This window comes from Triturus cristatus, chromosome 10, assembly GCF_964204655.1.
Source record: "Triturus cristatus chromosome 10, aTriCri1.1, whole genome shotgun sequence".
NCBI lineage: Eukaryota > Metazoa > Chordata > Amphibia > Caudata > Salamandridae > Triturus > Triturus cristatus.
This window is the reverse complement of record NC_140593.1, coordinates 583,236,223-583,380,401: the sequence shown is the minus strand read 5'-3', so window position 1 is coordinate 583,380,401 and position 144,179 is coordinate 583,236,223.

Here is a 144,179-nt window from a genome sequence, read left to right as displayed (position 1 = left end):
GCGAGCGTGCGTAATGAGCAATGCAGAACCGGCTTATGTGTTGCACTGTACGTGGGCAAATGGTGCAGTTACATATCTATTGTAGAATGCAGGTAGGTAACTTTAGCATTTGTGACTGGGTGCTACCAAACACAGTGGGTGGGTATACTGGGTGTAAGGTTAGGTTTGTGCCTGCAGCAAAGATCTACTCGTGCACAGTTTGACACATGGCCCAGTGATTTCCAAACGAAATAGGGGTGTTTCACGCACTGCCAGTCCTTGTCAACATGCACACTGTGCACCTGCTGACGAGCAGGCATGCCCAAACCACCCAAGGGTTATTTAGTCTCCCTCTGTCTCTCTCTCTCCCTCCCTCTGTCACCCTCCTCCCTCTGTCTCCCTCCCTCTCTCTCCCTCTCCCTCTCCCTCTGTCTGTCTGTCACCTCAGCCCAGCTTCCTGGGCACACACACTTTGCAGGTCGTTCAAAGGCCATTGGCTTGTTCATGTGGCTTTGTTCTGGATCTCCCGGCCCCTATTGGGCAGGGTGTCTCTGAGTCTGCGCAGCTGCGGCGGTGTGTGCTGACACTCTTTCACAGTGATGCCTCTTCATTAGCTGCTGTTATGTGCAAATTGGCCCTTCATACCAATGTCCTCCTGCGACGCGGCCACCATTTGCAGGCGACACAGTACAGTGTTGGGACACACTGTTTGTATAGCTCTGCCCTAGGCCATATGGGCTGAGGGCATTGGTGTCTGCTTCTGAGTTGCACAATGTTTTTATGGAGGCCCCCCCTCCCGGCATCACGGACATCCTGTCTTGTGTTGGTGTTTTGTGTGGCCTGTGACTTGGCATGGCCTTGCTTGGTGCATGGGGCATGGAGCTGCTAGTGGCATGTGCATGTTTTTGGAGTGTGGTTGTGTCCGGTGATGGCTTTGGGGTAGTTGCGTTCATTATTGGGAGTTGGGTTGTTGATGCGGTTCCCCCCATGTGAGGTGAGTTGTTTGCGTACTCACCAGGCTCGGCGACTCCTTCTACTCCGTGTACTCCCACCGGCGGCAGCGTGTGCATCACCTTCTCCTCCCAGGGATGGTAGTGTACCGGACTGCGGGGCGGGCCACCTCCAGTGATGTTCCCCTGGTTGTATTTGTCCGACATTTTGCGGCGGACCGTCCTCCGCAGATCGTACCACCTGGCTTGGCATTCATGCCTGGTCCTTCTGATGGGCGCAACAGCATTGACCCTCTCGACGATCCTCTGCCACATGGCTGATTTTTCTGAGATGCTGGTCTGCCTGACCAATGTTCCAAAGAGCTGTGGCTCGACTCTGATGATTTCGTTGACAAGGATCTCCAGCTCGTTCCTTGTGAACTTTGGATTCTTGTCTGTGGGCATGGTGTGGGGTGTGGGTGTGGATGGTTGTGGGTGTGTGGGTGTGGTTGTGAAGGTGTGTGTGTGAATGTGATGGGGGTGTTTGTGAAGGTGGTTGTGTGAGGTGTGCAAGTGTAAGGTGTAGTAAAGGTTCAAGTATGGTGCTGTGGGTTGTCTGTGGTGTCTGGCAGCAGTGGGTCTGTTGCAAAGGCTCATGGTTTGTGTGTGTGGGCCCTTTTTATTGGTCCATTTGTGGGTGTGGCTGTGTTTTAAATTTGGGTGGGTGTGTTATAAGCAGTGGTGGTGATTTGGGCCTCTGTTTACCTGTTTGGCTGTTGCAGGTCAGTGTTTTGGATGTTTTTGGGCTTGTTGGACGTATTTAGTGCTGTTGTGCGATTCAAAATGACTCTCCTTGTGTTGTTTTGCAGTGTCCTGGTTCAGTACGTGTGTTTTTAGCGTCTGTAAGGTGCGTACGTCGGCCATGTTGTTGTACAGTGCTCACATTTGCTATGGCGTGGTACGACTTGTACATGCGCAATGCTGGGTGTGGGTGCTGGTGTGGGGGCCCGGGGTAGGGTGCGTACAGGCACGGGAAGGCTGTAGGGGCCTGGGGGTACGGCGCATACATACGGTAACCGAGGGTAAGGTGCATACATACGGGGTGCTGGGGGTACGGTGTGTACCCCCACCCCTGTATGGACGGTGCGTACCCCCAGCCCCCCGTCTGTACGTGCCGTGCTCCCACCCCCCGTATGGACGGTGCGTAACCCCACCCCCATATGGACGGTGCGTACCCCCACCTCCGTATGGACAGTGCGTACCCCCAGCCCCCCGTATGTACGCACCGTCCCCCAGCACATACCCCCAGCCCCCCGTATGTACGCGCCATAACCCCAGCCCCCCGTATGTACGCGTCGTACCCCCAGACCCCCCGTATGTACGCATCATACCCCCAGCCCCCCCCGTATGTATGCGTCGTTCCCCCAGCCCCCCGTTTGTACACGCCGTACCCCCAGCCCCCCGTATGGACGGTGCGTACCCCCACCCCCCCTATGGACGGTGTGTACCACCACCTCGTAGGTATGGGGCGTACCCCCACCCCCGTATGTACGGTGCGGACCCCCAGCGCGTTCACTGGATGATGTCATCAGTGATGTCATCAGTGATGTCATTTGAGATGTCATCAGTGATGTCACTGACCATGTCATGAATGATGTAATATGTGACATCATCAGCAGTGGATTGTGGGCGTGCGAGATGTAGTTAGTACAACTAACTATATCGGAGGAATTTCAATGGTTTTGGAGTGAAATGTCCAGCTAACTATAACACCCATAAAACCTTTTTTTTTCAGTGAATTTCTAAGGTTTTTTAAATGCTAATTCCTAACTATAGCAGGCCTGAAACCTATGGTTTTTTCAGTGAATATATATATATATATATATATATATATATATATATATATATATATATATATATATATACATATAACATTCTGGAAGGATCTCCCACTGACAATAATGGGCAGGTCAGCCCCAGTTAAAATTGAGATTCTACCTCGCTGTTTGTATGTCATTCAGAACTCGTTATATACGAAATCCCCAGATAGTATTTCCGCGAGTTGGATAAACTCATAGTCAATCTATTGTGGTCCACTAAGTGGAAATGAATCAGCCTAAGGATTTTACAACAAACATGGGATAGAGGAGGAGTGGACCTCCCCAATTTAGAATTCTGCTATCTGGTGACGAATCTACCACTTGCGGTCCACTGGTTCGACGATGAGAAAAATTGGGAAAAAAGGTTGCTGGGAACTCTGGATGGCCAAGTAGGCTTATCCGAACTCCTTATGCTGGGAGCATGCATTCCTGACAGGTACCCACACTTGGTTAGATTATTGGGTCAGACATGGGAGAGGGTGATCACGACAATCCTTTGCTAAGCCCCATACGCACGAGATATGCCTATATGGATACTTAAACCTTTCAAGGACATTGAAAACACTATGTCCATGACCAAATGAAAATCTGGAGGCGGCAAGGTCCTGGGAGACCTTTACCTGGGTGTTCAATATAGAGAAGATGCCATTGTCTTTTTTGCTTTAGGTACAGGACAATACTTGCAATATAACACTCGCACGCAACATTTGGCCAAATATATATATATACATACATATATATATATATATATTCACTTAAAAAACCATAGGTTTCACACATGTTATAGTTAGCTGGACATTTCACTCGTGAAAAACCATTGGAATTCCCCCGTTATAGTTAGTGCAGGCAACTATACCTCACGCGACCGCAATCCTCTGCTGATGATGTCAGATATTACATCACTGTATTTAGACACTTATTTACCCATGTCTTCTTCCATTAATTTTTAGCTATACATATATTACAAATATTTTTTTTTCAGAAAGACACATATGTCATCAGTGATGTAATATCTGACATCATCAGCAGAGGATTGCGGTCGCGTGAGTTATAGTTGCCTGCACTAACTACAATGGGGGAATTTCAATGGTTTTTCACGAGTGAAATGTCCAGCTAACTATAACATGTGTGAAACCTATGGTTTTTTAAGTGAATTTGCAAGGTTTTTTAAATGCTAATTCCTAACTATAACGTGTGTGAAACCTATGGTTTTTTCAGTGAATTTGTACGTTTTTTAAAATGCTAAGTTATGTATTTATTTATTTTTTTAAGGTTTTTCACCGTGTGCGTACCGTACGCGCACGGTGAGCTTGGCGCACCGCGCGCCCACGTTACGCAGTTCGCGGAATTTTTCCGTTTCTACCGTACGCGCACGCTACGCGTACGCCGCGATTTTTCGCAAATAAATAAAAGGAAATTTTGGCCCTTGAGGGTCCTTCTGGGACCCCCTGACTAAGGCTAGGGGGTCAGGAACTGTCCACCCTGCCCCCTTTTCACATTCTCCACCTTTGTTTTTCACCCCCTCAGACTGCGAGAGACAAAATGGCGGCCGACACTTCCTGGTTTCGACCGATTCGAATGTTTACTAAGATCTAACAACCAATCAGAATCGCGCTCGCGCACGGCAGCGTGCGCATACGGTAAGTTTTACCGTACGCGCACGGAGCGCGCTTATAGATATATATATGCTTTTAAATGCTATTTTCTCAGGAAATACTGAACAGATTTACACCAGACCTGCAAAAGGCACATCCCTGACCTGAGGACTACCTCTGCCAAATTTCAAGTAATTCTGTTCAGCCGTTCGGGCTGTAGCTTGGACTAAAGGTCCTATGGAAAAATGCATGGGGAAAACGCGTTTTGGGACCCCCCCCTTTTTCTCAGCCCCCGCTTGACGAATCCCCCCGAGACTTTCAGGGAAGGAGCGGAGCAGAGCGCCACACCTATTTTGAAAATTTCGCGAGGATTCGTCAATCGGCGCCAAAGTTATTCCAAATAGAATGTTGCGGATTTCCTATGGAAACACGGTCCTAACTATAACTATCTACTGGCGACCGCCAGTAGATAATATAGATATATATATATCCAAACCAAAACACAGTGCTGAGCACCAACCATGATCGCCGTTCCCCTGCCTCTTACGATGGTGATCCGTGGTGAGGAGGCGAGCCCCTAAACACGATACACGCTTCTATTCCCTTGTCATAATAACAGCCGCCGCTGACACAAAGAAACTTTTTTAAAAGCAGTGATTTATTTAAGCAGACAAATCGACCAACTCGACGCGTTTCCGGACAAACTCCCTTGATCACGAGTACTGTGGCAAAGTCTCATTAACATTTAAATAAACATGTGACTGTGTTCTTAATGAAACGTGAAAATAGACTTCAGTGGCAAGAGTTAATTCACTCTTCTACAAACAAAATGTTTTGGCATGTTAATCAATTTTGATGGTAATTGATCTCATTTTTGAAAAAACTGGAAAACCATCAGACTGTTAATTCAAATCATACAATGGAACAATTTACAACTTGAAGCATGTTTCAGTGAAATGATATAGAAAACAGATTTCAGGAGTGAACTCATTTTGCATCATCGACTTAATGATATAGAGTAAATGTGTTTAGTCATCATCACCAATAATTTAAAATTCGCCCGTATCGTTATAACATAATACATAATAAATGCGTGCATTTTTTGATTTTGCGGCGCTAAATACCCGATAACTGTGGGCATTGAATCTATAATCTTGCTTCAATTATGCCCAAGTGGGCCATCAAAGTCTGCTCGTGGTGAGATGATAAGTCCACATCATTGTGTAATAAATCTTGTTGATGAATCAATAGCCCCAGTGGGAATACTAATTCATATTACATCAATACAGTTAAAACCTCAATGCTGTTCACAATACACTGGTTCCTTTTCTCCTACTTTCATTGCACTGATTTTTGATTTATACAAACTTGGAAAGTCAATGAAGGACCCGATCCCATACACCTATACAATCATGCCCAAGTGGGCTGACATATTCTTGATAGATACTTTCGCTCTTTGGCATTCTTCATTAAAACTAGGCCTGGGCGGTAAATTCCGTTCCGCTCGCGGAATTTGCGGAATTTGCGTAATTTCGCGTTCCGCGGAGACCGCGAAATTGCTCAAAAGTCTGCTTTCTGCGATTTCGCGAAATTTTTGCTTGTTCGCGTTCTCAAAATGCGTGTTCGCGATATATTTCTCCCCGAGCACGCAAACAGCAATTGTGAACAGGAAAAAAGCATCGCGAACAAGCAATTCCGCGTGTTCGCGGAATTTCTGCGTGTTCGCGGAGATTTTTTACCGTTTCGCGGAGATTTGCGTAACGCAATTACGCAAATTCCGCCCACCCCTAATTAAAACAGCCAGCACATCTTCTGAAACAAAACAAAATAACACAAAATTAATGTCACACATACATTACCCCCGCACCTAATTTCCACAGTGCAATTGGTTTAAAAATACAAACTGTTCTTCAACAGCCGCAGAATGCAATTCACGATTTTAAGATCTCCATCTTTCTACATAGTTTTACAATCAGAAGTGCTAAGTGAAAACAGTGGTCGAAAAATTTGCCCAATTGAGTGAAACCCTCATCCAGCCTAGATGTACGGCCAGTTCTTCATCGCAATTATGCCCTCTCGGTGCTGGAGTTTTGTACTGGATAATTAACTTAGACTCTAGGCATCGTAGATCCTGTGTTCTATTGCCTCCTCTCTCATTCATTTTCACTGTATCAAGTACGCAGATGCTCAAAAGGTTACCATTTTGGCCATTTTGACTTTGAAAGTGTCGTGCAACTGGATATTGCTTGTCTCCATTTTCTATTGCGTGCAGGTGTTCTTACACCCTTTTTTTGGCCTTGTGTATGGTACTGCCTATGTATGCTTTCTGGCATGGGCAAAACAGGGCATAAACTGCAAACTCGGTGTTACAAGATGTATGTTTCGAGATTTGGAATGCTTTACAATCAGGGGATGATTTGCATTCTTTTCTGTTTTTGTTGTTTTTGCAGGCCTTGCAGCTCCGACATGGATGAAATCCCTGTATTCCTAAATTCCTTGTTTCTACTGGCTCTACAGCTCTGCATAATGCATCCTTAAGGCATCTTGCCTTCCTGAAAGTAATTTGTGGAAAAGTTTCAACACTGTCAGCTAAATCTCTGTCAGTTTGTAAGACAGGCAAGAATTTATTAAGACCTTTACGTACATCTTGAGCCTGTCTACTGAAGGTTGTGATGAACCCGATTTTCGCATCTGACTCTCCCTCAGTGTTTACTTTTTCCACTAACAATAAGGCTCTAGTCCTCTTGTTGACTTCAGTTTTAGCTTTGTTTATGACTGATCATGAATATCGTCTCTAAAGGAATCTCAAGGAATCTCTCAGTCATAACCCTTTCTTCCGAGGCAAAACTCTCCAAAGTACTGCATTTGTGCTTGTCCCATAAGAGCTCTCCTAGAGGTAAGCTACTAATCAAGGAATTGGGATGACAGCTGCGTGCATGTAAAAGGCTATTGCCTGCGGTTGTTTTTCAGAAAAGTAAACTTTCTAAATGGTTTCCTTGAACTGTGAGTGTAAGATCTAGAAATTCTAGAGTTTCACTGGACCAACGACTGGTGAACTGCAGATTGAAACTGTTCTCATTGAGAATACTCACAAACTCGTTTGCCTCACTGTCAATACCTTTCCATACACAAAAAATGTAATCTATGTACCTCACCCACATAGCTACTTTGTCTTTGAAGATGTGTGATTCCCTTACTACCATCGCCTCCCAGTACCCTAGGTAGAGACCTGCAAAACAATTAGCAAAGCAGGTCCCCATAGATGTTCCGAGGGTCTGTTTAAAGATTTTATTGTCAAAGATGGAATAATTTTGAGACAGATGGACATCATTTCCATTAACATCTCTGTATGGAAAAGATACGAGATAGATCTTTCATTTAAGAAGTGTCGACATGCTTTCAAACCTAGATCGTGGGGAATGCAGGTGTACAGGCTCATGATATCAAGAGATAAGAGTGAATATTCGCATTTCCATTGCAGGCTCTCAAGGCACCTGAGAAAGTCTCCTGTGTCCTTCACATAGGACGGGAGTTTCTTTACAGAAGTCTGCAGAAAAAAATCCACATTCCTGGAGGTGTTTTCCAAACTGCTCCCCCTGGAAGAAACAATAGGTCTACCAGGGGGATTCTGTTGGTTTTTGTGGATTTTAGGGAATTTACACGTAAGAAAATTAAACTCTTCCTGTTCCAATAACCCCTTATCCCTCCATTCTGCCAATTGTATTTGAAACATTCTAATGGAATGTTTGTATTCCATTCGGTTGCTTCTGTTGTAATTGTCCTTCTCTGAAAGTTGTCTCATCCCTTCATCAATGGATTATTTTTTTCATAGTACCACTACATTGCCCCCTTGTCAGATATTTTAATGACTACTGTATTGTCCTTTCTTAAGTTTTCGATTGCCTCACTCTGCGCTCTCGTGACATTACTCCACCCATGCCATTTTTTGTTTGCAATTCTCAACAATTCCTGAGTAACACCTTTCTCAAAAACATCAATGGCTTCGTTCTTAATTTGGGGTCCCAATTGAGGCCTCAGGAGGGGGGCCACACATTTATGTGGCCATGCCCCGTGGGATGGGGTCCCCGGGGCTGGAATTGGCCACGGGAGGGGGGCCCACGCGGCCCTTTTCCCATTCAATTTTTGATATTTTATTTAAATGGGGGTAAGGGCCTGGGGGATGGGGTCCCCAGGGCCCCAAAAAAATAAAATGAAGGGGGGCCACGCAACCCCCCTTCTAAATAAAAAATAAATAAAAACAATGGGGAATTAATTCCCCTTCAATACTGGGGGTCCCTGGGGGCTAACTAGCCCACCAGGTACCTCCAGAAAGTGCCACAGGGCTGCGTTGCAGAGTGGTGGTCCAGGCCACGCCCCTTTTTACACCTCTCTGCAACGCAGCTCTGTGGTGCTTACTGGAAGTACCTGGTGGGCTAGTTGGACCCAAGGGACCCTCAGGATTCAGGGGGACTTAATCCCCCAGCTCAAAACGCACCATGGGGCGCGTTTGCACAATGGTGAAGGGAGGGGGCGGGGCCTGAGGCAACATGTGTTCAAACACGCCCAGTGGTGCGTTTTAAGTTGGGGAATTAATTCCTCTTCAATCCCGGGGGCCAAATATGCCCACCAGGTGCTTCCAGTAAGCGCACTGTGCTGCGTTGCAGAGAGGTGGTCCGGGTCATACCCCTTTTTACACCTCTCTGCAATGCAGATCTGTGGCGCTTACTGGAGGTACCTGGTGGGCTAGTTGGACCCCAGGGAGCCTCAGGATTCAAGGGAACTTAATCCGCCAACTTAAAATGCGCCACGGGGTCATTTTGTCATGAGTGATGTCATCAGTGATGTCACTGACCATGTCATGAGTGATGTAATATGTGACATCATCAGCAGTGCATTGCGGGGCCATGAGTTATAGTTAGCTGAACTAACTATAACAGTGGAATTTCTATGGTTTTGTACGAGTGAAATGTCCAACTAACTATAACTTTCGGTAAAACCTATGGTTTTTTCAGTGAATTTCTAAGGTTTTTTAATGCTAATTTCTAACTATAACGTGCCTGAAACCTATGGTTTTTTCAGTGAATATATATATATATATATATATATATAATACGAACTCCAAAGAAATGGAATGTCGACGCCGTGTCATTTGGAAAATACTTTTATGTCAGCTGAAAAGAGTCAGACGCGTTTCGCCTGCCCAGCAGGCTTGCTCACCAACAACTCCAATAAAGTTTTTCACCACCATTTAAACTCGTGAATAAGTTCCGTGTCACATGGTAAACTACAACCATAAACAGTGAAGACATACTCGTAGTTTTTGATTATCACATACGTTAAACTCATTTGCATCATTTTATAATATGTTTAAAATTCAACTTAATGGCTTATACACACCATGATAGCAAGTAGCATATTTCATTTTTACAACGCTGCTCAATTATTACAATAAATCATTTCTCCAGTGAGAATAATTATTAGCGTGCATGCTAGAATAAAAAATCTCGATCATACGCAGTGACAGAATATTAGATTTATCAGTGACACAAAATCTTCTCAATAATATTCAAATGGCTCATTTGATAGCCAAGCCAATAATTATTATTAGCAGTCGACATCTCTAGTGAGACTAATCACTGCGCGAGTGCCACAAAATTAAATTCGATCTTTCATAGATATTCAATGTGTCACAATTATTAAACATTTTTCACAACAGTGCTACCCCAGTGGGTTATCATGTTAATTATCCTATCTTTTCTTCGTATTAGGTTAATGTATTAACGCGCCAGTGCGCAAAAAGATCTATCATTACCCTATCGTTTTCTTGGATGTGTGCCATAATATATTGAATTGCCCCATACTAAATTGTCTCCACATTATTCAATATTCGTGAAAAGTGAAATCCAGAACCAATTAAAACATTTTTTACATTTTTACATAGCAAAAAAAGAGAATAGGATCATGAGGAAAATTCATAAATACGTATACAAATCTTCTTCCACATTTAGCCCCATAGGGGTTTTTGTGTTAAGCTTAATGATGTAACTAGATTCTAGTCTTCGTAGGGTTTTCTGCCGATCACCCCCTCTAATGTTGATAGGTACAGCATCTATGACAAAATATGTCAAACCACTCACATCTTTGTTATGTGTTTGATTGAAGTGACGGGCAACCGAATACGATTGGTCCGCATTCTTTATAGCCCGCAGGTGATGCAGCACCCGCTTGTGTACTTGTAGAATTGTGCTACCTACGTACCTCAGGCCACAAGGGCACTGAAGCACGTAGACCGCAAACTCCGTTTTACAAGAGAACTGTGCCTTGATTTTCTGCTCCCTCTCCGTGAAGCCAGAAACATAACTGGTGGTATTCTTCCCAAAAGTACAGGCCTTGCACTTCGTGCATTTAATGAACCCATCTTTTCTGGTTAACCATGTACTTTTGGTCTTAGATATTCTGTCAGGTGGTAGCATATTGCTTATCAATGCTTGCTTTAACGAACGTGCTCTCCTAAAAGTGATGAGAGGTTTCCTCTGAACACACTTTTTTAAAATTGGATCGTTCCAAATCATATGCCAATGTTTTTGTAAAATATGGCGCAGATCCTTATGTTGATTATTGAACGTGGTAATCATCCTACATTGGGAATACCCTGTCTTCTTACTCTCTTTTTTACTGGGTTTGAAGAGTAGTTCCTCTCTTGATTGTTTTGTGGCTCTATACACAGATGATGCAATGCATTCCTCTGAGTATCCTCTAGCAGAAAATCTGTTTTTAAGACATTCAATTTCCGCCTCCAGATCCTCTTTGATGCTGCAATTCCTCATGGCTCGAAGACATTCTCCATAGGGAATGCTTCTTATCAAATTCGCTGGGTGAAAACTTGTGGCATGCAACAACGTATTACCATCAGTGGGTTTACGAAATAATTTCGTGTGTAGTTTACCTTGGTGTATGTAGACAGTCAAATCTAAGTAGTTCACCTCTACACTGCTTATAACACTAGTGAATTTTAAATTGAATAGGTTAGATTGTAAACTCTTTACAAAATTTTGGGCACTGATGACATCCCCCTTCCATATGACAAATAAATTGTCGATGTAACGACTCCACTGAATAATGTTGTTCTGCCATTCTTGAGCAAACTGCGATTGGACCACCTGCTCCTCCCACCAGCCCATATGCAAATTAGCATAGCTGGGGGCGAAGCAGGTGCCCATCGCTGTACCGCACTTTTGATGATAAAGATCTTCACCAAAAAGAAAGAAATTATTTTGCAAACATGTGGTGGTCATGGATAGTAGCATTTCTGTGTGGTGCCAAAATTATGCAGATCTCTCTCCTAGGAAATATCTGACTGCATTCAACCCATCTTTGTGACGTATGCTAGTATATAGAGTCGTCACATCTATCGTCATTAGTAAAAAATCAGGTTCCCATGGTACATCATATATTTTACGCAAGAAATCTCCCGTATCTTGGATATAAGAAGGGAGCTTAGTGACTTAGTGACTCCCTTCTTATATCCAAGATACGGGAGATTTCTTGCGTAAAATATATGATGTACCATGGGAACCTGATTTTTTAGAGTTCGTATTATATTACTGGACCGGGCTTCGGAGGTCCATTTACGTCGACGCGCCTTGCGTTTAGGAGGTGGGGGGCTGCAGAAGCAAGTTTGAACCCATATATATATATATATATATATATATATATATATATTCACTGAAAAAACCATAGGTTTCACACACGTTATAGTTAGGAATTAGCATTTAAAAAACCTTGCAAATTCACTTAAAAAACCATAGGTTTCACACATGTTATAGTTAGCTGGACATTTCACTCGTGAAAAACCATTGAAATTCCCCTGTTATAGTTAGTGCAGGCAATTATAACTCACGCGACCGCAATCCTCTGCTAATGACGTCAGATATTACATCACTGTATTTAGACACTTATTTACCCATGTCTTCTTCCATTAATTTTTAGCTATACATATATTACAAATATTTTTTTTTCAGAAAGACACATATGTCATCAGTGATGTAATATCTGACGTCATCAGCAGAGGATTGCGGTCGCGTGAGTTATAGTTGCCTGCACTAACTATAAGGGGGTAATTTCAATGGTTTTTCACGAGTGAAATGTCCAGCTAACTATAACATGTGTGAAACCTATGGTTTTTTAAGTGAATTTGCAAGGTTTTTTAAATGCTAATTCCTAACTATAACGTGTGTGAAACCTATGGTTTTTTAAGTGAATTTGTACAGTTTTTTAAATGCTAAGTTATGTATTTATTTATTTATTTTTTTAAGGTTTTTCACCGTGCGCGTACCGTACACGTACGCTGCGCTTCGCGCACCGCGCGCCCACGTTACGCAGTTCGCGTTATTTTTCCGTTACTACCATACGCGCATGCTACGCGTACTCCGCGATTTTTCGCAAAAAAATTTAAGGAAATTTTGGCCCTTGGGGGTCCTTCTGGGACCCCCTGACTAAGGCTAGGGGGTCAGGAACTGTCCACCCTGCCCCCTTTTCACGTTCTCCACCTTTGTTTTTCACCCCCTCAGACTGCGAGAGACAAAATGGCGACCGACACTTCCTGGTTTTGACCGATTCGAATGTTTACTAAGATCTAACAACCAATCAGAATCGAGCTCGCGCACGGCGGCGTGCACGTACGGTAAGCTTTACCGTACGCGCACAGAGCGCGCTTACAGATATATATATTGATTTAAATGCTATTTTCTCAGGAAATACTGAACAGATTTACACCAGACCTGCAAAAGGCACATCCCTGACCTGAGGACTACCTCTCTGCCAAATTTCAAGTAATTCTGTTCAGCCGTTCGGGCTGTAGCTTGGACTAAAGGTCCTATGGAAAAATGCATGGGGAAAACGCGTTTTGGGACCCCCCCTTTTTCTCAGCCCCCGCTTGATGAATCCCCCAGAGACTTTCAGGGAAGGAGCGGAGCAGAGCGCCCCACCTATTTTGAAAATTTCGCGAGGATTTGTCAATCGGCACCAAAGTTATTCCAAATAGAATGTTGCGGATTTCCTATGGAAACACGGTCCTAACTATAACAATCTACTGGCGACCGCCAGTAGATAATATATATATATATATGCGATTATAATCCAAAGTCGAAAAGAAACACACCGCAGCTCTGATATTTCACAAACTTGTTTATTTGATTAGTGCAACAAGCTACCCAACGCGTTTCGATGCTCTCTGCTCCTTTATCATGGTTCAATTTACATTCAACCTCCTCCTTCTTTTAACACCACATATGAATCCTAGTGCTTAACAAATATAAAACACAAGCTATCAGAAATTCCACTACAGAATCATCTTTCTGTTTTACACTGCTGTTGTATTCAATTATCACCATTATGCAAGAGCAAGCAATAAATACTGCTTCCATAATTTCCAAAATATCAAACTGAAAAAATGGTTAACATTATTTGTGTATTACGCCTTTGTTTATCACTATTACACCTCCTTACATTTTAACTGGAAAACTGTAAAGTTTTAAAGTCCATTGATACATTTAGAGGTTTTAACATTTGTTCTTCCAATAAATCATGTACATTTATGAAAAACTTAAGAGACTTAAAAGAGTCCTTCACAAGGTCCAAAACCTCCAGTGGAAGCCTCCCAAATGAGTGTGCTTACAGAGTAACAATCTAAGTCATATGACAACTTTTATCTGCTTCAAGCTTGAAGCACACTATGCGTCACAACAATCAGAACAGAAATGCCTTCAAACTGAACCCTTAAGATATATTTATGATTTAATACATCCTCCTCACCCTCATCCACACTAAAGCAGAATTTATTTTGGCAAACAAATTGTTATTTTCCCACATCAAACTTCATGTTAACCCTAACACAGTCATCCATTTGGTTGATGGATCACACATTCAAAGTGCGTCCACCACCCTACAGCCAATTTAATTTTAATCAGGCAACCTGGCACCATGTCTAAACATCTACACTAAAGAATGAATATTTAACCGACAGAGATTTTCTATTTCAAATTAAAGAATTGCTTTGCCCTAGCCGTGTGCCCACTCCTGGTGGCATGAAGCACTAATACTATGATTTACATATTGGCTCATGCATAAATAGAGAAAATATGCTAGGCCTGAAATTAGAGTACACACCAATGTTCGTATATTCAAATGAAAGCAAAGAGTAGAAGAGAAAGACATACATTCTGAAGAAGATCCAGTCTGAACGTATGTACCGATTTCAAGAAAGGCAGGCACTATTTGGTTTACTGATAAATTCATACTATGCGTGTGAAAAATGCAGAGACAGCTCTCCTCTGGTATAAGACACCTGTTTCATCTTGTACTTTCTGCCACTAGTGTGTATATACATTGACAGTGCTCTAAATAACGAACTGTAAGTTTATGTATCCAGTGCAACCCCCCTTTTAGACATACCAACCTAGGAGCAAGAATAAAAGTTGTTTAGGCCCACTAGCAAGGTATTTTGCACCACACATAGTCTTCCACTAAAAGTGCTCCTACGTAATTCCGCAAGTCATAGCACGCCCCAGTTCGTAGAGAACTGGGATGGCCCCAATGATGAAGCATGTCACCGTGGGGAAACCCTGGTGAGTGAGGGGACTCAAGAAATAATTTTTTTTTAATCTCTTTCTTGGTTTTTCCTGATCACACTGGTTAGGAGCCACATTCTTGGACTAGGTCTCTAAACCTAATACCTTGGGTTTTCTTTGTTTGCATACATCATAACAACTGTGTTTTGTCAGCCAACATTGCACACCGCGTGGCTATGGATCAAGTGGCCTCAATGCAATTGCTTGTAATAAATGAGCCTTCTAACAAGTTCTGCTGTTTGGTGAAACACTTTGTAGGCAGGTCCTGTATTTTTTATGGCAATGCAACAGTTCTAATCGCCATTTCGTGAAATGGAGGGAGGCTGCCCTGCTTTGCTTTCACTCTGTCTGAGCTGATATCTGGTGAACAGTAAAGAGGCAGGTGTACCAGGTCTTACAGGAAAGGTATGGGACATTTAAATAATGCCTATTACAAAGGAGTCAGCCTATCCAGGTGACAGAGTAAAATACTCCATCACTCTGATGGATTACCCATGCTCCGAATTTAGCGAAGTCCTCTGTCCTAGTGGACTCCTCGTCACTGACAGGAACCGTCAGCATTGCAGTTCCTGTTAATGACTTAAAGTTTGACAACCCACACCGTCAAAATGCGGGTACCATCATAATAAAGGCACTGCACATCAAACGTTTAAATTGTTTTTCTTTTTTCAAAAATTAAATCCCAGAGCTGAATTTTATTTTTGATTAAACAAAAACTAATGGCTCTCATACCATGGGAGTTTCTCATTGTTACTGACCCTTACAACCATGTTTTTCACAGCATTAAGCAAGAGAAAAACTAGTCATTCAACTGCCCACGTTAAATTGACCAAACATTCAATGGCCCTCTTCAGAGGAGAATGCTAGCAACAGAGAAGAAGTAGTCTCAGTTGCTGATATACTTAATGTCCGCCCAACTGTAAATCAGGCGGGGAGACCGTCAGTTTGGCGGAGTGGGTACTCTGCAAAACTCTAGATCAACCCCTGTGTGTCTTTCTGTGTCTTGGGCATGCAAGATATGAATTGAGAATTTAAACATCGACCAGATACTGAGACTTAAACCAGTCCAGCTGTTTTAAGACTCCCACAAGTTATTTTGAAAGCAAGGGGACTCGGTGTAATCCCATGATTCAAAAGAGTGCATTGTTATTAATTCATTACCATCATTATTTATATTCATGCTGTTGATGTTATCATTAGGACTGTTGATTCTTTAGCCAGTAAAACTGTTTTTTAAATTAGTACTTACCGTTCGCCTATTGGTAATTGTTGAGTTAGTGAAAATATCTTCACTTGAAATATTATATTTGTATGATATTATCGCTACTATCTTCCAACTATCTATAATACATGGTTTACTCCATATGGTATACTATCTATATCATCTCCTCCCTAGTCCACCTTTCCTATTCCTTCCTTTCCAGGTTTCATGAGTACCTTATCTATTGTATCTTTTGATATCTGTATTATCTTTTTTATATTTAGAAGTTAACATTTCATAGTAATTTATTGTGTGGCCATAATTTGATTTGTTAAAAAAAAGAGTGCATTGTTTTTTTTAGTGTTTCTTTATTATGCTTTCTTTTTTCTTCCCACTTTGTGGCTCTAACTGGAGTCTAGACTCATACCTTGTGCACTGCTCTCATTAGTGGGTGAGTAGTTCTGAAGATAAAATAAACATTAGGCGTGTGCAAAATTCTTGTAATTTGCTTTCTCTAAGTCACACAAACTCCGGCAAAATTATACATACACTTGCACTAAATGAAAATCTGCCATTTAGCACTCTATTTTAGCTTGAAATGTGCTCTTGCAGCAATTTGTTTTTAAATAACTTTATTTATAATGTTGTAGCTTACACATTTACACACATGCACATTGATGGCCCACAAAGGGAGAGACTAGGCTATGGTAAACCCAATACCAGAAGAGAGCAGCAGTAAACATGCATCACAGAAAGGCACCCAGGGCAGAGATTCAAAATCTAAGGGGGGGGGGGGGCATTGCTATCTCATTATAAGGCATAACATAGGGGATGAATCGTACAGCTGGAGGCATCCCGTACATTGTAATGGGTGCTGCAGGCACATTCCCTCAGTTCAATCTGGTTTGAGAGTCTCTAAGGATAACAGATAGTCACTTAATGGTCACCAAATATCCTTTGGGCGTGCTGTAGGAGCTTGTGGCGTAGCATAAACTTCATTTGTAGTGTTACAATATGTGAGGCTTTTCAACCATGCATGAACACTTGGGCAACGTTTACTACCCCAGTTTAGAGCAATTTGATGTTTCGCCAACAGTAATGCTATAGCAGTGAATCTGCGGGCCCCTTTATAGACATTGTGCACATATCCCAACAGTGCCATGAGGGGTTCTAGGGTAAATTCAGTCTCTACCATTATTGACAACGTGGTAAAAACGTTCCACCAGTATTCGCCACTATGAATGCAGCTCAATGTTAAATATGCAAGTCTGCTGCATCACTCTGGCATTTGGGGCAGGCAGATGATCTGGCCAGGTTAATGTTAGCCAGCGCTACTGGTGTGGAATATGCCCTGTGTAGAAATTTGAGAGTTTGTGTCTGTGGTTGAAGGAGACCAGTTTTGTATGTTGGCAAAAGTAGTACCATAACTTGTTGGGTACTGAGCAGCCCAGGTCATGTTCCTATCTCTCTCTAACCTTCCCGTCTGTAGCTGGTAGCATGGGAGCATAGGCCTGATAAAGTCTAGAGACCAACCTCCCTCCCATCAACATCATTCATCACCAAGGTTAAGAAGGGGAACTCATTGGGGGCCAAGGGGCAGCAGGACACTGAGGCATGCAGACATTGCAGGACAATGGGGTCCATGAAGGGGGCATTTGTGAAACTGGCATTATCGGCATGGGAGAGTATGTGGCCATCAAAGAAAAGGTCGCCAAACATGTGTCAACTGTAGCGTAGAAGGGTGCGCTTAACCAGATTTTCCTGAGTTATAGGGATCCAGGGATTATTTGCGAGTGGTGGCATAGGGGAATATAATAAGCCACCATTGAGCACTCAGATGCATTTTCTCCATGCCCAGCTGGTGATAGACCTCGGCATCCAGTTTAATGCCTTTTGGGAGGATGAATTGCAATAGGAGTGGTGCTACCTGGTCTCTCTCAGGTCTGGTGTAGCGGAGATGTACTCCAGTATGGTACCAATGATGGGCAAATTGACACTGATCAGTGTGGAAACACAGCTGGAAATCAGGCCCCCCTCTGTCATAGGGAAGAACCAGCATACACCATTGTACTCAGGGCCTACAGTCGGGCCAAAGCAATCCCAATTTGAGGCTGTGCATGATGTTAAAAAAGCTATTGGTAAGGGGGATGGGTATGTTCAAGAAGTAGTACAGAAATTGAGAGAGTACTACCATTTTGATGATAGGGATACGGCCAGCCAGACTCGAAGCCAGTGGTCAATTTGTGCGGTGAACTCCTCTATACCTGGTCCATAGTTCAGCCGTATCATCTGTTCCTTATTGTGGTGCAAAATAATGCCCAAATACTTCCCTGGCCCATTGCACCAAGTGAGAGGATATTTCCAAACCACTGGAGTTGTGGTATCTGTGTGGGGGAACATCTCAGAGATAGACCAATTTATATGTAGGCCGGAGTGCGCATCAAAGCGGACAATCTCCGGTACAATAGGGGTTAAGTTGTCCGCCGGGTGTCATATGAACAACAAAATGCCATCTACATAGAAAGAGAGGAGCAAGGAGCCAGAAGCAAATTGCAGGCCGTGAAGCAGGTTTTTCTCTTGTAGATGACAGACCAGAGGCTCCATGGCTATGATGAATAGGAGGGGAGACAGGGGTCACCCGTGGGCTAGTACCCCTGGTTATTGCTATGGTGTCTCAAAGGGAGCAATTGACCTGTAGCCTGGCAACTGGGTTTGAGTATAAAAGCATAATGAGTGGGATGAATCCCTTTGGTAGCCCCAGTTTGTGCCAGATTGCATGTAGGAAGGGCCTCTCCAAAGAGTAAAATGCCTTCTCAGCGTCCAACAAGGCAATTGCCTCAGGGACACTCTGCAAAATTCTGTTCAATACCGAGAACACTGTGCGCATATTCAAGGATATGGAGCGATAGGGAACAAAGCCATATTTTGCTGGGTGAAAATCTGGTCCATCAGAAATGTCAACCGAGTTGCAAGAAGTTTAGCCAGGATTTTATTGTGAAGATTGAGTAATGACCAAGGGTGGTAAGATGTGCAGTGTTGTGGGTCTTTACAGGGCTTCAGTAGTAGGGCAATCACCACTTCCCTCAGTGAGGGTGGAAGGGTACTGGATTCCAAGTCTTCGGCGTTCATTTCTAAAAGGCATGGCGTCAGGACATGCTTATAGGCTTTGTGAAAGACCCCTGTGAATCCGTCCAGGCCAAGGGCGTTAGACCCATCGAGGGAGAATGATCCCTTCTCTAGTGATAGGTTCACTAAGGAACTGTCTCTGGGCATCAGTGATCCAGACCATTGCCACCTCTGATAGATATTCTGCTTTTTGAGTGGCATCTTATCCTACTCGCGAGGTGTACAGTTGTGAGTAACAATGGAGAAGCTCAGTCGTTACATCATGACTGTCCGTCACTCAGCCCCCATCTGGTAGTTGCAGTTCCGGTATGCAAGCATTGCCGTGGGGCGGACACAGTAGTTTTGCATGTGTCTGGCCCGGGTGCTCACCCTCCCCTACCGACGGGCCTGTACATAGTTCCCCATACTTTCCCTGATATGCTGTTTTACGTCCAGCAAGGTCTTAAAATTCATGGCATATTATTTGACTCAAAGCTAACATGGAAACCACAGACAAACCACTCAGCATTAGGTCTATAAATGCAAAGCGCAGGCAGCAGCTCTATACAGAGCAGAACTCTGGGGCACGGATGGCATCACCAAATACCAAATGGGGAAAATAAGTTTATGAGGAAACTAATAGGGTTTTCTTTGGCAACACCACTTATTCCAATGGTTCATGACTTAAACATAAAATGTATGGGGCAAACTGCAACACTGCTACCATTGTTTGTTTGATTCAGTTATGGATAAAGCTAGAATTAGCGGTGTATAGAGAAGGCGTTAAAGAACACCTAGACACTGATAGATTCCTAACTTTCCCTTGGCTTAGATTTGTCAAGAAATGGTTCATAGAACATGGCCTTAGTCATATTGGACTGAGCCACATAAGTACCACCAAGTTGTAAAAATATACTGAAACGAACATACTGGACACATATTATGAATATACTCCAACGCTACCTTAATCTGGGTAGATTAACAACACAATTTCTTAATGTTAAACCCAACCCATGCTTTGAAGAATTTCTTGACAATATACAGCCTCGTTTGGCGAGAATCCTGTACTTGAAACTAAGATACAACACTCTCCAGATAAAAAGCTACACTGCAAACTGGGGAACACAGGGAGAGCGAACCTGCACGCTATGCACTTTAGGATTTATTGAAAATACTGCGCACATCCTCTTCTTTTGCCCAACATATGCCAGGGAAAGGAGGAAATGGATCCGCCCATTATGCAATAAGATGGGATTCAGGAAGCATCAAGATGCCCTAAGGTTGCTGAAATATAACACAGTACCGCATGTAATATTTGTTACATCTAAATACCTGCTTGCAGCAGGGATAATACAAAACAAGATGGGCTTAAAGCTGTGATGTTGTAATGAATAATGCATTCCTCCATTTGAAAGTTGCACTTTGAAATATATTAATTCTATTTGTAGTCATTTTATATTGTATTATACAAAGTTTTAACTGATTTTATATATATACGTAAAAAGGGGTTATATTGAAAATTCAGTGAACAACATACACCATCCTTATCTTGAATTTTGCTTTGAGATTGATGGTAATTTTACTGAGAATACTGTATTTATTGCTCGATGAATTCCCAGGTCATAGCGATTGCTATGGCATCCACTCTACCTGGCTTGACTATCTAGGGCCGAAATTCAAATTGAAATGCCTATACTTGTTTACAGTACAGTTGAATACGTACAGTTAAATATCTTGTTTTAATTGTGAAACTTTTTATGGCCTTTGGCCGAAATAAAGTATTTATAAGTCTTAAAATCCACCCAGCATGGCGATGTAATTGAGGCCCGTGTAGGCGCTGTGTGTCAGGTCTATTTCATGCAGGTCAGACTCAATGTGGACTAGATAATTACAGATGTCAAGCAGCACCACAGAGTGTTTGGAGATGCAAACACCTCACATATACGCCTTGTAGGCAAACTATAGCGTAGCCTGGTGTGTCACTGTGCCAACATTTAACTCAAGTACTCCACTATACCTATCCGAAGCTCAGTACAGAACACCTCATTGTGCAAGCCAGTGTCTGGATCTCATCAGTGGTGTTCCAGACCCCCCCCCCCCCAATGATGCCTCTAGGACCAAGCACACTAGTGAGTGTGCAAGGAATATGTTTCACTTCCATCAGCCCCGTGCCCAAATAAACTAGTAATTGATGCATGTCCAGAAATCATGGGGTGCGGAATAAAACATGTATCGATGTGTGGTAGTGAGCTTCAAACGGCCAGCGCCTTTCTGGATATAGGTGTCAGTGAAATCCGTGAGGACCCACAGAGAGCGCAGCTTGCCACCAGCCACTGTGCCTGTGGAGTCCAGCTGGGGATCTAGTATCATGTTATGGTCCCCCCTAGGAGTATGACGTCTGTATCTGCATGGCCCAGTACGAACAATAGATCTTGAAAGAAGTCCGGGGTGTCTACGTTTGGGGCATACACGTTAATCAGAAGCACGCAACAGCCTATCAGGGCACCCACCACTATGATGTATCTCCCACCCTCGTCTATAATGCTAGCAGTGTGGTGGAAGGGGAGGCTTTTCTGTATGAGTGTGCAGACCCCACAAGAAAAAGTGCTGTAGCTGGAGAAGTATCTGTTAGGGCCAAAAGGATGCAAATGCGGGTGAGGTTCCTGGGATCAAGTGCGTCTCCTACAGGAATGCAATCTGTAGTATTCACATTGCTCACATTAATATGTCATTGCTGGAATGCTGCTGGTGTTCTTTTCCCTTCTGACATCCGACTGGAGTGGTTGTTGAAGCTGTCTTCTCTACACGAATAAATGTACCTACAAACCTACTTTTATCCTCGTGTGGTTACTTCAAGTTTTGGCGACGAGGATGGGATTAGTGGAGAAGACAACGCTCACTTTTATAAAGCAATTTCAAGGTACTGTTTGTGCGTGAATGCACCAGCGGGCGTATGAAACTAATGTGCGTATGGAACTAATGTGCTCATGATTGCACCTGCGGGAGTTTGAATTATCAAAAGTGCCAAAGGTATATAATTGTTAGCTTTAAAAGAAAAACGGGATTGAGGATCGCTTAACACAACGTAAATGCAGATTAAGTGCAACTGCGGCTGAGTAGAAGAGGCGGCGCTTTGATCGCGCCTGCGGCTGGTGTCCGGACAGCGTGGGATATTTTATACACTAGTTTTATACATATTTGGCATTACGACACGACGAAAATTAAAAAAACAATACCTCCATTCTATTCCACTCTTCAGGGTCTCAGTGTTCTGAACTTCATCTTTCGTTCTACGGAGGATGATGGGAATCGAAATGCTGCATTGCCTCCTGGGAGCGTGAAGATGTCATGCGCACCCGGCGGCCATCTTCGGAAGTTTCACCGGCTGTAATATTTTTTTCTTTTGTTTATTTTGATTCATTTCTCTTCAAAATACAACGCAAACGTGCAAACATAGCGGCAGTGATTCGCACACCTTTTCAAGTAAGATTAATTAAAAAAAAAAAACTTTTAAAGTTGGTTGTACAGAGAAATTTTTTTTTTGTGACAAGTGCAATTTACATTGGGAATTTATACACCTTGAGTTTTCGACAAACAGTACAGAGTTATCCAAGGAGTCTATGGTATATGTATTGATAATATAATATCTACATGTCGTGTCTGGCCAGGTAAGACAGTAATTGCATACCTGTGCAAGGGTTATTAAGGCCTCTTACATTGTAGGATAAGAATGTGAGTTTGTCAATGAGGTCTCTTCCCAATCGCGATGCTGTCATCTAACAGTGGGTGTGCATGGGTGTACATGCAAATCTGTGACACAAGCTCCCCTAAACATAACAAGATCAGTGGATATAAACAAACCTCACAACACTATCCAACCCCCTTCCTCCACCCACACCAGGTACTGTACTACCAAGTGAATTCCACAAGTAACGAACAAAGAAAAAAATACACAAGAGTTTGCAACTGGTATACACCTTGGAAGGTGGGCAACGCTTCAACTATCAGGCCCCAATGTGAAAGGAATGACAGGAGAGACAACATAGGAATCGGGCATGAAGTTGGTGCATGATGATTTAGTTCCTATGAATGAGGTTAGGTTAAGGTTGATTAGGAGTGGACAGGCTGGTGCTCAAAGCATGCTGTTTCCAGGGTGCACAGCATGGCATGTAAGTCAGTCATTTGGAAAGAGGTCTATGGTAGCTGATGCCTGGAGGTCCGGTGGTGTGCGCTCCGGAGTGTTGCGATGAGAGGACGAATGCTCCTTGCCAAATTGCATGCAGCAGGTGGTGGCATTGGCAGGGGTGTCAAAAAAACAGGCTTTCTCATTGATGTAGACTTGGAGGTGTGCCAGGTTTAGCATTCCATATTTCAAGCCATGTTTCTGTAGTTGGGCTTTGACATCAGCAGATTTGTGTCTCGTATTATGAACTGCCATAGTGTGATCAGGAGAAAATAATATGGCAGAACCCAGGTTTTGTATCAGGCCTTTTTCACGCACCAGGCAGAAGACTGTGTCCCGGTTAGGAAAGTTCAGTAGGGGAGCGATAATAAGTTGTGCTGTAATGTCAGGCTGCAGGCTGAAGGAGCTATAGGCCCTTTCTATGATGAACATAGTTGTGAAGCTTTGGCGATCAAAGAGTTCCATGAGGAGTCATTCCACAAACTGCTCTCATCTGTCCATATTCCGCAATACCAATTATTGTTGTGGGATCTTGCCGCTGTATCCTCATTCTTGACTACAACGGCTTTGATGGGGCATTCCAATTTTTCCAACCGGCTTGGCTGTGGTGATGGTGCCATCTTCTAGGCCTGATATACGCTCCTCTACATTGTCCAGTCATATGTTCTGCCGATCCAATTATTCCCCCATGTGAATGAACCTGCTGGTGAATGTGTCGAACCGGGCATCTATGTAGCGGAAACCCATGCAGTGTTCTTCCATGATGGCAGCCATCCAGGTCAGTTGTTCTGATTCTGTAGAACCAGTGGCTCTCCCCTCTATTTCAGATGGAGTGTCTAGCTGTCCCACCTGCTTGTGAAGTTCAAAAGGGAGTTTTCTCTGTTTGGGGTTTCCCTGAACCATGGTCAGTGAGACCTGCGTGGCACCTGTGGGTGAGCGATGTCCAGCGTGTGGAGCAGGCTAGCACCGGGCGGAGCGTTCAGAGCGCAGGGTGCCATTCTCAGTTCTGCTTCCTGTGAAGTGTGGCACAGTGCGCTGGGCATGCTCAGTTAGTTATGGTCCCACCACAGGACCAGAGGGGAGATGCAGCCCACGTGTAGCCAATCCAGCATATGTGGGAAAAAACAATAGAACCACAAACAACAGCCTTTCTCAATCAGTTGTTCCTGTGCATTTGCAGTAAATTCTTACAGTGGATGTCACATAATTATGCATAGAGGCATAATGGTATAATTTTAGGGATTTTGCATTACAGGCTTTATGCCAAATTAACAAAATTACTTTAAGTTTCACCAAAGCATAAACATTTCACACCTCGCAGCCTGCCAAGTGAGTTTTGTTGAACGAGCATGCAGTGTCAATTGAAAAATGAAATGAAGGGTGGAAGATCAAAAGCCATTCCCATGCCATTCAAAAGACCCCAGCTTATGTATATGCAATATGGTAAAAGCTCCTGTAAATGGATAAATGATATTATTTACCAAGGATTACCCTTGCAACCAGTTCCTTTTAAAAGAGATTATTTTCATGGAGGAAATAGTGCATTGAAGGGAATCTCTAAAAACTAAGAAAGTCAGAGCCCAAAGTGGTCAGTGAGCTGGTTTTCTTGGTCGGTCAAATGAAGCTTCTAAAATTCTCATGACTCTCAGATGAAGATTTTTAAAGACTTGTAGGAAGAGTAGACTACTAATTAAAAAGGCTGAAAGAAAAATGTTAAATGGACATAGAGATGCCATCAATCCAACTACCTTAAGACCCATCAAACCTCCCTGTCCCCTTGTAAACACATCTGAGTAATTTACCAAAATATGACCAGGAAAGACTGGAGGGCTTTTATATGTCCTCACCCAGACAATCACAGCATCTATCACCCCATGTGGTCACAAAATCTTATTGTCTACCTTCAATCACTAGATTCGCCATGGTGAGGTGTTTAGAAAGGGGCCAACAAAGATGCCTTTCAGTAAGTAACTTCCTAAATAAGGGGCCGATTACGATGTTGGTCGGAAAGGCTCCGAACAGCATTTGGTTCGTCAGAATCCGTGTCTGAAGCCTTGTTTACATCTGACTCGGACACATTTCCCACCGACCGATTACAATGGTTGGAAACCGTTCCGACTGTCCGACTCGGTTCCGACTCACGTCCGAACGACATTCTGAGATTCCGAGTAGGTCAGAGCCGACTTGTACGCCTCTACGGACCGCATTTTTGACCAAGTGATTATGATGTAGGACTCGAACAGCCTTTCCGAATCGGTCTGTCCGACACGGATCGGCTGTCAGAATCCAAATTTTGGAACCTGTTGCAGGCCCCCCTTCACACATAGGCCTCTGGTTGGGGGTTGTCGGGGTACCCAAGGGACCCCCTCTTTCCAATCATGCATAGTGTGGCAGGCACCATGGGTTGCCTGCCACAGGGTGCCAGGTTTTTGGCAACAACCCCTTTCTTCAATGGGAGCCTGTGCTGTTGATCGGAACACAGGCTCCCATTGAAGTCAATCGGAGTCCGACCGAACTGTGATCGGAATCATCTCTGTACCACTACGGTCATGGTTCCAAGTTTTTTGGAATAAAGGTGTTATTTATCACATTCATAAATAACGATACCACAGGGTTAATTATTTATCAGGTGTGATAAACAACACCAATCACAGGATTTTGGGGTATAACCTGAGCATTTTGGTGCTTACCCACCAAACTTCGCATGGGATGGTAAATACTGTGTTTCTTTGCCCTGTTAAATTCTTGCAGGCTTGACCTGCTGAAATGTAATGAAGGGTGAGATATTTAATTCACCTAGTGATTATTGAGTGCATTAAACAACACTTACTTGTAATTCCTACCCCTGAGCATAAAGGAGTTTGCGTGGGTGTCAGAAAACACTGGCCCACTCTTAATCAGGGTCTAAGAAAGTTTTACCTGTGGGGGTGATGGCGAGAAAGTCTTCATCCATGCCCCTTGAACCACTGAAGACCTCTGAAATGTATTCGTTTTCCTGATTTTCGGCTTGAGGTCCAAAGATTTCAACCATAGAGCTTACAATTGTGTTTAATTGCTAGAATACAAATTGGGTACACATAAACCTATTACAGCATATGATATTGCCCCAGAGGTTTCCAGAAGATGGGGCAGCAGTAATGACTAACAGAGGATCCACATTTCAAAGAAATACCAGTCCAAGGTGAAGATATCTGCTGACTTGGGGGCATATCAGCAAGGGCCGGCGATAATTATCGCTCAGCGCTCTTAGCGTGAGGATAATTATCGCCGGCCAACTCTGAATTTTATCGTGGAGATAGCGTGCTGTTAGCAACGCTTATCTCCAAAACGATAAAATTCAGAGCGCAAGCTGCCAATTGTGAGATTATCGCTAGAAATACAGTGATAATCCCACAAGGTATGCCGATAGCTTGCTGATAGGGATAGACATACTTAGCCATGATATCCACCTTGCATAGGATATCATGGCTAAATCAGAAAAATACCAGACGTAAAAAAGCAGCGTTAACCGCGGTTAGCGCTGCTTTTTTTTATCTCTAACAGGGTTAGCGATATCCTTGATAATAGGAGAAATGTCGCTTAGCGACATTTCTCCTATTATTTTACTCTGGAACGCGCCCTTTGCATCTCATTAGAGATGCAAGGGGAAGCGTAGAGTAAAAGGGTGCTAACATGCAAATTTGCGTGTTAGCACCCTGTTGCTGATAGGGCGCTAGTTTTATCTCTGCTTTTTTGGCTTTTAAAGCCAAAAAAGCAGAGATAAAGCCCTTGTTGATATGCCCCTAAGTCTTGTCAACTGCTGCGCAGACCCATCCCATTTCAGGAGGTTTTGGAAGTATGATTGACAACTGCAGCTCGTGCTCGTGGGCCTTCAGTAACACCCGGCTGTGGAGGGACTGAGGAAGAGTGAGCTGTGCTGCCTCAGCCTGTCACCCAGGGCTCTCGCTCTCTGATTGCCATGTAACGCTAAGCGGGCGCTGTGAGCTGTGGAAAACAGACTACAGGCAGTGCTGCGTCATCTTTCCCCTGTCTGTGTGTGATGGGCGGCCTGTAAGCATATTTGCTTCTGCAAGCCTCTGATAGCACCATTCACACATTCGCGGCCACAGTCCCAGAGTCAGTAATATCACTAGTCACCTGTTACAATTATCACAAGTCACTCGAGACACATTTTTCCTATTACAAACACAACCAAATGTCAGAATAAACGAATTAACAGGGTATGACGGGGGTTATATAACCCCTCAGACATTATACTCGTTTTTTGATTTTTAATGTGACTCCGACTTAGATGTACTTGACTTTACGTTTTGGTTGTTGAAATGAAAGTTTGCTTCAAATTCTTTGCATTCATTTAACACTTTGAGGCGAATTCATCTATAATGTGCTTAATTAAAATGACCTCATGTGAATTCAAGTTGGCCTACGCCAGATTTTTTTTGTTGAACTGGTGCATCAGATTCCAGGCTTTGTCTACTTCCATGCATAATGACAGCACACTGATACTTGGATCGAGCACGAGACAGCCCCTTTCTCAAACGCTGCTTCCCATGTAAATTGTACAGTTGCAAAAACCCAAACTCGCAATCCAGAAAGTTCATATTAGGGATATCTCCTTCAGTGGAAAACCGAGTAGCGAGGTTGTTTATGCCTTTTACAGAGTGAATGCACACATTCACAGTAGGAGCACACAAATTTGGGCAGCTCATCACAGCTCAAAACCAACACTTAACCGGACAAATTTCATTCTGACTAAATTAAAAGTGTGGGAAATGAATCCAATTGACTCCCTGGATTCGAGTGTCACTATATCACCAGATCTTGTCCAGTCAGTGCATAGAAACTCACTGGCAGTCACGGTGCTGCATAACACTGATTCGCAAAAGCTAATATTAATATTAGCTACACTGCATCTTGGTTCGGCTTCATAATGTGAGGATATTAATGAATCAATACTTTTTACTGTTTGAAAAATGTCTTAAACAGACTTTTTTGCATGAAAGAGGTATACATTTGAATCGATGCAGATTGAGAGATGCACATCTTTTTTATTCTTTCATCATGCTTAAAATGTTTCCCAACAACAAGCGCTGTGGATCTAGCAAGATATATAAGTAGACATTTTAATTTTCGAGGTTGCCTCGCTGAAATATTCCAGTAAGAGAAGATGTGGAAAAGACTTTCATAAAATCCACTAAATTAATACATTACTTTATTTATTTGGGCTGGCAGACGCCCATCTCAAGGAATAATAACACTGACTTGACAGGGAGAACCCTAAAGTCACTAAATGAACCTGACCTCAATAGCGCAATGTGGAAAGTATTAATGCAGTACCACCAGAGTGATAAGATCAAAACCCCAAACAATTAAAAAACCCACACAGAATTAGAAAAAAAAGTGTAGACTTTATTGAACAGATTGAAGAAATTCAATAAGAATAATCAGAAATAAGAATGTATTTTTTTCTGAGTGAAACTAGCACCAAAAAGTAATAAGCACCAATGATAGTCTATACATGTGGCAGACCGGAACCAAGGCACACTCTCAAGCCAATGGTGATGAGGCGCAGCTCTAATACACAAAGCACATTTGTTACAGTCAAAGATTTTATCTTCTGACTTTTTTATTGAGCTTAACCTCCTGCGGGCAAGCCTAAATCTGTATCCGAGAAACTTATATAGAAATCAGACATCTTTGCCCCATGGTCCCCTTGATGGCTCCAGACGTCTTGGGAGTCCAAAAAGTTCAGGTTTTCTAGAGCTACTCCTCTGGTATCACTTCTAAGGCTCCCATGACCTCAGGTACAGCACTTAAGTGTCAGGGCTCTCTCCACCAGAGGCCACCAGCAAGATTCAGACCAGGTCTAGTTGGTAATGGTCAACTGGTCACTTTAGGAAAAAGGCCTCTTCCAGCTTGTTGGTTCCCTGTAATCACACAGGAGGTCAGCCAACTGACCCTTGGACTCCACTTCTTTGTCCTTTGTGGTAGCAGATCCATTACTTCAGGGCTCCTCTTAAGTCACACGCAGCAGGTCCACTCCTCTTCTGATCTTACTAGGGAATTACAGGAAAGTTACATTTGTCAATCAGGGGTAAGACAATTCAACCATGTTTAAAGGGAGAGCACAGGCACTGTACTCCTGTTTAGCAAGAGTAAAGTGCACAGAGTTCTAAATCCTGCAAAAATAGGGCCCAGAGAAAGGTGAAAGGGCAGGTTTCCTACATGTACAATGCCATGATCAAATAAAATTCATATACGTTCGCCAAAAAATGTAAGATTATTTTTGTACAAATTAATGTCAAATGTTGCTCATTATCATAATTTATTATTTTATGAAATGCATGTTCAATGTAATTGGTAAATGAGAACCAATGCATTATGACTGAGTAGCAATTCAGAGTCCAATGGGAAATTAAGGATGTCTTGACATTTGTAAGGCACACAGGGTCTCGCTTAAAATCATGTACTAACTCTTGGGGTATTACCTTGGTGAGATAATGAAGTTACTGCCTGATATTACTCCTATATCTGGGATTTAAATTAACAGAAATGAAGAATAAGCTGCAGTATAAGCATTATTGCACTTTTAGCTGCATTTCTGCAGTATTACCACCAGCCGTTTGCGCCTGATCGAAAGACACAGACTTTGCCTGATCTGATGTGGAATTACCACATCTTTGAAAATTTGTTTGAATGGTAGAAATGAACCACCACCCTATAATTTACCATTAGTGAGATTATAGCATAACTTTAATGAACCTGCTGATATATTATGTGGTGTGCAAGTACATCTAGGTCAAGGCACACCCAAAGCTCCTCTTGTGAACATGAGCAAATAAAAAATGTGGATGCGCGAATATGGTGAACAAGAAAACACAGAGTAAATATGTTTTTCCAAGCAGTTAACAAGCTCAAAATGTCACAGTTTACAATCCATAATTGTTTAATTGATCATTTCCAATCAGTGCTGTGTTGCATGCAGCAGTAATCACCTCATTAGTTGAGTATGCGAAAATAAATGTAAATTGTACTAAGCTCAAATATTTTCCAGCAACAAAGATAAGAAAGAACAACATTTGTAATATAATGAAACCTGAACGAGGTAAAAAGAAAGGCAGTAATGTTGAACACTGGGGACATATGTAAACACAACTTAGGCCTGTAATACAAAGCATTTAGTATTTCTGGGTGCGGTAAAATCACACCCATCGTTTTACAGTGATTGGGTTTAGTTAATAGCAGGTCACGGTATTACTAGAACTGCATGTTAATCTCTTCTACGCACCCTTAGAAAAGGACATAACATGCTAACATCATTGACAACCCACTGGGTTACACATGTGAATCTGTAATTCCTGGCCATCTTTTGGGGTAAAATCCTCCAGGTCTGACCTGGAGAATTTGCTCTATGATACCAATATGGGATCAGGGCACGCAGCAATATTACAGATCTGGTAATACTGATTTGGAGAGAAACATGTGATTTGGGTCAAAGCGGTATTAAGACCACACTCCTACTGACGGCTACAGATGCAAAAGTCTCTCCAACATGTCTTTTTTTTAGGTGATCAACATATTCAAAATCAAAGGATAAACAGGATGAGGTACTAGGCAAAACTCAAAGTACGAATGTGCATTGGATTATTTTTAACATAGGACTGTCGCTAACTAGTATTGTTGGATTCTTGGAAAAGTACAACAAGGTATGAAACCAGTAACAGGTAGACTGAGTACACAGCATCTTCGATTTGGTATGTTAGGCATATGCAGTCAGTAGTAATAAAACGGGGGTGCTGTACACACAGATGGAACCCCTACACTGATAATGAAATATATGTGGGTTGGATTATTTTTAGAAGTCAGATAACATGTCTGTGTTTTTCAACATGCAAGCAAGAGTTCTGTGCCTGAGTATTTTTGAGCTAGTGAGTTACATTGGCAAATGGCAGCGAGTCTTAACAGGTGGGCACACAGCGTGGGTGGCTTTGGTGTAGTGGTTGCTTGGAGTAGCTTTGTGGGGCAGATCTTTTCTAAGATGATTCCCCATCTCAACCAGATCAGCAAATTTCACGTTTCTGTTAGATATTGAACAGAATCTGACTGAATAGATCATTTAATGTGAAACCCCTGAAGGCCATGCAATCTTGGGGAGATGTGATCTCAGTTTCTAGCTATGAGACTGAAGTTAAAAGAGGACCTTGGAAATTCCATGTGTCTTGAAATTTAGGGCCTGACTTAGAGTTTGGAGGAGAGGGTGTGCCATTGCAATGGCGGCACAGTACTTACTCTGCCAAACTGAAGGTACGCCTACCTCAATTAGAGGCAGGTGGACCTTCATTGTGTTGACGGCGTAGACTACTCCATTTCAGCCGCTGACATAAACCTCCAATGGCCTGATGGAGTTAGGGCTGTTGCAGGTTGGGCCATTCGTTCGCCCACCCGATTTAGAGTCGGTGAACACATGGCCAGTTTTTACTGAATGTCACCGCCAGGTAAATATTGCAAAATGCCCCTTTCACCATGGGAGAAAACGTCCGAGGTGAGGGGGATCATTTAGATTATTATTATCCAAAACAAAATCTCAATTTGGGTTATTGTTTTGGAAAATACATTAAAAGATTGTTGACAGAGCCCCCGTCAAACTTATATAACATTGACAGGAACCACAGTAACCTGCCAATGCTAGAGATGTCTGTTGCACCAGTGAACATCCTAAAATTTGACAAGCGGGGAGTGCGTCAGGGTGAAAGAATACTTTACTCCATAACCCTGCGCATGTGCATTCAGTTACTGTGGAGGACGGTACAGTACATGGGCTCAGAGAGCTATCACAAATATTGCAGGAGTGGACTTTTTGAGCGGTTTCTCTTGGCAATACCTCTGGCCGTCAATGTTCCTCAGAAGAAATGTGCAGTTAAGTTTGAGTGAAATGTGTACCCTTTGAGATCAAAGTTGGTAGGTTTCCTGGGATCCTCCCGTTTAATGTGATATTTCAATTTGATGTTTGTGGTTTTTACTGTTGGTCTTTTCCTCAGCCAGCATACATTTGTTCAAAATAATTCAAATAATCTTTATTTTCGATCATTTAGATCATCAAAGATATAAATACATAGCAGTTTTTAAAATTTTGAAGTTTTCGATATTTTAAACAGTTCCATGGAAACAATGACTTTCGAAAATTTCATAGTGCGAGCGTTAAAAAACATGAAAAAAGAGAATCCAATATCTTATAACATTATACAACCCCCCCCTCTTTTAAAAGACGAGATCGAACATACCACATGGCCTTTAAATACTTTGCCACAGCAAAAACAATCGGAGGTGACAAATCAGTTTTTAGGATTCTGAACGCAGGCAGATATTTCCTAAATCCCATATTTTTAAGAATGGGTAGAAGCCAGTACTTCCTCACTCTTTGGTAGGCTTTACAAAAAAGGACCACATGTAAGTCACTTTCCTGGGGATATGCACAGGCTGGGCACTGCTCTATTGTTGAAGGCTGAGACCAAGAGCTGGTAAAGGCCCTCAGGGGTAGAGAACCATATCTCCACTGTAGGTATAGCTTTCTTGCCATCACAGGAGCCATGCCATCTAATACACTTTCCATTAGGTAAGAGTCTTTCAATTGTATAAATGTATGAGTCAATGAGCCCACCCGTGTACTGTCTAAAGCGGTAGTCAGCTTTGACTGATAATAAAGTTGTGAGAGTGCCTTTCGAGAGGTCCTCCTGCTTGAGTTAACAGGGTCGGTCCATAATTCCGGTAGGCCTAAACTTTCACATAGTCTCTTTATGTATCTTAACCAGGGAATGTTACTGATGTTCGGTAAAGCCAGGAACTCCTGCAGCTCGCTTCTGTAATCACTAAGTTCCTGGCTGCTCCATAGTCGTTGCCAAAAGGTTAGGGGTTTTAAACCAAGTTCCTCAGCGATTGGCCTGAGACCTAGGTCCAATCTCAGGGGAAACAATGGGGTACTCGAGGGGAGGGCCACTAGCTGCCTGAGAAATTTGTTCTCTGTGATTGTTAGGTTTTTACCAGGAGCATGGCCCCAGAGTTCCGCCCCGTATATAACTGAGCCCCGAGCTTGGGATTTATAGATCTGTATCATTGAGCCCAGAGGGCGATATATAGATTTACCCGCCATTCTAGTAATACCCCCCACTTTCTGTGATAATTTCAAATTTGCCTTAATCGTATGTGTCCCCCATGTCATTTTCTCATTCAGGGTTACCCCCAAATATTCGAATGTGGAAACCCTCTCCAATCGCACTGTGCCTAGCAAAGGGTTAGGACGTGTTGAGGGGGTAGGGTTCAGAATCATACATTTTGTCTTGGAGGCGTTAATTTCGAGGCCCCTCTCAGTACAAAATTTCAGGAACCCGTCCACTATCCGTTGGATTCCCATGGGGGATTTAGACAGCAGCAGGGTGTCATCTGCAAACATTATGGCGGGCACCCTGCTGCCATTCAGTTTAGGAGCGTCGATGTCTTCTATCCTGGACAGGTGGGTGATTACCCCGTTGACAAAGAGGCAAAACAGGGTGGGTGCGAGCACACATCCCTGCCTCACCCCCCTGTCAAAGGGGAATCTTTCTGTTAAGCCCCCCATCCTGCCACACCTGACCCGCGCAAAGTTGTCCTGATGTAATTTAATCCAAATGGCCAGGATATCTGGCGGGACTCCTAGGTCATCCAGGACACTCCAGAGTTTGGATCTTGGCACCAAGTCGAAGGCGGCACGCAAGTCCACAAACACCGTGTACAAGCTGCCCCCCTCGACAAGTGCCGTCCTCCAGTAAATAAGATTAAGGCGAAAAATTTGGTCCATGGTGGATACCCCCTTTCTGAACCCGGCCTGGTAAGGGCTCATGGTGGCGGTCTCCTCTATCCAGTTCTGTAAACGATCTAAAATAAGCCTTCCGAAAAGTTATTGCGACACATCTATCAGGCTGATGGGCCTGTAGTTGGATGGGAGCAGGGGCGAGCCTTTCTTAAAAATCGGAACCACCTCTGCGCCCAGCCAGGTACAGGGCACCTCCATACCCTTCAGAATCGCATTGAATAGTACCAGGAAATAAGGGGCCCATATGTCTGGCTCCTGTTTAAAAAGGTCACCCGGGAGACCATCCAGGCCAGGTGCCTTGCCAGTTGACAAGCCTGATATTACAACCCGGACCTCTTTTTCGGGGAATGGGTCCCCTTCCAGACAATTATGTACAGATGGAATAATACAGCCTCCATGCCCTAGTTCCACTGTGTACAGAGACTGGTAATGCTCCTGCCAAATCTTGGAAGAAATATTTGTCTCTATTGCCGAAACAAGTTCCCCGGAGCCTGTGTTGACAATTCGCCAAAACTTCCGTGAGTTCATAGAGGCTAGAGAGCTGGCAAATTCTTCCCATTTATTCTGGTCCCACTCAATCTTAGCATTAGCAATCAGCTTCTTGTATTCGCGTCTCCTGGCTTGAATCTCAGGCCTACTTTTGCGATTCTTAATGCTCGACAAAAGGTCCCTCCTTGCTCTGCGGCACACCGCATTATACCATCTGCACTGGTTCCTTCCACCCCCCCCCCTTGGTCCATTATTGAATAGATCTACAGTCAGAGTCTTTACGACTTCTTCATGGTTCAGCCAGATTTGTTTGTTTTTTCCCCTGAACTAGGTTCATCACTTAAAGTGGCCATTTTTTCCAATATGGGAATGAGATTATTATAAAACCGGGGGAGCTTGACTGTGCTTGCTACTATTTTTTCCCACTTAATTCTCCTCCTATTACTTTCGAGGATACATTTGTTATTAGAGACTTTCAAGGAATGCTATTTCCCATTAGTTTACTTTTCATTGGTCAAGCTCAAACCATACCTTCATTACAAAACACATTGGCGCTATTAAGCGTTGTCTGGACTTTGCAGCGGAGAAACACCGAGGGGCCAGAATAAAACGTACAGGCTGATATCTCCGATGCAAAGTCCATCCATTGCAAGCTACATTTTCCTATAATTGCTAGCCCCCAGATTAATAAGGAGTTTTAACATGCAGTTTTTCTCCATTTTGGTGAAAAATTCGCACACATTTTCCACCTGTTTTCATCAGGTGCAGAGTCTATGTGGGGCTGCTGAGGTGGGGCGAAGTGGTCCAAGGAATGCTTATGCCCAGGCATGGGAACATTGTATGCTCCCTTGAACTATTGCCGTGGGCAGGTTGAAGGGCCATGCCCTGCAGCAATTCTCACAGCTATGGTGTCAACGGGAATGCAAGGATCGGGGACCGAGTTTTCATATCCGATAACTTTGGGCCTGATACGCTTTTATATTGACTTGCATAATTCTTCCTAGAGTTAGATCTCTAGCTGTCTTCATTCAGTGATGTTTTAATGCATGGGCAAAGTGGGCTCTGGCCCAGGGCCCCAGCCTTTCAGGGGCCCCCCCTGACAGAATCAGCTCCGTTCTCCAGAGTTTTTCCCCAATGACCTTGAATATTTCTTAAACAGATTGTTTTAAATACTGTTTTTCTTTAATTTATTTTTACAGTACCTGATGTGTGAGAGTCTAGTACAGCCGCTTTGCAGAGAAACGTTGTGTTTATGTTTCATGCAATATACATAAAAAAAGTTTCTTTTAGATCAAAACAAGGCCTAACATATAAGAAATGGGAGGGTGTCACAGAGATTATTTGCAGTAATATTGGTGAGCTGCTGCTGTGTTACAATATTGAAAACCCACATAACTATCCCTGAATATTAGATGTAAACACATTTAGGGCCTTATTTATGAGAAATGATGCATCGCTGTTTGAAAAATGGATGTGTCACTTCTTAGTGCGCCCTCCTTGCGACATGATGGATGTCTCATATTTACTGTATGACGCATCATGTCGCAAGCAGTTACAGATACGTCAGTATTTCTGACGTATCTGTAGGCGCAAAAGTGATGCATTGCTGGGGTGTGTCTGAAAATAGACGCAACTCCAGCAATGTGTCCTTTCACATGGGGCAAGCCCCATGTAAAAGGGCCTGCATCAGTCTTACACCTGCTGTGAGGCAGGTGTAAGATATTGACGCAACGGCGTCCTCGAAGTGGCACCATGAGTTCTCATAGATTTCAATACGCCACTTTTACGAGGCTTTTTGCAGGGGAACACCCAACCTCCATACATTATACCTGGCGCAAGTATAATGTTGTGCAGGGGTTTACAAATAGGGCGCAACATGGCACGTTTTTTAAGCAGCCGGTGCGTCACAAAAAGTGACGCTCTTGCGGTATAAAAGTGAAGCAAGGCCTCATAAATAAGGCCCTTAGAATTTGGATGAGTGTTCTTTTGCACTGTCAGGGACCTAATGAAATGAAATGAAATAGTGTATTTAATAAAGCACGCAGCTACTCAGACTAGAGTGTCCTGGCGCATGGCAGCGGGAGAAAAACATGAGTAAAAAACCCATCAGTTATTAAAAAGCCATTTTTTAAGTTCTTCTGAAAGAGTGTAGGTCTGTGGTTAGTCTCAGAGACTCAGGGAGTCTATTCCACAATTTTGCGCCTAGAAAGCTGAGGAATCTGCCTCCAGTGTGGGCACAGCATATTTTAGGCACGATGGCCAGGTTGGCATTGGAAGCTCTTAGGGGTCTAGTTGTTATGTAGTGATTAACGCACGTATTTAGGTAGCCGGCTCCTAAGCCGTGGAAAGCATTAAAGAAGATGGTCATCGCTTTGAAGTCGATCCGTTCTTTTATGCGGAGCCAGTGTAGAGACTTAAGAATAGGGGTCATACTAGATCTGGGTTTAGGTCTCAGGATGGCTCTGGCTCCCGCGTTTTGTATGACTTGTAGGCGCTGGATAAGAGATTTGGGAAGACCGAGGTACAAGCTTTTGACATAGTCCAGCTTTGATGTCACCAGAGCCTGGAGAAGTGTGGCTCAATGGTTAGAGCGGCAGACCCTGATGCAGAGTTCTGTCCTGGGACCAGAGTTCAATGCCCTTCCTCAGCGGGTCTTGGATTCAATTTCCTCGGACCTGATAATTCTCGCCTCGGTGCCTATTCTAATCATGGGTCCCACGCTGCAACTCTGGGCAATAGCTTGCTTAATCTCCACAACAGCCCCAGCAGTGCTGGGATGCCTGGCTTCACCATGGGGGTGCCCAGGAGTGGACATTTCACAGGGAAAGTCCAGGAATGGTTCCACAGTGGTATGAGTAAAAGCGCCAGGATACCCCCGTTGGGGGTGGCAGTGCGCTAAACAAGTACATACACATTTACATTTAAAGTCGATCCGTTCTTTTATGCGGAGCCAGTGTAGAGACTTAAGAATAGGGGTCATACTAGATCCGGGTTGAGGTCTCAGGATGGCTCTGGCTCCCGCGTTTTGTATGACTTGTAGGCGCTGGATAAGAGATTTGGGAAGACCGAGGTACAAGCTTTTGACATAGTCCAGCTTTGATGTCACCAGAGCCTGCACCACGATCTTTCTGCTCTCAAGCGGTAACAGTGGCAGGAATTTTCTTTTGCATTCAGAGTATGCCAAAGCAAGCACTAGTTAGATTTTGGATTTGAAAGCGCATGGAGAGTGTCTTGTCTATGACAATTCCTAAGTTTTTGACTTACTCCTTTTCCGCGGGCGGGGACGGCAGATCTTTTGGCCACCAAGAGCTCCAGTCAGGCGTTTCTGGATTACCAAAGAAAACAACTTCAGGTTTGTCAGGATTGAACTTCAGCTGATTGAGCTTAAGCCAGTTAAAAACCTTTGTGAGGCAAGACCTAATCATTGCCCCTTCAAAGTCGGTTCCTTTTTCACATGTAAAAATCAGCTGAGTGTCATCAGCATAGGAAACAATTTTGGCGCCCTCTTCCTCTACCAGAAATGCAATGGCGGATAGATATATATTAAAAAGGGTAGGACTGAGAATGGAGCCCTGAGGGACACCTACATTCATGGCTGGAACCTGGGATGAGAAAGGGGGGAGCCAGATCTCCTGAGAACTATTTGCCAAGAAGGATGACATCCATGTTAAGGCGGTCCCCCGCAGGCCGATGTTAGCAAGTCTCTCCAGGAGCCTCTCATGTGAGACCATATCGAAGGCCACCAACAGATCGAGCAGTATCAGAACAGCCTTGCCTCCCTGGTCCAGCTTACCTTTGAGAAATTCAGTCACTTCCAGCAGAGCGGACTCCATACTGTAGTTAGCCCTAAAACCGGATTGAAACTCATGAAGGAGCTTCCCATCTTTAATGTGTTTTTGGAGGGCCTTATTTACATGCTTCTCTAATACTTTGGAGAGGGCCGAATGAAGGCCTGTAGTTGGCAGGGTCCGTCGGTTTGGTGTTAGCCTTTTTTATCAGTGGAAGAATCTTAGCATTCTTCCATAATTTTGGCATGTTCCCTGAAGAGAGGGAAGCATTAAAGAGCTGGTTTACCGTGGGGTTTATGGTGGGAGCTAATAGCTGCAGGATATTCGCTGGACATGGGTTGGTAGGAGAGTCAGACTTAATGCTTTGGAGAAGGGTCAGTGACGCTTAAAGTTGAAACTCAGGGAAAGCAAGCAAAGATGGAGGATCCAAGAGGTGACATTTGCTATTAGAACTAAAGTAGAAGGTCAGTTCTTCCTCTGAGATGTTAGTGAAGGCTTTTTGGATCACGGAGATCTTTTGGTTGAAGAATTGAGCTATTTTCTTAGACCATTCTTCCGTGCATGGCCCTTCCTTTGTGCCGGCTTTCTGGGGGTAAAGGATTTAACTATGCTAAAGATTTCCTTACTCTTATTTTGGGCATTTTCTATCTTGGTTTGAAAGAGGTTTTTCTTGGCTGCCTTCACGAGAATGTAATGAGCTTTTAAGGTGTTTATATACACCTTCCTGTCCTCAGGTAGATAGGATTAACGCCATTTCCGTTCCATTTTTCTACAATTTCTTTTGCTTGATCTGAGGGAATCATTAAACCATGGGGATTGTGGGGCTGACTTCTTTGAGGAGCGGGAAACAACAAGTACCGCTGCACCAATGTTGATTCTGAGCCATGAATCTATTGAGAGGGTGTCCGAGTCAGGGAAGCCAGACAGCTCCGGTGAGGAACGACCAAGGGCGTCTGCTAACATCGGGATGGATATTTTATGGAACATTCTGTAATTAGGGACCCTCTGCCCTGCGTTAGACCATGGGGCTGCTGCAGAGTTGGGAATGACAAATTTTAACAGGAGGTGGTCAGACCAGGTAATGGGAGGAGGTAGGCTTATTGATATGTCAAAGTTGTGAAAGATTTGGTCTAGGGTATGGCCCTTCTCATGGGTGGCCGAAGAAATAGATGGAAACATGTTGCAGGCCTGCAGCGTCTCCAACAAGGAAATTGTTTGAGGGTCTTTTCCAATGTCCATATGTATATTGAAATCTCCCAGAATAAGGCAGTTGTTGTATTGTAAGGCCAGGGAGGTTGTGGCTGTATTAAGCGTAATAATAACATTTCCAATTACACCAGGAGGTCTGTAAATCAGAAAATCAGCTATGCTATGATGGAGGGATAAGGTACAGAGGAAGCCTAACGACTCTGCACCCTCGATGATTTCCGTCTGGACGGGAGAGCAGTCTAGTTTTTGATTGTTACTGATGGCGACACCGCCCCCCTTTCCACTGGGTCAGTCCCTCCTAAGGATTTTATAACCCATATGGATGGCCGAGGTGATAGTAGGGTTGGAGGCTTCAGACAGTCAGGTCTCAGTGAGAAATAAAAGATCAGGCTGTTCGTCTAAAAGTAGGTAATAAATGTGTGGTTCATGCTTTTGCATAGAGCGACAATTTAAAAGGGTGGGCTTTAAGTCCTCTGTTTTCTTATTGTTTTAACACTTATTGTTCAGTGGGAGGATCTTTGGGGCAAGTTTCCCGGGCTGAAGGAGAGACCAGTTGCACTTATTGCATCAAAAGTCTACCTCCAAGCTCGGAGCAGCCGCTGTACACTGACATAATGGTAGCCGCCTAAGGCTAAGCAGTTTTTCCCTTTTGTAATATAGTGTAATAAACTCACGGGAGGGGAACTGGGCAGCATGGCAGGTGCCGGATGCCTCCTGGACGCTGATGGGCGCAGATGGGCTTGCCTTTGGCACCCCTAGGGCACGCCAGCAGCACGTGTCCACTGCGCACGTCTGTTTGCATCAGAAATATATAGGCTAATGTCTATGATGCAAACTGGATCGCTAATGCAGCTGAGGAAGCGAAAAGTGCGTGGGCGAAAGTGAGGAGCCCGATAGTAGCTCCAGCCCTCCGCACAATCGGTGTATCAGCTGCGGCGGACCAGGACTGGAGGAAAAGCGAGATGCGAATCAGAGCAGCTAAGGAGGTGTAGGCAAGCAGAATCAAGTAAAGTGTAAGTGCGTGTAGGTAGGAGAAATTGTTAAAAAGGGCAGAGTAATTCAGCCACACATATACAATTTAAAAAGTATTAAAAAGCTAGTAGGAGGGCAGGAAACACTAAATTCTACCACTGTCAGCTGCGCGCACCCGTTTACATCAGGAATATATAGGCTAATACCTATGATTCAGACTGGATCGCTAACGCTGCTAGGAAGTGGAAACTGAGTGGGAAACAGGGGCTCAAATTGGATCATAAATTCAAATCTGTTCTGAACAGGGGCCCCCCAAATCCTTAAGATGTTCCTGTCTTCATTGTGTACCATCAACTTACCATATCTCTATGCTAGTTGTGTGTCATTGAAGCATTTCTGGAACAACTTAAATACCAAATTCCAGGGCAAAATGTATTTAGATGTGTCAATTTAAGAGTCTATTGCTGTTTTAGATTTCAATTTAAATTAGTTGTACGTTTCTATGCCACAACTTCATACCTGTTTTGGGTCTAAGGCACAACTTCATAAGGCTTTTTGTCGAAAGCACTGATTACAATAGTCATGTTAGGGAATGGATTATTTATCACACCCGATATAATCTGATACCCCAGAGTTCAGTATTTACTGGGTGACATAAATAGTAGATATTAAATGCTAAGCCATTCAAACACGGAGATACCATTCAGATTTTGGTGCTACACACACCAAAATCAGTACGTCCCAGTACTTTCAAGCCATTGCCTCCTAGTTTCACCTGCCGATGTGTATCTGGTGAAAATTGGGGGTGTGTGGCCTTTATTGTACACAGTAATTATTGGCCATAATAAACTCTGGACAATGCATCATTTCAAGCTCTATGCAGTCAAGGGTTTACTCAGGGTATGAATTTTCCAGCCGTCCATAATCAGGGCCTAAGCTACAACTTGATTGGACAATTGCATTAGTACTGCATAACTCAATTGGGAGTGGCAATTAAAGAGCAATAATCAACTTTTAGGCTGATACCAATAGTGTGACTTATTGACCTGCAAGAAGGGGCACTTTGACTTGTTCTAGACACAAAATTACAACACAACTATTATCTACACTATATCCCGGCTGCGACTACCGTGGAAATAGGATAACAATATTGGAACATACTCTGTTGTCGGAATTAAGTGGAGAGCAACATGACTTTGCTTAAATTGGCTTCCAAACTTAAAATTCAAGTTTTATATGCCTTCGGTATCCTGATCTGGGAAGCAGTGCCTAACATTATCCACGTAGAATAAATCTCTAAGGCGATCATTATGCGCTACCCACCCCGGGATGGTTGTATGACGTTACAACGCATTCCGTTGCAACGCATGCCTTTACCACGCATGCGTTACAATGCGAATGCCATTCCCACGCATAACATTTACCACGAATATTCCTATTCCACGCATACTTTTACAACGTTTTTCGTTGTAAATTAATGCAGGGTAAGGGCATACTCTTCGTAAAGGTTATTCCCCCACCCCTAAACCCTTCTTACAAATATCCCTCCCCTGCCCTTAAACCTAAAATCGGACCCTACTTTATTTTTTTAAATATAAATTCCCCTTACCTCTCCATGTCGTCTCTTCTTAATGATCTTCCGTGTTGACGCTGCACGTCGTAAAGACAAAACGGAAGTGTCTTTCCATTTCCTCTAACGACGCCGATTGCCTCCCGATTGCCTCCACATCGCTTCTTAAAGAGGAGCGTTTCTTTTTTTTGCACGCATTTTTTTGGGGGGGGGGAGACCCCCTCCAGCCCCCTTTTTAAATTTTAGCCTTTAACACACATGCCTTTACTACGTATCTCGTAGTAAAGGTATGCGTGGTAAAGGCTGTTTGTGTTAACCACGCATGCGTTGTAATTCATGCGTGGTTAAGTTAAGCGTGGAAACGGCCGCGTTGTAGTGGCCATTTCTCCCCCTGGATGTGATAATTATCGCACCTTCTAAAATATGTTACCCTGGGCATGGAAATGTGCATCTGTAATAAAAATCACCTATTCAGAGTTTATGCCTGAGAATTGGGAATAAAAGGCAGATTTAGGTGGTTGGCGCACCATAATCTGTATTTCCCAAAAATTTCGGGCATTTTTACATTGGTAAATTTTGATAAGTAGGACTTGTCGAGCTTTACCTGGGAAAGTTGTGGAGTTACATTGTTAGCTGCACATTACAACAGTTATCACACATACGAGAATTTAATGGGCTGCTCATAATGATGGCTTTTCGTCATTTTGCCTGTCCTGTGCCAACCTTTGTAGGACTAACCACCACAAGTTTCCCAATAAAATAAAATCTAATATCAGCAGAAAGGCTTGTACTAAGCAGTTGGTGCAATTTGATAAATAGACAGCAGGAACAACCTTGACACTTTTTTTTAATTGTGAATTATTTACAGGTGCCATAAAACCAGTCAGCATGTTTTTACTGGAAGACATTAAGGAAGAATGTGCTGCAGTGTGTGAACAGTTGTTATCCAATGAGAAATATGGTCCAACCTTGAGTATCCTTCTAACCATGCATTCACTATCCTTAGCATTCTGTCAGTTTAGACCATGCACAAGTACATATCCTTGGAGGAGTAATTCCTCAAGCAGCTCTAGGCACATGCCTTATTGACATTCAAATCAGATGCACTTGTTTAGAGCCTTTGTAAAAATCACACATTTGCACACTAGGTTTTGCATATTTTCAGCAGACACTCTTCCCAACATTATTATTATCATTATTATTATTGTTAGTATTAGATGTAGTATTAATATTGATTGATGAACCATGCAAATATTTAGTAGTCTACCAATTTTGGGTGGAAGATTATTGCTTTCTAATGAAACACTGGTGGGAAACTGAATATCGCCAATCTCCACTGGCAGGAACAAAGCATACCTCTGCACATGCAAGACTATAATAATGTTATGGGCACAGTCCAGATACAATGTAAATGACATTTTTGCCGGTTGACATCATACTTATGTTGATTAATAATTGCACTGGACCAGTGCAATGATAGGTAAGGTGGCAACTTACAAACAAAAACAACTACCCAACGGTGGCCCTGAAAAGCGCTTTTTAGAAATTACAATTATAGTTCCCTTTCATTTTTTGTTAATGCTGTGATCATTTGTCATTATGACCCATTTATTATATTACCACCTCTGAAGTTTCATCAGCATTGTTCAATGCATATATTTGGCAGGCCACCAGAAGTCATCATCTTCACAGAGATAACACAAGGCCAATAGAATGCTCATAAGTTCCAGTTCACAAGCAGCTGTTGCAGAAATGCAATATTACAGATTGAGAAAAATGCATTTTGCACAAACAGTATTTCCACCCAGGGATTTGCAAGTGTGCAACATGGTATTGAAGGAAATTGGATTACTGGTTGCGGGGGTGAAACCCTACTCAAGCAGCAACCACAATTCTTGTCAGGGTGAAACACAAGCAAACCCTAAATTATTCTGTGTTCAACCCTCTGGTAGCTTGGCCCAAAGCAGTCAGGCTTAACTTAGAGGCAATGTGTACACATAAGACTAGTGTCAAACTCTTTGTGAGTGTGCTGATGCAGAGGATTTGTGATATGCAAAGGTGGTATGTTACAGCTCCGCCCATCTATCAAGTCAGAGATGGCCCATTCTGACTGAACCTATTGTCCTTTTGTCTCACTGTCTGGGAACAATACACTCAGGGGCATATTCTCATGGACTCATCCCCGAGTTAGCGGCACTTTATCGCAGCCAAAGTGGCAACAGACTTATCGCTCAATTCACAAGCTGGTGCTAACAGACAATATCGCCAGTTTTCCTGCGATAGCAGCCGCAAAAAACATCGCCACAGATTACACCGGCAACTAACGCTAATGAGAGGCAGAGTAGGTGTTCCCGTGCAAAAAGCCGAGACAACACCACTTCGCAACATTCTATACGACCAGCCAGATTGGCGATAAGATCACAAAACATGTGATAAGGCACGTTAGCAGCAGGGAATTAACACCTGCTCATACCTGGTATTAAGTCAGATGATAACCTGTACCAGAAATGGGAGCCCAAACCACAGCCACACAAGAAGAACAACAGATACCATGGAGCTACTGATCATGCAGCTCAGAGTCCCAAGAGCGCCACAACACCCACGGGCACCACACCCAGGCCCGCCACCGCCCCTGACCCCTCTGCCCCCCTCAGGACTACCACAGAGACAGCGCAGACAAAGACAGCGGATCTTCAGAAAACGCACCAGCCTCACAGACTTAACACCAGAGGATGTCATTGCCCACTACAGGCTCAAAAGGACAACCATCCTCCGCATCCTGACCATCATTGCCCACAGGCAAACAGTACCAACACAGCGGACAACCAACATCCCTCCCCAGACAAAGCTGCTGGCTGTGCTGCACCTGTTGGCCTCTGGGACCTTCCAACCAACAACTGCCAGAGTTGGAGGCGTCTCACAGCCAGCCCTATCCAAGTTCCTGACACCTGTCCTGGATGCCATCATCAGCTTGGTACCCCAGCACCTTTACTTCCCACACACTGCACATTTACAGCTGGAGACCAAGCAAGGCTTCTACACCATAGCTGCCTTCCCTTACGTGTTGGGGGCAATCGGCTGCCCACATGTACTCCTCGTGCCCCCGCCACTACTGCACTCAATTACCGCAACAGAAAGCACAAGCATTCCATCAATGTGCAGGCACTAGTGGGCCATCTGGGACTCTTCACCAATGTCGTCGCCAACTACCCAGGCAGTGTGCATGATTCCTTCATCTTCCGACAGTCCATCATCAACCAGTGCTTTGAGCTGGCACGCATGGGAATGCATTGCTCGTTTGTAAGTACCAAATTAACACACCACACATCTCAACTCCACAATCATGCAACTCACAACTCTGGGAATGCACATGTTACAAACTCAAATACAACATGCTAAAAAACATGCCCACCTACCAGACATGACAGCACAACTTACTGTGGTAACCTGGGCTAGCCAGGTACACAAGCCATCAATGGCATGGCACCTAAGCCACACAATAGAAGAATGTGGGGAGAGGTGGGAACCAGGCCTGTGTGAAGGAGGCAAGAGACCCATGAATGAGAATGTACACAATGCCAAGTGTGGCATAGATGTGCTAGCCAGACTTCAGTATGCAGACCACAGACATGCCCATGTCGACATATACTGCTGGTGTTTGGAGTGTAGTGGACGCAAACATGTTACCCCATGCAGTGGGGAAGATCAGGGAAATGTAGCTTGTTATGTCCCCCCCTGTAAGCGCGAGCAGAGTGGGCTGGCTCGGCGTACGCCAGGCCAGCGTATGGGTGTGAATATAAAACCGGTTGCTCTGGGCGTGGTTCTCTTCCAGAATGGGCAACGTGTCTTCCAGGGCGGCGACTCTCAGCCCACCACGAGGCCGACGCAGTGAGCGGCTGTGCCTGCTATCCTGTGCGCCTGCTGCATCCCAGGCCGCTGGTCCCCAGACCGGTCTTGGCCGCCCCTGCGCAACCAGGCCTCACTGCTCACCTGCAGACACCGGCATGTGTCAAAAAGGGCCCACCACGTGCCGGTGCAAGCTCCAAGCCCGAGGCCCGTGACCATGGCAGCCTCCTCAGACCATCACGGCCTCCACGACACAGGCCCCCAGCACTCCTTTCTCGTTGACGTACTCCACCGCTGCTTCCGGCCTACACTGCGGTCCAGTAAGTCACTTATTTGGAACTGAGTCTTGATTTCATGATGGCCGAGTCCATATGTTAATGGCAGCATTTATATCACTGTACTCCCTTCGATCTGGTGCCACCAACTCTGTGCATTGCAAGCCAACGACATATGTCTGTGGGCCCTTGATGACTACTGCCTTCGGCCTACACTACGGTCAAGTAGGTCACACATTTGGAACTTGGTCTTAATTTTTTCATGGCAGAGTTTATATCATTGTGCACACCTCCTTGCAGACTGCATCCCCTTTCAGCTCTGATGCCACTAACTCTGGGCACCAAAATTCATGGACACTCTCTGGTTGAAGTTTGGTGGCATCTGAGTCTATGGCCTGGGGGTTGATATCATCATCATGTGGCTGGTACCGACTTGGGTTAAACATGAGTCTGTAGCATTCATCTCCTCCATATTGCCTGTTTCAGCTTGGTTCTGCCCTCTGCATCATACCCTGGAAGAACACCTTCCACTGTCCCCCGAAACACTCCGCAACATTCAGCTTCGACATCGACGAGGACACACTCAGATCACGTGGCCCTAACTCAGTGCACCGCAAGTCACCGTCCCGTGTGCCGGCCGCAGTGCATCCGGGGCCACTAACTCAGTGCAGCTCAAGTCATAGACCCTTGCTGTTTGAACTTTGAACTTCTGGTTGTCTGATCACTGTTGTAGTTGTTGCCAGCATCAACCACTCCCTGAGGGCTGGCTTACCCTCCCCCCACACACATCCAGCACAGGCATCACTGGACATGTGACCCTTGCAATAAATTGGGCCGGGCGCACGTGCCTGTAGCCAGTTCCACAAACTATCTAAGTGTGTCTGTGTGGTCATTATGTATGCATGAGGGCCCCGGACCCTACCACATTACATTGTGCTGTGTACAGTGGACGCAACCATGTCACCTCAGGCAGTGGGGAAGATCAGGGATATGTAGCTGTGTCGTACCCCCTGTAAGCGTAAGCGGAGTGGGCTGGCATACGACAGTCCAGTGTAGGGGTGTGGATAATCATCTCGGGGCTCTGGGCGTGGTTAAGTTTTGGCCTTGCCAAGGAAGTAACTAATGCATGTGTCTCTGGTGTAGTGTCGGCGCCACCCGTCCTGCAATTGACAGTGTTGCAATGTAGCATGCCCCTGGAGTGCGGGCTCGGCCGAAAGGATAAATGAAGGAGCACAAGCCCGCTCAGGGTCCGGGCTCATACATGCCAACTGTTGTGTGTGTCGCAATTACCGCAGTATAAGCCGAAGGTCTACCCTCAACTGCATCGAGAGTTCAGCCAGCCATGAACTCTACATCTGCGTCCGCCCTATCCTTACCATAGGCCTACACACACATGGCCGCCCACCTTCAACGCACAACATCACAGTGTCGTTGTCAGGCTTGTGGACAAGCGCAGACAGGCATGACAATGGTGTGCCATAGGAGTACAAGTGATGCAACCGCGCTGCACACAATAGTAAATAGGCTCAGGGGGAGGGAGGAGCAGCAGTGCGGCTACGTAATACACATTGATGCCGCTCATTTGCTACAAGCAGTACTTATCAAACAGGAATCACTAAGTCACACATATCACACACCAATTAACCAGTGAGCCTGCCAACACATCATGGAGAACCAACTATTGACTCATGTCTCTCTGCACTGTCACAGGTGATCAAGAATATACACTTTGCCCTTGGACAATGACACCCCTCCGAGCCCTAAACACAAAGGCCCAGAGGCAGTACAATGCGGCCACAAACGCACTAGGGGCATCGTGGTACGCACATTTGGCGTGTTGAAGTCACGTTTCAGGTGCCTGGACATCACAGGTGGAAGGCTCCCATACAGCCCAGTCATCGTGTGCAAGATGATCGTTGCATGTTGTGTGTTGCACAACATATGTGTACGCACTAATGCCGCATGGCTACAATTGCCAGAGGCACCGGACGATGATGAGGAAGATGAGGCAGGTGGACCACACCCCACTGCAGCTGCAGCAGGAATAGCCCGTAGGGACACCATCATTGACAATTTCTTCACATGAGAACATCACATTGTCACAGTCCTTAGCAATCATGGGACAGTAAAAAAATGACCACAGGCACAGCATGTGCAAATAAATTAATTACAAGACAAATTCCCTGAGTGCATGTCACTCCTCTGTACAAGCACATCACTCTGGCAAGCGTAAGTGCAACATGTAGTGCTAACAATCTCAAAAATTGAAAATGGATGGTGGGTGTGTCACCTCTGTACAGATAGGCTGTTTGGGGTGTCACGTATCCGAAATGCCATTTCTGTGTGTCAAAGATAGTACGGAATCCCACTCATCAGCGTTTCACATGTGTCCCAAATCATTACATATAGGCTGTAATTTGTGACCTACAATTGATGACAGGGATTCTTTTGGGGTCAGATATGTACCACCATGATGCAGGGATGCACCCTGTGACTCAAGTCCCACAACATGAGCAACATGGACATAAGTGGGAATCACTGCCCCTACATTCGTCTATGCTTTCATGCATGATTAATCATAGACATGACACATCTGTGTGTATTAGAATGTATTATTCATGTTGTGTTATTCATGTTCGGTGGAGTGTTGAAGCTGTCTTAGTACTGGGCCATGCAGACAACACTTTACAATGCTGCCCCATGGAGGGCCAGCCAGAGTCGTTTAGGGATTGACAAGTTACTCGGAAGGGGAAGAATTCAGTCCGCAGGCTGATTGCTGTGTCATTGGTAAGAAACAAAATATGGCAGTCGAGGTGCAAGGTTAGTGTCGCAGAGTGTATCGTGGGACAGTGGAAGGTGTTATTCCAGGGCATGATGCAGAGGTCACAACCAAGCAGAAACAAGCCATATGGCGGAGATGAATGCTACTGCTTCCTTCATACCACTGAGGAAGATTCATCCTCATCTTCGTCCTCTGATGTTTCATGTGCCTCACATGTGTGTGGTGGTGTTTGGTCTGCAGCACTGTGTGACATTCAAACATCAGGGGCCGGAGATGTGGATGTAGAAGTAGCAGCAGCATTCATCTGCGCAATGTCTTGTGGCATCACTCCCATGATGAGGATCTGCGGGGCATGGAAGATCCCATCTACAGCTTTCTCATGTGCAGCCGTGGTAGCCATTCTTTGCGCCTGCATCTGCTCCATGTTCTCCATGACCCTCCTTATGTTTGCTAAATCACGGAAGACATCTCTGTAGCCACTCTGACTAGACAGTTGTTGTTGTTTCCCAGTCATGACTCCAGCGACGCCAGCCATGGATTGTTGGAGGGCATGGGGCAGACTGTGGGTGTCCGTTAGGGAGTGTGAGTGGTCCCTGAAGGAACTTAGACACCCACGTATGGTATCTAGTTTGACTGCCATGAGTTTGAACCCTACCAGCACTTGTTCAGCCAGCTCCTTCTGGCAGTCTAACACAAGGCGTTAGAACGCCATGTGTTCTTCAGTGAGGTGCTGGGAGCCAGACGTGGTGCTTGGTGCTTCCTGCTGTGTGGTCTGTGCAGGGGGTGGGCTCACCTCGATGGTGCTGGGCTGCCCTGCTCCTGGAGGTGGGGTGCGGAGGGTATCCATGAACTGTTGGAGTTCATCGTAGTCGATGTCCTGGCAGTCGTCTCCATCATCGCTGACGTGATGTAGGGTCTGCTCTGCAGAAGGTGTTGATTGTCCCTCTGCAATGTAAAAGGGAGATGCAGTTTCACAGTGTGTTCAATGTATGTTGACACATTGGCGAAGTTTACATACAGACTGCATGACAATGTACACTGTGACTCTTTGTGAGGAGATGCCTATTTGATGCGGGACAGTGGACATTTGTACTACATCACGGATGTTAGGTTGTGCTTGTACATTGTCATCTCACAGTTTCCTACCATGCCAGGTGTGATTGGCCATTTTGTACACACATGCGGCACCAGTTGTGTCCAGTGTTCTGTTGTGAAAGTGTTGCAGTTTGTATCACATTGTTGTCAATGTTGAGGTGCTCTTATTCTTATGTGTGTGTGCTGCATTGTGGGGAGTCGCCCCTGCAGCTCTGATTTGGCTGCCCCTTATCCCTTTCAGGCGGTGTGCCTTTGACTTCTGTGCTTCTACAGTGCTGAGATGTTGCAGACTTGGGTAAATTGGGCTCTTGGTCGAGTTGTGACTCTTGGGCATGGTTTGTCCGCAGATGTGTTGTTGATGTCAGGGGTTGTTTGTGCCCGTGGATGTGTCAGTGTGTGACCTGCTCCTTTCTGGATGTGGTCCACACTCAGCCACCTCAGTGTCGTGGCCGGCACAATGTCATGATGATTGGACTGCAGCTATGCTAATCATCATGTAGTGTCACTTGCATTGTCAGTGTGGCTCACAAATATGCATCTTTGCTGGGTTTCGCACGTGTGCATGTGTTGGTGGTGAGATTGGTGATGTGTGGGGTGGGACCCCTTTGGGCACATGGCGGATGGGGGCCTTCTTGGTGTTTGTATGTGTGCAGCAGTGTGCCACGGGGATCAGGGACATGATCCAGAGTCATTGTGGGTGTTCAGTGTGCTCTACTTAATTGTGCATATGTGCCACTTGTGCCCATCTCCCCCCGTCCCCCCAGTCCCTGGTCGGTACTCACCCTGTTGATGTTGTGTCAGGTCATGTTGAGCAGTGTCCGGATCCCCAACTCCTGGCACCGTATCCCGACTGATGACTGTGGCCACCATTTTCTCCATGTCATCCAGCTCCTGGTGTGCTGCTGGACCCCCACCTCCAATCTGTGTTGTTGCTTTCATGTTGGCATCGAGTTTCTTCTTGGTTTTGCCCTTCACATCATTCCAGCGCTTCTTGACCTCTTCCATTGTCCTCCTCAATGCTGCAACTGCATTCACATGGTCCAAGATAGTCTGCCATATTTCCGTCTTTGTTGCCAATGACATGTTGGAGGTGACGCACAGTTGTTGGTAGTGTTCTATCACCTCCATTATGATAATCCTGTTTTCCTGCAGACTGAACCACGTCTTCCTCTTCCTCTTCTCCTTGGCCTTCCCTGACCCGATGTTCCTTGTCGGTCATCTGTGGGGCTTGTGGGGTTCGCGTTGTCCTCTGCACTCGGTCCGGGTGCATCCATGGTGCTACGCAGTTTATTTGTTTTGCCATTTTTTTGTTCTGCTTTTATAGTGCATTTTCCCGCATGACGCGTGGGAATTGCAGGCCTGTCGCTGGTTATCGCGGATTTTTGTATCGCGATTTGTGGCATCGCAACTTTTTTCGTATTCATGTTTTGCATTTTTCCGGCGTCGCGTTAATTTTAACGAGGTCATTTGGTGCGTTATCGTGAGACTATCGCATGGTGCCACCAGGTTGAGAATACAACGTTTACACAATGGTATTTTCCGGCGATAGACTGCAATATGCAAAGTTGCGTTAAGCTAATTTTGAGATAATTATCAGACGTTCTTGAGAATATCCCCCCAAGACCAACTATCAGCTACACCTAGTCATGTGACTCAGGATGCAGGTTACAGGCACCAAATGGTTGGGACAAGAATATGCCAACTTTCTAAAAGTGTATTTGAACAAATTACCCAAGCTGACATTTTTTAGACCAGCACTTTAAATTCCGGGTCAAGTAAATGAATTCTCTCAGCCAATGTATTTATTTACGATCATTTCTCATCTCACGCTAATGTTTCATGTATACTTAGTCATATCTTTAAGACCATAATTCAAATGTCAGGCACATTTTTGCTTTGGGCAATCAAAAATAAACTCAACTTTGCAAAACTTATAATACAGTGCAATACTACATGTAAAACTCAAAAGTGATCTCAAAGTTTTTTTCACTTGGAAACCAGTCTGCTAATGAACGTTGATAAGTGTTAGGCAGAGATTATGATCATTATTATTTTTCCGATAAATGAACCTCTTGCTTGAAATGTCTCTTGGGGGGGGGGGGGGTCAAAAAGATCACTCTATGAAAGTAGGCCTTCCAGTTTTTGAGATTGCCTGCTGCAAGGGTTTTTAATTAAAATCCAACACCCCCCAAGTGTGTCCGTTTATGTGTTTTGAACCCTTTCTTGCTTTCGGGTTGTCCTTAGGACCATGTCTAGTTAAGATCTGTGAAAAAACATGAAGGGCCTCATTTACGAGAAGTGGCGCATCGCTGTGTGAAAGCAGCGATGCGCCACTTCTCAGTGCGTCCTCCTTGCAACACCAATGATGCGTCATATGTACAATATGATGCATCATGTTGCAAGGAAGGACAGATACGTCAGTATAACTGACGTATCTGTCAGCACAAAAAGTGGCGCATTGCTGGAGTTGTGTCGGAAGCCCGACGCAACTCCAGCAATGTTCCTTTCACATGGGTCAAGCCCCATGTGAAAGGGCCTGCATCACCCTTACGCCTGCCATGAGGCAGGCATAAGGTTGTGACGCATTGGCGTCCTAGAAGTGTCACAGAGAAATCTCATAGATTTCGCTGCGCCGCTCCTACAACGCTTTCTTGCGGGGGAACGCCCACTCTGCATACATTATACCTGACGCAGGTATAATGTAGTGCAGGGACTTACGAAGTGACACCTCTGCCTAGATGCATCACTTCATAAATATGGCGCAACATGGCGCATTATTTACGCCACCGCTGCGTCAGTAAAAGTGACGCAATGGCGACGCAAAACAGGCGCAAGAGGCTCATAAATAAGCCCCGAAATTACTTTTAGCAGACTTTATTCTGTTGGTTTTGTTCTGGGTGTTATCCCCGCTATTAACAAACACAAGAATCCTAGGGTCTATGAACTACCTCTAGGTATATTGTTTAAACCTATGTGATAGTAAACCTAACTGGCGAAAAACTAATAAACAAGATATGCATAAGGGCAGATCCCTTTAAGGACGTAATCCCTCACTCACCAATGGTGACATGCTTCATCATAGGGACTCTCCTCCCAAAGGAAAAACCTAGTTCCTTTGGGGGCTACAACCCCCTCTCTGAGAGGGAGGAGCTCAGGGATGTTTTATTTCTAATACTTAGGACTGACTAAGTCCACAGATGATGAGCAAGGATGTGTGAGCAAGGGTGCAGCGCAAAAATGAAAATGGTGAATATGTGAGAAATAGTGATAAACTAAAACTGGCTAGGAGGCACCAAAGCCAACTTTAATCATAAGATGCCTACTGTCAGGATTAAAAAGCAGTACACCTGCAGTATGGATTTAGAACTGCTGTGGTGTAGGTTTTGGGTGGTCAACATGTTTCAGCCCACGAAGACCCCAACTGGATCGGGCTTTCGTCAGGACCTTACAAAGAAACGCTACTGCAAGTAAATAAAGTGAACAAACTAAACAGAAAAAGGATATAAGGCCAGTGCAATATCATCAGCCTTTACCCGGACCTGCATGTACCCGCAAAGGCTGGGTACAGGATCTCACCTCTGCCTGGCAACCGCTCAGGAAGGCAGCACCGCTCTATCCGTCGGTACCGCTAGACCAGGAGAGCCTGCTGCCGGACTCTCTTGTTCAAACTGTTTGTTTATTGTTATCCCCGCTATCACATTGATTCATCTTGTTACCTCATTCTTCTTTGAGTGCATCCGATGCAAAATTATGCAGTTTGCTTGTGTCTTCTGATGTAGTTATGTTCTGTAAGAAGGAGTTTATTGTTAGTGTCGTGCTGAGTGTCCCACGCTCGCACTTTTCTTCATATGTTCATTAGTGATGTGCACTGTGTATTGGAGCCTTTGAGGCTTTTGTATATGAAGGGTTTGGTGGGTTTCAGAGCTATCCGCTTTATAAAGGATTATTTAAGTGCTCTCGTTCCTTCTTATATTTAATTACGAACCTTGGCTATTTTTAACTTACATTTGCTTTCTCCTTTGTAATTAGCCGTATGTTTTTTTCTCTGTGATGGGTACAGATAGCATTAGAGGCCAGCCGCCTTCGTAACATGCTGCAGGGGCAGCTACATAGCATATCTTCACCTGCTTCGTTCGAGTGTAACATGCACTGGCTGCTTCTCCCTTGAATCCAGTGGTTGCAATTGAAAAACATGCGTCTTGAGGCACTCGACCTTTAAAGATTGTAAAATTGTGGCCTTAGTGTATTGTGCTGTAATTAGCCACAGTGAGAGCTCGCATGGCCATGTTGCTGGTGCAATGTATATTTTAACTATCATCTCTAATTATCTATGTATATTGTATACCAATGTGATGTCTGAATTAAATAGACTGCCAACAGACTAAGACCAGTTCAAGATTTTCCTACAACAAGAGAATCCAGGTGATTCCATACTTACAGTGCACACATTCTAGATAGATAAATGGGTTCAGAGAACAGGAGGATGAAGGCAAAAAGTTTGTGGAAAACCCTGCAGAAAGGTCCAAGTCCAAAAGGGATGCATGTGCCTACATACATCTGTGTGCTCAAGGTATTTCAGGTGCGGTTTCTAATGCCTTCTTCAATAAAAGAGAGATGTGCTGGAGTATGTGCAGGGTGCACTTTGCAGAATTCCACAGGTGACAATGATGCAATGTACTATGTGTCAAAGCCATTGCTGAGGGCGATGCCTTGTCCTCTGCTTTTAGCTGGTAGAGCTCAATAGCTCATTTTGTCTGCCACTTTTGTCTATTAGTACTTTCTGTCATTACATGTGAACTCTGGGATATTCTGTGGTTTCTGGTACTATTGACCTGAGCTCAGACAATGCTCCCTTGGTACACAAGACCTCCATGCTATAAATCTGCATTTACATTATTTCCCAAGCATTTCACGAAATGAGATGAAATCTAAAGAACCAAGGAGCATGTTATCGCTCTTCAAAGTAGATTTTTCCTGCAAATTCTTCAGTTCATGCTATATGCCTCACTATCCGAGTCTCATCAACACTTGCTTCTTGAGAGCAGGATGGGCTATCTGAAAAATGTGTGACCTCTTTGTTAAGGCGCACAGCTAAAATATTGTCTCACTACATTGTCACAGTCTGTACAACTATTCAGTTTACATGACGGATAATAGCTGTATGTGTTTGTGGTGAGTACTTATAACATGAAATAATATAATCTGTCAAGACATAAAACTTAAAGCAACATAGGGTGATTGAACCTAACATAAAATATACATCACATTAAATTAAACAACAGAAAGCAGAAATGAATGTGAAAGGTTGTAAAACTTGAAAAAGAAAATAGCATAAAAATACAAGAACAGATAATATAAAAAAAATACAAGAGGCATGCAAGTGCACTAACAAAAATAAAAGTTGCATAAAATGAAATAAAATATAAAACATACTAAAACATAAACAAATGCATATAAATTATCCTTTAGATAACATAAAATGCCATAACACGGAACATATAATTGCATACAATATATATTCACAAAATTAGAATAGCATTATGCTAAGCAAAATACCTAGATATCCCAGTGTTGGACTTGGCCCTCTCTGCAGGGTCACCCCCCAGATTTTTTGACTTCACCCCTCCTGTTTTACTGAATTCATTTTTTTGGGCATTAGGACTCTGGGCTCTTTACCACTGGTAACCTGTGCTAAAGTGTCTGTGCCCTAAAAAATGGTAAAACTGGCTTACACCTAATAGGCATATTTACTTTACTTATACATCCTTAGTAAATTGGTATACAATATGCCCAGGGCTGATAAATTAAAGCTACTAGTAGGCCTGTAGCACCTATTGTGCCACCCACTTAAGCAACCCCTTAAAACATGTCTGAGGCCTGTAATTGCAGCCTGTCAGCAGGTTTTAACTGCCAATTTGACTTAGCAAATAACCCCCTTGTTAAACCTAGAAATAATATTTTAATATATATGTCACACCTAAGGAACACCCTAAACAGCCCATATGGCAGGGTGCATTGTAAGTAAAAGGTTGGCCATGTACTTTTACATGTCCTGGTAGTGAAAAATGTCCAAATTAGTTTTTCGCTACAGTGAGGCCTACCTCTACCATAGGATAACATTGGGTTACATTGTTACGTTTCAATACGTGCTACCGTTTCTTTGGGAACAGGTAGGGAAGCCATGTTTGGTGCCTCAGAAACTGTAATTCAAAATACTCTTTAATGGTAAAGTTGGGTTTTAAGGCACAATTTTGAAAGTAACACTTAGAAAGTTGGCATTTTCTTGGTTTAACCATTTGGTGTCTGCAGCCCGTTCCAGGGTCACATGACTAGGTGTAAGTGGCAGTTCGCCTTTGCATATTCCTCCCAGACAGTGCTAAATTATTTCCTTTATAAATATTCCTGCCAGACAGCCACTCAATAAAGGGACTAGGTGTGCCTGAATGGACCATCACTGGCACGATAACGGGGCCGGGGCTGTGCACAGTCCCACATACACATCAATAGGCAGTGCCCTGCTCGCACACATTGAACTTCACACTAGCCTTATGTGCCTGTAGCCAGGCTGGAGGCACTGCAGGGAGGCAGACATTCCAAACACTGTTGAAAGGAGAACCTCTGACATCCTCTCCTACCTAGAAGGAGGCACCAGGTATAAAAATAGGACCCTCCGACCCACTCTTCAGATCACCTCTGGGCCTGTGAAAGACTCAAAAGAAGGATTGCTCTGTTGCTCTGCTGCAAGAAATACTGCTCTGCTGCCCTGCTGATCTTCTGCCTTTGCTGCTTGAGTAAGAAGGACTGGAACTGCACCTTGAACCCAGGACCACCAGAGTGAATCCAAGAGCTAGTTGGTTGGCCTTCTGATCAGAGTCTCAGGGACAGAAAAGGCTCCAACCATCTTGAGCCCTGCTTCGAGACTCTGCCTGCTGTGAGTCCAAACACCCAAGTGGTTCCTCCACAGTCTTGGACCTTTGGAAATGTGGATAAAGGTTCTCTGTCAGCCCAACTATGGCCCCCATCAGAACTGATGCAGCGCAGTGCAATGCAACCCAACGCATTGTCACATCTCCGCATCAGGACCGGCACAGCATGACGCAGGTCAATACAGACCTCACATTGCAGCCCTTGCAGCTCCTAATCTGAACACATGCAGCGTGATGCAACTCAATGCGAACTTTGCTTTGCAGCTACTTATCGGAGCAGATGCTGCATGCCGCATCACGACATAGGAGCCCGCATCTCTCCGCAGAACCTCTCCACCTAAACCTTTACAAACTTATAACTCTGGTTCTACCGATTGAATTTTTGTCATTTTGGTGTCTAATATATTGTGAAAATGTAATCTAGTACTGTTTGTCTAATGCATAAATGCTGTATACATTACCACTAAGGTATGCCTGACTGCTTTTGCGCCAAATAACCAGAGAGTCAAGCACAGCTTAATTTACTGACTGGACTGCAGCCCGGGGACGCCGCAGTACATAGGTAAGTGGTTTTAAATGTATTTTTTACTTAATGTTTACTTACTTGTAATAGTGGGGGGTGGAGGTGGGCGGCGAAGCGGAGCTCCACGGAGTCTGCTTGTGACTCCATGGACCTTCCCTATTTAATGGCGGCCACTGGGCAGCCGCGCGCAGCGGGCGTGCTTTTGGCACGCCTTCAGCATGCCAAAGGCAAGCCCATCTGTGCCTGTCCACAACCCAACCGCGCCTAGCGACAGGGACCCTGGTTCTCCTACCTCCCACTGCTTCGATTCGGATGCCCTCCTCGCACTCAACCCCGGAAGGAACGACAACTTCAAGCTGTTTACGCCGAACACCACCCACAGCTAGTTCCCCTTCCGACACTGCCAACAATCCTACACCATCCTCTGCACCCCCACGACCATCGCACCCATGCCGGACGCCAGCACCACTGAAGTCCTGAAGTGCGTCCTCCTCAACATGCGCTCACTGCACAGACATACTGTAGAAATATAGGACCTCCTCGACACCCTCTCTCCAGACGTCGCCATCTTCACAGAAACCTGAACCAATGCCTCCTCTGCCCCCAACATCGCCACCGCCATTCCTGACGGATACAAGATCCAGAGGAAAAACCTCCCCAACAGCCCAGGAGGAGGACTCCCTCCCTCCGACTCTCCACCTCCAGCACGAGCGACTCCCCTTCCACCACCGAGCATCTTCACTTCCAGAACCCGACCAGCCCCAGAACAACGCTTCGCGGCACCCTCGCCTTCAGACCCCCCCGGGCCTTGTGCTTCGTTCACCACTGCCATTGCTTACCTAATCGCACCCCACACCATTGCCTCCATGGACTACATACTCATCGGAGACATGAACTGCCACCTCGACAACCTCAGCGACCCCAACTCCACCACCCTCCTGTACAACCTTGCCAATATCGGACTATCGAAAGGCAGGACACACCCTCGACCCCATCTTCGCAGGAGGGAACAACATCTGCTTCAGCCACACCATGCAGTCCCTATGGACAGACCACCACTGTGTACACTTCTCTTTCAACACTGCCACCACTCACAAACCCACTCCACGCCCACCACAAAGGAACTGGAGCAAGGTCACACAGGAGCACCTCAACTCCTACCTCATCCACGACCCCCCCCCGCCTCGACCGATGCCAACTCTGCAGCCAAGGAACTACACCAATGGATCACCAACTGTGCAGACAAGCTAGAACCCCTCCCCAACCCCGACTGACAATGCCCTCTGAGGCCACTTGGTTCACCACCAACCTCCATGAATCCAAACGCACCTGCAGACATCTAAAAAAATGATGGACGAACAGCAAAACCACTGTAGACCAGACCACCTATAAGAACGCCATGATAGAATACCACCAACTCATAAGATCCACCAAAAGGACCTTCATTCAGAACAAAATCCTCACCAACTCCAGCAACTTGAAGGAACTCTTCAGCATCATCCAGCAATTCACCAAACCCCCAAGTGAAGCCACGGACGTCACACTCTCCCAAGACCTCTGCAACAAGCTCGGCTCCTACTTCCACCTGAAAATAAAGGCCCTCTACGACAACTTCAGTGAATAGACTCCAGAAACCACCCTTTCCTCCAGCAACGACAGCCAGCCCACCATCACTGCCTGGACACCGCTCACCACCAAAGATACCACCATGACCATGAAGAGCACTCACTCAGTAGCCCCCACAGACCCCTGCTCGCCACACATCTTCCACAAAGCTGCCGCTTCCATAGCGTCCGAGCTACGATGCACCATCACTGCCACCTTTGAATCCAGCACTTTCCCCGATGACTGGAAAAGCGCAGAAGTCAAGCCCCTCTTTAAAAAACCCTCTGCAGACCTAACAGACTTGAAAAACCACTGATCCATCTCTCTCCTACCCTTCGCAGCCAAAGTCACCGAGAAGATCGTCAACGCCCAGCTGACAAACTTTATCGAAGAGAACGCAATCCTCAACTCATCCCAATCCGGATTCCGCAGTAACCACAGCACCAAGTCCGCCCTCCTCACCTCTACAGACGACATCCGCACGCTCCTTGACCAAGGCCACACCGCGGCCCTCATCCTACTAGAACTCTCTGCAGCCTTCACCACCATCTCCCACCGCACTCTCGCAGCCAGACTCCATGATGCTGGCATATAGGGAACCGCCCTCGACTGGCTCCGCTTCTTCCTTGTGGGCAAAACCCAAAGGATCGGACTCCTGCCTTTCCTCTCCGAACCCACAGATATCAACTGCGGAGTACCCCAAGGATCATCACTCAGTCCCATGCTCTTCAACATCTACATGGCCCCCCTTGCCGCCATCGTCAAGACAGCATGGACTCAGCATAGTATCCCATGCCGACGACACCCAGCTCATCCTTTCCCTCACAAAGGACCCCGAAGCCACCAGACTCAGCTTCCAGGAAGGAATGGAAGACGTCGCAGCTTGAATGAGCAGCAGCTGTCTGAAGCTCAACTTGGAGAAGACAGAAGTCCTCATTCTTGGACCCACCCCCTCAGCTTGGGACAACACCTGGTGGCCCCCTGCCCTCGGTAACCACCCCACTCCCACGGACCATGCCCGGAACCTCGGCATCATACTCAACTCCTCTCTCACCATGACCCACCAAATCAAAGCCACCACCTTCACCTTCTTAAACACCCTCCGCATCCTTCGCAAGACCTTCAAGTGGATCCCACCCGAAGCCATTACCCACGCATTCATAACAAGCAGACTGGACTTCAGAAATGCCCTCTACGCTGGAATCAACAAATCCCTGCTACGCAAACTCCAGACCATCCAGAACACCGCAGCCAGACTCGTCCTGGGCATCCCACGACATGAGCACATCACCCAACACCTGCGAGACCTCCACTGGCTCCCCATCGATAAGAGAGCACCCTTCAAGCTGCTCACCCACTCCTACAAATCTCTCCACAACACCGGACCCAAATACCACAATGAAAGAGTCTCCTTCCACGTACCCAAAAGAATCCTCTGCTCCGCTGACTTCGCCCCTAGCAGAAACCCAGTGCATCCGCCGAACCAGAGTGGGTGGAAGAGCCTTCTCCTACGTCGCGGCCAAGACCTGGAATGAGCTCCAGGTCAACATCAGACACTCCCCTACTCTGCACACCTTCAGGAAGAGCCTCAAAACCTGGCTTGTCGGCTGACTCGGAGCTGCACCCCCCCACCCTTGAGACCCTCATGGGTGAGTACTGCGCTTCACAATTCCCTGATTGATTGATTGAGGGTCAGCCTGTTATATTGATGCATGCACCTTGCTAAATTGCACAGTAACTGATATATTTCATTGTGATGACAATAAAAACATGGAATCAGTAACCTTCCTAACCATACCACAGCAGTAATTTAAAAGTCCCTTACTTCCTAGATGAGGTACCACAAAACACTGTGGGTTAATTTTGAGTTAGACAGCATCTACTGCTCCAAATGAGTGTAGTAGACGCTTACCACCCCAAAACACTGAGGAGAAGGGACAATGACAGGATATGTTTTGGACTTTGGGGAAGCATGTAAGTACCTAGCCATGAACATTCTTTAAACATTCCGTATAGTAATTCAAAACATCTCGAAACACCCGCTAACTCATACCACAAGCCCCAGCCTGACAAGTGGCTGCTGCGCTGCCAACAAAATCCTCGCTGCGCCAGGAGGCACTTAAAGGTCAGCCCATTTCATTGTTTGTTTCGGACGCTGGGGGTCAGGACCACAAACCCCAGCCTGACAAGCGGCCCCTACACCACCAACATAATCCTCGCTGCGCCAGGAGGCTCTTAAAGGTCATCAAGGGTTACCACAAGCCCCAGCCTGACAAGCGACTCTTACGCTGCCAACGTAATTCTCGCTGTGCCAGGAGGCGCTTAAAGGTCATCATGGGCTCCCACAGTGTGGGACCCCTGCAGGCGTGCCTGGGCCATGCCCAGGAAACGCCTGGGCCAAGGTCAGGCCCATTTGCACCCATCCGCAGCCATTTGAGGCCGGGCTGGGCCCACTCTCTAGGTTGGTGGGACCAGAAAGGGCTTACAGGAAAGTGCTTATGAAATACCCACGTCCACAGGAGGGTTCTTGCCGTATCCTTGGTCAAAGACTGCTGAGAGGTCAGAAGGTTGCCGTGGTTTCAGGTCTAAGCGCCTAGCACACATATGATACATCGCCAGTTGAACTAGTGCATGTATTCGGCAAGTGACAAGGATGATTTCGTCCTTCCTGTACTCTTCCGAATCACAACCCAAACGGGGACATTGACTGATTAGATAAACAAAGGTACTCCCTCTTGTCAGATTTAGAACTATTTGGTGCTAACTAGCCATTATGGGGAACAGAAAAGCCGCTGAGGGTGGTTTGGGTGATGCTCAAAAAAGGAAATCAAAAAAGAAAGTCACGAATTGCAGTCCGGCAGTTAGGAAAGGGGTTTTGGATCGTATAGACAGCCTAATATCAGAATGTGAGGATTTACTTGATCCAGCTAACATGAGTAAACCGTCAGCATAGATTACACAGCCTGACCCTCACAGTCCTGTTGATATTAGGCAGGTATCTGCTATGTTCACAAAGGCTAAAAACAGAGGAACGCAGCTGGCAACTTTGTCTGCGCATCCCTCTATCCTAACCTTTCATGATAATACTGCTCCATCGCTCTCTGACGACTTCCCTTGCAGTAATAGGTTCACAATGTTACAGGTATTACAGGCCCAGGTCCATCCTGTCCCTGAGGTCACTGTAAATAATCCAGGTGGCCTTGTAGTTGATAAGGGCTAAGAAAATAGCATGCATGCTGACCGAGAACCTCTAGCAATGTCAGGGCATAAATCCCCCACCTACAGGTCCAATCTCACACACGAGTAAATGTTGTAGACTTGTAAAGCGCACAGCTGCCCCAGCAACGGGGCGTCCCGGCGCTGTAGACGGCTGGGGAACCCGTCCTGGCTATCCCTGTGAGATGGTCCCTTTCTGGGTATCTCCAAGGTGAAACCAGGCACCCCTGCGTCTGTGGGGGGCCGTTGTAGAGATGAGGCAAGCTTAATGCCCAGAGTTGCCGAGTGTGTTCCTGGTTAGAGTAGGTACCGAGGCGAGAATTATCGAGTCCGTTTTGACCCTGGTCCACGACCCTGCCACGTCGGGAATTGAACCCTGGTCCCTGGCCGATTCTCTGCTTACGGGTCTGCCGCCTCTAACTAGTGAGCCACACCTCTCCAGTAGAGGCAGAGGCAGAGAGTAGAGACAAACATCTCAATCCCTTGGCTGACGATCTACCTGTTGAAGAATGCCCCCATAAGTCCCTTAAGTCCCAGATCCCGTATTTGGTCCAGTAAGTCAAAGATCTCAAAGCTCTTGTTAATAGTCTTTCTGACTCCTTGTCTCTGGCACTCTGTGAGATTTGTCATATGAAAAAAACAAATGAGTATTCTACCTGCCAGCATAGTAGGGGTACCTGGAGTAGTGAATTGCTCGGGACACACAGGTGTGACTCTGGAGGGGAATTCAGAGGGGAATATTAGACATGATAAAGGGGGGGTCTACATCTCTTGGCGCTATGCAACAAAAATGGCCCTTTGTTACCCATTCATGTGAGTAGGCCTGTAAATAAGGGAGCTGGCCCACGACATCGACCCAATTTTGACATCGTCCTACCACCCTTGGCTGCTCCATCTATTTCTGTGGTAAAACTTCTTTACACCACACAAAGTGCAGCTAGGGCTCCCAATAAGGGAAAAGTAGTTTATTTAATAGGTGTTCCCAAACTTGCATCTAACTCAGCTAGAGAAGATGAGGCTTCTCTAATTGATAAGAGCATTCAAAGGATTCGACAAGTAAGAGGCTGTCAGTCAGTCATCAGGGAAGGTGAAAAAGGGGCTAATAGATTTCCTGTAAGGAGGGCCTCTATTGATGCTATAGCAATTACATTTTACTGTCAAGACATAGTTGGAACCTGATGGCATTCAATCTACTTACCCATCATTTAACAAAGTCTAATATCCGCATCAAGCACTCGCTCCCTGAGACAACCTCATTGGCTAAACCTCTTCCCCCCTTATTCTCTGATAGTAGGTCATCACCGTTAAGGGAAATAGAATGACAACTACACTCTCCCTCTTGCATAATAAAGCAGGTCCCATCACTGGCCCAGACAGATGGCTACACCACCCAGTAAGTAAGTGAAACTCCTGGTCAAGAGCAAACATGCAATATCACAAGGTGGAGTCCTATGAGACCCCCTATGGGGAAGGTGGATACTGGGGTTGTTATTCCACCAACAACCCATATTGCAATACATCAAACATCTTTATTGTCATGAAATATTGCAGGGCAAAGGTCCAAGACAGCCTCCGACTACTGGAACATTTTCATAGAACAATATGACATCTGTCTATTCCAGGAAACCTGGTCAGCAATTCCAGTTTTCTGCCCAGGATATCTAAATTTCTTCACCCGACCATCCCTGGATGCATCCCTGGATGCAAGGGTTGTCCATCTGGGGGAATGACTATCTGGATTTGCCAAGGAATCGGTGTCCCAGTCCTGGAGCTCCCGACAGGGAGCCCTGACATCATTGGAATCCGACTGATGAACAGTCCTCATGGCAATATCGACATTTACAACTTTTGTGCAAGAGGGGTTAGAGGCGGGAGGAAATCTGACACCATAGCGGCTCTAGAAGAGCTTGTGGACAAAAGGGCAGGTGAATCTTCAGTTATATTAGCTGGTGATTTCAATGTAACCTTTGAGCCATTGGACAGTGAGGATAGTTACCTTACAGTGGAAGAAGACAGCGCTTGGGATACAACCAATCTGGAGTTATCTCCAGTAAAATGATGGTCAGAAGCAGGGATACAATTGAAAGCATTCTGCCTAGAAAGAGGTATCAGGGCTGCTAATGGCAGAAATACTTCTGATAAGACAGGATTTATGTTCATTGCATATATTAAGTACATATCGTCATATACAGCACAGATCATCATAATATCTCACACGTTGCGTTTGCGAGCCTATGTCAGTACACATCTTGGAGTCCTTTACATTAAGGCAGTTCCGGTTCATGAGGCACTGCTGTCGGTAGTTCACATATTCCCCCTCTGTAAGTGTTCCATCCTCCCCACAATTTAATCCACTTTTTTGGACATCCTTGACGCACATACACAGTCTTTTCTGCCACCATGGCTCTGTCCATATCTTAACACCATTCCATGTGTGTGGGTGCAATGGCCCCTCCCCAATGCTGGGCAATGTTTCTCTTAGCCAACATCATTCCCAGTGTCGCCCAAAGTTTGCGCTGTGGAGTTAAGATCTGTTGCCTCCCAGATATTTAAAATGCAGCGTTTGGGCTCAGGAGGGACTGGTTTCCCGCTACCTCTTGTAATGGTGTTCATGACAGATTTCCAGTAGGACTTTATTGCAGGACACTCCCAGAATGTATGGAAGAAGGTACCAATCGCCCCACATTGCGGTAGGCAGAGTTGGGTATGAGCTTTCCCTATTTTGTAGAGTGGTTCTGGTATAGTAAATTCTGTGGAGTATTTTGAGCTGTACTAATCGCAGCTTGGATGTGATCGCTACCTCTCTGGGTGACTCAAGCGCTTCCTACCAATCAGTGTCATCTAGGTCTCCTACCTCCTCCCCCCATTTGTCTTGGCGCTTTTGCATGGGATCAGGTATGTTGTTGATAATTGTTGATAATCTTACGATAAGTCATGGAAATTGCCCTTGTTGTCCTATGATCCGTTAGTAATCTGTCCTATAGCGGCGAGGCCTCGGGTGGAGTAGTGTCAGGGGGAATCGCTGCATCTAGTGCGTGCTTGATATGAAGGTAACGGAACTGCTCCGTTGGTGCCATCTCATATTGCCTCTGGAGCTGCGCAAAGGAGACCATCTTAACTCGCACCCAGAGATCCTCGACCCTAAGTATCCCTATTTTGCCCCACTGTTTGAAGCCTTTGCTCTTACCTAGCCTACCTAATTTATCCATGACCCAGAGGGGTGTTGCTTGTGTGATCTTATTTTGCCACCCCAACTTTCTGCGCACTATGTTCCATACTTGGAGTATGTGGTTCGTTGGGTCTGTCAGGGCCCAAATCTTGTTATAGAGCACTCAATATAATCCCTCCTCGCCCAGCTCTAATCTATCGAGGTTATAGGCCAGATCCATGTGCGGGATATGGAGCCAGTGTTTGATGACAGTTAATTGGGACGCCCAATAGTATACTTGTATACTTGGGAGTGCGATACAGCTATTGTACCATGTTCGGAAAACCTTTCTCATAGCTATGCGAGGTGGTTTGTTATTCCAGAAGAGTTTTGTGACCTCTGCTTTTATTGCTTGGAAGTAGGACTGGGGGACTAAGACGGGGGTATTTTACAGGGCATATAGGAACCTCGGAAGCACCATCATCTTAAAAATTGCCGCCTTTCCTAAAAGTGTTAGTGGGAGCGATTGCCAGTATTTGGTGTCGCAAGGGAGCTTGGAGGTTCAGAGCCATAAAGACCCCCGTGTCATGAGTGACGTGGATTCCCAAATATATAAAAGTATCCCCAGCTAGCGTTATAGCACATCTAGCCGGTGGTGCCGGTGGAGATCCAATTGATTGTGCACCCTGAGTGTCTTCCATATGAGTCACAAATGTCCAATATATGCGAGAGAGAATGTCTGAGAGAGGCCTAATAGATGAGAACATCATCAGCATATAAGGATTTTCAATCCTCGCAGCTCTCAGTCCAGCGGAGCCCGCGAATGACAGGGTCTTGTCGCACCCAAACCACCAGGGGCTCCAATATGAGGGCAAAAAGAAGCAGAGACAATGGGTAGCCTTGCCTAGTGCCTCGGTGGAGTGGGAACTCTCTGAATATACTTCCATTAGCTACAACATGCGCGAGGGGAGCAGTGTATAGCAACCTAACCCAGGCACAGAATTTGGGCCAGAACCCCATCTTCACGAGGACGGCAAATAGGAAGGGCCACTCGACCATGTCAAAGGCCATTTGGGCATCCAGGAATAGCACAATGGTGTCCTCTTGTATGGTATGTTTGCATCCCAGTACACTGTGGAGACCTCTCAGATTAAGGGCTGTGTTCCTACCTGGCATGAACCCAGATTAATCTGGGTGTATCAATGTGGCTAGGTGTAGCGTGAGTCGATTGGCCAGAAATTTAGCCAAGATCTTGGCCTCAGCATTAATCAGGGATATGGGCCTGTAGGAGGCGCACTCTTGAGCCGGTTTGCCGGGCTTGTGAATGGCCCCTATCGTCACTATAATTTGGTCTCGCGGAAGCTCCCCTCTATCTAGAACAGCCTCGTACATTGCCACGAGATGGGGCATGAGTGTCACTGCGTTTCGTTTGTACCACTCTATGGGGATACCGTTTGGGCCCAGGGCCTTCCCTGACTGTAGATTCCCGATCGCAATTGTATCTCTTCCGTGGAGAGTTTCACCTCTAATAATTGAGACTCCATCTCTGTGAGTTTGGGAAGTTGGATATCGCAGAGGAAGTCCTCCGCATCTGCCCGTATTATTGTAAGCGCCGAGGTGTAAACCTGTTCGTAGTGATGCGCTAGGAGGGCTACTATGTCTTGTGTTATAGCTTCTCCCGTGGGAAGTCAGAGTTCCGTGATCCACCAGTTTGCCTTTTCCCTTTCATCAAGCCATGCCAGTATCTTGCCGGCCTTATTGCCGACTTTGTATACAGTGTGCTGAGTAGCGGAGATTAGCCTCTTCGCTTCCTCCCACAAGTAGTCCTTGAATTCCTGTTTTGTGAGCAGCAGCAAATAGGCGGTCGTGTCGGAGGGGTCCCGTCCGTGGGCCCTCTCGAGGTCGCCCACCTCCCGCTCAAGTGTTGTCACTGTCTGGGCTTTTTCTCTCTTATGATTTATGATAAGGGAGATCGCTTGTCCACGGAGCACTGTTTTGCAGGCTTGCCATAGCATGAGTGGGGAGGAGACTGAGGATGTGTTCTCAGTGAAGTAGAGTTAGTAGGGTCAGTCAGTCCCTTCCAAATTTTTGAGTTCTTGAGGTACCCCGGGTAAATGGGGAATATTCGTCGCTGTGTTGTAGTGTGCCACATAGATAGAGCGCTGACAGGGGAATGATCCGAGATGCCCCTCGGTAAGTGCGTAACATCAAGGAAGTTCCCAACTTCTCCTATCGGTATCAGTATGTGATCTATTCTAGACAGGCTGTTATGGGCACCCGAGAGGAATGTGTATTGTCATGCTTGTGGAAAACGGAGTCGCCAGACGTCTACCAAATCCATGGTGTATAGAAAGTCTGCTAAGATAGTGTGTGTTTGATGCTGTTGTTGAGGGGGTGTGCGGTCTAGGGTATCATCCAGTGTTGCATCGAGGTCACCTCCGATGATTAAATTACCCTGTGGGAGCTGAAGCAGGAACGCGCTGAGTGCCGGAAATGCCAGCGAGGGGGGAATGTATACCGAAACTAAATTGAGAAACCGACCTTCCCATTGACATAACAGTGCCACGCAATGGCCCTGATCGTCCTTGTATGTGTGGTTTATAATAATCGGGTGCTGATTTTTAATGAGGATCCCTATCCCCGGGAACCGGATGAGAACTCCGAGTGTACCGCTAGTTTAAAGCCCCATCTGTTAAGAGCTTTACAGGTCATCCCCTTTAAGTGGGTTTCTTGTATCAGGGATATCGCTGGCGCTTTAAGCTTCAAATATTGCAGGACCAATCCCCGCTTGAGCTTATCCCGGAGACCGTTGACATTCCAGGAGATTAAAGGCAGGTGCTGTGAATGCACAGTTGCTACATCGGGGGGTCAGGCAGCCTTGTTGGGGATGGGTGCTGCATGCAGCGGTAATCTTTACGACCGTAGCTGAACCATGTGTAGGAATATATGATGTGCCATAGAACAAATAACAACAAACATTCCCATTAAAACAAAAGTTACCCCAATAAACACTTAGTTCCTCCCCTCTCCCTGCCTCCCTGCAAGACGGTTTCAGAACTACCTGCCACCCCAACTTTGCAGAGCCCCTGAGTCCCATTACCCGGTACCTTCGTGGGGGGAAAGAGAGCTCTTGTGCTGGCCCCCGGGGCTATCTGGTAAATACTATTACCCTCTCAGCAGGTTTAGTAAGCCCTTGTGGAACTTTGAAAGTTGTCTGTCCATACAGGGCTGTTGGCCAGGCCAGTAGCGATCAGGCCCAAAAGCCTCTTTGTTGAAGCAGGGCGCCGCAAGAATCTATAGTCCCATCTAAACAAGTACCTACAGTGCAGTCAGATGATCCGCAACTTCGCAGTGTATCGTGGCTTAAGAATAGGGCCTTTTCACGCCATAGTAGGTGGGGACAGCGTCTATAAGGTCCAGTTAGTCTTTGTTCTGCTGGGCTTCTGTTCCCGTTGTCTGCTCCGACGTTCCCGGAGATTGTGATCCCGCCGCTCCTCGGTTGATGTTGCATCCCGGCTTGCCATGATGCGGGACCTGTCGCCTGCCCTCAAGCCAGTCCTGCGCCTCCTCCAGAGTAGTGAAGAACCATGCCTTCCAATCCGCCTCAACTCTAAGCTTCGCGGGGAACAGCATTGAATATTTGAGCTCACGCCTCTTGAGTTCTTGTTATACCGCAATGAAATTCCGTCGCTGTTTGGCCACCACTGCCGTATTGTCCGGGAAGAAGGAGATCGAGCTTTGCTGATAGCGAAATGGGGGGGGGCACTCTGGCTGTCTGGAGGATGATGTTGCGGTCCCGAAAGTTGAAGATACGTGCCAGTATGGCCCGAGGAAGCACACTCGGCCGGGGTCTGCCCCCAGGGACCCGCTGGGCCAGTTCAACCGAGAAATAGTTGGAGAGTCCTCTGGGTTGCAGGTGATTCTTGACCAGGTCCTCTACAAAGAGGTCCATCATGGGGTCCCCCTCTTACTCTGGCACTCCCACTATTCGAACGTTATTGTGGTGGGAGCGACCTTCGTAGTCATCCAGTTTTGCTGCCATGGCCCTACTTTCCATTTCTAGCTGTTGCACTTGTTTCTTCAAGGCAGCTGTGTCTGTGTTCAGCTCAGTAGTTGTGGTTTCCACCTCAGTCACCCGGGAGCTGAGGTTCCTAAAATCGGCGCGGATTAGGGAAAGTTCAGTGGTAACTGTGTCTATGTGGGATTCCAATGATGTATGCACCTTGTTGAGTGTGTGCGTGTAACAAGAGGGAGAGAGAGGACTAGTTAGCTAGTCCGAGTCCCCGAGGGTTTATATGTAATTAAACAAAGAGGACTAGCTTAAGTTGACCAAAGTGTTAAAGTACTCAAATTAGTTCTGTCACGGGCACCTTGTTGGTGTATTCATGAAGCCCTCACCCACCAACCTAGTTGGTGGCATGCTTCATCATCGGGCCCACCCAGTGACACCTAGTATGTCCCGGGTGTGCTACGACGCCTGACACCTTGTTGAGTGTGGTCATGATATCTTCTAGCGTGATCCCTTTTCCTGTGGATGGACCCTTGCTGGCCGCCGCGTCGGTGTCAACATGGTTGTACTGATCTTGATCCGGTTTGGAATAGGCATATTCCTCAAGCTTGTTTTGGTGGGTCACACATTGGCCACGGCCCCCCATTGTGTCTCGATAAGTTGGAATGTGCCGTAGCCGCTGGTTGCCAGTTGATGGTACTCACCGCCGCCAACCTGTGCTATCCCTTCGTGCACGCGGCCTGTCGGGTTTCCCACCATCTGGCTGCCGTCACGGCGTTGTTGTTGGTAACTGCGGAGAGTATCTGTTCCTCTGCCCTGTTCTGGATCCAGCCTCCTGGGCGATTTACACTCGTTGGGCCCCGAGGTCCCTAAGACGGTTAGCCCCACAGGTGCTGTGCAAGGATGGGGTCCCTTTCCTTCCATGGGGAGCCACTGTGCGGTGCGCCTCTGAGAGAGTGTCTGTGGCACAAGATAATACCCTCCTGGGGGCCCGCTTCCGAGCGTCGGCCCCACTGTTCAATATTGGGATCCTGGGCGCCGCCAGGCCACAGCTCTCCGGTTGGCAAGCTTGTTGATCGTGGTGACCCTCATGTTATGCTCCCCGATAGTGACAAGTTAATATGTGGTTGAGTGGGCCTGCACACCTATTTGTATGTATTTATATTCCTTATGTACCAAAGATCTTTAGTGTATTTTTAGCGTGCTTTCACGTAAAGGGATGTGAGTCAACGTCCCTGACAATAACAATGAGTAGGAGAGGTTCTGGAGTGATCAGAGCCTACGTGAATCACAGCTCGGACCCTCAGGTCTCAACAAAGTAAATCCAAAACATATACAAGCTTTACGAAAAATTTACAATGAAGCTGAATGCTGATAATAAAATATGATAGACAACAAACGCTTTCGATTTAGCCGTTTTTTATATTGAAAAACAAGCTTAGTGGGTATTGTTATCGCCACAATACATTCAATAAAGATTCTGTGTTTCAATTCGCAATAGAAAAATAATAACATTCATCAGTTACAAAGAATAGATCCCAATGCATTTCGGGTTAAACTCTAACCCTTCGTCAGGGGATACATTTGTTTACAAAATCATCTTAGCAAATGTTGTGGTTCTTTTAAACTTCTTTTCAGTCTCACACCGGAGCTGCAACAAAAGCCACATAAATCCAATTAAGGAAATTATATGTACATGGGTACAATAGGATTTGCACTCGACAATAGGTCAAAAAGGTGAGAGACCGTAACCTAGAGGTCAGAGAGTGACTGTGTTCAAAAAGAACGAGGGAAGTGAAAAACGTAAAGTCTCATTGTGATGTTTAAAAGAAACTGTGCTGTAATCATAAGATATATAACCAGCCGAATGAAGTGAAATCGTGCGTTGCGAGAGACGTGAAAGACATGCGTATTAGAGCTAAACCGCCACCAGTATTCAGACGGAGAAGACTGTCTAGCCTGGACTCACCTAGCTGTAACGCCAGGAGTGTGCGTAACAGAGTGGGAATGTCTGCCGGTCAAGAAAATCTGTAAAGAACGAAGGTTGGGATTTAACAAAACAGCCCAAGGGTTGTAATACGATCTGTGTTATTAACGGGCATAAACCAGGCTTACCGTGCTAGAGAATGTGTTCTAGTGTTCCCGCGAAGTTTCCACTTCGAACAAGTCCGCTACTAGCGCATGCGTGTGTGTGAACGCTGTGTCAGTTATAACGGGAGGGTGAAAGACATAGAAAAAGGACCACATCTAAAACAAGAACTAAAAGAATGGAAAGAGGACTGTCTAAAAATGGACTCAGTTAACCATAGTGCCCTACGTTTGAAAATTAAAAATAGGTCACCGTGTGTGTGTACCGTAAAAAAAGATATAAGAGTGAGAATTAAAGGTGAGTGCGAGTGCAAAATCCTTTACAATAGAATATATGATCTGACAGTTTCAAATAAAACATAACATTTCGTAGTGGTCATTGAGGCCCCCTGGGATCACTGTTCCTAAGAATTTGATCCAATGTGTTTCTCTACGTGCTAAGACTGTGTTCATGTCTATGTCTGGCATTGTGGGGAGATGTTCCAGAATTGTAAAACGAAGTTGAGGAATGGTGTGTGGTGTATTGATCCAGTGTGTTACAAGGGAAGACGTCATGTTCTTATTTCGAATTCTACTTTTGTGTTCGATGATTCTAGTCTTGATTTTGCGACTAGTTCTCCCAACATATACCAAGCCACAAGGGCATTTAATGGCATAAATAACCCATTCAGTATTGCAGTCAGATGTGTGTTGTAATGTTATGTTTTTGCCTGTGTGTGGGTGGGTGAAAACTTTGCCTACAATGACATTGCCACATTGGCCACAATTGTAACATTTTTTCATCCCACTGTATTTCACTGCTTGCGGTTGGATTTTATTTTTGAGGAGTTCCCTCAAGTTCTTTGATCTGGTATGCGCAAACAGAGGGGGGTCCGTAAACAACTCCTGAAAATCAGCTTCTTGAGAGATTATATCCCATCGTTTATGAATGATGGTTTTGATGGTTTTGGATTGCATCGAGTGTCTTAATACAAAAACTTCACGTTTCGGGGAAACCTTTGTGCTGGTCAGAAGCAAATCTTCTCGTTTTTTTTGTGCTACCTTATGTTCAGCCTCTGCAAGAATGTTATCAGGGTAGCCTCTGTTTTTGTATTTCACCAGTTGCTCATTGATGTTCAATTCGCATTGTCGATCGTTTGAAGTAATCCTTTTTATTCTCGTGAGTTGAGACACCGGTAAATGTTTCTTCAAGGAGTATGGGTGGGCACTGCTGAAGTGCAGTGCGTTGTTAACATCTGTAGGCTTTCTGTAAATGGTGGTAATGAGACCTTGAGTAGATTTGAGGATTTCAATGTCCAAAAAATGGATCTTGTCATCTTGTATGTCATGGGTGAATTGTATTCGCGGATTGCATGCATTGAGCTCAGTGATGCTGTGTTCCAAAAGAATCCTGGAACCCTTCCAAATGACCAAGATATCGTCAATGTATCTCAAGAAGAGAATTGTATTGGCGCGCCAAACCGGGTTTTGTAAAATGAATTGGTGCTCGAAGTAGGCCATGAAGGTATTCGCGTATGATGGGGCTCCTGGAAAGCCCATCGATGTACCAGTGATTTGAAGGTAGTGTCTGTCGTTCCATGAAAAGTAGCTGTGGAACAGTGCGAAATGTAATAGTTCCAAAAGAAAAATGCTTTTTTCTTTTGCAATGGATGAGTTAAGGAGTCTCCATTCTACAGCCTCGAGACCTTCTTCATGGGCAATAGATGTATAAAGGGCCACAACGTCAATTGTGCAGAGAAGATAATTGGTGTCAAGATGTGCTTTGATCGATTCTAGTTTGAGAAGACAATCAGTGGTGTCTCTGATGTATGTTTCCCAAGATTGAACCAAAGGTTGCAAGTGGTGGTCCAAGTATTGGCCTGTTGCCTCGTGTATCGATCCGCAGCCTGCTACTATGGGTCTGAACGGGGGATTCATTCTGTTTTTGTGTATCTTTGGCAACATATATATATGCGGAACCTTTGGGGTGGATTGGAAAAGAAATTTACGTGTGCTTGCATCGATGATACCATCTTCCTCTGCTTTCTGTAGAATACCGTTAAGAATAATCAACAAATCCTTAGTGGGATCTGAATCCATAGCGATGTATGTATTGAGGTCGTTCACATGCTCATCAACTTTTTTTGCGTAGAACTCGGTGTCCATTACCACCAGGGCTCCACCTTTGTCGGCTGGTTGAAATGTGATAGATGTGTCTTGTCGTAAGGCGTTGAGGATCCGTGCTTCTTTTTGTGAAAGATTCGAATGTTTTGGTTTGGTGTACTTTATACTCTCAAGGTCCTTTTTGACCAAGATTTCAAAGGTGTCAAAGGTTTTGTGTGTCAATGGGGACACAAATTTGCTTTTTGGACGAAATTTCTGGGTGATGGTTGTCTCATCTTCAGTTCTGGGGTTAATCGTAAAGAACCATTTCAGTCGTAATTTACGCATAAATTTGAAGAATGCGATCTCAGTTTCCAGACTATTTGATGTGTAGGTTGGTACAAATGATATTCCTCTATTCAATACTTGAAGTTGATCAGTATTGAGTTGTTTGTTAGAGATGTTTACTACTAGGGAATTGTCTTCTTGGTACTCCGCTGAGGTCTGCCTGTTTCGATGTTTTTTTTGGATTTGTCCCCTACGGGTACGTTGTCTCCTGGTGTGGTGGTTTTGTCCGGGGGGGATTTGGATGAGTGGCCCTCGGCTAAAAAAGACGGTTTAGTAGTAGAAGTAGTTGCTTGTTCTTCCCTTAGGTTATCAGATTGAGTATGTGACCCAACCGCAAGCAGTGAAATACAGTGGGATGAAAAAATGTTACAATTGTGGCCAATGTGGCAATGTCATTGTAGGCAAAGTTTTCACCCACCCACACACAGGCAAAAACATAACATTACAACACACATCTGACTGCAATACTGAATGGGTTATTTATGCCATTAAATGCCCTTGTGGCTTGGTATATGTTGGGAGAACTAGTCGCAAAATCAAGACTAGAATCATCGAACACAAAAGTAGAATTCGAAATAAGAACATGACCTCTTCCCTTGTAACACACTGGATCAATACACCACACACCATTCCTCAACTTCGTTTTACAATTCTGGAACATCTCCCCACAATGCCAGACAGAGACATGAACACAGTCTTAGCACGTAGAGAAACACATTGGATCAAATTCTTAGGAACAGTGATCCCAGGTGGCCTCAATGACCACTACGAAATGTTATGTTTTATTTGAAACTGTCAGATCATATATTCTATTGTAAAGGATTTTGCACTCGCACTCACCTTTAATTCTCACTCTTATATCTTTTTTTACGGTACACACACACGGTGACCTATTTTTAATTTTCAAACGTAGGGCACTATGGTTAACTGAGTCCATTTTTAGACAGTCCTCTTTCCATTCTTTTAGTTCTTGTTTTAGATGTGGTCCTTTTTCTATGTCTTTCACCCTCCCGTTATAACTGACACAGCGTTCACACACACGCATGCGCTAGTAGCGGACTTGTTCGAAGTGGAAACTTCGCGGGAACACTAGAACACATTCTCTAGCACGGTAAGCCTGGTTTATGCCCGTTAATAACACAGATCGTATTACAACCCTTGGGCTGTTTTGTTAAATCCCAACCTTCGTTCTTTACAGATTTTCTTGACCGGCAGACATTCCCACTCTGTTACGCACACTCCTGGCGTTACAGCTAGGTGAGTCCAGGCTAGACAGTCTTCTCCGTCTGAATACTGGTGGCGGTTTAGCTCTAATACGCATGTCTTTCACGTCTCTCGCAACGCACGATTTCACTTCATTCGGCTGGTTATATATCTTATGATTACAGCACAGTTTCTTTTAAACATCACAATGAGACTTTACGTTTTTCACTTCCCTCGTTCTTTTTGAACACAGTCACTCTCTGACCTCTAGGTTACGGTCTCTCACCTTTTTGACCTATTGTCGAGTGCAAATCCTATTGTACCCATGTACATATAATTTCCTTAATTGGATTTATGTGGCTTTTGTTGCAGCTCCGGTGTGAGACTGAAAAGAAGTTTAAAAGAACCACAACATTTGCTAAGATGATTTTGTAAACAAATGTATCCCCTGACGAAGGGTTAGAGTTTAACCCGAAATGCATTGGGATCTATTCTTTGTAACTGATGAATGTTATTATTTTTCTATTGCGAATTGAAACACAGAATCTTTATTGAATGTATTGTGGCGATAACAATACCCACTAAGCTTGTTTTTCAATATAAAAAACGGCTAAATCGAAAGCGTTTGTTGTCTATCATATTTTATTATCAGCATTCAGCTTCATTGTAAATTTTTCGTAAAGCTTGTATATGTTTTGGATTTACTTTGTTGAGACCTGAGGGTCCGAGCTGTGATTCACGTAGGCTCTGATCACTCCAGAACCTCTCCTACTCATTGTTATTGTCAGGGACGTTGACTCACATCCCTTTACGTGAAAGCACGCTAAAAATACACTAAAGATCTTTGGTACATAAGGAATATAAATACATACAAATAGGTGTGCAGGCCCACTCAACCACATATTAACTTGTCACTATTGAGTCCCAGTGGTCCAGCACCCGGCAATCATCATGTCATGGAAAGATATTGCAGATTTGACTACTAATCAGGCAACCACGAAAGCCTACACATCTGATGAAGCCACATCTATTTATTCTCTTGTAAAAGAAACACGCACTTTCAGTTCTTCCACCAGAACTACAGCGCAACAGCTACGACAACTAGAATACATTATGAGGAAGGAAATTAACCAACGTCTCCACGCTACAACGCTCATCGAGTACCACAAAGTCAAAAGAATTCCAAGAGGTTTAAGAATAGCGTTAAAACCTATGCTCTTTAAATTTAACAAACAGTTTATGTCCCGTTGGTACGCCATTTTGAACAAATGTTCGCTGGATCTCATACTACTTATTGTGGAAGAAATCTCGTCTATACTTCAGGAACTGGATCAAGACATCAACAAATTGAAAGAAGAACTAACTGAAACCATGGTAGAAGAAGACTGGAATAAAGTTTTAGAAGATATCAATATTAGACTGGATGTCCATGCAAAGGAAGTACACGAGCGCAAAATTAGAAAATTTAAAAGGGACACAATCGATTACAAACTTGACGAAGTTTATTCCTGGGCAGAAGTTTATGCACAAAGACGTCCTTTTAAAAAGACCGGTAACTCATCATCTGAGGAAAGCGTCGCTACTGAACAAGACTTGCTACTTCACAGACCGACAGTTGGGTCACATACTCAATCTGATAACCTAAGGGAAGAACAAGCAACTACTTCTACTACTAAACCGTCTTTTTTAGCCGAGGGCCACTCATCCAAATCCCCCCCGGACAAAACCACCACACCAGGAGACAACGTACCCGTAGGGGACAAATCCAAAAAAAACATCGAAACAGGCAGACCTCAGCGGAGTACCAAGAAGACAATTCCCTAGTAGTAAACATCTCTAACAAACAACTCAATACTGATCAACTTCAAGTATTGAATAGAGGAATATCATTTGTACCAACCTACACATCAAATAGTCTGGAAACTGAGATCGCATTCTTCAAATTTATGCGTAAATTACGACTGAAATGGTTCTTTACGATTAACCCCAGAACTGAAGATGAGACAACCATCACCCAGAAATTTCGTCCAAAAAGCAAATTTGTGTCCCCATTGACACACAAAACCCTTGACACCTTTGAAATCTTGGTCAAAAAGGACCTTGAGAGTATAAAGTACACCAAACCAAAACATTCGAATCTTTCACAAAAAGAAGCACGGATCCTCAACGCCTTACGACAAGACACATCTATCACATTTCAACCAGCCGACAAAGGTGGAGCCCTGGTGGTAATGGACACCGAGTTCTACGCAAAAAAAGTTGATGAGCATGTGAACGACCTCAATACATACATCGCTATGGATTCAGATCCCACTAAGGATTTGTTGATTATTCTTAACGGTATTCTACAGAAAGCAGAGGAAGATGGTATCATCGATGCAAGCACACGTAAATTTCTTTTCCAATCCACCCCAAAGGTTCCGCATATATATATGTTGCCAAAGATACACAAAAACAGAATGAATCCCCCGTTCAGACCCATAGTAGCAGGCTGCGGATCGATACACGAGGCAACAGGCCAATACTTGGACCACCACTTGCAACCTTTGGTTCAATCTTGGGAAACATACATCAGAGACACCACTGATTGTCTTCTCAAACTAGAATCGATCAAAGCACATCTTGACACCAATTATCTTCTCTGCACAATTGACGTTGTGGCCCTTTATACATCTATTGCCCATGAAGAAGGTCTCGAGGCTGTAGAATGGAGACTCCTTAACTCATCCATTGCAAAAGAAAAAAGCATTTTTCTTTTGGAACTATTACATTTCGCACTGTTCCACAGCTACTTTTCATGGAACGACAGACACTACCTTCAAATCACTGGTACATCGATGGGCTTTCCAGGAGCCCCATCATACGCGAATACCTTCATGGCCTACTTCGAGCACCAATTCATTTTACAAAACCCGGTTTGGCGCGCCAATACAATTCTCTTCTTGAGATACATTGACGATATCTTGGTCATTTGGAAGGGTTCCAGGATTCTTTTGGAACACAGCATCACTGAGCTCAATGCATGCAATCCGCGAATACAATTCACCCATGACATACAAGATGACAAGATCCATTTTTTGGACATTGAAATCCTCAAATCTACTCAAGGTCTCATTACCACCATTTACAGAAAGCCTACAGATGTTAACAACGCACTGCACTTCAGCAGTGCCCACCCATACTCCTTGAAGAAACATTTACCGGTGTCTCAACTCACGAGAATAAAAAGGATTACTTCAAACGATCGACAATGCGAATTGAACATCAATGAGCAACTGGTGAAATACAAAAACAGAGGCTACCCTGATAACATTCTTGCAGAGGCTGAACATAAGGTAGCACAAAAAAAACGAGAAGATTTGCTTCTGACCAGCACAAAGGTTTCCCCGAAACGTGAAGTTTTTGTATTAAGACACTCGATGCAATCCAAAACCATCAAAACCATCATTCATAAACGATGGGATATAATCTCTCAAGAAGCTGATTTTCAGGAGTTGTTTACGGACCCCCCTCTGTTTGCGCATACCAGATCAAAGAACTTGAGGGAACTCCTCAAAAATAAAATCCAACCGCAAGCAGTGAAATACAGTGGGATGAAAAAATGTTACAATTGTGGCCAATGTGGCAATGTCATTGTAGGCAAAGTTTTCACCCACCCACACACAGGCAAAAACATAACATTACAACACACATCTGACTGCAATACTGAATGGGTTATTTATGCCATTAAATGCCCTTGTGGCTTGGTATATGTTGGGAGAACTAGTCGCAAAATCAAGACTAGAATCATCGAACACAAAAGTAGAATTCGAAATAAGAACATGACCTCTTCCCTTGTAACACACTGGATCAATACACCACACACCATTCCTCAACTTCGTTTTACAATTCTGGAACATCTCCCCACAATGCCAGACAGAGACATGAACACAGTCTTAGCACGTAGAGAAACACATTGGATCAAATTCTTAGGAACAGTGATCCCAGGTGGCCTCAATGACCACTACGAAATGTTATGTTTTATTTGAAACTGTCAGATCATATATTCTATTGTAAAGGATTTTGCACTCGCACTCACCTTTAATTCTCACTCTTATATCTTTTTTTACGGTACACACACACGGTGACCTATTTTTAATTTTCAAACGTAGGGCACTATGGTTAACTGAGTCCATTTTTAGACAGTCCTCTTTCCATTCTTTTAGTTCTTGTTTTAGATGTGGTCCTTTTTCTATGTCTTTCACCCTCCCGTTATAACTGACACAGCGTTCACACACACGCATGCGCTAGTAGCGGACTTGTTCGAAGTGGAAACTTCGCGGGAACACTAGAACACATTCTCTAGCACGGTAAGCCTGGTTTATGCCCGTTAATAACACAGATCGTATTACAACCCTTGGGCTGTTTTGTTAAATCCCAACCTTCGTTCTTTACAGATTTTCTTGACCGGCAGACATTCCCACTCTGTTACGCACACTCCTGGCGTTACAGCTAGGTGAGTCCAGGCTAGACAGTCTTCTCCGTCTGAATACTGGTGGCGGTTTAGCTCTAATACGCATGTCTTTCACGTCTCTCGCAACGCACGATTTCACTTCATTCGGCTGGTTATATATCTTATGATTACAGCACAGTTTCTTTTAAACATCACAATGAGACTTTACGTTTTTCACTTCCCTCGTTCTTTTTGAACACAGTCACTCTCTGACCTCTAGGTTACGGTCTCTCACCTTTTTGACCTATTGTCGAGTGCAAATCCTATTGTACCCATGTACATATAATTTCCTTAATTGGATTTATGTGGCTTTTGTTGCAGCTCCGGTGTGAGACTGAAAAGAAGTTTAAAAGAACCACAACATTTGCTAAGATGATTTTGCAAACAAATGTATCCCCTGACGAAGGGTTAGAGTTTAACCCGAAATGCATTGGGATCTATTCTTTGTAACTGATGAATGTTATTATTTTTCTATTGCGAATTGAAACACAGAATCTTTATTGAATGTATTGTGGCGATAACAATACCCACTAAGCTTGTTTTTCAATATAAAAAACGGCTAAATCGAAAGCGTTTGTTGTCTATCATATTTTATTATCAGCATTCAGCTTCATTGTAAATTTTTCGTAAAGCTTGTATATGTTTTGGATTTACTTTGTTGAGACCTGAGGGTCCGAGCTGTGATTCACGTAGGCTCTGATCACTCCAGAACCTCTCCTACTCATGCTCCCCGATAGGCCATTGCTGTGATTGCCTTATGCCCACCGGGGTGATCCCTGCCCTGGACTCCCAGCCTGGAGTTGTCCGGCACTCGCATTGCGTTGTCTCACGTGGTGTTATGTGGTGACCCTCCTCTGTACACCTACTGCTGCTGTAGGCTGCTGACTGGCCACCATGATCCGAGGCTAGTGTGGGCGGTGGGCCCCTCGCGCTTCACTTCCTGTGGGCCCCACCACTTCAGCAGATAACAGGATAGCTGCCATGTAGCTTCAGGAGGGGGTCTCTGAGGCAAGGACCAGCCCACGGCGCACCGCGTCCCATGGTGCCCCAGGACCGCGAGTGCTGGAAGCGGTCGCCAGGCACAGCTGGTAATCGAGGCGCCGGCCGCCTCATGGTCACAGGCCGCGCCTCGCACATTTGTCAAAGGTGTGCACGGCCGGCGATTTTCCACCCCGCAGTGAATCCAGCAAGGGCCGCAAGGGTCCCGGTGCCTCCGCCATCAGTTCTGCTGAGTTTTGGGCATGGATAACTGTTCGGATATTGAATTTAGCCGCCGGGGGTCCAGAGCTCTTCTAGGCTGCGGCCATATTCGTCGGCTGCAGGCCATGCCCCCCGGTTACCACCTTATTGAATTAAACTATAGTTCACCCTTATCGTCATGGCTGTTATAGAGCGAGTGGAGAGCGACCATAACCCCCTTTTGCCTGCCCTCTGCCTCCTGCATTTGGAAGAACCAGCACACCCTCCTGTTTTAACATCTACTAGAGATCTACTGGTTAGCAACGACATGAGGAGGCTTAAATGGTTTAAAATAATTGAAATCCCTGACATACTGTCCGCGATCAGCAGGGAAGTGGATGAAGCGGTTGCCACAATGGAGGCCCTCCACGCTAGTACCCAACCATCAAAGGGAAAGGGGAGGTGACCATACAAGTCTACAAGAAGGGGGACAGATATCTGCCCAGTAACTACCGGCCAATTAGCCTCGTCGGCTCTGTCCAAAAGTTGGTGGCACACTTCGCCCTAGGAAAGGTGCAAGAGTGAATAGATAGCAACAACGTTTTAACTCCTCACCCTTCAGGGTTCCATGTGCATTTAAGCACTATAGACCAGGCGTTTAGACTTATTTTGATATACTGGCGAACAGTGGCGCTCGGCGATGGTAGCATGTATGCTGCATTTGTCAACCTAAAATCGGCTTCTGATTTAGTGTCCCGTAATAAGTTATGGGTGGTGTTACGGGACCTAGGTATGCCGACTGACCTGCTAACCTTTCTAGTTCACCTCCACAAGAACAACTTTGCTCACATACGTTGGGGCACGCAAGGGAATACCACTGATACATTCCCGGTTGAAAAAGGAGTGCGCTAAGTGTGCATTTTGGCCCCTACGCTGTTCTCCCTTTTCATCAAGGAGGTTGCTAAATTCTTATTGCTTACATTCACTGATGCCCCGACCCTAGCTGGCTCCAAGGTTCCTATCCTAATGTTTGCCAACGACACGCTTATCATCTCAAAGACTCCTAGTGGGTTACAGCACGGTTGTCCTCATTTGAAGGTTTCTGCAAGCTTAGAGGGTTAAAGATAAACGCAGAAAAAACTAAACCTATTTCTGCAAGCTTAGAGGGTTAAAGATAAACGCAGAAAAAACTAAACTCATGATCTTTAACAACACTGATGTTGTTAGGGGCACAATTACTATGGAGGGTGTACCTCTATGGCAAGTAGATGCTTTTACTTATTTAGGCATCATCTTGGAGAAAAAGATGCTATGGATGCCCCAAATTGAAATAATGGCATTAAAACAGAGGCAATTGGCGGGAGCTCTAAGCAAATAATTTAGTACATCTCTGACTAAACCAGTAAGTCCTGTATCACAGATTTATGATGCAAAGGTGGTGAGTTCAGTCTTGTATGACTCGGAGGGTTCGAGAATCCGATAAAGCCAGCTTCTGCTGACAATAGGTTCCTACGAACAATTACTAGTCTCCCCACAAGCACTCCCTCACTCCCATTGCTTAGTGATATGGGAAGGCATTCACTGGTTGACATTGCGTGGCTTCATCCCATATTATGCTGGCATAGAATATGGAGTACCCCCGAGTTGACCACCTATGCAAGCGGTTTTAGGGATGTCTTAGAGGCTGACTGCTTTCATAAAATTTACTGGCTCAGAGACATCAAAGGGGCACTGACGGCAATGGGCCTGTCCAATTTGTGGGACATACCATCTAGTTGGAAGTCTTTATCCAAAGATGCTTTAAAGGAAAGGTACTGGGAAATGGTGGGACTCAATAGGATTAGATTAAGCAACAGCACTACACTGGCTGGGAGATTCATATTAGCAAAACCTTGCCCCCATTTTCAACCTTACTGGGACGTCATATCCAAGCGCTTTGACTGTAAACTTTATTTCCAGTTTAGAGTGGGCACCTTGCCTCTAAAATCCTTCACTGCAAAATGGACACCACTAGGAGACAATAAGTGCCCATATTGTACTGCACATGCAGAAACCTACTTGTTATATTTCTTGTGGGAAATATTGCTCTGTATATTCTTGTATGTTGTCACTCAGTCTCCTAGCAACGAAGTCTCTCTGGGGATTCTAGATTGTGGATTCCTCAGTGAGGCTTGGCTGAGGAGCTGAGAAGATACCTCTGGGGGTTGTTCTCTGTATCTAATTAAATCTACCTTTCTAGTTGACTTACATGGATCCTGTAGTCTTTAAAAATGGCGACGAGGATGGGATCAATAATCAACTAATATCTGCACAGGAGATTTGAGTTCCAAGAGAACATTTGGAAGAAGACCCCCAGTCCTATGGAGTCAATTGTGGCGTAGAAATTACCTGGGAAAAGGTGTCGAGCTGTTGGATGCTAGCTGATTGTACTTGAAATAAGCAAGTTACATGGGAAGAATCGGAAGCAAGTTGACTGGCACCCTATTTCCGGATTATTGAGGGACTGTACTTTACGTGAGTAAGTTGACAATTGATGTTGATTGATAACATCTGTCAACTTGAAAAAAATTTGAAGAAGGAGAGTGTTTTGCACGTTGTATGTGACTGAACTGTACGGCGTGATTGAACTGTACGATGTGACGATACTAAACCTGCAGTGGCACGGGTGTTTATTTCCTGAAGATTTATAACCGCGCTATCTTAACGACTGATCTGGATGATTTTGTAAAAAGGGAATGTAACTTTAAAGAAAACGATGTGCGCCAAATAATGATCGAGCCGTTGCTCGTGTTGGAGTTGAAACGTACCTGTTGACATTTGAAGAAGCGGTGAACGGCTGCTGAGCGCGCGTGGATCGGTTGGCATTTTCTTTGAAGCAAAACTTTTCTTGAGCGTGCATAGCCCGTCTTTCTTCATGTTCTCGAGGAAGTCTGGAATCTTGAAAGGAACGCGGTGATTGGAGCGAGTCAATACAACGTCACGTCTGGTACGTGCGCTGTGATTGGTGCATGGGTCTATGAGCTAAATGCGGTCTCCGCGTGTTGCCTAGTTACTGGAAGGTGCACAGTAACAAGAGCGGATCGACACAACGCCACATTTGGAACATACTTCGTGATCGGTGCATAAAACTGAGGCTCATGTTATCTCCGCGCGTTGCCTAATTACTGTCACAGCGTTATGAAGTCAGCAAGTGTTCTTCAATTAGGCCAACAATTGGGAACACGAACGCTGTACACGATACTTCCCTAAATGTGCCAAGTTCTTATTTTGTAGAAACAGATCTGCAGTTTGTCTCTGAGTTTGAACGTTATATAAAAAAAAAGGGGATTTAGTGTCACATTTTACACGAGCAATTCTCATAGTGTAATTGGCTGAGAGTGTGTGTCTGTAGGATTTTGTATTGTTATACCACGTCATGGCCACGCAAAACATTCCTCCACCTCCTACCTTTCTGCAAGAACCAGGTCCTACTTGTATGGAATGGGAGGACTGGAAGGAGGCTTTTGTCACATACTTAGAGGCTATAGGTGGGGATGTATTTTTGCCCAAAAGGAAGTTTGCTATTTTGAAATTAAGTTTGGGGGTTGAAGGAAGGAAAGTATTAAGCACATTGCCAAGTTTCACTCAACATGTTGAAAATGAAAACTCTGAATCTGATGATGATCAGCATGACATATATGAAAGCGCAATGTCCGCATTGTCAGAGAATTTTGGCAAAAGATTAAGTATTGTGGTCGAAAGGCACAAGTTTTTCTCCCGAGTTCAAAAACAAGGCGAGAAAATTGAGCAATACGTTGCTGCCTTACGGAGACTAGCAATTACGTGTAAATTCAAAGATTTGAGGGACGAAATCATTAGGGACCAATTAATAAATAGAACAAATAATTCTAAAATTCAAGAGAAATTATTAGATTTAAAAGATCCCTCTTTAGATAAGTCCTTAGAAATTGCAAAACGCATTGAGAACACGTCCCAATACGTTAAGGATTTAGCGTATGTGAAACAAGACAATGTTATAAAAGGGAAAGTATGTTATAGGTGTGGGAGTAGCAAACATACTGCGGAGGCAAACCACTGTCCAGCCTTGAAGACCCGTTGTTATAAGTGTAGAAGAATTGGTCATTTTGCTAGGGTTTGCAAAGGGGAGGATTTCCATAATGTAAAGAAATCAGTGAATATGGTAAGAGAAAGTGTTTCAGTTCGACCTGTCAGTGAAAAATTGAGTGATATAGAGTCAGACATTGAAGTGATGGTTGTAAGTGACTACAACTTACAAGGGCTGGAGAGTTCTGATAGATACGTACCTCCCAAGTGCATAATCAATATAAACAAAGTGGATGTTCCCATGTGGGCCGATTCGTGTTCTCCATTTTCTATAGTGGACAAACAAAAATGGAAGGAGATGAATGGAGAGGTATTGATAGCAACAGACATAGAACCTCAAGGCTATTGTGGAACCAAATTGCCTGTTATGGGTTATTTTAATGCTTACATGTCTTTCAAGGGAAGGGTAACTGAAGCAAAAGTATATGTCGTGGAAACTGGAAAATGCCTATTGGGGTGGGTGGAGCAGAAAAAATTGGGAATTAAGCTCGATCCAAATCATCCTTCACAAGTTTTGTTAACAGAGTTGGAGGATAATAAATGGATCAGGGAATTTCCAAAGTTATTCAAGAACGGTTTGGGATGTCTCAAAAGGTTCGAACACCGAATAATTTTGAAAAATGATGCTGTACCCAAAGTACATAGAGTTCGGAATGTACCACTGGCTTTACGGGGTAAATTAAAGGACGAGTTGGAAAGACTATGTAAGGAGGGTGTGATTGAGGCTATAGAAGCTTCAGAATGGTTGAGTCCGATTGTGATAGCACACAAGCCGAATGGCAATATTCGGATGTGTGTGGACTTGAGGGACCTGAATGAATGTATATGGGTGGACAGACATCCATTACCTCACATTAATGAGATGTTGTCTAGTATTGATGGCGGCAAGTGTTTCACCACATTAGACTTGTCCAGCGCCTACCACCAAGTGCGCTTAAATAAGGAATCAAAGCATCTCACTTCATTCATTACACCAGAGGGTGCATATCAATTTGTAAGAATGCCGTTTGGATTGGCGTCAGCGTCATCGGTATTTCAGAGAGTGATGCCAATGATACTAAAGGACATACAAAGAGTATTGGTGTTTCAAGATGATGTTTTGATATGGGAGGAAAACAACAGCCAACACAATGCAACTTTGTTTGATGTTCTAACAAGACTGGAGGCTGCTGGTTTGACGATTAGTCTCCAAAAATGTAAATTTGCTCAACCTACAGTCGAATATTTGGGACACACATTATCGTGTGAAGGCATCAAACCGAAACTGAATCTCGTTGCTGATTTGGAGAAAGCTCCTTCTCCCTGTGATAAAGAACAATTGAGGTCGTTTCTGGGTCTAGCTGAATATTATTCAAAATTTGTTCATCACTTTTCTGAACGGGTATATCCCTTGCGGTGTTTGATGAAAAAGGGTGTACCTTTTGTTTGGTCTGAGGAATGTCAAACGGCATTCACAAATGTTAAAAAAGCAGTTGCCAATGCTACGGCGTTATCTTCTTTCAACCCACAACATGAAACGATAATTGTAACAGATGCTAGTGGTTATGGTTTGGGGGCTGTCTTAATGCAGAGGCACAACGGTAAAGAAAGAGTAGTAGCCTTTGCTTCACGCACCCTCAAAGGGGCTGAACCTTCCTATTCCACTATTGAGAAGGAGGCTCTTGCTTGCTGGTGGGGTGTACAACATTTTAGGGTCTATGTATGGGGAATTAGGTTTGAGCGTTATACAGACCATAAGCCTTTGATAGACATCTTCACAACGGCAGGTGCAGGAAGAGCCACTCCACGAATAGCAAAATGGTTGTATCGTTTGCAGGAGTATTCTTTTGACTTGAAGTATGTACCTGGGGTGAGAAACGTCAATGCGGATTGTTTATCCCGATTACCGGTGGCCGGTAAAGAAAACGACTGTGAGAATGAGGAAGAATGGATGGTTGCTAGCATTGAAAAAGTGTGTAAAGCTATTACGGAGAAGGAATGGCAAGAAGCAATTGTTTTGGATACTGTTTTGGTGAAGGTAATCAAGCAGTTACCTAATGTTTATGGGTGGAAATTGGATGAGGATGTTAAGTGCTATAAAGATGTGTGGGAAGAATTATCCGTGGTTAACGGCATTGTCAGAAGAGGTGATAAGTTGGTTGTTCCGTCTTCATTAAGGACAAGGTTGATGGAAATGTTGCACGAGGGCCATGGGGGGATGTCAGCCGTAAAAAGAAAGGCCAGAATGGATTTTTGGTGGCCGGGATTGGATAGGGACATAGAGAGGTTTGTGAGAGAGTGTGTGTGTTGGACATGCAGTGACAAATCTCATATGTTGAAGGAGACTCCAATTAATCCTATCAGGCTACCCGAGAAACCTTGGGAGAGATTGGGAATTGACATTTGTGGCCCCTTTGATTGTTTGTCTACATCTGAAAGATTTGCAATTGTCATGATGGATTATCATTCTAAATGGCCTGAAGTGGCATTTGTAAGAGAGGTTAAGTCTAGCAATATAGTTACATTTTGTGATGAGATTTTTAGAAGAGAGGGATGTCCAGCGGAAATTTTATCAGACAATGGACCACAGTTTACTTCTGAGGAATTTGGTAGTTTTCTTAGTAGATTGGGTATTAAGCATTTAAGGACGCCTGTATATCATCCCCGAGGTAATGGTTTAGTGGAGCGCTTTAACCGAGTTTTGGGGGATTGCATTCAACTATGTGTGTCAACAAATAAGTGTTGGAAAACTGAGGTAAAGGATTTACTATGGAATTACAGGACCACTCCTCATTCAGTGACGGGAGAAACTCAGTTTAGTTTGCTCAAGGGTAGAGTGCCTTGCACGATGTCTGTACCGGCGTGGATGGGTAGGAGTGGTAGAAACAAAGTTGATATCGCGAAGGTGTGTACCAAGGTTGAGGCATATCAGGATGCATACATGAAAAGACATAATGACAAGATAGTCAGGGATTCTATTGAAATTAAAAAAGGAGATTTTGTAAGATCTTGTTCTGGAAACATTTCAAAAAAGGGAGCATCAAAATGTTCTGATCCAAGGGAAGTGGTAGATGTAAAAGGTAATTTTGTTAAACTGTCGGATGACAAGTGGTGGAATTCACGGAGAATTGCTAGGTGCAATAATGCAGAAGTGAGAGTATGGTTAGAAAAAAATTCATGTGGAGTGAAAACTCAGGAAATGCCAGAGAGATCTCTAAGCGAGCGAGTTAAATATAAGCCAAAAAAATTGGATGATTATCTCTGTGATTAAGATGGTTATAATAATTAAAAAAAAAATTGTATTTATTGTTTATGGAAAAGGGGGATGTGTTATATTTCTTGTGGGAAATATTGCTCTGTATATTCTTGTATGTTGTCACTCAGTCTCCTAGCAACGAAGTCTCTCTGGGGATTCTAGATTGTGGATTCCTCAGTGAGGCTTGGCTGAGGAGCTGAGAAGATACCTCTGGGGGTTGTTCTCTGTATCTAATTAAATCTACCTTTCTAGTCGACTTACATGGATCCTGTAGTCTTTAAAACTACTCACATTTGTTTGCCGTGCTTATGCAGTGCCCCATAAGATCTGGCTAGCCCCGACATGTAAGAACCTGGGCACTAGACATAGCGACCTGAGAATCTTGATGATGTACCCCTCACCATGCTATGCAACTACTCTACGTACGAACTGTCCACCTTGAGCTGAGGCTCCCAGATCTATGGGATTACTATTTTATTATTTACTTTGTGTATTCGCTGTTTTTAAGTGTTTTAGTAATTGACTAGATCATTGACTTTTAAGCTTTCTTTGAGGAATTGATTTTTTTACATTTGTATGTAACTGTCTGAAGGATAAATCTTTTTTGATAATATTTTGGATTTTATGTTGTAAAAGCTTTTACGACAAATCTGTCGAAAAATAGCTTTTTTGAATTGAATGACTGATTAATCAATCCTTGTTTTAACTCTTACCTCTCGCCTCTCTTTAGCTCTTTAGTCCAAAAAGACCCTGGTGGGTATCTAAACAGACAGCCAGCCCCATCCACCCGAACACTCCTCAGAGTTACCCCGTGAATAGCCTGGTTTAATTATTGATGTTTTTCCTCTCTTTGTCACATTTCTATGGTTTTCCATTTGCTGATGACGTCACCCATACCTTCCACAGTTTGTGTTATGCTAATTTTGTACTTCCTGGAAGTACCCACGTACATTACAAGCATGTATGTATAATGAAAGCCATTTGGCATACATTTGCGACTTTGCAGGTGAAACACAAGATATTGTATCACATACAGCATGTGCAGATAAGACGGCTATAAAAAAAAATACGGTTATCTGGTGTTGAACGCACGAGAATCTGACACCGCATCCCATTCACTTTTTATCTTTTAAAAGCCCCACGTGACTTTTGCTAAGTTCTCCAAAGTAATTATGATATTATCCGAGAAACTACAATGCTATAAACTGAAAAGAGAATGGAACCCAATAATACTATTCATCATCTAGTAAAACATAATAAAAATGCAATTTGCTAAATAATAATGCGCTCCTGGTAAATAGACTGTGTAGTATACAGCCCAATTTAAATAAAAACATGATTGAATTGAACAATTGCGCAGAGAACAAATTACAAGGTCTCTTTTATCAATTTCTGGTATATGCCCCCAAAACGGAAAATCTAACTCTCCTGTCAAATGTTTTTATCATCTGCGTAATATGATAAATTAATTGGAGGTGAACAATATTCATGCTTCAGCTACACAGGCATCGTTTGTCCTTTTTTAATGAAAATGTGCTATCAGAGGATTCTGCACAGCGTTTTTCCCTTTCTCACTGCTGAGTGCAGTCTTATGGGTGCTGGGCTTGACTAGAATTATTCAGTTAATTCTTTTCAGAGGTGAATGAATGAACAGCCAGATTAAGTGCAGTTTTGATCAATAACTCTAAACGTTCTCAACAGGGGCTGTGTGTAATACTCAACAAATACTTCTCAAATTCTATTACTTCCCATGGTTTTGTGCATGTGCATTTTCACACTAAAATCATGGCTTTGCATCTCTGTAATAATGTGTTTCAAGAAAAAAAAGCTGAAAACATACATTCTGTTTCTAAGTCACAAAGAAAACGGTTGTAAAATATTTCTAGAGGAAAGAGCAAACCAATTTTTGTACTTAGGTGTACTCACGAGGAAATATTGCCATTGTGGGTGTGCAGCAGAAGCTTTACCTTTAGCCAGGGGCGGCTCCTAGGAAATGGTGGGGGAGCTTCTCCCCATTGCCTCAGCCAGCAGCCCAAAAATAAAACAATATTGTTTTATTTTTTGGCTGCTGGCTGAGCCAGCGTGTGTGGGGATGGGTGGGACCAGGCCGGGCAATGGGAAGGGGCAGAGTGATGTGCACTTCTAACTATGCATGTCTGTTTGGCCGGCCGTTTTAGGCCGGCCAAACAGACATGCCCAGTTAGGTTTCTCCAACCTGACTGTATTGCACAGCCAGGAAACAGCACAGACTCCCTGACCTGAGCGGAGCGTTCAAGCATCTGACTCAGGCCAATCCCGAGCTGCTCTAATTATGAATGAGATCAGCGCAGGGATTGGATGGGAAATCTGCTGCTGTGCCAGTGTACGCTGGGACCAGGAAGCAGAGGATCTCCGAGGCATGAGGTGGCAGAAGCAGCATGAGGTAAGTTTATTTTATTTTTCCTCCCCCATACCCCACCCCCAGGCTCCCACCCCCGCTCCCTCCACCCATCTCACCACTGTGAGTATGTATCGGCCGCCATTGCCTTTAACTCAAAGAATGAGTCCAGTGGACATTGATACTCCAAAGGTCCTGCCACCTATACTGCTGCGAGAAATAACAGGATGCATATATGGTTGCACACATATTTAGACACACATGCACATTAACACTCTTACAAATGTGTCTGATATATATATATATATATTATCTACTGGTGGTCGCCAGTAGATAGTTATAGTTAGGACCTATTTTCCATAGGAAATCTGCACCATTCTATTGGGAATATCTTTGGCGCCGATTGATGAATCTTCGCGAAATTCTCCAAACTTTTGGCCAGCTCCGCTCCGCTCCTACCCTGAAAGTTTTGCGGTGATCCATGAAGCGGGGGCCGAGAAAAAAGGGGGGTCCCAAAACGCGTTTTCCCCATGCAATTTGCCATAGGATCTGTTGTCGCAGCTACAGCCCGAACCGCTGAACGGAATGACACCAAATTTGGCAAAAAGGTAGTCCTCAGTTTGGACTCGTGCCTTTTGCATATTTGGTGTGAATCTGTTCAGTAGTTCCTGAGAAAATTAGGGTAAAAAAGTTAGTGATATCTATGGCCGCGGAGGATCCGCGGACCGTACCCGCACCGTAAGCGCACCCTCCCAGAACGGAGCGCGCACCGTCCCGATCGCGCGCTGAATGCTAATTGGCTGTCGAGCGTCTCTCTACATTCGAAACGAGGAACTGTTGGCGGCCATTTTCTGCCTCGGTAGAAGCGAGGCTGAAGATGGAAGGGGAATAAGTGTGCAAAAGATATAAAGGGGGCAGAGTGGAAATACTCTGACCCTCTAGATCTGCATAGGGGGTCCCAGAAGGACCCCCTGTGGCCCCCCTTTTTAAAAAAAAAAAAGTGGCGTAATGCGCGCCGGGTGCTCGCATCCTATCGCGTTGGATGCACGGATTCTCTCGCGGTGGGTGCGCGGATCCACAGCAACGTTTTTTGAAAAACAACAAGAAATCATTGGTTGTATAACAACTTTCTACACTGAAAGGTAGGGTGTATATTTTTGTTTTTTAAAGGTATGATTATTATTGTTTAACAAAAACAGATTGTAAGGAACATTATATATGATAAGCTGATATGTTGAAAAGTCAAGCACACTTCCTGTCTTGTGTAGGAACATTGTGTGCTGAACTTGTGACCTGTGAGCTCAGTGCAGTGTTCCATGACCTGTTTCTATGGTAACAGGCAGAAGGCAGATTGGGGGAAGGGTTGAAATGTATTTCAGTTTGAAAGGGTTGAAATGTTTAACCAATAGAAATGTGTGTTTGCTTTTGAGTTTATGTGCGAAGGATTGTGATTTGATGTTTACATGTATATGTGTGGAAAATGAAAGGAAAACTTTTCCATTCTTTGCTTTTGCTGAGAGGTGCACAGTGCAGAGATTCTGTAAAAGAGAATATGGTGAGTGATTGATATACTGCTTAATCTACAAAAGAACTTGAAAGATGAGTTATTTAATTGTGAGGGGATGTATGTAGACTATTTTGATTTTAATCACACTAATGTATTTTTCCTGCTAAAGTGTAGGGCGTACTTTTTTTCTCTACAATGTGTGTGCATGTAGAAACCGTTCTGTGATAGGCATTTGTGTTTTTTATGTGTTTGTAGACAGATAACTGTGCAGTTTTTATATTTTGGTAGAATTAGAAAACAGTCATTGTTTATGAATTTGTGAAATGAGTTATGTTATGTTTCTATACTAAAATGTAGTACTACTTCTAGATGTGTTTTGATATAGTGCAAGGGATAGTGTTGTTTGTCTAGAATCACACAGTGAGTCTGTGTGCATTTGGGAACCACTGTGAGAGAAGCATTTGGTAATATCGTGTATTTGCTGACAGATAACTGTTTTAAAACCTGTCATGTTGTCAAGTTTTAGTAGCATTAGTAGACAGTTATGGCTTATGCTTTCATTATATGAGTCAGGCATTGACAGTAAATTGCAGTCGTGAAATATGTAGATTGTGTGCAGTTCCCTTATCACTTCCAGTGTAGTGAATGAGTTTTGGTAAACTCCTAGGGATACTGGTGCTTGTCAAGAATCACACTGTGAGTCTTTGTGCATTTGGGAACCACTGTGAAAGAAGCGTTTGGTAACATCGTGTATTTGCTGACAGAAAACTGTTTTAAAACTTGTCATGCTGTCAAGTTTTAGTAGCATTAGAAGGCAGTCTTTGCTTATGTGTTGATTAAATGAGTCAGGCATTGACACTAAAGTGCAGTCATGAAATATGTAGATTGTGTGCAGTTCCCTTATCACTTCCAGTGTAATGAATGAGTTTAGGTAAACTCCTAGGAATACTGGTGCTTGTCTAGAATCACACTGTGAGTCTGTGTGCATTTGGGAACCACTGTGAGAGAAGCGTTTGGTAACATTGTGTATTTGCTGAGAGAAAACTGTTTTCAAACCTGTCATGTTGTCAAGTTTTAGTAGCATTAGAAGCCAGTCTTTGCTTATGTGTTGATTAAATGAGTCAGGCATTAACACTAAAGAGCAGTCGTGAAATATGTAGATTGTGTGCAGTTCCCTTATCACTTCCAGTGTAGTGAATGAGTTTTGGTAAACTCCTAGGGATACTGGTGCTTGTCAAGAATCACACAGTGAGTCTTTGTGCATTTGGGAACCACTGTGAAAGAAGCGTTTGGTAACATCGTGTATTTGCTGACAGAAAACTGTTTTAAAACTTGTCATGCTGTCAAGTTTTAGTAGCATTAGAAGGCAGTCTTTGCTTATGTGTTGATTAAATGAGTCAGGCATTGACACTAAAGTGCAGTCGTGAAATATGTAGATTGTGTGCAGTTCCCTTATCACTTCCAGTGTAATGAATGAGTTTAGGTAAACTCCTAGGAATACTGGTGCTTGTCTAGAATCACACTGTGAGGCTGTGTGCATTTGGGAACCACTGTGAGAGAAGCGTTTGGTAACATCGTGTATTTGCTGAGAGAAAACTGTTTTCAAACCTGTCATGTTGTCAAGTTTTAGTAGCATTAGAAGCCAGTCTTTGCTTATGTGTTGATTAAATGAGTCAGGCATTAACACTAAAGAGCAGTCGTCAAATATGTAGATTGTGTGCAGTTCCCTTATCACTTCCAGTGTAGTGAATGAGTTTTGGTAAACTCCTAGGGATACTGGTGCTTGTCTAGAATCACACTGTGAGTCTTTGTGCATTTGGGAACCACTGTGAAAGAAGCGTTTGGCAACATTGTGCATTTGCTGACAGAAAACTGTTTAAAACTTGTCATGTTGTCAAGTTTTAGTAGCATTAGAAGCCAGTCATTGCTTATGCGTTGCTTAAATGAGTCAGGCATTGACACTAAAGTGCAGTCGTGAAATATGTAGATTGTGTGCAGTTCCCTTACCACTTCCACTGTAGTGAATGAGTTTTGGTAAGCTGCTAGGGATAGTGTTGTTTGTCTAGAATCACACTGTGAGTCTGTGTGTATTTGGGAACCACTGTGGGAGAAGTGTTTGGTAACATTGTGTATTTGCTGACAGATAAGTGTTGTAAAACATGTCATGTTGTCAAGTTTTAGTAGCATTAGAAGACAGTTATGGCTTATGCTTTCATTATATGAGTCAGGCATTGACAGTAAATTGCAGTTGTGAAATATGTAGATTGTGTGCAGTTCCCTTCCCACTTGCACTGTAGTGAATGAGTTTTGGTAAACTCATAGGGATAGTGGTGCTTGTCTAGAATCACACTGTGAGTTGGTGTGTATTTGGGATCACTGTGAGAGAAGCATTTGGTAACATCATGTATTTGCTGACAGATAACTGTTTTAAAACCTGTCATGTTGTGAAGTTTTAGTAGGATTAGAATCCAGTCTTTGCTTATGCGTTGATTAAATGAGTCATGCTTTGACACTGATGTGGTGTACTTAAATATGTAGATTGTGTGCAGTACCATTAACTCTTCCAGAGTAGTGAATGAGTTTTGGTAAACTCCTAGGATAGTGTTGCTTGTCTAAAATCACACTGTGAGTCTGTGTGCATTTGGGTAAGGATTGTGAGAGAAGCCTTTGGTAACATTGTGTATTTGCTGACATATACCTGTTTTAAAACCGGTCATGTTGTGAAGTTTCAGTAGCATTAGAAGCCAGTCTTTGCTTATGCTTTGCTTAAATGAGTCAGGCTTTGACACAAAAGTGCAGTCCTGAAATATGAAGATTGTGTGCAGTTCGCTTACCACTTCCACTGTAGTGAATGATTTTTGGTAAACTCCTAGGTATAGTGATTGTTGTCTAGAATTACACTGTGAGTCTGTGTGCATTTGAGAACCAATGTGAGAGAAGCATTCGGTAACATCGTGTATTTGCTGACAGATAACTAATTGAAAACCTCTCATGTTGTCAAGTTTTAGTAGCATTAGAAGCTAGTCTTTGCTTATGCATTGATAAAATGAGTCAGGGTTTGACACTAAGGTGCAGTACCATGTACTATTCTGTTCACTGTGGCAGAACTGAAAATTTAAAAGTTTTACCTAAGCACTGTCCTAGAAGTAGTCTGATTATTTAGTCAGTTTCTAAGTACCAAATAGATTGCTTCAAATAAAAGTGTTCTGACATACTATACACTTGTCTTTTACACCTTCAATTCCCTAGTCAGTATTCATACACTTCCAGGAAATATCCTGTCACTTCCTTTGCAGTCCTCTAGAGACCGATTCAACAGCATGTACTAATCCATTGACTGTGCCAAAACTCAAACACTTATAAATTCACCTAGACACTCTCTTTCCAGTACTCTAATGATTCAGTCACTGCCTAAGTATTCATGCACTGAGCCAGGTCTTAGCACATGGACTACGTCAAACCCATATCCACTATGCATGCAGTCCTCTAACCACCTACACACTTGTCTTTCACACCTTCAATTCCCCAGTCAGTATCCGTTCACTTCCAGCAAACACCCTCTCACTGCCGTTGTACTCCTCTAGTGACCCATTCAGCATCATGTACTAATCCATTCACAGCGCCAAACCCTAATAAATTCACCCAGGCACTCTCCTTGCAGTACTGTAATCATTCAGTCAGTACCCAAGTACTCATCCAGTGACCCAGGCCTTAGTATATGGACTGCTTCAAACCCTTATCCTCTATGTATGCAGTCCTCTAACTACCTACACAATTGTCTTTCACACCTTCAATTCCCTAGTCAGTATCCATACACTTCCAGGAAATACCCTGTCACTCTCTTTGCAGTCCTCTAGTGACCCATTCAGCACCATGTACTAATCCATTCACTGTGCTAAAACCCAAACACTTATAAATTCACCAAGATACTATCTTTGCAGTACTCTAATCATTCAGTCAGTGCCTAAGTATTCATACACTGAGCCAGGCCTTAGCACATGGATTGCTTCAAACCCCTATGCACTATGCATGAAGTCTTCTAACCACCTAGACACTTGTCTTTCACACTTTCAATTTCCTAGTCAGTATCCATACAGTCCAGCACTTGTCACTGCCTTTGCACTCCTCTAGTGACCCATTCAGTACCAAGTACTAATCTATTCCCTGTGCGAAAAGCCTAGCACTTATAAATTCACCTAGGCACTCTCCTTGCTGTACGATAATCATTCAGTCAGTACCCAAGTAGTCATGCAGTGAGCCAGGCCTTAGCACATGGACTGCTTTAAATGCCTATGCAGTATGGATGCAGTCCTCTAATCACCTACACAGTTGTGTTTCACACATTCTATTCCCTAGTTAGTATTCATACTCTTCTAGCAAACACCCTGTGAGTCATCCAGTGTGTCTCCTTATAGTACTGTAATCATTTAGTCAGTTAGCATGTAGTCTTTTAGTGAGGTAGGCTTTAGGGCACGAACTGCTTCAAAGTAGTATGCACTATGCATGTAGTGTTTTAATGATCGTCACACTTGTGGTTCAGGGCTATAGTTTCATAGTCAGTTTTTATATAAAAGGTGTTTGTACAGTAATGGAATAGTATAAATTTGAAAGTTATTAATATACATTTATTTGTGACTCTTTTTTACAGATATAGAACAGGAGTGTTTCTCATCTGTTTGCACTCTTCTCGTGCAAGATTGTTTGGATGAAGGGTCCTTAGGTGTTTCATCATACTTGCTGTGCCGCACAAGTATTTTTTGTTAGGATCTCCTCGTAACAGAACTCTTTGGCAAATCTTGCGAGTGACGAAGGTGGCATTGGTCTTTGTTTGCTCCTTGGAAAAAGTAAAAAATGTCCTCACCACTGAAGAAAAACGTTGTTGGTGTGGTGCCTTCTGCAAAACATTTTCTTCAGATTCGGTAAATATTTTAAAGCGGCAACATTTACAGTTTTTGTAAGTTAAACTTATAACATTTTGTTAGCTGTATACATTTTATATATCTGTGATTTGTTTCTTGTGGTATTTTGTTGAGAATACCATGTTGTTGTTTTTTTAACAATCTTTCTTATTTTCCAGGTCTGTCGTCGACATCCATTGTCCCCACAGTAGTGTTCCGCCTTGTTGTTTTTTATTATTGTTGTTACATTTTGTTTATTAGATTAATGTTCATATATATGTTAATAAAAAAATAAAGTTTGAAAATAGTTTTTCGTTTATATATTTATTATTATAAAAAATAAAGTTTGAAAAAAAAATTAATAACGTTTTTGGTTGTTCTCTTAACTGCTGTGTGACTCTTTCTTGTTCTTATTACTGTTATTTGATGGAGTCCACCATGGTGTTAAATTTTGGGGCACTTATCACTGGAATACTGGTGATATCTGCAGTTTGCACCAACTTCTGAATAGTGTGTTAGATTTATCTCAACTTTACTTCCGTTAAAGTGCTGATAATGAAATGGAGAGTAGCCGTTCCCCTGCAAAAAGACACGAGGTGCACCTTTCCGATTTATTCTAAATACTAAAATCCTGTATTGAATTGCACTGAGGTATTGGCTGCACTTACAGTGTACACACAAAATCTATTAAGAAATCTCATTGTATTTATATTGATTGGGAATAGTGCGTCAGGTGCTGGATCTTGATGAGATACACTGCTCAGTTTGTATATTGTTCTCCACACGAAACAAATCACATCACAACTTTCACACCAATTGCAATGCGAAACAAATTCCGGCGATAAGACACGTTAGCACCAGGGATTTTACACCTGCTTTCTGCTGGTGTTAAGCAGGACAACTACCTGCACCATGAAAGGGAACACAGCCAAGAGCCACACCAGAACACCCACAGGTACCATAGAGTCAATGAGCATGATACAGGGATACCCATGAGGGCCAGAAGACTCATCTCAAGAAGTCCAGGACCGCCAATGCCCCCCAAACCCACATCTTAGTAAGTGTGTCCCTGTGATCATTGTCTTAGCATGATAGGCACGAGCCCTGCAACATCACAGTGTGCTGTCACCTCAGCGTTGGCAGTGAGCCTGGATGTGTAGCTACGCACGCATCCTCCTGCATGCACAACTGGCGTGTGCTGGTCTGGGGTTCACAGGTCAGTGCAGGGATGTGCCTATCCGGCAAGGGGAACGGGGTGTCTCGGACATGTCCGTGTACAGGAAGTGCGGTAAGTGTGTCTCTGTGTTCTGGTGTGGCCTGCTACAAGAGCCGCAGCAGTTGATGTTGTAAACTGGCATACACCACCTCCAAACGGCACTGTGATGTTGTAGTTGGAATGTAGTAGGACATGCGCAAATAGGCATTACAATGGTGTGCCGTACGAGTGCACGAGATACAACAGCGCACTGTACAAAAGTGTGGGGGCTCGTGGGAGGGAGGTGCAGCCATTTGGCAACATAACACGCAGTGAACTCGACCATGTGCCACATGCTGGGCATCTCATCCATGATGACCACGGTCGCAGACACCCCACAACACCAACGACTGGCCTTTGTACACATCCTGTATGAATGCAGCGTGGTTTTCACTTCTATGCTCGTTCAGTGGTGTGATGTTGGCGGGTTGTGTGACTTGTGCTGCTTGTTGGTGTGTTTCATTTTGGCCATAATTAATCTATATGTGTGTTGTACTTAATTGTGCATGTGTCCCATTCTGCCCATCTCCCCCCTCCCCCCACTCCCTGCTTCTTCCTCTTCCTAGTGCTGTTGTGTCTATAATTTTGTTGCTGCACACATAAATACATGTAAAGAATAAATTAGAATAGTTCCTTGATTCTTTAAGGTTTCAAAACTTCTCTATTGGTTTCTTTTTAATATTCCATATGAACCGTTTTTTAAATATTCAACAACACATAGAAGTCAGAAGTGCAACGTATTCTATCAACACACTTTCTAGAACATTCTACAACACGTGCAGGTTAAAAGTTCATCCAGTTTTTTAAAACTTAACGATATTTTTTTGTAACATTTTCTTGAATATTTAACGACACGTGCAGGTTAAAAGTTGACGATTGTTTTAAGTTCGAACAGTGCCTTCCAAATGCAAGTAGCAGGTGTGGTTGATCTGAGCAAATTTTATCCTTTGATATGTACTTAACGTTGAAACTGCTTTTTCTTAACCAATCACAAAGATGCTTTTCCACAAAACTAATGTGCACCCTACTTTTAAAAAAGAATGCTTTTCATGATATCTTCAGAGATAAGTTATAGTTAGGAATTGGCATTTAAAAAACCTTTGAAATTCACTGAAAAAACCAAAGGTTTCAGGGGCGTTATAGTTAGGAATTGGCATTTAAAAAACCTTAGAAATTCACTGAAAAAACATAGGTTTCAGGGGCGTTATAGTTAGCTGGACATTTCCCTCGTACAAAACCCTAGAAATATCCCTGTTATAGTTAGTTCAGCTAACTATAACTCACGCCCCCGCAATGCACTGCTGATGACGTCACATATTACATCACTCATGACATGGTCAGTGACATCACTGATGACATCACTGATGACATCTCAAATGACATCACTGATGACATCACTGATGACGTCATCTATGTGATAAATTAGTACACCTTCTCACACCCTAATATAACTTTTGATACACCAACTCAAAATTTCAGACGGCCATTTTGAAGACCATAGATACTCCAATACCAATAACTACATACCCACTCATTAACTCTTAGGTCTACATGCACCTCCACTCACTCACCTGTACAGTCACTCATACTTACAGTCACTCCGTACAAGACTATCATATGCATTTATACAGATATATAGACACTCACACACTGCCAATCATCCATTGAGGTACTGACACACCTAGTCAGTTGTGCAAATAATTAAACACAGTCCAATTGACTCACCTATACAGTTAAACACACTCAAGTTCACTTACTCATAAAAATACAAAAAAATGTTGACACTCTTATTCAATTACTAGTAGAAGCACACACTCATCCATACAGCCAGTCCCGCAATCGCACACTCTCACATATAGATAGTTATTTACTCTTATACACATATACACTGTGTTTCACATATGTAATTACTGTCACATGTACAACTGAGATATACATTCAATCACTAACGCACCCTTACATACACTCACCCAACCATACAGTCCATCACAGTTGCACTCTTAAAACCATGCACCCATAGAATCACCCACTCACACATCTATGCACAGACTCACACACACCTCACCCACACATACATTCAGGCACCCATACAGATACTCAGACAACTAATCAATAACCCATAGAGACACTCATATTGCTATTCACAAAACCATGCAGCCGTTTATACACCAACAGATAGACAGATACAGACATTCACACAGTTTAGTCACTAGTCTGCAGTAAGATACATTTAATGACTCACTTATAGAGTCAGTTACGCACCTAGAAAATCATCCATTCACACACTTGTACACCCACTCATTCTTCCACCGGCCTTTCCCTATATATATTAAACATATTAAAACTGTTCAGAAACACATACTCAATGGATGACGTCATCAGTGATGTCATCAGTGATGTCATTTGAGATGTCATCAGTGATGTCATCAGTGATGTCACTGACCATGTCATGAGTGATGTAATATGTGACGTCATCAGCAGTGCATTGCGGGGGCGTGAGTTATAGTTAGCTGAACTAACTATAACAGGGTAATTTCTAGGGTTTTGTACGAGGGAAATGTCCAGCTAACTATAACGCCCCTGAAACCTATGTTTTTTTCAGTGAATATATATATGTATATATCCACACAGACATACATATATATTTTATACGTTACAAACAACCCCTACTCCACTAGGAAGAGAGCATGCACACGAGGGCTGTAGGGTTTAGGGCTTCCTTATTTCATGGGGCCTCCTTCGACCCAGCGACTGGAGAGACGCATTCAAACATTTATAACTTAGACCCCTCTTAGACATGGAAAAAATTCATAGACATAGAAAAACATTGTCGTGCTCACACATTGAAAAATTTCAACCTGTGTGTGGGAAACCGAGATATACCTTCATGATAAGTGCATTATGTATGGCTAGTGGCGACTACTACAGCTGAAAACAGAAACGCATAGTGCATGAAATGCTCATATTAAAAGTGTAAGGCATGTTCTGACCACTTTGTCATGTGTACAACATATACAAAATTGACTACTACACAGGGAAGGCATCTTCTTGCAATGTAGGGTCATGTAAAAATACCATATCAAATTTAACAAGCATTGGCATAGCCAATAGGTCTCGCCTTTGGGGCCTTATGTGTTTAGCCAGAACTTTTGGCTATGTTGTAGAGCATTGTGGCTGCTGTGCATCATGTTGAAAAGTTATAATGAAAAGTGTTAAGCATTTTTGTTACCTTTATACAAACCAAGACAACATTATATACAGCTGAACAACCTTGATTAAAAAAGATTTTAACATAAAATTATGTGGTACTGAGTGGTATTATGTGGTATTATTTGGAGTGTATTTATGCTGCATTGAGTAGAGTGTAATTATGTGGTGTGTAATTATGTGGTACTGAGTGTTATTATGCGGAGTGTATTTATATTGCATTGAGTAGAGTGTAATTATGTGGTGTGTTATTACATGGCACTGAGTGGTATTATGTGGAATGCATTTATGTTCTATTGCGTAGAGTGTAATTATGTGGTGTGTAATTATGTGACACTGAGTGGTATTATGTGGAGTGTATGTTGCACTCAGTAGAGTGTAATTATGTGGTGTGTAATTAAGTGGCACTGAGGGGTATTATTTGAGGTGTATTTGAGGTGTATGTTGCATTGAGTGCATTGTAATTATGTAGCATATAATTATGTGGCACTGAGTGGTATTGTGTGGAGTGTATGTTGCATTCAGTAGAGTGTAATTATGTGGTGTGTAATTATGTGGCACTGAGTGGTATTTGAAGTGTATGTTGCAGTGTAATTATGTAGCATATAATTATATGGCACAGTGTGGTATGTGGAGTGTATTTATGTTGCATTGAGTAGAGTGTAAGTATGTGACATGTAATTATATGGCACTGAGTGGTATTATGTTGCATTGAGTAGAGTGTAATTATGTGGCGTGTAATTATGTGGTACTGAGTGGTATGTGGAGTGTATTTATGTTGCATTGAGTACAGTGTAATTATGTGGTGTGTAATTATGTCGCACTGAGTGGTATTTTGTGTTGTGTATTTATGTTGCATTGAGTACAGTGTAATTATGTGGCGTGTAATTATGTGGCACATTGGTATTATATGAAGTGTATTTATGTGCCATTGAATAGAGTGTAATTATGTGACGTGTAATTATGTGGTACTAAGTGGTAGTATGTTGAGTGTATTTCTGTTGCATTGAGTAGAGTGTAATTTAAAAAGTGAACTTTGTATCTTAAATGGAATTTTTTGCATATATTTTGCAGATATTCCCACGTCTTTACGTAGGAAGGAGTTTAATGTTTTTGGGAGAAAATGGAAAGTTGGAGAGGGAATTGACTGAGTCATCTTGCAGTTATTAAACAGCACTGAGACAATATTATTGACATGTTTATTATCCGACCGAGTGCATGATTTTTCCGGGGTGGTACATTGAAGCACCGGGATTTCAGGTCTGACACAAGCTGGCTGCTTTGATTAAAATTGGTGTGTGGGAATGTGCGCTTCCTGTCTTTTGTGATGCTTAGTGGGTTAATGCGCAAGCTGCGGAAGTCCACGTGCAAACCAGGGGCAGGTTCTAAACTGTTAACCGCATGAACCGTCTATCATTCTGAAATTATTACAATGAGTTCCGTTGAGTTGGGTAAGAACACCTGTTATTTTGAGAGCTGTGAAGTCGCGAGACGAGCTGCATGCGCATGAACAATGTAAATGTGTCTTCCTGTTGCCTTTCCATGTCCGTAGGCTGAAAAGCAGCCCTTATAAAAAACAAGAAGCAAGTCAAAACAAAAGCATGAAAATATGTATCACTCATAAGTAAAGCACAGATTGCGTTTTGTATTTTGACCTTCACGGGGCTGTGTGGTGGCATTAAAGCTCTTAGAAACCACACATGAGCGCAAATAGATTGGGTGTTAGGAAGGGGAGTTTCTCTAGTCAACATTCCCAAGGAGGTGGGAGCTTTTCGCATCCCACCCCCATCCCCAAAAACCTCATAATGTTAATCGGCGAACAGCACAAAGGAGGGCTGCAGTTGCCACTGGCAGCATCAACAAGGGGACAGATTGGACGGCTCTTATTTTTATTGCAGGTTGTGTGGTCGTTCACAGCGCGCAAACGTGTGGATTGTCGTCGGCATGCAATTTTACCACACCGACTCGAATCTGCCTAACAAAGGGAATATTCCCTTGACTTCAGCAAGCAAATCAGAAACCAGTCATTCCTTTAATTCCTGCAGACGGACACTCCACTGACTGGGTGTCAACCGACTTTTAGAAATAAAGAAACTAGCCGGTACTCTGTTTGTCCACAAATTACACATCTAGTGCATGCTATGCTATTTTGTCTTTTATTATCGTACGCTATGTAGGGTGCACTTTATTGTAGCGCTGCAACTGACAATTATCTGGTTTCTTGGTGCTGTTGCGGTCACTCTGGGCGCAGTGGGTGCACGCGCAGTCGAGTTATTGTAGTATCTGATGCATTTTTATTCTCATGTCAAGGACATAGTAAAATCCTCCTCTAAGAATCGCTTCCATGACTGTATGGGATCCATCTCAGCCTGGATGTCCACTAATTGTCTAAAACTAAACTCGGCCAAGACCAAGGTTTTAAAATTTGGCAATAATCCACGGGTGTGGACACCAGAGTGGTGGCCGAAGGATCTGGGCTTGTGTCCAGTACCCTCAAGAAAAGCCAAGAATCTTGGTATCGTGGTGGACAATAAACTCACCATGGGGGACCAAGTGAGCATGGTGACTTCAGCATGCTTCATGGTCCTCAGAATAATCAAGAAAATTAGGTTCTTCCTGTCTGAGAAGAGCCTGAGGACTGTGGTTACGGCACTCATAATGTCGCGTCTGGACTATTGCAACAGTTTATATCTTAATGTTCAAAAACAACATCTGAACTGGCTGCAAGTGGTCCAGAACGCGGCAGCTAGATTGCTGACCGGAACACCCAGGTTCGCCTCAGTCAAGGGAGAACTTAAGAAATTGCATTGGCTTCCAGTACCACTAAAATCACGCTTTAAAGCACTTTGTATTGTCTTTAAAGCTGTGAATGGGACAGGTCCTGAGTTCCTTTAATCTAAACTTTCATGGTATATTCCAAACAGAACATTAAGGTCAACCGGGTCTAAACTAGTGATAACCCCCCCTTTTAAGAAAACTAACTGGGGTGGCAGAAGTTTTGTTCACTGTGCCTCTAAGGCATGGAATGAACTCCCGTTCCAACTCAGAAATGCTCCAGATCTTATTTCTTTCCGGAATGGCTTGAAGACATGATTCTTTTCTCACCTCTAAGCCTTATGCTCCTCAGGTAACCAGTGCTTAGCGCCAGGACACCCTAGGGTAACCGTGCGCTCTAAAAGCATAAATAACATAACATAATAATGAAATGAAAGAATAGCGACAATTATAAAAGATTATCGGCAAAGGATAGCTGTTTAATCCGCTGCCAACCCACAACATGACAGAGCCTGTGTTCTTGATCGAAGAATAACGAGTAAAGTATTGTGTAGGGAGGGTGTCTGCAGGTGTACTCTGAAATCCAATGCGGCAATACACACGGGTAGCACATATAATGTCTAGTTAGTCCCTCTTGTTTGGGTATGTTTCAATTTATGATGCATTTTATTTGCCATAATCAGATGGTGCGTCGGCCAGTGCTAAGGATATTCACGTATTAACCAATGGCAGACTCACTGATTGACTATTTCAAAGCACCGTAAAAAAGTGCACCTAAATTGTGCTTCGCATAGGAGGTGACATGTGTACTGTACACACCCTACAGACATGTTGCCTGGGATAGCTCCTGAATGCAAACACAAAACGTCGCTTCCTAAACACCGCGAAAAACGCACACGCTCTTCTTTGCACACAAGCAATTATCTTTTTTGTTAAAAAAGCAAAAAATTATCTCACACAAATCCTATTCCAAAAATAATGGGGAAGCTGAGACTGGAATGCAGCCTGCCCTCCATCTGGCAAACTGCGCACCGACAAAGATAACAAAGATAATTAAAACCAGATGGCACAGGGCCGCGCTCCTGCTCGCTCCTGCGCACCCAGGCCACAGGACGCATAAGGCGGGACATGCACCCGCCTTGGGCCAATTGCTTGCTGTCTTTATTACAAAGACGCATGCAAAGCCCAATAGCAAATGATTAGAAAAAAAGCACGGGCGTGTGTTTGCAGTTTAAAAGCCCTTACTAAGGCCTAGCTGAGCAGCGCATGCGCTCTATCTTAGGCGAGACCTAAAAAAGAATATTTAAGCGCAAACCCCCTCAGTCCTTACTGATAAATTAAAAAGTGCTACGAAAAAACACAAACTATGAGTGACATTGGAGAGACCTATTCAACCTTCAGTACTTCATTAATTGGTATGAAGCCTCATCCGGGCAGAGCCTGTGACCTCTGCTTGTGTCGTTAAACTGGAAAATAAAACTGTTCGAAGCTGAATTAAATGGCCATAAACCTACGTTCTGAGCATCCTGGGCAAAATGGAGCATGAAGCTGTTATAGACGTGAGGCTGAAGACACGTAATGTGTACTTTTAAAGCTCAAATGCCGGCCTCGAGGTTACATCCAAGTCATGCACAAACTACTATTCCCATAATGCCCCAACAGCATAGTGTACAAATCACTGCAAAACTTCAGAAGTCCGTAGGCAAAATAAATTGTTCGTAAAGCATACAATCCTAAGAAATATCTACAAGATTGTGAAAGCACTAGGAACAGTTCCAGTCCAAACACAAAACCACTCAATGGATCCAATTTGTCCACTAAACTGCGGACACAGCCTCCGAGGGAAAGCTGTGTAATTGAACAAGTAGTTCAAACCTAAGCCAAATATCAGTTGATGTCTCAAGGTCTCCACAGCCATATGTATACACGTGTGCGTAGGAATGCACTCTGAAGCATACAATACTCACACACACATATGGCTATATTTAGAAACGTACTCTCACGGAAGCAGTGCACACGCACAGTATGCAGCAACTGATTTTCAAACACACAAATATTTAATCACACACAATCAATAAATACACGTACTCTCTCGCCCAAAAATGATATTTTCTTGAAATTTACACACGTAGTCACATACACATATTTTTAGGCACACACGCACGCAACACGAAGTAAATGAGATTTCGCGGGCTCGAGTAATTTTAAGGCCGATGGCTTCATAGACAGGCAACCTCAAACCACGTTTCGTGCAGCAAAAGTGACGTAGCCTCGGCTTCATCCCCCGGCCGCACCGCTTCCGCGTTGAAGCTCTTGGTAGGAATGGAAACGTGAGACGTGGCAGTTATATTAAGAGTGAACAAAAAGTGGGTTCATGGATGTCACCGGCTGTGCGGGAGCTCAGAGACCGGCAGGCTTCCATGAGTGGTGTGTGCGGCAGCCGCCATTGTGAAACAGCAATGAAAGTGAAAGCGCGCACGGTGCGCAGAAAATAACAAGCATTGGCAAAGGTGCAATGCTGCTCCTGGGCACTTCTCTCCCTAGAGTACCGGTGGCGAGCAGGCAGGGCAGACTGCGGGAGGGGGGTGGGGGGGAAGACAGGGAAGAAAATAGTGCAGGAGTAAAGGGGCCGATAGCTGTGGAAGGATACAAATTACGACATGCTCGTCAGGAGGAGGGACTAACAATGCCCCAAACCAATCGGAAGACAGCATTTAGGACCTAAGCCAATAAAAAAGATGGGCCAGAGAGTGGGCGGAGCTTCCACGAAGCTTCCACAGTATAGTGTATACTGCATGCCTCGCAAAGCATTGGCAGCGCATTTGCGCTGCAACGCTAGTCGAGACCTAAAAACTATTGGGATAGACGATTTGCACTATGGTATTCCTTATTAGGCTCTATTAGTAGGGATTGGCTGACTTTATGGGAGTTGACCTTGTGGCCAATCCCCCCCAAGGCAGCCAACCTCACACTGCGCATGGCCGAAGGGGATTTGCCCACAGGGACTGGCACTGGGGACTCCATCCCCCAGGGCCTTTTTTATGAAAGGGTTGAGGCCACAACACCTCCCTCCCTGAGCATTATTAGGCCCTGAGAACCCTATCCTCAGGGCCATTGCTAAAAATGAAAGGGAGATGGGCCATGCAGCTCCTCCTCCCTAAGCCTCTTTTCACCCTGGGGACCCCATCCCCAACAACATCCCCCCATAGCTTACGTTAAAAGGGAAAAGGGGCTGCGTGACCAACTACCCCAAACCGTTATTGGCCTCGGGGACTCCATCCCCTGGGGCCTAAATTTCACAAGTCACTCATCCCCCAGGGAACCCAATACCCTTTTGTTTGGGACAGCTGGAGGATCCACAAGGCCCCCGGAGCCCCAGCTGGGTCCCCGCATGCTCGCAGAGCCACCATTGCTCCCGCCCACAGGAATCAGCTACTAATTCTGCTCCCTCAGGGTGGAAGCAATATTTTGATCTGTTTCCCTGCCTGCATCAGCGCAGGCAGGGAAACAGATCAAATGCCAGCTGCCAGTGGGCCAAACGCCGACTCCTAGTGGGCGGGAGCTTTTTTAAAGCTCCCGCCCGCTGGGAGCAAACTTGGGTTTGCTCCTGCTTGGTAAAAGATTAAAAAATGCTTTTGCCAAGTGAGAGCAAACACTAATTTCCCTGCTTGGGCCGGAGTGGGCAGTGAAACAGTTATGTCCTGGGGTAGTCTCCCTGGGACAAAGCTAGTGAGCCAGCAGGGGAATAAGGTCTCTGATGGTTCGAGAAGGGAGGATGTGCATCCCCCACATACACAATGTTTTCGGCCCCTGGATTGGGCTTCTTGGGGCCTCTTAATGCTCAGAGAGGCAGGCCACACTTCCCTCCTCCCCATTTATATGTTATCTTCAGCCCAAGGGTGGGCTTCCTGGGGCCCTGTAAAGGCTAGGGAAAGGGTTGGTGGGCATATACACCTCCTCCCATTATCAAAATTCAGCTGCCCCAACTGCTATTGTTTTTCACGATCCAGAGCGAGTCTCATGGTATCACTGGAATTTTTGCTGCTTTTTTCAGTTTATGGACTTAACGGGTCCCTTTGTGTCCACCAGGGGCTCTAGGAGTTCATGGTATCCCCACCCAGAGCCCTTATATTTTTCTAAACATGTTCAGGACATGGAACTAAGTACCCAAGTCCTGCAATGGTTGCCAGCAACATTGTTCTCATGTTGCTGGCATTCAATCAGATATACAATTATTTTTTTTTAACCTTAATTTCTCAAGAAATACTGCACAAATTTACACAGAATCCCAAACAGAACAATCTGTGTACCAAAATCTAGCTTCCTGTCTCATTTGGTGTATTTCAGTTCAGCAGTTTTTTCTGTAGCCCTGCCTAAAGAACTTGTTGGAAAATGCATAGGGATTTTGCATTTTGGACACCCCCTTTTGTTTCGGCCTTCACTTGACAGATCTGGGAGGGAGATGAACCCACCCTGGTTGACTTCCTGGAATGGTTAAACCTGGGAGACTCTAACCTCAAGTTCACTGCTGACTATAACAACAGGGCAGTCAACTTCTTGGATATTACAATCAAGACAAGTGAAGGACTCCTGGAAGTGGAACTATTCTCCAAACCTACTGACAGGAATACATTGCTCCATTACACGAGCTATCATCCTCAGAGCCAGAGGGACAATATCCCATTTGGGCAGTTTCTACGCCTCAGAAGAAACTGTTCAACATTGGAGGACTTTAACAAGCATGCCGCTATACTTAAAAACAAGCTACAGGACAGGGGCTACCCCAAAAAACTAATTAAAAGATCCTTCAAGCGAGCCCGCTTCTATAATCGGGAAAGTATGTTAAATCCTAATGTAGAAGATAAAGAGAGAAAGAAGAGTAACTCGGATAACAGAATTGTATTTGTTACCCAATTCTCTAATATAAGCAACAGACTCAAAAATATTGTTAACTCCAATTGGGGTATTCTTAATGAAGGCGAAGAAAAAAAACTACCTAAACCTCTATTTGCGTTTAAACGCAACGACAACATACGTAAAAACTTGGTTAGAACATACAGAGAGGAGAACCAACGAACACAGAGAACAATTGAGGGAAATGTAGCCTTAGGAAACAATAAATGTAGCAGTTGTTCGATATGCACTAATTGTATAGTCACCAAATCTTTGACATACAATGGTCACACAATGGTCCCCAAACACTTAAATAACTGTAGAACCAAAAATGTGGTATATCTCCTACGCTGCCCTTGTGGATTAGCGTATGTTGGTGAAACAGGGAGGGAATTGAGACTGAGACTATTAGAACACAGGTCAGCAATCAAAATAAAAAAACCTAATGCCCCCCTTGTAGAGCACTACAACTCACTGAACCACAAACATACCGACTTTGAATGGTTCATTATAGAGAGAATTACGACCAACAGAAGAGGAGGGAACATTGAGACAAAGAGAAAAAACAGAGAACAATGGTACATTTTCACTCTAAATACCGTCCAAAAAGGATTAAATTCCAAAGAGGATTGGATGACATTAGTGGTCTAATCCTCGGGTGCAGTATTAATACCTGCAACAGGAATCGGATTTAGATTAGGCATTAACAGAGACTCTTAGATTGTGTGGCCAGGAATTGAATAATAATATATAGAAAAATCCTAAGCAAATGAGTCATACGTGGGAACCCTCAGAATGATTAGCGAGAGATATAGGGGGAATGAAAAGAATAGGAAGTAATGAATAATATAAAAGAAAAATTCTTTCTTGGGAAAAAAATTTTTTTTTAATAGATTCAGAGTGGTTGTCATTAGTCAGCAATATCAAAAACAGGTTTTGTATAGAACCAATATCTGGTCTTTAAGTATCAATAAGGGGATGTATTAAATACAGGGATGACCCCCCAACCACGAAATGAATAAGATTATAACAAAAAATATAATATTGAATATTTATTTGGATTGTAATCAATCTGACATCATTTGGATAAAAGAGGTCCATTTTTGGTATACCTGAATAATTCCGGGTTTAAAACGGGTAAATTAAGCCACCTATGAGCATAAAACCATCCGAGTGATAGTTTCCATCCCATTCCAAGATGGGGACCATGGATCAGACACGGGAGAAAAACGTCAGTTTCCATTAAGACACGCAAGGGAAGACGTCACACGTGATCTAACGGATATAACAACCAATTGTAGTAAGCACGAACAGAAAGCGGAAGAATAGACGAAAGACGGAGGGATACATATACGACCCCGATACACGGTGAGCAATGGGTGGGTTAATTAACGATATGGGCTGGAATTAGCCCGCTCAATCAGTGACATTATAGCACGGGGGTAGAAATATCTTTTACATTGTGTTGGAACCATTTAAAGCCGTACCGAGTTCCCACGTGCGCCGCTTTGCAGTTAAGCACGAGAAGTCAGTTAAGAAGTAGGGCCCTTGGTAATTGACCAAAATATTGACCCAATTGGTGGGAGTTGGCGGACAACTAACTGAGTAGTCGCGAAAAGGATGATGTCGACACAGTAAGGTGGACTAATGGGTTTATCCTTTTAGAATGGGAAATATAAACAAAGGGGGTTACGAATACGCCTACCTCCATTTCAGGTTACCCTTCAGTATTAATATAGAGGGGGTCTAAAAGAAAACATTAATGAATAAATAGGAAATGGATAAATAGACAGTTTAATAAATAAGCGGTGTATATACACTGGGACTCACACAGTGGTTTTGTCTCACTTTTCAGAATATCAAGGGAGATGATAAACTACATGCTCACCCCTGCTTGAAAAATAAATAAACACAAAAGAAGGATCAATATCCATCTGGAATAAATAAAGCTCCAGAAACGAAAGGTGAGCGCGAATTGAACAAACCATTCAAAAACCCGATGTATACTTTTAATAAAAAGGGAGATCAATTAACAATCATTACTCTAATTTAATCTTACAGTGACCGAGATCGTCCCTGGCAAACTAATTGAATATGAATTGAAACCTACCCCGTCTTTTTCGTTTCTTGAAAAAAATTGAGGTGGGTTGTTGGTCCTGAATATGAAAACTATTGAAGTATACCTATATAGTGAGCATATAAATTAGATACAACCAATGCATTATACTTCCACCTTAGGAATGCTTTTTTGGAGGTACAAATTATAGAAGTTTTTTTATAAAAGTCCACCGATGATTGTCATGGATGTACCTCTTCATTGTAGCAATATTATATAAATGCACAACCACTAATAAGGAATCGTGAAAATATGGCTAAATGATATAATAAGAGGAAAATGAGTGACATCAAAAAAGGATAATTAAGGAGGTCCGTTTTGTTGCTCAATTATTTCCAGAAATAGAGATCTATATTTGAGTTTTCTATTATTCTAGCAATCTCTGCAAGTTTCGAACGTCCGTCCAGACATCTACAAGTACTCCACTTTTGGAGACTCCTTTGCCGCAGTACATTTGTACCGGTGAGTTCCATGTAGAAGTGGAGGATAAAAGTTGGGTGTAATGACAAGGGTCGAATGAGTATGAAAAGATGCATGTAAGGAGCCACATAGATTGGAATAATGAATAGTTGGGTTTGTTGTCCGATATCAAGCACTTTTTGATCTTGAAATAGTTTTTATATATTTAGAAACACTAGTCTATTTAATAGACACAGTGTAAAAATGAATGCCTGTTGAAAAATTATACATCTGTATTGGTAACATATATGAATGCACCGTTGTAATACAAAAGAATAATTTTTAATTTATTGGTTTAGAGTTTAAAATGTACAAATATGTTTCTTTAATAGGTGAACTCTACATCATAACTGAACACTTATATTTACAAGGAGAAAATAGCTTGAGTCCTGAGGAAGGTGGTTCTAAGTGAAGTTTTCACCACCGAAACGCGTCGACGCCTGTTGTCTTTTAAGTGTTAAATTTGGTACAGTTAGGGAAAGACAGGGATCAGTATTTTATGTCTGACACTGCCTCTAGAAATCCAAATTGACAGATGTATGACACATTGCTTGTCAATTTTTGTTCTCCTTTTCATGACATGGAATATGTTTTGAAACAACTGTGATAAAGTGTGTGGTGCTTTTATCATTTTTAACTGTATACGATTTTTTGTGTATGATCTATTATGTTTTATACAACACAGCAGTGATGAATTTATATTGATTATTAAAATACAGATTTTTTTATCTATTTCGTTTCATTAGAAGTGCTTCCTACCTACCCAACAGTGAGTGTGTGAGTCTAGTGTGCAATACGAATGTGTTTGATGATTAAGACGATAGTGATGGTTGACCAATAGCCAACAGGCACATATATTTTTATACTTGTATTTCTGGGTACTCCAGCCTTTGGCTTCAAGAGTCCCCTCTCCTTGGTTTTCAAGATTCAATCAGATATACAATTATTTTTTTTTAACCTTAATTTCTCAAGAAATACTGCACAAATTTACACAGAATCCCAAACAGAACAATCTGTGTACCAAAATCTAGCTTCCTGTCTCATTTGGTGTATTTCAGTTCAGCAGTTTTTTCTGTAGCCCTGCCTAAAGAACTTGTTGGAAAATGCATAGGGATTTTGCATTTTGGACACCCCCTTTTGTTTCGGCCTTCACTTGACAGAGCACCCCAAAGTTTTCCATGCACAAACTAGTCAAAATGTAGTACACTTTTGGAAAGTTTCTTGGAGATTTGTCAAACGGAGCCAAAGTTATTAGCAACATTAAAAACACTTTTCCTATGGAACAGCTGACCAAACTATAACTACCAAGTGAAAAAATATAGTTAGTGATAGGTTGTAGTTTTAAACTGTGTTTCTTCAGTGAATTACAACTTTCATTGTTTTTTTATCAAACAAATTGGAAGGTTAAATGAACATGTTCAAAATAGAATAACGCTTTATTTCATACATTTAAACTAGGCCTGGGCAAAAATTTCGTTCCGTTCGCGGAAATTGCGATAATTTGACATTTTTGCGTTCCGCGGAGAGCGCGAAAATGTCAAAAATTCCGGTTTCCGCAGCTTGGCGATAATTTGTTTCTTGCTCGCGCTGTAAAATGATACATTCTCGCGCGCGCGCGATCGCCTTACCTGAATCCCTGCGTTCGCCGACAAGTTTTCTTGATCCGGTCGCGTTCTCCATGAGATGTTGTATTGTTTTTAGCCATTTGCGCTGTCTCGCGACAGTTCGCGCCCGCAGTGACGTCATGCGTCGCGCGATCACGTCTTTCTTCTCGCGATCATGCACCGCGAGAACAACTCAAAACAAGATGGCCGCGCCCGCAAGCAACCACATGGGTAAGTTGGCGACCCGCAACCATGCAGAAAATCTCGCGAACATGCCGGAAAAAAACTTCCGCATCTTCGCAATATTTCTGCTTGTTTGCGATAATTTTAAACATTCTCGCGATAATTTGCGAAGGTTAATTCCGCAAATTCCGCCCACCCCTAATTTAAACAAATATTATCTTACTACCTTTTTTTGTTTCTTTTACCTCGCTTCTTTGAGAATCTATGTTCCTTTAATCTTTGAAACCTGTTATTTTAAATTACTGAGTCAATGTCAGTGAGCCTGTTTTTATCCCAACTTGTGCCCTGAATGGGTGACGTTTTGTCCCTATGCCTTTCAGTCCATTGTGTGTGACTAAGTCACTGACGCTGAGCTTGTTCAGGCATATCAGTATGTCCCTCAATGTGTACTTGAATAAGTGGAGGTGAGTGAATTCATGTTACTGTGTGTGACTCTAACTATGCCACTGTGCCTTTCACTCCTTTGGTGTGTGTCTTAGTCAATGACCATGAGCAAGTTCTGGTCCTTCACTGTGCTCCTAATTGTTTGTTTGAGCGAGTGGCACTGGTCAAACACCTTTCCCTTTTTGACTTTATGGGCCTCATTCAGATAGCGGTCGGACAATCGTCCGACCGCCATCGCCTCAGACACTATATGTCAGTAGCCCCATCTGCCTGATTAGAATGCGACCGCCGTGCAGGTGGTCAGAAAACTGCTTTTTTTCATTGCAGAATGTGCTGCTGCCCTAGAAATGGGCCTCAGCACAAGCTGCAGTGGAAAAGGGCAGTTCTCAAACATCCATGCACCGTGTGCGAGGCATATATGGTGCCTGGCACACTGTGCATAGATGTTTGGGAGGCACCACATATGCCCCCTTTGGCCCATAGCGGTGCCCCAAGTGGGACATGGGCCCTGCTAGTGGCCCCCAAAGTCTCATTCCGCCTGCCATTACATGGCATTTGGACCACCATGTAAAACCCTATGACATTTCCTCCACAGGCACCACCCCAATTGTAGGGATTACACTCCGACCGACATTCTGATGGCTTACTTGAGCCTGTCAGAGGCATTGGTCGGTCCCTCTGCCTGCTGCGCTCTGACCAACCGCATCATTATGCGGCAGTTGGATGGCAGCCTCAGATGTCGGTTGGACTGCCACTGATGGCCTGTCTGTGGCGATCCACCCCACATCATAATCGGGCCCTATGTGACTGTGCCATTGTCTCAACAGGTGTGTCAGTGAGCAAGTGACGGTGGGTACATTAGGTCCAACCATGTGCCTCTAAATGTGCATCTAAGAGCAGTGTGCAAACATATGTCCTGTGTGTGACTCTGACTGTGCTTTTCACTACACTCGTTTGTCACTGAGTCAAGGATGGTGAGCATATATAGATCACTCAGTGAGCCCCTAATTATGTGTCTGAGTATACAATTGTCAGTCATATTTGAATCAAGACTGCACAAAATGGATGGAGTTGCGGCAACATAAATATATGGGGTGACGGCCTTTACAACGTAGGCCTAAGCATGCGGTCTGTTTATCCGCAAGCTGAACAACGCTTGTCTTAACCATGCATATGCCTCAACCACACATATGTGTGGTTAAGGCAGTCGGTGTTCTAGCTGTCTGACTGGATGGGTGGGGAGAGGAACCAGAAGGCATGTAGCAGGAAGGACCGGGTCGCTGCTTAGTATGTTAGGCTGGGGCCGGGGGAGGTGAGGGTAGGTTTTAGGGGTGGTGGCTGGTTTTAGGGCTCAGGGTGGGGTGCTTTGAATAAGGGTAGTTTTTAGGGCAGGAGGCTGAGTTTTAGGGCTTGGGCTGGGGAAAGGGGCAGTTTTCAGGGCAGGGGGCCAGTTTTTAGAGCTCAGGGCAGGGTCGATTGGGTCAGGGTATTTTTTTTGGGCTAGGGAGCTGGATTTTAGTGCACAGGGTAGGGGATCGGAGTAGTTGATAGGGCTGGGGAAGGTAGATTATAAAGCAGGAGGGGCCGCTTTTTAGGGCTCAGGGCAGAGGGGACTGGGTGGGATCTTTACTACACATATACCTTTACCAAACATGCCTTTACAATGAAATTTGCTGTAAAGTCATGCGTGTTAAAGGCATGCGTGGTAAAGACACAGTCTTTGTAAAGAGAGTGTGGTTAAGGCATGCATGATTTAGGCATGCGTGGTTGTGTCATAAAACAAAATATGTGGCACTTCCAGGCAATCACATTTGAAGAAAAATTCAAATGTGATTTAGGGTGTCTAAACAGTAGAAATCTATAAAGGTGTTAACCCTTTCGACCCCAATACCAATATCTCTTGCTCTACTGGATGGATGGATGCCAATTCAACAACAGTATAATTTCTGTGTAAAGTGCTACTATAATCCCAGGTTTGGTGTAAATCCATTCAGAGGCTTGGGCTGTAGGTGCAAGCAAAATTTAATCAGAAGAACCACTGGAATTGCAAGTTATAGTTGTTAGGACAGCAATTCATAACTAGCACAACAGACATGCAAACAATAACTCACTGAGCAGATTCCATGCTTCAATAGCTCATTTACAGCTTGCTGTGAATTATATATATTTGTGTGAAGTGTTGTGAACAAGCCTTAAAAGTACTATCTATCAGGAAAAGGCTATAGATTAAAATAAAATAGGTTTAAGTTAACGTAGGAATCTGTGTAACGTAGTTGGATGACAGGTTTTTCTTATTGTTAAATGTGGTGAGGTGTGCTGATGACCAGCAGCGGCCCGTGCAGGTAAGAGCGGTGGGGCCGGGTGGGGGGAATTTCAATAGACGACGACGAGGGAAAATTAATTATTTATTTAATTTTTCCTCGTGGTCGTCTGTCAAATCCCCCCAAACCCAGCCCCATCACCCCACTAATATTACCTGTATGGAACACTCCTGCTGATGACAGGTTTATTGGATGTGGGATGTTATTCTTGTCAAATTTGGTGTGGTATGCTTTTTTACATGATTGGTTTGCCTGTATTTTTTATTTACTTCTTCATTGTCTGATGATGTTCTGTGTTCACTACGACATTTCACTTTTTTTTACGTTTTTCTAGGATAAAAATAAAAGACATAGTTAAACAGAACGGCATGTATAAATATGAATGTTAATGTTCTTATAAGATCCTTTTTGTTAATATTTTTCCTCAAATGTCTGTATATCTTTGTTGTCCAGTTGTTTTTTTAACTAGAAAATACGTTTTATTTCTGAATGCAGAAATGCATAATTCAGGTTTTAATGTCGATACGGATTTCTTCAAAACCCTCTTCGTTTTCTAATATGGTTAATTACTAAACGTTATGCTATCTTATGTTCTGCACTGAAGTTTCTTATACATTTTTTAGGTAAAATAGTAAAGTTGAATATTGGGCTGATTTTATTTAAGATTCTGAAATTGATAAGATTTCCACCCTCATCTATTCATGCAGATGACAGAAGAGGGTTTCTGAGACAAAACTTAATCAATTACTGTCACTGGTCAAGTGATTGGTCTCCTCAAGAGTGACGACTTCTGGATCACAGAGAATCACATTATATTGCCCTTTCAAAATGTTTTTTGTAGTATACAGTTACATATTTTACCAATTTATTATATATTCAATGACTAACACTTTGAAAATATTGCTAATTTACATTTTTTTTATAGTATTTCCATGACCTCGTAGCCATCTTTGTTTTACTGGTAGAATTTTTTAATTAAACCAATATCATGCAATATAATAAAAATTGCTCACGTTTTGGAAACAAAAAACTCATATTTTTAAATACTTTTAATAATTACGATGTAAAGAAATGGGATGTAGTCAGCGGCGGTTCCTCCATGGGAGCGGAGGAGCACTGTCCCCCTCCCCACACAGCTGCAGAAAGCTGGAAAAATAAAATTGTAATGAAAGGATTTTAATACCATTTTAGTTTTCGTGCTTTCTGCTGTACTGAGAGGGCAGGGCGGGGCCAGTGCGTCATTGCTGATGATTGGCAGCAATGACGAGTGGCCCTTACAGTGTGAATTGTGCATGTCGGTTTGACCAGCTATATTATTACGGCTAAACAGAGATTTGCAATTCAACCTCTCCCACTCGGCTGTCATAGACACCCTGGTTGGAGAGAAGGTACAGGCCTTCAGTGCTCTTCGGAGCACTGAAGCAGCTTGCTCCAGCCAATCCAGACACTTCTTTCATGTAGCATGAGAGCAGTGTGTGGATTGGATAAGGAGCTGCGTGACCTCCCGCTGTAGGAGTCGGGAGCTGGCTGGAGGAGTCAGGAGCTGCTGGAGATCACCGAGGACAGGATGTGCTGCAGGCTGAAAAGGTAAGTGAATCTAAATTCGATATTGTTTAATTTGTATCTATGTCAACCCACCATTTTCTTGGGTCACCAACTGCCACTGTATGTAGTAACTTTTGGTGTAGTAGTATATTCAATAATAAATATATAAATGTGATTTAGTGGTAAAAATGTTTAAAGCTATGAGGTAGTGACATCTATTTAAGATGTGTACGATACAGTGACATACTGCGCTAAGAATCTGTGCAGAGTTTTTGGTCCTCATTTACAGCTGACTTACAAAAGTGTTCAATCAGGCTTTTTAATTGCAAAAACAGGCTTTCTTCCCCTATTAACACAGCCAGAAAACCTCTGCAGCTGCATGTGTCATTTTTAAACCTATGTTGCATTTTTCTCCAGATGTAAGTGGAATATACATCTCCTGCAAGCTTTCATCTGAGATTTGATGTCTCTGCACCAAGCACAAGTTCTGCAAAAGTATTCTTAAGGTTGCTTTTATTTTTAAGGTGGCACATGAAGTTCTGAACATCCTGTGACATTCCAAATCAATGCAATAGAACTTTGGCCTTCAATTGAATTTGGCAGAGCTCTTGAAAGGGTTTTTCTTCACTGGACACACTGAGATTCGGCCACTGGGCTGCATTTTCAACACTAAACAGTTCAAGTGGAGATCCCACCTCTTCCTATTTACAGACACCACCCATGGGGAGGAGGACAACTCCCCCCCTTTTTCTTAGATGCATGCTGTAAGGCAATATTCCTCACTATAGCCAACCACTTTGTTTGGTCACTTATGCCTCATTGTTAATTTTTCCTGCCCAGGTTCAGTGTCATTGCTTTCAAAATGAATACCTGTCATTTTGCATGTCCTGGCTTGAAGATGGCTAGTTAGAGCCCTCATTAAACTTCCTACTGTCTCACCACCACCACACATGGCACTATGGTGCTAGGTAGGCAAAACCTTCAATAGCCCTCATGCACAGGAAGGAAACGTGTTGTGTTTCGTGGGCACTTCTTTTCTGTTTTTTCAAGAATAAACTCACACTTTGGCAGTTCATTCTTGAAATATGATGCCCTCTCAGCAAAGCTTCACTGCTTGTAGTGGACCTGTCACTGTAACTGCTCCACTGAAGGCAGTGGCATCTCCACATTCCTGGTGGGGATCTCTATATATAGTTAGAGGTCCTCCACCTAGGAGGAAAAGCTAACACCCTAGTCTACCACCATACTCTGAATAAGGTCTGTGGCAAGTACTTGCCTCAACCTCATTCAGAATTGACTGCCCAGACCCATCTCAGCCTTAACACAAAATAGACTGAATTTCTTCTATTTGCTTACAGCATTCCCTGACACCAACCTCCTCGTGGGATTATCTCCGGGAGGGTTATCCACACTTGCGATCATCCCATGCATGGGACTTTCTGTGTACTATAGTGGTAACTCATTTGCTGAAACACGTACTCACCACTCTTTAAAGCTCTCTGAAATCAATGAACTCTGAGTCCAGCAGAAAATAAATTGTATAAAATATGCTTCTTCATAAACCAATTATCCAATTAATTTTAAGCTATCACATTACTGCCTTTAATCCAGTCACTTAATGCTTTCCAATATATACCCAGACATTTCTGTCAAGGTTCAGACTGCACCTTTGTTTAAAACATCCTCCATGTACTTGTAATGTGTGCACTGCTTTGTGTCTAACATCAAACTAGCTTCCATCCTTCTGACAGACATGTCACCCACAAATCCTTACTGAAAAGATTCTAACCATGTAATAACCAAATGTATCAAGGGGTTCAACCACATTTGGGAAGTAGGCTTTTGGCTCCCCCATTTCTGTTGTTCCACTCACTGGACTCACCCTTCTTCCATGAGCGCTGGGTGTAAGAGTTTGCCAAGAATCAAGCTCCATCTTTCTCACACTCTGCTTTTGAGCCAATGTACCCAGGGACAGACATACCCTTCTTTCATTTAGAGTTAAAGCTTCTCTGTTCTCTTTAACCTTTCTGCCGTCCATTTCTAGCCTCATGCCTTTCAAGTAGTCAGTGCTTCTTGCCCTGCATGGTGCTGAGGAAGAAGAATGGTGCAGGTTTTCATTCTCATTTTGTTGCTCCTATTCTTTCTTGACTGGGGGCTTTCCAATGCAGAAAACTATATTAATAAGCTTGGGGAGATGTTATGTTATGCAGATATCTATAGTGCACCATTACTGGGAGTGTTCCCCAATGCTGAGCAGGTGTGACCTAGGGCCTACTAGGATTGCTCGAAAAGCCAGGTATTCAGCTTCTGGCAGAATTCAAGAAGTGAGGATGAGGCTCTTATGTGTGACGGTCACAGTGTTAGTGTGGCCTGTGACTGGGCTCCCACAAGACCAAACAAACTGGTTCCTTTTGTGAAATGGAGTTTCTGTGGGAATACCTGGCTAATTCTTGGAAGCTGACAAATATGAGAAGTACATGTGTGATACTCAACTAGGGCTGTATTACACATTATCATTGTTTGCATCTGGTGCACTTTTCGAAAGGCAGCGCATACATGTGATGTTTTCATAGTGCAGGCAGCACAGGCCTGCACTTTCAAAGGGGATTATAGATCCCCTTGCAAGCAGGTGTAGTCAGTGACTGCACCTGCCTGCCAGGGGATATCTGGGGTGTCCATGGGACCCCCTTTACCCCCTGCAGAGGGCTGCTCCCAGGGGGCGCACTGACACTGCGTCACCTTTTAAATGGCGCACTGTTATTGCGCCTCCTTACGGCTTCTTTGACTCTGTGCCCGTGTCTGTAATATCACTCATTTGCATAGAGCATGCCCCTATGCAAATGAGGAAACACCCTCTGAAGATAACACTGCTGCTTTAAGTGCGCCACCGCTATCGGTATTATAGAAGGGGATGCACAGGCGTCTGCGCCCCCTTCTATGATGCCAAAGTAATCCCAGGGATGCGCAAAGTGGGCACCTTCTGTAATACGACCCCAAAACAGCAAAAGAGTTAAGAAAATAAAGAATGTTTAAATGCCACACCATGTTAGTTTAACATATACAAATATAATAAGTACAATTTCACAGAATTCAGTAGAGCCTAATCTTGGGATTAAATATTAATGTGCAAGCAAATTTGAAGCAAAACTCAATTTCATAAGGAAAAATAAAAAAAAGCAATATGAAGACTCTTGTTCTCAAAATTTGTCATTAGAGGGCAGCAGTGCATTCATTTCAATGCTTCCAAGGAATCCCTTTAAGAGAGAGCAGATTTTAGAAGTGCTTCTTTCTTTTGCTATTGGGTTAATTATTTCTATGATTTATTTTTAATGTTTAAAAAGGGTTAGGTGAAAATCAAAATATCCTGATCTTTGTGGTCATTGCCTCCAACACCTGCCTACCTTGTTTAATTGAAATGGGCTCCCCACAACAAACGGCCCAGTTGCAACCAGGTCCCAATTTCCCTTTGGAGCAGTCCAGTCCTAAAGATTGAGTGTAAACCTGGAGGCAAGTCTCTCCACAGACCCTTATCAAACAGATGAGAAGTCTTCCTGACAACCCAGACAGTCTTCTTTGCTTTGACCAGCTCTCTCCCTAGGGAGCCCTTTGTAGCATTAAATTTCAAATTTCAAATAATCTTTATTCGGATATTAAAAAATAGCCATAAAAGATACATATTATACAATAGAGCCTTCAACTAATACAAGATATTTCATACATTAATAAATAATTCATGATAAAACAAGCATATTAAAAACTAACCATCGATGTCATCATTAAACGGAAAACCTAGACAGTGATGCTCTATTCATTTCTGGATTTTGGTTCTTTCATTTCTACTCCTTATAACAAGGGCGGCCTGATTAATCCTCTGCCCTGGTCTTTCTCAGTTTAACTGCCAAACGCAGGAAATGTACCATACTGAATAGTGTAAAAGAGTCAGAGGCAAGCTTGAGAAATAAAAGGGCTGCTTTGGCGTGTCCTATATTTGCACGTTTGAGGATTGTTTTTCAAAACAGTGATCGTGGATAAGCAAAGAAGGGACAAATTAAGACGAAGTGAAGAGTGTCTTGCGGAGATCTAAGATCGCAGCCGCAACACCCTTTTAAACTCACGTCATGTACAAAACCCGCTGGGACGGACAGGATATGGTGCAGCAAATCCAATCTAAATGTGGACATTAGAAATCTGTCATGTCTGTTATACATATTGGCAAGATAGTATTCCATGCCCGGATTAACTTTAATGAGCTGGTAAGACCGTACTGTGCTTTTAAGCCCTTCTATTGCCTCTCTGGTCCTAACCAGATGCTGCCTACAATCTTTCTTTATAATACCCTTGTCTCTACTGACCAACGTGCTTGGTTCATTAAAGAAGTTTTCATGGCCCAGACTGGTCAGTACATCCCTTACATATTTTAGCCATGGTATTCGGGCCACTTATCCCCTTTCATACAATCCTCTAAAATCAATCTACTCAAGCTTGCCTCTGGATTGGTCCAAATTTTTATCCAGCAGAAGATTGGGTTAAAGGCGGCCTTATCAGTAAGTTAATCTATACCCATCTCCTCGTGTGCAATAAACGAGGAGATGCATATTGGCACTTGCAAAAGCCTTTTTAAGAATTTGTCTTCTTCTCGTTGGATGTTCCCCGTATCTGAAAAACCCCAGACCTCACTCCCATATAGGATCTTTGGGCAACATACCGAGTTGGGCAATTTCGTGCGGGGACCAGCGACCCAGTCTCGTCGCATAATTCATAAGGGACCCCGCAGCGCTGGGATGTTGACTACATTTGAGTCTTACTAAGGGCTTAAAATTGAGATCTTGGTCGAAGACGATCCCCAGATAATTGAAAGTTTTTACTTTTTCCAGTATGTGGGTCCTATGGTAAAACTATAGTTCTTAGCTGGCTTTTTACCCACTTCCGTGATGTATGATTTGGATAAGTTGGGGACTAGGTCTAAATCCGCCATGAACCTGACAAACCCATTAATGAGTGCCTGTAGACTCCTTCCTGTACGGGCCAAAATGACTGCATCATCTGCATATAGGAGGACTGGTATGCTTCTCTTCCCTATGCAGGGGCAATCTGCCTCCAGTACTCCCAACGCCTTATCTAGCCCATTTATATAAAGCGTGAACAGAAATGGCGCTAGGATGCAGCCTTGCCACACCCCGGCACGGCATTGAAAGTCATCTGTGAGATCACCGTCATCGGTGAATCTCACCTGTGCCGTGGTTTCGAGGTGGAGTGTCTGCAAGATTCGTATCAATCCTAAATCAATGCCCATCTCTGCCAACATCTCCCACAGCTTTCTTCTGTTCACACAGTCGAAAGCTGCTGAGAGATCCATAAACGCTAGATTCACCGTGCCTTCCCTGGCCAGAGTGTATTTAGCCACTAGATGATAAAGATTGAGGCAATGGTCTGTGGTCGAGCGCCCATTTCGAAACCCATACTGGAGGTCGGTGATAATATTTTGTTCTTCGGCCCAATCCAAAAGACGATTTAAAATGATTCTCCCCATAACTTTCGCTGTGACATCTATAAGGGATATTAAGCGATAGCATTGTGGGACATTTCTGTTTCCCTTTTTAAATATTGGGACGATGACAGCAGTAGACCATGATCTCGGCATGCCCACCTCTCTGGCTGCATTTAATACCCTGGTCAATATTGGGGCCCAGAGGTCTACTTGGCTTTTAAATAAATCTGGCGGGATCCCATCAGGTCCAGGCGCTTTTCTTAGTGCCAGGCGGTCTATTCCTATTTTAACTTCTGCAACCGTAAATGGGGTGCACTCACCCTCAGGTAATTCTGTGATTTGGGATTGCTGCATCTCATAGTTGCCCCGATTATATAGCTTTGTGAAATGCGCTACCCACGCCTCTGGCAAGATGTGAGATGCCACTTGTGGCTTATTCGGGGCTTGGAAACATGGGTCATTTATTATTTTCCAGAAGCTTGTCATGTCTCCGCGCTCCGCTGCTTCTCTTAGTGACTCCCAGGCCTGGGATTGGAGGCAATATTTCCGCCTGTTGATGGCATTTTTGTATTGTTTCTTGCAATCCACAATCTCACCTCTATCCCTTGGGACTATTTTAAGTGCATGCTTCAGATTTCTGAGGGCCTTGGAGCATTCTTTATCAAACCATCTCGGGCAGGGATTGGACTGCTTTTTCAGCTTACGCCTTAAAAGGCTGTCAATATGTTGGGCAGTACCCTCGAATGCTGTAATCAGGTCACTCCCCTCTATAGTGCTGTCCAAGCATTTCCACGTGTGACTATCATTATCCACAAGGAGCGCTCTGTGTAATGCTAGCCCATCGATCTTACTCCATTTGATTCTCCTGCCCTTATCCATTGCCTTATATTGTCCCCCCGTGATCCTTTTATCTACTTTAGTACGCAGGTCTAAAATCCCTATTGTTAATTCTAAAGGGTTGTGGTCGCTAAATGCACTAGGGACTATCGAGAAATGACTAACCCTACCAATTAGGGCATGAGAGACAAAGATGTAGTCGATGATGGAATCACAGCCCCGTCCCTTAAACGAGGGGGTCATTGTGTCTGGTGATCCATCCTCAACTAAATCCATCGTATGTGTTAAGGCCAATTTGCCCAAGATTGTGCCTAGTGCCATGCCTTCTCTGGAGTGCTCTATATGCCATCCCTTTATAGAGGGACAAGCATCCCATATGAAGCATGACACCAAGGGTCCTTTTGGTGTGTGAGGGGTACTTAAAAACACTGTGTGTTTTTCTCACCATTGTACGAAACATACATTACCCGGGAGGACATGATTTTTTAAAAACTGTTCTGAGGGTGGATCTTTATGGTTTATAGACTACAGAAGGAGGAAGTATCCACCTCCACTACTTGTGATAAGTAGTACCTCTCCACTACCCCCCTTGTTTTTTTCGTGCATGCAGGGGGGGACATGTCGTGCCCCCTGTGTGCATGCACCCTAGTGCCCGCCCAGCATGGACTGCATCGGTCAGTGTATTTTTGATAGGGAAGAGCTCTTCCTACTTCACGCAGTGTTCTTTCCATAAGTGGTATGGTTTAGTAGAGTACTTGCTCTTTATGTGGGCAGATGTTTTGATTGCTGCGGTTACAATAAACATGGTTGTTTTTTTCATTCTGGCTTTCTTCATAATAAACTTTCTTATTAACTAGTTGTAGTGCTCTGTGAATACAGCGCAGAGGCTTCTGCTGTAGCTATGAAATGTTAATTTTCCTGTCTGCTTTCACTGTTGTTTGGCAAAGTTGCACCATACAAGGGGGGGGGGGGGCAGGGGTGAGGCAAAACCTAGGTAGGATTCATCAAGCAACGCAAAGCCACCGTGCATGGCCCTACATGACTTGATGAATCTGGAGTAATGCAAGGCAGCACAAATCGCTGCCTTGCATTATTCTGCCCAGGAAAGGTGTTTCATTAGTGGAACATTGGTGTTCCCACACAACATCCATGGATTTTGGTGCAGTTCCAGATTTACTGTTAGTGGTAGACCTGGGAATGCATCAAAATGCTTTGCCTCCCCAGTTAGGCATACCAAGGAGAAATATCGTTATTTCTTCTCGTTTTTTCCTCTTTCTAGATGTGCTGCATTCTGCAGCACACACAGAAAGAGGAAATGCCTCTAAGGATTGTTTTTGTGCAGGAAGGTGATCCTTCCTGCACAAAAACATTCCATCCTACAACGCAGGCATCCTTGCAACACGACGCAAGGGTGCCTTTGTTGGTGCTAGGCTGCTAATTGTGAGCCAGTGCAGGCAGGGGATAGGAATGCACCATATCTTGATAGATATGGCGCACTCCTGCCCTCCCTCTTTTACGCAGCCCCGCAAGGTGTCTTGCTGCGTTGCATGAAAGTTTGATAAATATGGTCCAAACTTTGTAATTGGTTATTGGCTTAAACTGCCACTAACATAGACCAATGTTTGTTTACTTGTGTTATATGTCTATGTTCATCTGATTTACAAATCCGTTTTTCTTCCTCAGTGCCCCAGAGGGTGTTTTGGGCTTCACAGCTTTCAATCAGTATAATACAGTAAAACGTTTTAGTCCAAAATAAATCCAACACAAATGTAAAGTGATGCAAATTCCTGCGATGGGGACCAAATCACTGTGGATTTGACTGCAGCAGAGCAATGAATCACAACCTTTTTATAAAGTACATCTTGCCTCCTTATTATTAACAAATGCAGCCAAGTGAATCAAAGTGCATCTGCCAGGTAGAGTTGAGATGCTTGTCTCGAGGACAATATTCCATTCCACATCCGGTCTGGTGCGTTGTGGTTCACAAACTAAAGCACAGACAGGAGATGCGTCCCAGGCCAATGTCTCCTTGACAGGCAATGCCCCACTGTATTTTAAAAGACTTGTTCATAAAAAAGTTTGATGGTAAACATAAACAGCATTACTCGGGGGTACTAAGCAGGTATTCATGTGCCGCACTGTTCAGGGATGCTGAATGCCTACACGAGTTCCAGCCGAAAAGAAATAAAAATGACAGAATTATGAATATGGTATAAAACGCGCAGCCGGAGGTGTGAAGCCGGAGAGAGTCTGAAACAAAAAAATCAAGACTGAATGCGACTGAATATTGAGTATGCTGATTTCGCTGAAAAAAAAAGTTAACGCTGCGGGTTATTCTTATTCGAATTTAATCATTGAAGTCTCTAGGTGCATTTCTTTATGCGCCCGGATAAAATACGCTGCATGCTCTCTCAGGCTGAAAACCCGCAGCTAATAAGTCACTAGGGGAATCTTGAACAGACCATACAAATCATGAATGCGGTATGTGTACTGATAGCTGAAACAACTGATTCCTGCCATCAACCCAGTGAAGCAAAACTAAGGGGGATATTCTCAAGAACGTGTGATAATCATCGCAAAATTACCTTAATGCAACTTTCAACATTGCAGTCCATCGCGGTGAAATAACGCCGTGTCCCCGTGGTATTCCCAACACGGTGGGACCATGCGATAGTCTCACGATAATGCATCAAATGACCGCGGTCAAATTAACGCGACGGCCAAAAAATGCGATATACAAATGCGAAAAAAGCTGTGATGTCCCAAACCGCGATACAAAAGTCAGCGATAACCAGCGACAGCCCTGGAATCCCCACACGTCATGAGTGAAAATGCACCAGAAAAGCAGAGAAAAAAATGTGAGATGACAATGTACGTGTACAACCTCACATCCATGATGTAGTACAAATGTCCACTGTCCCGCATCAAAAAGGCATCTCCTCACAAACAGCCACAATGTACATTGTCATGCAATCCGTATGTAAACTTCGCCAATGCGTAAACATACATGGGACACACAGTGAAACTGCATCTCCCCACTACATTGCAGAGGGACAATCAACACCTCCAGCAGAGCAGACCCTACATCACGTCAGTGATGTTGCAGACAACCCCCAGGACAACAACTACGACAAAACCAATGGTCCATGGACTAGCTCAAAACCCCTCCTCCAGTAGCAGGGCAGCCCAGCACCATCGAGGTGAGCCCACCCCCTGCACAGACCACACAGCAGGAAGCCCCCACCACCACGGCTGGCTCCCAGCACCTCACCAAAGAACACATGGTATTCAAACGCCGTGTGCTAGACCGCCAGAAGGAGCTGGCTGAACCGGTGTGGGTGGTGTTCAGCCACATAGCAGCCAAACTAGATGCCATGCCTGGGTTACTTAGTCACATCATAGACCACTCACACTCCCTGACGGACACCCACAGTCCACCCCGTGCACTCCAAAAATCCATGGCTGGCGTCGCTGGAGTCATGACAACAACTGTCCAGTCAGAGTGGACACAGCGATGCCATCCGTGTTTTTGGAAACATAAGGAGGGTCATGGAGAACATGGAGCGGATGCATGCGCAAAGAATGGCTACCACGGCTGCACACGGGAAATCTGTTGATGGGATCTTGCATGCCCTGCAGATCCTCATTATGGGAGTGATGACACAAGACAGTGTGCAGATGAATGCTGTTGCTACTTCTACAGCCACATATCCAGCCCCTGATATGTCAGTGTCACACACCGCTGCAGACCAAACCCCACCACACACGTGAGGCACATGAAACCTCAGAGGATGAGAATGAGTATGAATCTGCCTCAGTGGTAAGAAGGAGGCAGTAGCACCCATCACTGCCATATGGCTGGTTTCTGCTTGGTTCTGCCCTCTGCATCATGCCCTGGATCAACACCTTCCACTGTCCCACGATACACTCTGCGACACTAACCTTGCACCTCGACATGGACTGACATATATTGTTTGCAAAACAATGACTCAGCAATCAGCCTGCAGACTGGACTCTTCCCCTTCCCAGGAACTTGACAATCCCAAAGGACTCTGGCTGTCCCTCCACGGGGCAACATTGTAAAGTGTCGTCTGCATGGCCCGAGACTAAGACAGCTTCAACACTACACTGAACGTGAATAATACCAACTAATACACACAGATGTGACGTGTCTATGATCAATAAAGTTTGAAAGCCTGGACGAATGTATGGGCATTGATTCCCCCTCAAGTCCATGTTGCCCATGTCGTGGCACTTGAGTCACAGGGTGCACCCCTGCATCATGGTGGTATATATCTGACCCCTAAAGAAGGCCTGTTGTCAACTATAGGTCACAAATGACAGCCTATGTATAATCATTTTGGACACATGTGACACGCTGATGACTGGTATTCCATACTATCATCTACACACAGAAATGGCATTTCGAAAACAGGACACCCCAAACAGCCACTCTGTACAGAGGTGACACACCCACCATCTATATTCAAATAATGAGACTGTTAGCACTACATGTTTAAATTACACATGTCAGAGTGACATGTACTCATGGAATATGTGTTGGAATTATTTCTTTGCACATACTGTACCTGTGGTCAATTTAAACACTACCATGAATACTAGGAACTCTGGCAATGTGACGTGCTCATGTGAAAAATTGGTAATGATGGTGTTCCTACGGGCAAGTCCGGCTGCAGTGGGGTGTGGTCCACCTGCCTCATCTTCCTCATCATCGTCCGGTGCATCTGGCACGCGTATCCATGGGGCTTTGGTGCGTACACATATGTTGTACAACACACGGCATGCAACGATCATCTTGCACACGATGTCTGGGCTGTACAGGAGCCTTCCACCCGTGATGTCCGGACACCTAAAACGTGACTTCAACACAACAAATGTGTGTTCCATGATGCCCCTGGTGCGTTTGTTGGCCGCATTGTACTGCCTCTGGGCCTGTGTGTTCAGGGGTCTGAGGGGTGTCATCATCCAAGGGCAGAGTGCATATCCTTGATCACCTGTGACAGTGCAGAGAGACATGAATCAATAGTTGGTTCTGCATGATGTGTTAGCAGGCTCACTGGTTCATCGGTGTGTGATATGTGTGACTTACTGATTACTGTTTGCCATGTACTGCTTGTAGCAAATGAGCGGCATCAATGTGTATTACGTAGCCTCACTGCTGCTCCTCCCTCGCCCGAGCCTATTTATTAGTGTGCACTATGCGGTAGCATCACTTGCACACCTAAGACACATCATTGCCCTGCCTGTCTGCGCATGTCCACAAGCCTGACAACAACACTGTGATGTTGTGGGTTGAAGGTGGGCGGCAACGTGTGAGTAGGCCCATGGCAAGGAGAGGGCGGACACAGTTGTAGAGTTCATGGCTGTCTGAACTCGCGATGAGGTTGGGGGTAGACCTTCGGCTCAGACAGCAGTTGGTATGTATGATCGCTGACCCCGAGCGTGCTTGCGCTCCCCCATTTACAACTTCGTCCGAGCCCGCACTGCTACATTGCAACATTGGCCATTGCGGGACGGGTGGCGCCGACACTACAACGGAGACACACGCATCAGTCACTTCCTTGGCGATGCCAACACTTAACCACACCCAGAGCCCCTGGTTGATGAACCACACCGCTATGCTGGACTGTCGTACACCAGTCCACTCCACTTACGCTTACAGGGGGCTACAACACAACTACATGTTCCAGGTCTACCACACTGCCTGAGGTGACATGGTTGCGTCCGCTGTACACAGCACAATGTTATGTGGTAGGGCCCGGGGCCCTCATGCATACATAATGAGCACACAAACACACTTATATAGGTTTTGGTACTGGCTATGGGCACGTATGCCCGGGCCCTTTAATTGCCAGGGTCACATGTCCAGTGACGCCTGTCCTGGATGGGTGTGGGGTGAGTGTCAGCCAGCCCTCAGGGAGTGGTTGGTGCTGGCAAGAACTGCAACAGTGATCAGACAATCAGAAGTTCAGAGTTCAAACAGCGAGGGTCCCTGACTTGAGCTGCACAGAGTTAGTGGCCCCGGATGCACTGTGGCCGGCACAGGCACACCGCCACGGGACGGTGATTTCGGGTGCACTGAGGTAGGGCCACGGAAGCTGAGCGGATCCTCGTCGATCTCCAAGGTAGGCCTGGGCGGTAAATTCCGTTCCGTTCGCGGAATTTGCGGAATTTGGGTAATTTTGCGTTCCGCGGAGAACGCGAAATTGCCCAAAAATCTGCGTTCCGCGACTTCGCGAAATTTTTTGCTTGTTCGCGTTCTCAATATGCGTGTTCGCGAGATATTTCACCCCGAGCACGCAAACAGCGATCGCGAACAGGCAAAAAGTATCGCGAACAAGCAATTCCGCGTGTTCGCGGAATTTCTGCGTGTTCGCGGAGATTTTTTACCGTTTCGCGGAGATTTGCGTAACGCAATTACGCAAATTCCGCCCACCCCTACTCCAAGGTGAATGTCACGGAGTGTTCGGGGGGACATTAGAAGGTGTTCTTCCAGGGCATGATTCAGAGGGCAGAGCCAAGCCGAAACAGGCAATATGGAGGAGATGAATGCTACAGACTCGCTCTTAACACCAAGTCAGTATCAGCTACATGTTGATGAAGACAACCCCCAGGCCATAGACTCAGGCACCACCAAAGTTCAACAAGAGAGTGTCCATGAACTGCGGGTCACAGAGTAATTGGCACCAGAGCTGGAAGGGGATGCAGTCTGCGATGAGGCCTTTGCACTGACCTAAAAGCTGCCATAAATAAATCAAGGCTCAGATCCAAATCTTTGACCTACTTGACCACAGTGTAGGCCGGAGGCAGCGTGGGCCCACAGACATGTGTCGTTGGGATGCTATACAGAGAGTTGCTGGCACCAGATCGAAGGGAGTACAGTGAAATAAAGTCTGCCATAAATATATGACCTCGGACATCATGAAATTAAGACTCAGTTCCAACTGTGTGACCTACTAGACCGCAGTGTAGGCCGGAGTCAGCGGTCAGCAGGGGCCAACCGCTGTCCAGCCAGCTCCTCCTGGAACTCTCACACACGACGTTGGAATGGCATGTGGCGATGATTTGTGGTTGGCGGAGATAGACGCACCAGAGCTTGCGACGATGCTGTGTCCTACCTGGTCCGGAATGAATTGGATAAGTGTGAGGCCTGCTGGACCGCAGTGTAGGCCGAAGGCAGTAGTCAGCAAGGGCCCACAGCCACGTGGCGTTTGCTTGCGATGCACAGAGTTAGTGGCACTAGAGCAGTTGTTGGTAGTGTCCGATCACCTCTGTAACGATGATCCTTTTTTCTTCCGGACTGAACCGTGACTTCCTCTTACTCCACTCCTTGCATACTATGATATGACCGCTGCCATGATGAAATCAAGACTCAGTTTCAAATGTGTGACCTACGCGTCTGCAGTGTAGGCCGAATGCAGCAGTCAGCAAGGGACCACAGACAGGTGTCGTCCGAATGGCAGGCACAGAGTTGGTGGCACTACATCGAAGAGAGTATAGTGATTTTAACTTAAAATGTGTACTCGGCCATCACATAATCAAGACTCATTTCCAAATGTGTGACCTACTTGACCGCAACATAAGCCGGTGAATTACGTCAATGAGAAAGGAGTGCTGGGGGCCTGTGTCGTGGAGGCCGTGATGGTCTGAGGAGGCTGCCACGGTCGTGGGCCTCAGGCTTGGAGCTGGCACTGGAACGTGGTGGGCCCTCTTTGACACACACCGGTGTCGGCAGGTGCGCCGTGTGGCCTGGTTGCACAGGGGCAGACAAGACGGGTCTGGGGACTTGCAGCCTGGTGTGCAGCAGGCGCACATGGTTGCAGGCCCCGCCACTGATGGCATCGGCCTCATTACAGGCTGTGAGGCGCCGCCCTGACAGACACGTGGGCCATTGCGGAAGAGAACCACGCCCAGAGCGATGGGCTTTTTATTCACACCCCTATGCTGGCCTGGTGTACGCCAGGGCAGCCCACTCCGCTCACGCTTACAGGGGGGGGTCGTAACAAGGTACATTTCCGCGATCTTCCGCGATCTTCCCCGCTGCCTCGTGTAACATGGTTGTGTCCACTGTTCACTACACTCAGGACACCAGCAGTATATGTCGACAAGGGCATGTCTGTGGTCTGCATACTGCAATCTGTCCAGCACATCCACGCAACACTTGTCATTGTGTACATTCTCCTTCGTGTGTCACTTGCCTCTTTTGCACATGCCTGTTTACCACCGCTCCACACATTCTGCTATTGTGTGGCTGAGGTGCCATGCCGTTGATGGATTGTGGATATGGCTGACCAAGGTTACCACAGGAAGTTGTGCTCTCATGTCTGGTAGGTGGGCATGTTGTTTGGCATGTTGTATGTGAATTTGTAACATGTGCATTTCCAGAGTAGTGTGTTGCATGATTGTGGAGTTGAGGTGTGTGATGTGTTCAGTTGGTACTTACCACCGAGCAATGCATTAGCATAGATGCCAGCCTCAAAGCGCTGGTTGATGATGGACTGTCAGAAGATGAAGGATTCATGCACACTGCCTGGGTAGTTGGCGGCGACATTGGTGAAGAGTCCCCGGTGGTCAACTATTGCCTTCACATTGATGGAATGCGTGTGCTTTCTGTTGCGGTAATTGTGTGCAGTGTCGGCAGGGGGCACAAGTAGGACATGTGTGTAGTCAATTGCCCCCAACACGTGCGGGAAGCCTGCTATGGCGTAGAAGCCTTGTTTGGTCTCCAGCTGTTCCTGCGCAGTGTGGGGGAAGTAAATGTACTGGGGTACAAAGCGGATGTTGGCAGGTGTGAGGAACTTGGATAGGGCTGGCTGTGAGACTCCTCTGACTTTAGCGGTTGTTGGTTGGAAGGTACCAGAGGCCAACAGGTGCAGCACAGCCAGCAGCTTTGTTTGCGGTGGGATGTTGGTTGTCCGCTGTGTTGGCACCGTCAGCCTGTAGGTAATAATGGTCAGGATGCGGAGGATGGTTGTCCTTTTGAGCCTGTAGTGGGCAATGACATTCTCTGGTGTTAAGTCTGTGAGGCTGGTGCGCTTTCCGAAGGTCCGCTGTCTTTGTCTGCACTGCCGCTGTGGTGGTCTGGGGGGGAAGGGGGGTCAAGGGGGTTGCGGGCCTGGGGGTGGTGGCGGTGGGTGTTGGGGCCCTCTTGGGGCTCCAAGCTGCATGATCAGTAGCCACATGCCATCTGTTGATCTTCAGGTGTGGCTCGGGGCTGGGCTCCCTTTTATAGTGCTGGTTGTCATCTGACTTTAGACCAGGTCGGAGCAGGTGTTAAATCCCTGCTACTAATGTGCCTTATCGCCTGTTTTGTGATCTCATTGCCAATCTGGCTGGTCATTGAGAATGTTGTAAAGTGGTGTTGTCGTGGCTTTTTGACTGGCAACGCCTACTCTGCATCTCATTAGCGTTAGTTGCCAGTGTCATCTGTGGCAATGTTTTTTTACGGCTGCTATCTCAGGTAATCTGGTGATATCAGCTGTTAGCACCTGTTTGTGAATGGGGCGATTAATTTTTCGCCACTTTGGCTGCAATAAAGTGAACTGTTTGCATAAACCATGGTATGGGAAAGATTTGAGGATGTGTGAAAGTTCACCAGGCCAGATACTTCAAATTAAAGCTGGTTTGTGACAAAATGGGGACTATCCTTCTTTAGGATGTGTCCAGGATTATCTATTCTTTCAAAATAAAATAAGTTTAGTCAAAAAGCAGTATTTAAAATATGAATTATTCACTTGGGGCCAGATGTACGACCTGCTAATTAGCGACTCGCAATTTGCGACTTGCAAATTGGGATGTATAACATTGATCTCAGACACTGTTAGCGATTCCTAAAGGGGTCGCAAATTGCATGCCTCATGAATAATAATGAGGCTGTCGCAATTTGCGATCCCATTAGGATAACCCTCCAAGGGATGGTGGCCTGTTGGGGTCAGCTGACCACCATTTCTGAGACTGCTTTTAAATAAAGCAATCTTTTTTTTGTTCAATGCAGCCCATTTTCCTTAAAAGAAAATGGATGCATTTGAAAAAGAATAATGAAACTTTTCTGTTTAATTTTTTTAAGGGCAGGCAGTGGTCCCTGGGACCACTGCCTGCTCTTAAAAAAATTTAGTCACAGACTCACAAATGTGAAGGGGTCCCCTGGGGACCCCTTCCCGTTTGAGAGTGGTTTACCACCTACCTGAAGTTGGTGGTAAATTGCGAGTGTTTTGCGGCCGCAAATGCAGTCGCAAAACAATTGTCGTGGCATGGTGACTCCTTATTAAGACTTGATTCGCAAAATAGCATTTGTACATGCCAATACCCTATTTTGCGGTCGCAAACAGGAGGATCTCCGTTTGCGGCTGCTAAAAAGGGTCATACATCTGGCCCTTGATGTTTTGTTTCTTCTTTCTTCTTTCCATACTCCCCTCCCCCGTCCTACCCCTTCTTGAAAATAGTTGCATCGTTTTTAAGCCGCTAATGAACTTGAGTCTTAGGATTGTTTTAACAAATTGATTAGTATTTAGTTTCTTTATAGAGCCACAATGGGATTTAATGTTGTACTGCAGTTCAGAGTTATTGGTCCCTTCTCAATCATATTTTATGATTAATTTTCTGCTGAAGTTTTGTATAAGTTTACAATTGTTAAATAGAGCTTTTTAAACTTAAAAAAAGCATTTTTGCACCTTCATTTAAACATTTACATTTACAAGGCCATGTCAGTAACCAGTCATTAATTAGTTGGGAGTTCAAATTAAATTTAATTCAAATTATATTCAAATAATAGGCTTACATTGATGAATTTCACAAAGTTTCGCTACACTCTTTATTGTACATAGAGATCGATGGCAAGAAGGCAATTAATCCAGTTTTCTCCTTAAAACCACTGTTTTGGGTATAAATGCGATTACAAATGTCCTGGTGTTTCTGGGCACGATACGCCTGAAAAATTGGTCCCTAATTCTGAAAACCATGAGGAAAATTATGAAGTAAAACCACTTTCCTCATGTTATTGCCCATTTTCGTATATCAAAATATGGAATCGCTGGGCAATGGTGGGATATTACTAGCTGGTGTTGGTAATGGGTGCCGTAGACCCACACCTTCCTCAATAGCCACTTGGAATCTTGCCCAGAGAGTGAATTTGGCTTATGCAGTGCTCTATAACTGAGTTTCTAAGACTATCTGATGTAAACTGTGATATACCACTAACTGTTTTTATAGAAAATGTGCATAATTTATGATTAGATACATTTTGGCATTGGCAGAGTGTAAGTGTGCAGCCTTGTGCTGAAAAATAACTGAGTGAACTATATAAAGAGTAATTTGTAATTATCACAATCATAGGCTATGGAGTTGCATCGAAGTTACAGTTGTTGGGCTCGGTTCCGAAAGGAAAACATAAACGTGCTGGTAAAAATTTAGGTAGAACAAACACAGGAGTAATACCCGTAGACCCAACTGAGATTGGGTAAATAGTGTATACATTCGACAATATCTCAGCAGGATATATTGGAATTATTTAAAATAGTATGTACAAGACATTACAAAGAGCAAAAACAGAAGAGAGGAGACTTTGGAGTTATTTTTTCAAAGCGCCAATTGGCGTCATATATTTAGAAGATCAAAGGCATTTCAAATAATGGTAGTAAGAGCACAACAGGGTATGAATACTCAGGCAACCCTAGTGAAGAAAGTGTACACTGATTGCTCGAAGGTTGCACACGTCTGTGGCTCCTCTCGTCCCCGCTGGATTTGTTCCACTTCTGATTCATTCCTTGATCCGCTGCCGATCCTCCAATTGACTTCGTGACCGCAGCTCCATTCCTGCTCCACTTTTTATTGGGCAGGTCACTGCTCCTCCCTCCGTCCGGACTCATGTACCGGTTGCCCTCCCTTTGAAGTTCCGTCTAATTAATCTAACGGAACCTCGCGGTTGAGAATCCTCTCCCCTCGTCCGTCACTGTGCCATTCCTTCACAGTTGAAGTCCCCGTTCTCTTTTCAGCGCCTTCTCGTTGTGCGCAAGAGCACTCCCAAAATAGGCGACCCAGGTCCTGATGATGATCCTTATTTGACAGGATCGAAACGACGTCGACCACTATCCTCCAGCCCAATTTCTTTGGCGCGTACGCACTTGGTTCATGAAAATAATGAAAAATACCAATTATACCATTAAGAAAATTGTTATATGAACCTTTAATTGTATATATTGCCTCTTCTGCGCCGCCAGCTGTTGGTTTCTTTCACGTTGTCACTTGCGCCGTTGTTTCACTAGCACAAGCACTTTGTACACTTTCTTCACTAGGGTTGCCTGAGTATTCATACCCTGTTGTGCTCTTACTACCATTATTTGAAATGCCTTTGATCTTCTAAATATATGACGCCAATTGGCGCTTTGAAAAAATAACTCCAAAGTCTCCTCTCTTCTGTTTTTGCTCTTTGTAATGTCTTGTACATACTATTTTGAATAATTCCAATATATCCTGCTGAGATATTGTCGATTGTATACGGTAAAAATTTAGGGGCATATCTACAAGGCAGCGATATAAAATTATCGCTCTTTTTGCGGCCGTTTTCGGCCGAAAAGCGTCGATAATTTTATCGCTATATTAGCAAGGTCACGCTATCGCGTGAAACCTTGCCTTAGCACCTGAATTCCTAACGCCCAACTTTACATCTCTAATGAGATGCAAAGTGGGCGTTCCTCCCCAGGATAACGGGAGAAATGTCGCTAAGCGACATTTCTCCTATTATCAAGCCTCACGCAAAGCAGCATAGCGACAAGAAAAGTAGCGATAACCTCTCTAATCGCTACTTTCCTTATGCCTGCTTTTAAACTGACTTAGCCATGATATCCTATGGAAGGTGGATTTCATGGCTAAGTATGGGAGGCCCTATCAGCAAGCTATCGCCAAACTTCGTGGGATTATCGCTGGGTTTCCAGCGATAATTTCACATTTGGCAGTTAGCGTTAGGATTTTTATTGCTTTTGAGATGAGCGTTGCTAATAGCACGCTATCTCAGCGATAAAAATCCACCCGAGCCGGCCATAATTATCCTAGCGCTGAGTGCACTTAGCTATAATTATTGCCGGTTGTCGCTGATATGCCCCCAAGATCTCACTTTTCTGTGATGTACAACCTTTCCTAGTAACATGCCTGGAAAACTGTGTGAGGCACATTTTTCCAGACAGTGTTGTGGGAATGTCATGTTATTTTGCCCACATCCTTGTGTGTTAAAGCTCTTTCCCTGCATCCAAACTTGCAAGGCAAACTATTCCTTGTAATGCTTACTTACCACTGATGTCTCCCCTCTCGCTTGTTGCAGCGTAATCTGCAGTGCTAAATGTAGTCACACCCACAGTCGCATGATTAAAACCGAATACAGTAGTATCACCCCCAACCCCCTTTTAAAACTGTGCTCCTGGAACGTGAACGGCCTTAGAAGCAAGGCAGAGGAGACAGATTTCATCATTTCCCTCCAAACTTTCGACATCCCCCTACTGCAAGAAACCTGGGCCTAGAATCCAACACAAATCAAAGATTTCAAGGAGTATCAACTGGAAGCAGTAAAAAAATCAAAAGAGGACAAAGCTGCAGGAAATCTCTCAAATGACTTAGCAACCCAACTTTGGTGGCAACAAGAACACGCAGATCTTGGTTTAGCATGGGCTCAAATGATTAAACTCTCATCCCACAGTGATTTAAGATTAAATCACAAAACCTGTTATACCAATTTATTAATTTACAACATCTACATCCATCCTGGCCAGAAGAACAAACCTGGCCATTTTGCTTCATTGATAACACTCTTCAAATCACTGCAAAAAACGTTCCCCCAGCACAAAATAATTCTGTCCGGAGATTTCAACATACACCTCCTACAAACAAACAGCTACCTACTCAAACAACAACAGAGTGTGACAGATATGAAAATATTACCACCAGTAATTGCACATCTTCAAAAAACAGACCTCTATTGGTTGATCTGCAAAACCGCCCCTGAAGAAATTGGCCTGTGCTCACTTAATGGCCGCCTTCCACAAGATCAACCAGACACCTTTACTAGGACCTCAAACAAAACTCATTCAACACTGGATTATATATTTTTCGACTTGGAGATATTTGATAAAATCATGAGTTATTTCATAATACCCAGAGTTGAGAGCAACCACCTCCCCCAGCATGTAGAGCTCCAAGGTCATACCGCAAGAGTTCCCCACACTAACGATCTGATGGTTAAACCTTGTGTCTACAACCTAAAATGCATAGCCTGGAATTGAAGGGCGACTGCGAGATAATGAATTACATAATCATGTTCACTTCCCATACATCAGACATCGAGCAGGCGCAGTAGACTCCTTGGTAATCTCTTACTGCGGCACTAGCTACCATCTGGCCATACAATTGCTCACAACCCCTTAAACCATCCACCAAAGGGGCAAACTAGTTCTCAACAGTCCTTTGGAGAAAAAAAAGAGAGCTAAATAGGGAAATTAGGCAGCTGTGAAAAACTGACCCAAAGTTTAGTAATTCCAGAATGAATCAAATGGCAATACTGAGGAGTATTTATAAAAAGGCAATCTAGTCAGCCAAAAAAATACAATAAGAAAAAACATGGTTAAAAGTATTGCACATAAGCAAAGCAAAAAACAGCAAACAGTTCTGAGCAGAAATAAATACACTCGAAATGGCAAACTTTGCCATCACAATGCCGAAACTTCAGAATTAGACTGGATAACTTACATCAAAGCGGCCTGTACGGACAGGTAGTGAACAACACAATTGTTGAAAGGCACAAACACGAAGGGATAAACGGTCACAGAGATCCTGTCAAAGGGACAATGGTTGAAAGAAAGGCAAGTCGAACACTCCTTGAAGTAACTTTGATCAGATGGGGCACCGGGACCAAATGGTCTCCCAAATGACCTCTTCAAGCACGATCAACCCTTCTGGGCCTCGAACCTTACCCCCCTATTTAACCTGGCATTCTCCACCAATACAATTTCCACATTGTGGAGAGGAAGCATCCTCCATCCTATCTTCAAATCAGGCTCACAGACAAACCCAGCAAACTATATATTAATTGCCTTGATAGATGTTGAAGCCAAACTTTATGCCGCCAATCTATTAAGAGATTTGGAAGCTTGGGCATCAGGCAGAAACATAATCCCAGTCACACAAATGGGTTTCAGGGTAGACATGAGCACAACCACCAATCTTCTTGCCCTCAGCCCTCTCATCGAAAAAGCCATTCACAAATCCGCCAACCTATACACTTGGTTTGTTGACCTAAAAGCTGCATTCGACACAGTCGCACGGGACCTGCTCTGGGCAAACATGGCCAGACGGGGTGCATTATCGAAACTCCTCAAAGCAATGATCAATGTATACACAGATACCTGGGTACAAGTCAAAATAGGTAGGGGGTGACAGGATGGAAAAAGATGCACACTTTCATCAGACAAAAACAAGGATGTGTTCTTGCTCCCTGCTTTTTCAATATATATACAGCAGACCTGGATGGCCATCTATCTGAAGCTTTGAGTGACCCACCAAAACTAGCAAAGAGACTGGTGCACAACCTACAATATGCAGACAACATCATCTTATGCAGCCAGACCCCAATTAGCCTCCAGCGCCAAATTACAACTTTCCTCAAATTCACTGAATCATCAGGCCTGAAATTGAATTATAACAAAACAAAAATCATCTGTTTCCAGTCGAAAAGCAGCCAGCAAAACATAAAATTCAAATGGAAAGCAGCAGGGAACAGCCCCGACTAGGTAAACACTTACTTATAAATACTTAGGGGTGAAAAGGACACTAAATCACATTTCAAACAGCATTTAGTGCAAAGAAGGGCTCTAGCTAACAACCTATACTTCGCTTTCAACCAAATTTAAAAAAAGATGGGGAGTTTGTCGCAATCATACCTGCTACAGATTATCGGGGTGAAGTTTTTACCCTGATTGACCTATAGCTCGGAGGTGCTAAAAGGCAAGGACGTAACTACCTTAAACCAATTCTAGTCCGTTCTATTCAAACGCACCTTACATTTACCACAACACATTTCACAAGTACAAGTGTGCCTGGAATACAGGCTTTTTCACCAACTTCCAGTAAGGATGGCCTCCGTAACCAAACTGTGCTTGAAGATGAGAGTTTCATCCCCCGAAACACTGGCCACCTTGTGTTGGCCTGAAATGGAGATCTAGCACACCCAAAAAAAGGCTCGCCAACAGTGCTCGGACAAGCTCTAACAACCCTTGATCTCTCCAAAGTCTTTGGGCCCGATTCACAGAACTAACTTAAGACAAAATCCTAAACTTACTACCATTTTGGTATTCACAGAAGGCACTTACTCAAAACTTAGGACTACTAAATTGAGAAAAATCCTAATTTTAAGACTTTCGGTATTCACAGAAGGCATTTAGGAGTCCTAAAGTTAGGAGTCCTAACTATACTACTACTAAACTGAGAAAAATCCTAATTTTAAGGCTTTCGGTATTCACAGAAGGCATTTAGAAGTCCTGAAGTTAGGACTCCTAACTTCTGTGAATACCGAAATGAGTAAGTGCCTTCTGTGAATACCAAAATGAGTAAGTGCCTTCTGTGAATACCAAAATGGTAGTAAGTTTAGGATTTTGTCTTAAGTTAGTTCTGTGAATCAGGCCCTGGGAGTTTAAGATCAGTTTTACAGTGTTTAGTGCTTACAAAAAATCACCTACAAAGCGGCTAACTTAAAATCCTGGATGCTAGACAAAGCCGAAATGGCTGGGTAAAAGCATGGCTGGTCAGTTTTACAATCATACACCAACTGCGGTCACCACCATACCTCAAATGCCACATTTCTCAATTCATCCAACACTTTCTCCTACTAATCTGTATGGGTGTTTTCTCTTCAAAAGATCAGGTCACACCCTGGAAACAAGGTTGGCCGATTTCCCTTTGCCGTTTATGTGATCAATTTGAGGAAAACCAGTTAATGTTCTATGCATGTGTCCTGCTGTTAACCAACTTCGACAGAAATTACTTTGTCCAACTTTCCTGGCACTCAAGATAAGTTCCTGCCACCACACAGTGATGACATTACTGAACAGCCATTCAATTCAGCTCTCCTGCAGGGCCGCCAAGTTCCTACTACAAGTGACCAAATGACTATCAGCACAACAGAAGCCAGACTAGATAAGAAACTGTCACCCCAGTAATGGGTACCATCAACAGTTTAACCCGAAGCCATCATTCTGATAGGCGTGTGACTCTCATTACAAGCAAAATGGTAGCCCTAATTCAATCAGGGTCGATCGTCCCCAAATGTGTACCTTGTCAAAACCACCTCTGCCAGGCAAACATCTCTCTAATCAAATTTAACCTATTGCAGATAGTTTTAATATTCAATCTATTAAAGTTGGAGACAGGTCTACTTACTCGACCAGTCCTCAATCGCCAAATCATTTTAAAGCGTTCTGTGGCCGGAAGTGTGTAAAGATCAAATCTGAAAGACTGTTGTTATCTCGCTATGATTGTTTAATTTTAATGCTTGCCCATGCTGCACAGATTCAGGTACGGTTTCAAATCGATTATCTGCTTAAATATTTGCATACTAGCATGTAACCAGCTGAATAACTTTTTGAATTGTTTTGGATGTATTCATGATGTTTACATAGAGTAATGAATTATAATTTTTAACCTGTGAAATTTCTATGGTGTTAATAAACTGAAACACAAAACTTGAACTTGAAACTTGAGCATTCGCAACCACTAGGAATCCCTTTGCGTGTGTTCCCGGAAGACATAAAAAAGGTACATTTAGTCATAAACCTATGCATAAGACCAAACATGTGACAAGGGCATATCATCTTCATAATCTGTCTTGAAATAAAAATGTACCCTCTATGTGTGGGCTTCCTGGTACTATATATATGAAGTCATACTGAAATATCAAGATCCATAACCAGAACAATAAAATGTTAAACATGTGCATTCATAGAATTGCATGGGAAATAGTGTGCTACACCACCACGCTGTACTATAGAACATTACTGCCTACTTTTAGGGTGGTGCTGTAAATGGTGAAAAGTATGTTGTGTCATCACATTTTTAAGGCATTAATCGATTCAGCATCATGCAGAGATACGGGTAGAAATACTGCATGTATACAAAAATAGAAATCTACGACTTGTTTTATGAGTGTGAAGTTACAACTAATAACTTTTCACTCATAGGCAGAGATCTCCAGCACTGGGCCAGAGATCTGTCTATGACAAAATATAGGGAAAAATAATGACCTTTATTACTTACTAAAATTAAATATTTAAATATATTAATGTAAAATGTAAAAATGTTAGACCGACTAATCCAAAAAGAATCATTTGCACAAGATCGTTGGGCCCTTATGGCCCGAAAGCATGCTCACCTTCTGCAAAGAAGTTACAACAACAAAAAAGATTCAAAAATATCTTACAGACACTTTCGCTGTGCACTATAAAATTAGGTATTGTCTTATTGGAATGGGAAAACTTCACATCACTTGATCTTTTACCACCATGGTTGATGTGCCCAGTATCAACCTAGTTTTGGCTTGTGATCAGTCTCAGGAGAATCTATCTCACCTTCTCTGCATTTGCCCAGCTCTAATCAATGACCGCAGGAAACTCCTGCATCAGATATGGATTACAAGATTCTCGTACAATTCAAGCAGCAGTAGATTTCCTGCTTAAGGATGCTCATCCTCAAGCTATTTGCGGTTTGATCAAATTCCTAAATAAAACCGACAAGTTTCTAAGAGCTGCTACCCTGCCGGACACTTGTGAAACATAAACTGTATTCCCCATCCTCCTTCCCATATGCGTTTTTAGGTTGAAAATTTAGTTACAAACTACCACCTATGATTTACACTTTCATTCTTGCAGAAATACATGAAGCACTGATCCATGGGTAATTAAATAAGAACCTCACTCGGTGTCTGTTTGATTATCAGACAGTTATCTCATGCAGGACTTGAGCAAAATCTTGCACTTGCGGAATATGCGTAATTTTATTTACGCATTGTCATAACGGGTGCAATAACAGTGACTGAGGTTTTAATCAAGCATACATTATTACTAATTAATTTACAAGATATTGACAGTTTTGTGATTGATTTCATACCAAAGTCACTGTCCAATGCTCCTTTCATCGAAAGCAGACATTTTTTATATGTGACATGAATTTATGAAAAAAAATATTTTAAATTGCACTGAATTATATTTTACGGCTATTTGATGTCATACTTACCCATGTTTGTTTTATAGGTTTTATCAATTTGTAATGGCTTTAATTAGCTGTGCAAAAACAAATAAACTCTAATGTAAAATAGAAGTGCAATTCAATTAAAATAATTGCTATTCATCTAGAACTAATAACAATAAACCAACTCATCAAATGAAATGTCCATTAAATAAGTTAATAAGTAAAATATATTAATGAATTCCTAACTATTTCGAAAAATAATTTCGAAAAAAACAGCATTTTAATATGAAATGAATATTTAGTACATTTAGGTACAAGTCTCCTTTTGAATTAATTTAAAATAATTGTACACCTTTATTTAGAGGCTAGAAGTTTAGGGCCTGATTACGAGTCTGGTGGTCTTCTGACCGCCAGACTCATGGTGGCACAGCAGTGGCGGTCCACCGTCCACTGTATTACGACCTCTAAAGTCGTTGCGGTGGTGGACCATCGGCTGCACCA